The sequence below is a fragment of the Pseudochaenichthys georgianus genome, chromosome 16 (genome assembly GCF_902827115.2).
Source record: "Pseudochaenichthys georgianus chromosome 16, fPseGeo1.2, whole genome shotgun sequence".
In the NCBI taxonomy this organism is placed as follows: Eukaryota; Metazoa; Chordata; class Actinopteri; order Perciformes; family Channichthyidae; genus Pseudochaenichthys; species Pseudochaenichthys georgianus.
In genome coordinates, this window is record NC_047518.2 from 7113219 (window position 1) to 7257397 (window position 144179).

General features: G+C 41.7%; 6 protein-coding genes, 1 long non-coding RNA gene and 1 pseudogene across 15 annotated transcripts; 6 read left to right on the top strand and 2 right to left on the bottom strand.

The window, feature by feature from the left end:
• The first annotated feature begins 5132 nt into the window (after positions 1–5132).
• Positions 5133–11535, top strand: LOC117460615 (uncharacterized). The gene is made up of 3 exons (XR_004553651.1): positions 5133–5193; positions 8070–8137; positions 11450–11535. It is a non-coding gene; the product is annotated as an uncharacterized lncRNA (long non-coding RNA).
• Positions 11536–13081: 1546 nt separating this feature from the next.
• On the top strand, positions 13082–16697 carry LOC117460365 (uncharacterized). Its single transcript, XM_071206121.1, has 3 exons — positions 13082–13977; positions 15131–15299; positions 16344–16697. Exons 1-3 carry the CDS (start codon positions 13098–13100, stop codon positions 16471–16473), a joined length of 1179 nt encoding a protein of 392 aa, XP_071062222.1. The 5' UTR covers positions 13082–13097; the 3' UTR covers positions 16474–16697.
• A 9872-nt stretch (positions 16698–26569) lies between these two features.
• On the top strand, positions 26570–53969 carry LOC117460484 (dolichyl-diphosphooligosaccharide--protein glycosyltransferase subunit STT3B). Of its 2 annotated transcripts, none has more exons than XM_034101920.2 (16): positions 26570–26653; positions 38541–38649; positions 39030–39317; positions 39598–39663; positions 40432–40531; positions 41386–41484; positions 42024–42170; positions 43752–43800; positions 44576–44730; positions 45612–45823; positions 49376–49563; positions 50147–50318; positions 51313–51486; positions 51665–51778; positions 51960–52166; positions 52511–53969. In XM_034101920.2, exons 3-16 carry the CDS (start codon positions 39045–39047, stop codon positions 52589–52591), a joined length of 2037 nt encoding a protein of 678 aa, XP_033957811.1. In that variant the 5' UTR covers positions 26570–26653; positions 38541–38649; positions 39030–39044; the 3' UTR covers positions 52592–53969. The 2 variants fall into 2 exon arrangements, with proteins under 2 accessions (XP_033957811.1, XP_033957810.1); XM_034101919.2 differs by lacking the exon at positions 26570–26653 and adding an exon at positions 28381–29046.
• A 388-nt stretch (positions 53970–54357) lies between these two features.
• Positions 54358–57887, bottom strand: kiaa1143 (KIAA1143 ortholog). Its single transcript, XM_034102325.2, has 3 exons — positions 57683–57887; positions 57240–57387; positions 54358–57071 (listed from the first exon to the last, which is right to left on the bottom strand). Exons 1-3 carry the CDS (start codon positions 57794–57796, stop codon positions 56842–56844), a joined length of 492 nt encoding a protein of 163 aa, XP_033958216.1. The 5' UTR covers positions 57797–57887; the 3' UTR covers positions 54358–56841.
• A 103-nt stretch (positions 57888–57990) lies between these two features.
• LOC117460776 (transmembrane protein 42-like) lies at positions 57991–63306 on the top strand. 4 transcript variants are annotated; one of them, XR_004553652.1, is made up of 4 exons: positions 57991–58271; positions 59432–59578; positions 59713–60151; positions 60814–61783. XR_004553652.1 is itself a non-coding variant. In XM_071205799.1 (3 exons), exons 1-3 carry the CDS (start codon positions 58077–58079, stop codon positions 63278–63280), a joined length of 402 nt encoding a protein of 133 aa, XP_071061900.1. In that variant the 5' UTR covers positions 57991–58076; the 3' UTR covers positions 63281–63306. The 4 variants fall into 4 exon arrangements, 3 of the variants coding, with proteins under 3 accessions (XP_071061900.1, XP_033958217.1, XP_033958218.1); XM_071205799.1 differs by lacking the exons at positions 59713–60151; positions 60814–61783 and adding an exon at positions 63221–63306; XM_034102326.2 differs by having other exon boundaries at positions 59713–61783.
• Positions 62867–85867, bottom strand: cyb5r4 (cytochrome b5 reductase 4). Of its 5 annotated transcripts, none has more exons than XM_071205798.1 (16): positions 85853–85867; positions 84283–84407; positions 83526–83679; positions 82432–82532; positions 82128–82203; positions 76157–76238; positions 75987–76044; positions 75305–75398; positions 71709–71741; positions 71500–71622; positions 70702–70842; positions 68469–68615; positions 65809–65959; positions 65389–65475; positions 64766–64939; positions 62867–63342 (listed from the first exon to the last, which is right to left on the bottom strand). In XM_071205798.1, the coding sequence occupies exons 2-16, from the start codon at positions 84364–84366 to the stop codon at positions 63288–63290; spliced, it is 1560 nt and encodes a 519-aa protein (XP_071061899.1). In that variant the 5' UTR covers positions 84367–84407; positions 85853–85867; the 3' UTR covers positions 62867–63287. The 5 variants fall into 5 exon arrangements, with proteins under 5 accessions (XP_071061899.1, XP_033959171.1, XP_033959170.1 ...); XM_034103280.2 differs by lacking the exon at positions 85853–85867 and adding an exon at positions 85261–85397 and having other exon boundaries at positions 64766–64927; XM_034103279.2 differs by lacking the exon at positions 85853–85867 and adding an exon at positions 85261–85395.
• A 9631-nt stretch (positions 85868–95498) lies between these two features.
• LOC117460318 (popeye domain-containing protein 3 pseudogene) lies at positions 95499–96011 on the top strand (annotated as a pseudogene).
• Positions 96012–98473: 2462 nt separating this feature from the next.
• On the top strand, positions 98474–101537 carry LOC139435392 (ribosome-binding protein 1-like). The gene is made up of 3 exons (XM_071206035.1): positions 98474–98621; positions 99807–100582; positions 101424–101537. Exons 1-3 carry the CDS (start codon positions 98474–98476, stop codon positions 101535–101537), a joined length of 1038 nt encoding a protein of 345 aa, XP_071062136.1.
• The last annotated feature ends 42642 nt before the right edge of the window (positions 101538–144179 follow it).

Sequence of the window (144179 nt, forward strand, 5' to 3'; positions counted from 1 at the left end):
GTCAGTCAAGTCGCTTCAGCTGATTCAAAATGCTGCAGCTCGTGTACTAACCAGAGTTAGGAAAATGGACCACATTACTCCTGTTCTGGCTGCCTTACACTGGCTCCCTATAGAACACAGGATAGCATTTAAAATTCTTCGTCTCGCCTACAAAGCCCTTAATGGGCAGGCGCCATCTTACCTTAAAGAACTCATTATACCCTAATGTCCTACTAGGGCATTGCATTCCGAGAATGCAGGGTTGTTGGTTGTTCCTAGAGTCTCTAAAAGTACAATGGGATGACGATGATGGTTCTTCAGGACTGCTTCTTAAGCTCAAATCACACTCTCGCAGACTTTTCCGGTGTTTCTAAATTAGATGACAATGTATGTGTGTCATTTAAGAGGAAAAGATGCCTGTTTTTGTTGTTGTTATTACTGTCAGGAAATGTACAACCTAACCCTGGTCCGCCCAGTAGTAGTAGTCAGATCGCTACTCCTGCTGATTTTAAAGCTAGGTCTGGGTTGGGTTTCATCCACTTGAATGTGCGCAGTCTGTTAGGTAAACTAGATTTTGTCCGTATCTGGGCAAAATCATTGTCTTATCTGAAACATGGCTAAATAAGTCTATTTTGGCCTCTGACATTGCCTTAAATGGTTTTAATGTGTATCGTACCGACCGGCCTAATAAAGGTGGTGGCGTTGCAATTTATGTTAAGAATAAGTTCAGTGTAACCACATTAATTTCCAAATCGATCAGTAAGCAATTTGAATTTTTAGCCTTAAATAAAGAAGTGGCAAAGGGTCAACAGGTCATGGTGGTGGGCTGCTACAGACCCCCCTCAGCTGGCAAGGACTCCTTGTCTTCACTAGCAAATCTTTTATCACAACTAGACTACAAGGAAATAGTGCTACTTGGAGATTTTAACTGGGACTGGTTAACTGCAGTGTCAGAGGATTTTAAAAACCTTTGTATCTCTTTAAATGTTACTCAGATTGTGGACAGTCCTACTCGCCCAAATATTAAGTCCCCTAATAAATCCTCCCTAATTGATCTCATTTTAACTAATGTTCCCCATAAATACTCATCTGTGGGAGTATTTGCAAATGATCTGAGCGATCACTGTGTTCTAGCCACAATTAGGGACACTAAGGTCCAAAAGGTTAAACCTCGCATTATCATCAAGAGACATAAAACATTTTGTGGAGCAGGGTTTTGTGCATGATCTGTTTGATTTTGATTGGGGTAAAATCAATCTGTGTGCTGATGTTGAAACCGCATGGTCTTATTTTTATCTTGGTTTTATGGAGATCATTGTTAGACATGCACCCCTGCGTAAATCTAGAGTAAAGGGACGAGACAATCCTTGGTTTTCTGCTGAGCTGTCTAGTCTCTTTCATGAGAGAAACAAGGCCTGGGCAAAGGCTAGGAAATCAGGCTCAGAGATAGAATGGCTGCGTTTTAGGCAGCTAAGGAATAGCTTCACTTCAAATGTCAAAAGTGCAAAGTCGAAGTACTATTTGTCAGTTACCACAGAAACCTAAATAATCCTAGGAAATTTTGGAAAGCAATAAATCGATATCAACCGGTGAGATCCGTAATGAGCTACCTCCGTGCCTTACCACAGCATCTGGCCCTATATCGGACAGGGCTACTATGCTAAATTGCTTTAATGAGCATTTTGTGTCCTGTGGTTCTCTGTTTGATTCTGTCACTAACTCTGCTTCTGTAAACATCACAGTATGTGACTCTGAACAACGTGGTCTGGAAAACCCTTTCAGTTTTACCCCTTTTACTGTTGATGTTGTTCATGAAGCCTTATCTAAGCTAGATCCTAGGAAACCGGCTGGCCCGGACAACTTAGAACCTTTCTTTTTAAAGATAGCTGCAGACTTTATTGCTCCACCTCTTACTTCTCTTTTTAACCTCTCCCTCAGCACAAATACAATTCCAAAAGTATGGAAGTCTGCTTATGTCTTGCCTTTACTGAAAGGAGGGGAGGCAACTATTTTAAATAACTATAGGCCAATCTCTAAATTGTCAGTTCTGGCTAAGGTTCTTGAACGCCTAGTGAGTGAACAGGTAAAACAGTTTTTATGTACAAATGACATCCTGTCTAAACATCAGTCAGGCTTCAGAAAGAAACACAGCACCATCACTGCCACAATGAAAGTGGTGAATGACATTACTAGTATTTTAGATAATAAGCAGAGTTGTGCAGCTCTGTTTATTGACCTTTCCAAAGCATTTGACACCGTTGATCATCGCATCTTAAAGCAGAGGCTACTCAGTACTGGCCTATCCAGCCTTGCAGTGGGGTGGTTTGTGAACTACCTCTCTGAAAGGTCCCAATGTGTTCATTTTTGATGGACTGTCTTCTGAGTGGTTAAACATTTCTAATGGTGTACCACAAGGTTCTGTTTTAGGACCACTTTTATTCTCCATATATATTAACAGCGTAGGTGATAATGTGGATGAAGCTACTTTACATTTTTATGCGGATGATACTGTGATGTATTGTGCAGGTCCCACCGTTAAGGAGGCTGTTGTTAAATTACACGCTGTTTTTAACACTATTCAGACTCAGTTCTCTGAATTAAAGCTTCTTTTAAATGTGGATAAAACCAAGGTAATGCTCTTTTCAAAAGCAAAAAAGACACCAGAGCCTGTTTTAGATATTGTAACTACGCAAGGAACAAAACTTGAAGTTGTTGCCTGTTACAAATACCTTGGTATCTGGCTTGATGATTGTCTCTCTTTTAAACTTCATGTCAATAATCTGCTTAAAAGCTGAGGGTTAGGCTAGGTTTCTTTTTCAGAAACAAGTCCTGTTTCTCGCTTGAGGCCAGGAAAAGGCTACACTGTAAAAAAAAAATGGTTTTTTACAGTTTTTCCCCAGAAAAAAATACAGTTTTTTATTGTATTTCATAATTACAGGAAATCATATTCAATTTACAAGAATAAACCGTTTATTGAAATGTGTCATGTATTTTAACAAAAAAAAACTGTAAAAATGGAATACATTATTTATCTGTTTTTTAGCAGTTTTTAAATGTGGATTTAAAAAAACTAACCGTAAAAATAAAGGATTTTCTGTTGGCAAAATTAGCTGCATTTTCTGTAATTTTACAAAAAAATACTTTTGTTTTGGCTATATATCACTGTCAAATACATACAATATACTGTTAATAATCATTTATAAAATGTATAATTGCAAGAAAATATATGAGTAAAGAAAGAAATATTTTGTAATTTTGCTTAATTTAACCACTACTTTACATTGATAAACTGAAAAAACACAGGTATTGACTATCCTATTATAGCAACAACAACAAAACTACATTTTAACACATTTTGACTTTCACTTTATTGCTACAATTGTATTAATTTGAAGATTTAATTGTTAAATATGTGAATGTCATGTTATAAAAACTGTGTACAACCATAGAGTTAAACAAAACTGTTATTAACATGTTGGGTGCAAATTCCGAGCACAATTCAGATATAAAATGATGCTATTCCCACCAGTAACAGCCATAGACTGTGGGTTATGAGAGACATCTGGCTATGCCATGATACATCTATATACTAGCTCATAGGTGTTAGCATTCACTGCAGGCAAACCTAATGTGGCCATTCACTTATGATTTCTAAGAAGAAGAAGAAGGAGATATAATATATTCATCCCTCAGAGGGAAATGTCTTTTCCCACTCTGTTGTGTTTACACACATTACACACACAGGGAGGATATGTACATGCACAAACACACAGAGCATATACATGCAGTAGCCTATGTAAAAACCATATTGAGTTTCACCGTAAGCGAAAAATGAAAGGATCTGGAAGTTAAATAACATTAGCATCTCCCCCTAGGCCTTATCACCCTAGCATAAGCTCATCACATTGAACATGCTAGCAAGCACTTACAGCCAATCTACTCTGAAAATCTTTTGATTTGAAAACCTTGTTAGCAGTTAGTGCTACCACTATGCTAAATTGGTATTAGCATTGCAATTAAAGTAAAGCAACTCTACTAACAAACTATCAAATGTTGTCCTTTTAGACGTCTAATAATATCCAACTATTCAAGTCCATCATATTGAAAGAATAGGCCTTCACCAAAGCATGTTGACGAAGCTAATACAGCGAAAGATCTTTTACAATCAAAGTCATTTAGCTTAAATATGTATTGTGATAATGTTGTTGGTTACAACAATAATGTCACAGGGATTTCAGGCAGAAGGTAGTTGAAGGTTAAGTACCTACATTATGGATTAATAAGTGAATGTAGGTACAACGGCCTCGTGGAATAACAAAGATTTATTTTCTGTTTGTTTAAAAAATAATCTCAGTAATGCATCTTTGTCTATCACACTTTGCTTCTGTAGATCTCCCATCTGACTTGATTGTGAGCTTGTGTTTTCAATAAGTTAATTGAGCATGTTTTATGAGACTGAACAGTCTCATAGGGTATTGGACTCTCTTAAAACCAAGGTAGGTGCAGAATAGGTTTCTCAAAAATAAAGCAATCAGGAAGGCAGTAGCCTACAGTGCATGACTAAAAATGATAGTAAACTATATGTACACATTGATTAATACCTTAAATTGTACCTGGGACAGGGCACCAAAGTACAGATGGGATATTCCTGATCATAATCAACTTTATATAAATGTTCACCAACATTAGTTATTAGTACACTATTCTCAATTTAAAAGAATAAATGGACGATAAAGACATTCTTATAACATCATTTGCTTGTATCTTTCGTAGGCCTTCAGTGTTTGTTTTATTATGTATCGTCTAGTTACATTGTCATTTTGTAAATTAGGAAAATACAATCCAAAGAACAAACAAATTATAATTATAATGTAAATAGTTTGCCCGCCATCATATTTGTTTTACTTTTAAATGAATGTTCATGGTGTGGTGTTACGAATTCTTAAAATAATACAAAGATCGGAGGAGCCAGCAAACGACACATCTACATCAAAGCATTTTCAGGGCAATCGATTTGCAGCCAATCAGAGACGAGATCTGCTGCACCCAGGCCATGGATGTGACCCAGGCACGCAGAAACCAGGCAGAGACCATGCGCTAATGTACGCACAGAGCATGCGCAAAGCCACAGACCACGCAGTAACCACATGCCACGCGGCTCTCTCTGAATACACAGCACATCGCCAGCCGGGAGAGGAAGCAGCATTTTGAGAGGTAACGTTAAAACTATTTATCAACGGATACAAAACATACAACTCAAAACATTGCAAACGTCAAAGTCCTAGCTATGGTGTTCATTTTGATTAACGACCGAAAACAAAGTAAGTAATGTTAGCTAACGTTATGGTAGCTAGGTAGCAGCTGAGCTAGCTAGACAATGGATGGGTATCGTTACGGTACTTTACAGGGATGCAAACGTGACACTTTTCGCCGTTTTGAATCCAAAATAGATTGTTTGTGTGATTCATGTAGATCTGCAATAAAAATATTGTTGGTTTATGGGGGGGGGCCTGCTAGACCTGCGGGTCTGGGACCCGGAGTAATCTGCGGCCACGAGGTGTTATGCGCCACGTGTAACGGAGTTAAACATGTGTATAAATAAATATTAGTTATAAATTAAAGATTTTCTTGGTAATTTAATAATTTAACAGGTCACTTATGGTTGTGACCCGTTACACACGTTACTTTTGTGTTATATATTATAATGAAGCTTGAGCGTGATGTGGACTGAAAAGTAGCTAACTAGCATACATTGTCACTGTGTAGTAGGGCTGTGCGATTATGGCAAAAATCATAATCACGATTATTTGGGTCAATAATTGATATCACGATTATTTTGACGATTATTCATTGACCATTTATTGAACTTTAAAACAAATAATATTTTACCAATAAACCAGATCAACAAATATGTTGGAGCGCACTTCCAAAACCATACTAAACATATATTAATATGATAAATAAAATAAATTAGACCAAAATAAATTAAATCAAATATGATGCAGTGCACTGTCACAACATACTGACAACTCCTTAACATATAGCCAACATGTTGGTAAAACATATTCAACATATTCCACTCAGTTAAACGTTGAAGGCTGGCCAACCGTCATGGTCCAGAAGTAACAGGAAATAAATGTTGAACTACAATTTAAGACCAAATAAAAATGTTTAGGCCACCATGGCAAATGCTGGTAGGGCTGCTCATGTCATCTCTTAAAGATTGTTTGCAAGAAACACCAGCCTGTTTACATGGTCTGGTTTCAGAGATGAGCGCAGGCAGGTGACAAGCCACCTGTACTGAAGACCCTCAGCCACGCCCCGACACATGGGGTGACGCCGGCCAATCACAAAGCTTTGATGCGTTCAAGTGCATTATTCTGGCACAGGAAGATTATGTTACAGGACATTAACGATAAAACAGAATATTGTTGTTCTATTTTTAGACACATCTCGCGATCGACTGGTTGGGCACCCCTCGGCTGGACCATAGGTCTGTTGTGGTAGCAAAGTAGTCAGCTGAAGCCACATCTCTCTCAACTTCCCCACGGCATTTGTCATATAGTGCAGGCAGCGCAGACCTGCTGAAATAATACCGAGACGGCATCGCGTAACGCTTGTCCAACGTGTTGACAAGTTGCTTAAAGCCCTGGTTGCTAACAGTGCTAACTGGGCACATATCTTTAGCGATGTGAAATGTAATGGCAAAGTACTTGCAAATAGTGGAAATAGTTTTACCCTTCTTTTTAACGAGTTGCTGCTCTTGTTCTGACATCTTCGCTCGCGCTGAACACTCACAACACATGTCACTCCCACGTGGCCGAGTGGGCTTTCAGGGAGGGGCGAACGCGCACCCAGCAAAATAATCGTATTTTGTCAATTATGCTGTTTTCATAATCGTCGCAAGCCATAATCGTAATCGCGATTAAAATACGATTCATTGCACAGCCCTACTGTGTAGTATAGGTCTTGTACTCGATTAAAAGTAGAAGTACTCAGATAGATCTTGTACTGGAGTCAAAGTAGAAGTACTCAGATCTTGTACTGGAGTAAAAGTAGAAGTACTCAGATCGTGTACTTGAGTAGAAGTACCAGAGTGCAGGAATACTCTGTTAAAGTAAAAGTCGTGCATTCAAAATGTTACTCAAGTAAAAGTAGAAAAGTATTATCATTAGGGCTGTCAATGGCGTTAACGCAAACAAATATTAACGCCACTAATTATTTTAACGCGATTAACGTATGTTTCAAAGCGCATCGAGTTTAAAATACCATCTACAAGCTGATGCTGACAGCCCCGCTCCTGCCTCCCGCTTGTGGCAGACCACACTTCCACACTCACCGGCAGGCCCGGACTGGCCATCGGGAGGTTTATGTGCGGCGCGAGCGAGAACGCGCACACCTTACGTGTATTGTTGTTGTTGTTAGCATCTGGTGCTAGCAAGCTGCGCTAACGGATATTAGAGCTGTTTCAATGAAAACAGAGGAGCGGCATTTTGCCACAACTGCGCCGAGCACTTGACTTTATGCAGGAAGCCAGACAGCGGGACATTGTAGGAGAAGTCAGCACACTCAGCACAGATGTGCGCAACATGATTGCAGCTCTTGTTCGAGCATATGCCTTGAGTTGCACATAGCTCCAACGACCCATCACAGTGCGCGCGCACACACACACACACACACACACACACACACACACACACACACACACACACACACACACACACATTGTATGAGAGAGGTTCCAGGTTGAATTGAGGTGAATATTTGTAATGTTCAGAGGTTGTTGTGTTGAGAATATTCATGAGAATATTTGTCATTGTTCAAATGAAACAAACATTTGCATAAAGCATATTTGTCCACTCATATGATAAGACTATTAAAAACTTGAAAAAGATCCCTCTAAGGTACATTTAGAACAGGTAAAAAATGTGCGATTAATCGCGATTAACTATTTTAATCGACTGACAGCCCTAATATATATATATATACAAATCTCAGTTAAAGTGGTATTACTGTGCTTAAAGCTGGTGCTGTGTTATTTAAGTTATTTGTAACTAACCATATGCAAACTTGTCTCTTTTCTCCCTCAGCTGTTTGCTGCTATACAAGGAATTTCAACGTTGGCTAACAGCAATAATAAGCAGCCAGAGATCCTAAAGTAAGACAATATGACAAGTTTGATCAATTCTTTCACATGTCCTACATGTGGCTTTGCTATCCTAACAGTGAAGGGATATGTGAGTCATCAAGAATTACACAAAAATGAAGCACATGGTCAATATGCCTGTTGCATAGTTGGGTGCAAATTAAAGTTTGCAAAATATAATTCTTTTAAAAGTCACATTTATCGCCACCATAGACAATCATCTGTTTCACTATGTGAAACAGTAAATGGGCCGCTGAAATGTGAAAATCGTCATTGCCAGAAACAATGCGTTGATCTGAAAGATCTTTTAGATCATTTGAAGACTCATGTTTCAAAGAAAGAAGAAGTGCAGTGTCCATTCAAAGGTTGTGGCAAAGCCTTTTCAATTAGGTCCTCTTTTGCTACACACGTTTCTAGAAAACATAAAAATGCTACATCTGTGCAAGTTTCGGCTTCGCATTTTGTTGACTCTTTGCCTAGCAATTACTCGGATGTTGCTCACAGTCAGTCAGATGTTTTTGAACATGACGAACCTATGGATACCCTGGACCCTGCTGATATGAAAGGGTTATATATGAGAAATGTGTGTATGTTTTACATGAAGTTGCAGGCTAAGTACCTTGTACCTTCCTCCACTATTCAGATGATTGTGGAACAAGTAAACACTCTCAATAGTGTGTGTCACCAGTACACAGGAAATCAAATGAAAGGTGCCCTGCAAGCTAATACCAACTTGACACAGTCAGAAATCAAAGATGTCTTGACAAGTTTAACTGACACTAGTTTGCATGCACCCTGTAGCCGTGCACTCTCTACTGAGTATTTGAGAAGGCAATATTTTCAGACAAACTTCTCTTATGTGCATCCTCAAGCTATTAGTTTAGGCACTGATGAAAATCAAAAGGAACGATTTGCTCAGTATATCCCCATAAAAAAGACTTTGGAGACTTTGCTTAAAGACCCTATTGTGTGGCAAGAATGTACCAAGTCGGTAGATGACACTTCTGCACATGTTCTAAATGATGTAAGAGATGGCTCTGTATACAAGTGTAATGCACTGTTCATGGAGTCAGGTATACGTCTAAAAATCATACTGTATCAAGATGCCTTTGAGATTGTTAATCCTCTTGGGTCAGCAAAAAAAAAATACAAGGTACTTGGGGTTTACTTCACACTGGCCAACTTTGACCCGATGTATCGTTCCATGGTTGAACATTTACAGCTTTTGCTTTTGTGTAGAGAGGTAGATTTTAAATATTTTGGCCAGGAAAAAGTTTTCTCCACGATGCTGTCAGATATCAAGGACCTGGAGACAAATGGGCTTGTGATATCTGGGCAGGTTGTTAAGGCAAGTATTCTTTGCATTGCTGGAGATAATTTGGGGTCTCACAGTATCGGAGGTTTCACAGAGAATTTCAGTACCTCCACTTACTTCTGTAGATATTGCCTTGTAACTAGAAGGGAGCTTGAAGATCTTCAGAAAGGTGCCCCACCTCGAACAGTGCAAAACTACAATGAGGCAGTAGAAGAGCTACAATGTGGTGACCCGACAGAAAGCAGAGGTTTGAAATTTGACTCTGTTTTCAATTCCCTCACCTACTTTCACGTCTGTCAGCCTGGTCTCCCACCGTGTATTGGTCATGATGTGTTTGAAGGAATTGTGGCATATGACTTGGCTATTTACATCAAGTACTTTGTAAAAGTTAAGAAATTCTTCACCTACAGTCAGCTAAACCGGAGAATCGCGCAGTTTAGCTATCAGGGATCTGATGCTGCTTCTACTCCCTCAGTGGTAGTTGAAAAGGGAGTTAAAATAGGTGGCCAGGCAGCAGAGAACTGGTCTCTCCTGAGACTTCTTCCTATTATAATAGGTGAAAAGATCCCAGACACAGATGATCCGGTATGGCAGCTGACAGTCCAACTGAAAGAAATTGTGGAATTAATATGTGCCCCTACAATATCTCTCTCTCAAGTTGCTTTGCTCAATGTTCTCATTGTGGAGTATCTAGAGACAAGAAAAGAGATGTTTCCTGATCAAAAACTCAAACCAAAGCACCATTATATTGTCCACTATCCTGCTTTGATACTCAAGTTTGGCCCACTCATAAGATTGTGGACAATGAGATTTGAAAGCAAGCATTCTTACTTCAAAAGATGTGTGCGAAGAACCCAAAACTTCAAAAATGTGTGCCAGACACTTGCAAATAGCCACCAACTTCTGCAAACCTATCTAAGCTCAAGTTCCGTCTTTGCTCCTACTTTGCAAGTGAAGCAATCCACCCCTTTCCATGCAGAGTTGTACAGTGATGCAGTACGCAGTGCAGTAGAAGCAAGCTTTCCTGGGGACTGTGATCGTGTAGTGTCTACTGAGATACAGTGGAAAGGCACTCTTTACAGAAAGAGCTTCTTTCTGTGCATCGGTCCTGGCATGCCAACAAAGTTTGCACAAATAGAACTCGTGTTAATAATGGACAATAAGAATGTGTACTTCCTTGTAACACCTCATGGTTCATCATATTTACCAGACTTGGGACTATATGAGATTCACACAGCAAGTGGGGGCATGAGGTGCATAAATGGAGAGCTATTATTGGATTACTATCCATTGCCTGCTTATGCTCTTTGTGGAACTAGAGTCATTTCTCTCAAACACAGCATAGTAGATACAGAGTAAGGGGGATACATGACAATGAGTGTTTTTATGGCGAGCTGCGCCTGTAAGAGCTGTATCAGGTAATATAAGCATGGTTACCCTACAGACTATGGAAAACTAGAGTGTGTTGAACTTGGCACAGGAGGTCCTTAAATGCTTGAAATCAGGGCTAAGATCATATGTCTGTAATAGGTCAACAACTCCCTAATGTGTTGTAATAAATGGAAAGCTTCTGTTGGAATACCATCGTAAAAAACACGTATGGGGATTTATTGTTGGATAACTGTTGGATTGCTATGGAGCAAAACAGTTGATTTACTATTACTACTTTTTACTATTACCATTTACTATTACTACTTTTAAATAATACTATTTACTATTACTAATCATTGTTACTGATATTTACGGTTACTGTCATTGGATTACTTTGAGATTGCTATGGAGCATGACAGTTGATTTACTATTTCTACTATTTCTACTATTTACTATTACTAATTATTGTTACTGCTATTTACGTTTACTGTCATTAGATAACTGTGGCACTCTATTACTGTTCATAGCAAAACAGAGAACTGTTGTTGGATTACTATTGGTAGTTGTTACATGCTCCCCTCTTGGTGTTCTCTCTCCGTATTGCAGGCTTATTTTTAATTTTATTATTCTGTTTTGAGTTATGGATGATGCAGAGGGTGATCTTGTAGCTGGCTTCATTAGCTCTGTGCTGCCAAACTCAAGTACAAACGAGCTGGTGTTGGAGGCTCTTCAACAAATGGGAGTGGACACCCTGGAAGACCTGAAATATCTCATCGAGGCAGATCTCAAAAACGTCATGAGGCCAATCGACGCTAGAAAACTGATTGCCAGTGTTAAAGTTTATGTAAGTATACTTATTTGTGAGTTGTAAAAACGATGTTTCTTTTTAATGTTGAAAATAAAAGCACAACATCCTCACTACATTTGAGATCATCCGAATTGTAATATTGTGGTCTTGCAAAACAAGCTTTGTAATGAGAAAACATGATAGCAGGCCTAATTCCTATTTTGTGTCTTTTATCCAGCTGAAAACGATGCCAGTGGGATTCCTGACCCGCCTCCCAGAGCTGAGACAGAAACACCTATGGCCACACCAAGAACAATAATGAGAAGTGAAAATCCACGCAGAGACTATTCACCCGCAAGTATGTATGAGAAAATATAAATGACTTTATAAAAATGGTATACAGGAAAAAATAAATGTCATAGTCCTACAGGAAAAAAAACATCTGCGTGTGTATTGAGGAAGTTGATCAGCTGATTGATCGCGGAGGCGACATAACCAGCAGAATCACTGTCGGCTGATGGTCTAAAGTTATAACTCACTTCGACCAATGGAGTAACTTCATCACTTAGCAACGTTATCATTCTAGTCAGTCCCTCAGTCCAGGACTAACTCCTGCTTTGCTGCACTCCAACCAAAATAAGGGAGGGGGAGGTCGCGCAGAGTGTCAGAGAAGAGAGGCAAACACACTGGCACAGCTTTACAGAGAAAACAGGTTATGCAACAGAACATCAAACTATATCGATATATATGGTATTGTTTCATCTTATATCGATATACCTTAAACCAGTGGTCGCCAACCTTTTTAAGCCCAAGATCACCGACCTTGGCCTAGGTGAAAGGTGAGATCTACCTATTGCAGAATTGAGTGAAAAAGACGGGCTTCCAATTTGAGGCCTTTTATAGGCTAATTGCATCTGAATTACTGTTACAATGAAGGCTCCATAATCACACTCGCGATCGACTGGTTGGCGACCACTGGTTTAAACAGTAGATATATCGCCAAGCCCTACTGCTTCCCCACCTATTAAAAACCTGGTACCTGGTCGATGCCTGCTTTTACTTTATCTCCTCTGAAATATTTTCATTTTACCCATAGGCCAGGTGTAGGCATCAAACCAGTTGTAAGATAAACTATTTGATTGAGCTCTGTGACCAGGTTTATAGAGATTTTTAAAACAATAGAGGTTTATGAGATGCATGACGAGAGTCACATCTAGTATAGCCAAAATCTATCAAGAATGTTCTGTGCGTTGTAGAAATATTATGTTTAGGGCCAATAATAAATGCAAAAATGTATTTAATCACCATTTGTATATCATTTGGTTCCCTTTGCAGGCGAATACTCTGCAGACTATTCCAACTCTCCACTGTCTACTTCAAGCGCCCCGTCTACCTCAAGCGCCCCGTCTACCTCAAGTGCCCCGTCTACCTCAACTCTGCATAGACGAACTCCATTGAACAATAACTGGCACTTCAATTTTGAGATCCCCTGGAGTAAAATGCCATCAGAGATAACAAGAAAGCTTGTAAACAACGAGCGACCAACAGGATGTGAGAGGCGTGAGGTGATTCGCCTGATCGCAGGGGAGATCCTAACCATCTGCCCTATGCCAGGAAAAAAACACCTAAGTGAAATTGCCAGGGAGATGGTTTTAATGTATCCAATGTCATTTCGAGACTACATTGAAGACATAGTTGTAGGTAGCGGTTATGACTCTCTAACCAAGCAGCTGCAGAGCAGAGTGGACAATTTAAAAAGGGGAACAACCTCCCTTTTCTTAAAAAGAAAGGCAACAAGCGCAAGTGAGGGTGAAGACCAACCTCCCAAGACAATGAGACTCGATACCTATGGGTGTATTAATTGGCAGCCACAGCGACCACCACCAGGTGAAACTGGGGAGACTCAAGAACAGTTCAAATTAGAATTAAAGAACATGCACATAACGAGGAGCAAGGACACCAAAAGGATTGAGGAGAAAATGGTGGCAACATTCTACACTCAGAGAAGTGATATCATAAAGGGAATGGAAACCCCGGTTCTGCTAAGAGACTGGCCATATCTGTTTGAGATGTGCGGCATGATGGCTCACTTCAAAGAACTCACAGGTATGGATGTTGACAAAGAAGCTATGTCAAGCAAATGTAGAAGAGTTGTGTCATACCTCATGTCCCGTGAGAAGAAGAGCAAAATAGAGGACATCCTATCAGACATGGAAATAGCCAAAGCAAGGCATCTAGATGCTGATCTTCCCGGATGTCTGATGCTTCTTTTGAGGCATTTCAATGAAGACCAGGCCAAGATGTTCCTGAAAGTTGATGAAACTTGTCTGCCATCGGAAGTTGATGACCTGCCAAGCTCACCATGCATCGTTGTGTGTGGTATGATTCTTATTATTCCCCCGCCTTTTAATCCTTGTGCATGGCTACATTGGCTTGGAATATTTTAAATGTTCCCATCATTTGGCTGTGTTAATACAAATGGCATACGTTTTGGTGAGGGTGTGAATTATTATTATTTATTTTCAAATGTTGGAAGTTTAAAGCTCCTACAATAAGTCTACAATGAAGTGGATAGCCTAAATACAGACACTCAGACCGGATGTTTTGAAGTGGGGTTGTATGAGGTACTTATCCATAGTCAGTGTATTACGGCCACAGTAGATGATGGTCGGCATTCCCCCAGTTTGGAGATGCAGACAGGAATTACCGCACAGAAGCAAATCAATGTACTGAGGTGGATGGGGTCGGCAGCAAAACATATTTAAGACGCATAAAAGAAAGGCTCACAAAAAAAATTAGTTAAGTGCATGATATATTTAGAACATTTTGCTGGTTTACCTTGCCATGACACAGCTATACTGTCTGTTTCTTACAGAGAACCGATGTCGCCATCTATGTTCTCATCAAAGCCACCAGACAAAAAACAATAATTTAACCTCACAGAACACTGGAGTTGCTTGTCTGCTGCTGCCTCAATCGCTTAGTTTGTTTGTGCTATTGTGTGACTTTGGTGAATCACAATAACAAAAACAAACTTTCCAAAGGTTGCTTTGGCGAGAGTATAGATGCATACAACAGCTTCAGTTCCCTAAAAAGGGCTGTCTTATGGCAAAGTAAACACACGAAAATATTCAAAATATAGCGTGCGATATTTTTAGGAGGGCCTTTCTTTAAGGTGGCTACAATATGTTCTGCTGCTGACCCTGTGCAGAGCAGAACATCGCTTTGCTTCCATGCGGTTGCTCCTGTCTGCATCTCCAAACTCGGGGCATACCGAAATCATCTACTCTCGGTAATACACTGACTATGGCTAAGTACCTTATACAACCCCACTTTAAACACCCAAACTATCCCTTTAAGATGTGCCATCTTCTACTGTTAACATTAAGAAACACTTAAGAAAGAAAAGAAAGCTGCAGGAGCTCACAATTCTATAAATGCAATTGGCCATATGATCACCAGTACAAACAAATATGAACAATCTGCACCAAATATTTTTTGCATTTATAATTTTTTTGTAATTTTTCTACAGGGAGTTCTCCCCTGACAGCTGGACACTTCATGGTCGCCGTCGACCAGACCATCGTCAATGGCAGTGTCCCAAATGTTGTTGACGCCCTGACACTGATGTTTGCAGCATATTACTGCCTCAACATCAGCTATCCCACAGAACTGGGAGGTACCCTGGAGTTCTTGCAGAGGTAAGACTTGAATCGTAATTATTCTAACTCATTCCATCTTAAGCCACAGAGTAGAGGATTGTGCACATTCCTGACACACGATAAGTGCTCCTGACAATACAAGATAATCGAGATAAAAAGATTATTGCGCTGCATTCTGTTTTGCATTATGCTCTAGTTCTGTCTTGCGATGTAAATTCAGCGTACCCCTTTCCTTTGCAGTGGTGTGCTTTAGCTCCTCCCTAAAAGCCCAAACTCACTCTTAGCCAATCGGTGGTATGTTTACTTCAGCTCAATGAAAATGACAGAAAGAGGGCCCTTTGTCGACAAAAAAAAGAAAACCAATTAAGTTATTTGGAAAAAGGAATCGTTTTCAAGGAGTCCTATTGAATAGGGATTCAGCTAGGACTGTATGGGGGAAGGTTTCACTCGGAGTGACTTGCACTTTGGGGTGTCGGTAAGAACACACAAGATTCTTGGTAGCGGTTGATTTCCTTAACTTATTCATATCAACAGCACAGTAATACAGCCATGGAGCAGGCTTAGTGTATGTGTGTGGTCTATAGAGGCTTTGCGTGAGTGTCAGCACCTGATGACAACGGAATCTGACAAGGAAGAAGCAACTATTTCTTGCACCAAAACCCGGTATTATTGCAGTGAACAAACACATTAATACTTATTTTGGTTAACTAAGATGCTTTTACACCGCTCACTCTGCTGCTGACACGCACCTCATCTGCCCCAGTTACACAAACCTCTCAAGATGGCACTCGTAGCTACCACACTCAAATGACCTCAAGTATTTGCTCCTGTTTACAGACCTGCTGCGATACTGTCCAGTGTGATAGTGATGCCAAGTGACAACTTTATAGAACAGAACTCTTTTCAAACCAATGCTTTAAATGTACAGATATGATCATAACAGTCAATTTAAGAGTAGTATTGCCCTTTGACTTCAAGCTGTATAAGTGTGAAGACAATTAATGGCCGTATCATCCACAGAATTTGTAATTATAAAAACTATTGTTTGTAGCACTACATTTAAGTGTACTTCTGTCTTAACAGGTGCCTTTTCAAAATCAATCCGGACAAGGGGACTAAAAGGGAGAGGAACGCTTCAAAGAAACAGCAGTCAGTCAATCCGAAGGTGCTTTCATTGATCACCAACATCGCTGACTTTGAATGGAGAGAGTAAAATCGCACACACATAGTCACATACATAATTGTTAAGAGAGTTTAGTGTATATAATGTTATCTTTGGCACAAATTGTTGGCTAATGTTTAAGGTTTCTTTGCCGGTCTATTCTGCTTTATTATTATTGTGTTTATGTGTATGGATGTATGTGTGTGTGTATATGTATGGGTTATATATATAGAAAGTATTGTAATAACGTGTATATATTGTGTTCTTAATTATGTTACGGCATTGCAAATAATAAGAAATTATAAAAAAGAATGGTGGTGGTGTCATTTATTTATATTGTCAAATCTTTTCAACATGTTGCCAAAGGCATAACGTTTTAATGATATTGCATACATGTCTTTGCTGCATCATATCATATCAGACAAATATCATACACCACTTTTTATTACATTTTAATACTCTAAATATTTTATATTAATATTTTGATGGAAACATTTGCTTATTTCTTCAATACCTTCCAGGTCATGTGACCGATTTACTCAAAATCAATGTTGGGTCAAAGGACTACACTGGATGCATAGGACACACCACTTTTTATTGCATTTTAATACTCTAAATATTTTATATTAATAATTTGATGGAAAAATGAGCTTATTTCTTCAATACCTCCCAGGTCATGTGACCGATTTACTCAAAATCAATGTTGGGTCAAAAGACTACAGTGGCTGCATAAGACACACCACTTTTTATTGCATTTTAATACTCTAAATATTTTATATTAATAATTTGATGGAAAAATTAGCTTATTTCTTCAATACCTTCCAGGTCATGTGACCGATTCACTCAAAATCAATGTTGGGTCAAAGGACTACACTGGCTGCATAGGACACACCACTTTTTATTGCATTTTAATACTCTAAATATTTTGTATTAATAATTTGATGGAAAAATTAGCTTATTTCTTCAATACCTTCCAGGTCATGTGACCGATTTACTCAAAATCAATGTTGGGTCAAAGGACTACACTGGCTGCATAAGACACACCACTTTTTATTGCATTTTAATACTCTAAATATTTTATATTAATAATTTGATGGAAAAATGAGCTTATTTCTTCAATACCTTCCAGGTCATGTGACCGATTCACTCAAAATCAGGGCTGGGTCAAATAACTACACTGGCTGAATAGGACACACCTCTTTTTATTGCATTTTAACACTCTAAATATTTTTATATTAATATTTTGATGGAAAAATGAGCTTATTTCTTCAATACCTTCCAGGTCATGTAATGTTGGGTCAAAGGACTACACTGGATGCATAGGCTAAACAGAGCCACAGAAAGAAGCAGCCTTAAGTAGAGGCTCAATCAGTGGGAACACCTATGCGCAATTGGAGCATACCATGTAGTGCATGGGCGCGGGTGGCACTTTTCTTGCAAGTAAAAATGTTATTGTTTGGGGCTTCTGTGGTCAGAAAGATATAATATGTTGACCTATTTTGATTTGGTGTGTTTGGGGAATTTGTCTTGCATTGTGAATGTGTTTGTAGATTAGAATGACATTGGTTAGGGGTATAAATAGTGGATTGTCCTATGGGGCTTAACATGTATAAAACCCTGGCCACAAGTGCTTTGAGGGGAGTCTGACTGTGGCGGTAGAGCAGAGAGGTACCAGTTATATGTCCTCGACCTGTATGTATATAGCAGGGTTTTGATTTCTTCCTGTACAATCCTTGTTACTTTGTGTTTTTTCAGCACGTTGGTGTTAATAAAAGCACCTAAGGATACATTTTTGGTGACTCTAGCCATCTTATTTAATTCCTAGTTTTTTCATCGAACCTTTTTGTAACATAATGTCTGGGATGTATATACCAACTCCAACACACTCTTCTTTGTTCTTAGATGCATCTGTGTACATTTGTAGGTAATTGTAGTAGTACGTTCAGATATATACTGGTTTTAATTCCCACTTCATTTATTTGCCACTCTTTTTTCCTTTCTACAATACTCATCTATGTTAGCTTCTGGGAAAAGCCATGGAGGAACACTATTAAATGGGGTTGCTTTGGCAAACGTGATGGTCTCCACTCCATATGCCCTCGTTCTTTCCTTACTTGTCCAGCCACACATCCCTGGGCTTCTATGTTACATGACAGAGAAGCTGTTAAAACAAAATTGAGTGTGACATTTGGTCACATGACAGAGAAGCTATTGAAAAAAAACATAATTTTCCATGGAAAAATTAATTAATATTAACCCTTGTATAATGTGTCATTGTTTATCTAAAGAACAATGATATGATACATTATTTGTTCAACCTCACACTCAATGGCGTTGGCTAATTTTCTGTGAAGAACATATATCAGAACCAAAAAAAAGACAAGCCACAGGACCAGCCGGTCAGCGGGCAAAAAAACAAGTAGCACTTTAATTCATTAATCAAGGTTCAAGGTTTTTATTTGTCATACGAACATAGCTACAGTGTAGTTATGACAATGAACATCTTAGGTCACTGGCTCCTCCATTGAAGCAATATCCTCATTTTCGCATACAAATATTAATATAAAAATATGTAAAGTAACTCCAACACACTCTTCTTTGTTCTTAGATGCATCTGTGTACATTTGTAGGTAATTGTAGTAGTACGTTCAGATATATACTGGTTTTAATTCCCACTTCATTTATTTGCCACTCTTTTTTCCTTTCTACAATACTCATCTATGTTAGCTTCTGGGAAAAGCCATGGAGGAACACTATTAAATGGGGTTGTTTTGGCAAACGTGATGGTCTCCACTCCATATGCCCTCGTTCTTTCCTTACTTGTCCAGCCACACATCCCTGGGCTTCTATGTTACATGACAGAGAAGCTGTTAAAACAAAATTGAGTGTGACATTTGGTCACATGACAGAGAAGCTATTGAAAAAAAAAACATAATTTTCCATGGAAAAATTAATTAATATTAACCCTTGTATAATGTGTCATTGTTTATCTAAAGAACAATGATATGATACATTATTTGTTCAACCTCACACTCAATGGCGTTGGCTAATTTTCTGTGAAGAACATATATCAGAACCAAAAAAAAGACAAGCCACAGGACCAGCCGGTCAGCGGGCAAAAAAACAAGTAGCACTTTAATTCATTAATCAAGGTTCAAGGTTTTTATTTGTCATACGAACATAGCTACAGTGTAGTTATGACAATGAACATCTTAGGTCACTGGCTCCTCCATTGAAGCAATATCCTCATTTTCGCATACAAATATTAATATAAAAATATGTAAAGTATTAAAATGCAATAAAAAGCGGTGTGTCCTATGCAGCCAGTGTAGTGCTTTGACCCAACATTGATTTTGAGCGAATTGGTCACATGACCTGGAAGGTATTGAAGAAATAAGCAAATGTTTCCATCAAAATATTAATATAAAATATTTAGAGTATTAAAATGCAATAAAAAAGTGGTGTGTCCTATGCAGCCAGTGTAGTTCTTTGACCCAGCATTGATTTTGAGTAAATCGGTCACATGACCTGGAAGGTATTGAAGAAATAAGCTCATTTTTCCATCAAATTATTAATATAAAATATTTAGAGTATTAAAATGCAATAAAAAGTGGTGTGTCCTATGCATCCAGTGTAGTCCTTTGACCCAACATTGATTTTGAGTAAATCGGTCACATGACCTGGAAGGTATTGAAGAAATAAGCGCATTTTTCCATCAAAATATTAATATAAAATATTTAGAGTGTTAAAATGCAATATAAAGTGGTGTGTCCTATTCAGCCAGTGTAGTTATCAATCAATCAATCAATGTTTATTTATATAGCCCAATATCACAAATGTTACATTTGTCTCAGTGGTCTTCACAGTGTGTACAGAATATCAGTATGACAATACGACACCCTCTGTCCTTAGACCCTCACATCGTACAAGGAAAAACTTCCAAAGAAAACCCAGTTTAAAGGGAAAAATGGGAGAAACCTCAGGGAGAGCAACAGAGGAGGGATCCCTCTCCCAGGACGGACAGACGTGCAATAGATGCCGTGTGTAAATTGAAAAGATAATACATTTGCAACATAGGTAGTCCAAATGTTTGGAAATGCATGTGAGTATTAAAATACAATACAAAGAGGTGTGTCCTATGAAGCCAGTGTAGTTCTTTGACCCAGCATTGATTTTGAGTGAATCGGTCACATGACCTGGAAGGTATTGAAGAAATAAGCTCATTTTTCCATCAAAATATTAATATAAAATATTTAGAGTATTAAAATGCAATAAAAATAGGTGTGTCCTATGAAGCCAGTGTAGTTCTTTGACCCAACATTGATTTTGAGTAAATCGGTCACATGACCTGGAAGGTATTGAAGAAATAAGCTCATTTTTCCATCAAATTATTAATATAAAATATTTAGAGTATTAAAATGCAATAAAAGTGGTGTGTCCTATGCATCCAGTGTAGTCCTTTGACCCAACATTGATTTTGAGTAAATCGGTCACATGACCTGGAAGGTATTGAAGAAATAAGCTCATTTTTCCATCAAAATATTAATATAAAATATTTAGAGTGTTAAAATGCAATATAAAGTGGTGTGTCCTATGAAGCCAGTGTAGTTATTTGACCCAGCACTGATTTTGAGTGAATCGGTCACATGACCTGGAAGGTATTGAAGAAATAAGCTAATTTTTCCATCAAAATATTAATATAAAATATTTAGAGTATTAAAATGCAATAAAAAGTGGTGTGTCCTATGCAGCCAGTGTAGTTCTTTGACCCAACATCAATTTTGAGTAAACCGGTCACATGACCTGGAAGGTATTGAAGAAATAAGCTAATTTTTCCATCAAAATATTAATATAAAATATTTAGAGTATTAAAATGCAATAAAAAGAGGTGTGTCCTATGCAGCCAGTGTAGTTCTTTGACCCAGCATTGATTTTGAGTGAATCGGTCACATGACCTGGAAGGTATTGAAGAAATAAGCTAATTTTCCCATCAAAATATAAATATAAAAATATTTAGAGTGTTAAAATGCAATAAAAAGAGGTGTGTCCTATTCAGCCAGTGTAGTTATTTGACCCAGCACTGATTTTGAGTGAATCGGTCACATGACCTGGAAGGTATTGAATAAATAAGCTCATTTTTCCATCAAAATATTAATATAAAAATATTTAGAGTATTAAAATGCAATAAAAAGAGGTGTGTCCTATTCAGCCAGTGTAGTTATTTGACCCAGCACTGATTTTGAGTGAATCGGTCACATGACCTGGAAGGTATTGAATAAATAAGCTCATTTTTCCATCAAAATATTAATATAAAAATATTTAGAGTATTAAAATGCAATAAAAAGAGGTGTGTCCTATGAAGCCAGTGTAGTTCTTTGACCCAACATTGATTTTGAGTAAATCGGTCACATGACCTGGAAGGTATTGAAGAAATAAGCTCATTTTTCCATCAAAATATTAATATAAAAATATTTAGAGTGTTAAAATGCAATAAAAAGAGGTGTGTCCTATTCAGCCAGTGTAGTTATTTGACCCAGCCCTGATTTTGAGTGAATCGGTCACATGACCTGGAAGGTATTGAAGAAATAAGCTCATTTTTCCATCAAAATATTAATATAAAATATTTAGAGTATTACAATGCAATAAAAAGAGGTGTGTTCAATAAATGTATGCTCTAGAGTGAATTTGCTTCACATTCACAAGATTGAGAAGCTGTCGATTAATTAAAAAGAATAGTTTTTTTGTCTATTTGAAAAGTAATTTGTTGATGGTCCCTAAGTGAAAGCCTCGTTTCGCGGAGAAGATCTCCCCGTCGTAATACAGCCAGTAGCAGGGGAAACTGACGCTGCTGGCGGGTCCGCAAATGTCCGTCGAATATCCAACCTAAAACTAAATTCACCGCGGTAGTCTCAAGTCTCTAAAAAATAAAAGTCTCATGTCTCTTCTGGTTGTAATAAGCCTTCTATTGTCTGCTGCTATCCAGTCTGATAAGAATACTGCACGCTATATCTAAGAAATTCAAAGCATTTACTATGTTATTATCACTCCTATATATATTAGCATACAGTATCAGTACTGATTAGTTGTTTGTTATATGATCACTTTAAACAGGCTATTGCAATGCAATATGAGGAAAAACATCACACTTTAGCTAAATGCAAACAACTTATAAGCAAAACACTTCAGAATCAGAAATCAGTATCACAAATACAAAGCTAGTAGCAAGCTAAGTTAACATTACATAGCTGATGCTGAGCTAAACATGTTTGCTAACCGTCCATGCGTTAATGTGACTGACCTCTCCGGGTGAGTTTTCAAGTGCCTGATGAAATTCGACGTTGTTGCGCCAGCATCCTTGATTTTGATATTGCAGACTTTGCAGTGTGCGCTCCTTTTGTTGGTGCCGCCGGCGTTTTGTTCGAAGTTTTTGTAGTTGAACCTAATTACAAGCGGTACAACCGCAGGTCATGGATGTATAATAAGCCGCAGATGTGCCGCCGGTCGCTATTGTGTTACTACGAGGTAGTAACAGAGGCGCGCACGTCTGCGTAATGAGCCCGGCTAAAATAACTGGATGGCCTACCTGCCTGTCAGCCTTCCATCTGGGCACACATTTATCTCGTGCCCTCATTGGTCATGTGCGCGTTCGTGTGTGTTGGAGGAGGCGGGCTCTATAAGGAAGTAGCAGCCTCTAGCAGATTATCTCCGGTTGTGTATTTTCAAATTCTAGCGATCTCGAGCCGGTTTCTCTCAAATGTACCTACCCCACCTTTAATACGCCAAAAATAGAAAACACAATGATTGTTCACGAGTCCCAACACACGAGTCCAAGTCGAGTCTGAAGTCTTTTGGTCACGAGTCCAAGTCAAGTCTGAAGTCTCTGTGTGTGCGACTTAAGTGCGACTCGAGTCCGAGTCGCAGACTCGAGTCCCCATCTCTGGTGGCTACTGCCTGAGATCAAATGCTGTGGTTTTATTAAATGTGCCAACTGCTAGGACTGTCTTAGGGAAGACAGCTTTTAGATGCGCAGCTCCTCTGTCTTGGAATAGTCTGCAAATTAAATGGAAACTGAACAATCTGGTGCCACTAAATGTTTTTAAAGCTCGGTTGGATGCTAGTCAATCAGAAGCTATTGGTACCTGTTTATGTGGATAATTATGTAAATGATGCTGGATGATGTCCTTTTGTTGTTCTGTTTATGCTTTTATGTTTCATGTGGAACTACTTGAACAGGTCTCCCTTGGAAAAGAGATCAATGATCTCAATGGGATTTTATCTGTATAAATAAAGGTTTGAAATGAAATGAAATGAATGGGAGCCAGAGCCTTTTCTTATCAAGCTCCACATTTGTGGAATCAGCTTCCAGTTTGTGTTCGGGCGGCAGACACCCTATCCGTTTTTAAGAGTGCGCTTAAGACCTTCCTTTTTGATAAAGCTTATAGTTAGGGCTGATTAGATTCAGCCCCTAGTTTTGCTGATATAGGCTTAGTTTGTCGGGGGACATCTTACTTCTTCCTTCTCTCTGTCTAAACCTGTGTACTCTCATGTTCCGATTAACCCAGCTTCCCCAAATGTCTTTCTTTTTGGTGTCTATATACGCCGGGATCCGGAGTCATGGATGATCCTGCGGTCCTGTGTCCTGGATCGCGAGCCCTGGATCTTGAGTCGTGGCTGTGGTCCTGGATCATAGGTCCTGGATGGATATCCTCGTGGATTCATCTTCCTATTATACACACATGCATTTTCAAACATTTGGACTACCTATGTTGCAAATGTATTATCTTTTCAATTTACACACGGCATCTATTGCACGTCTGTCCGTCCTGGGAGAGGGATCCCTCCTCTGTTGCTCTCCCTGAGGTTTCTCCCATTTTTCCCTTTAAACTGTGGGTTTTCTCCAGAAGTTTTTCCTTGTACGATGTGAGGGTCTAAGAACAGAGGGTGTCGTATTGTCATACTGATATTCTGTACACACTGTGAAGACCACTGAGACAAATGTAACATTTGTGATATTGGGTTATATAAATAAACATTGATTGATTGATTGATTGATTGATTGATTGATTGATTGATTGATTGATTGATTGATTGATTGATTGATTGATTGATTGACATATGTTAAATATGTGACATGCATTTAAAAAAAAAGAGTGCTAAGTTATGATATAATTGAAAAAATATATATAATAAAAAAAAAAAGTGTTGTGCTGTGCTAGTTGTATAGTCTGACCGCTGCAGGAAGGAAAGACCTGCGGTATCTCTCCGTGAGACAGCGGGATGCAGCAGCTTATCGCTGAAGGAGCTGCACAGTGAGGACAGGGTGTCCTGGAGGGGTGGGACATATTTTCCAGCAGGGAGGACAGCTTGGCTGCCATTCTCCTGTCTGTACCTCCACAGTGTCCAGAGGACTCCCCAGGACAGAGCTGGCCTTCCTTACCAGTCTGTTCAGTCTCTTCCTGTCAGCAGCCGAGATGCTGCTGCCCCAGCAGGACACACCATAGAAAAATGATGCCACAACAGGGTCGTAAAAGGTCTGAAGGAGTGCCCCCTGCACCCCGAAATACCTCAGTCTCCTCAGCAGAAAGAGTCTGCTCTGTCCCTTCTTGTTCAGAGCAGCAGAATTGTCAGTCCAGTCCAGTTTATTGTTCAGATGAACACCCAAGTATTTGTAAGATATCACAATCTCAATGTCCGCTCCCTGGATGTTCACTGGTGTCGGGGGGAGTGTTGGCGCCGTCTGAAATCCACATATTAATGAATTTGCTTCAGCTGCAAAGATCACTATTCAACACTTCATTCATTACTCTTATAGCTGCTACAGTGAAAACATAATGTAAAATGAATACAATTTTTATTCATAGCACATTTATTTAAGCATGTAATCAGTCTTTTCATGTGGGCAGCAGCAGAAGTGATGGACTGATGAATGATTGTTCAAGGTTCAATTTTAACATTGGCTCATTCCGATATTTGACTTCAGAGTATGCATAATGTAGAAAAGTAATATTAAATCCACAGGTGATATAAAGAACACATCTTCATAAAGAAACAATAGTTGCGAAACTCAAGTTGAATAGGTTTGGTATTAACAGAAGAAGATAAAGCTTTAAGGTTAAGGACGAGGCCTATACAAATACAATGTTTAAAACACAAACATATTTACTGGCCATTGATGTGAAAATCAAGCCAATCTATCTTTGGTGTTATACTTTCACATACAATACATGCAAAAAGAATGAATAAGAACATGTTGGGTAATTTAGTCCATGTCTTCCTTTGAATGCAGTCTATGATGTATAACACATGTTCAAATGTTTTTTCAGAACTCCCCTTCAGTGTTATGTGTCACACAATTGCAGTTATATTGTTTAACCCCTAGATTTCAAACTTTAAGTTTTCTTGACTTTATATGATAGCTTTCATATTATGTGCAGAGTGTTTGAGAATTAAGATTATACAAAGAAAAGGTCAGCCATGAAATTCCTATCCCCTCTGTGTTAGGGAATCATTTGCTTAGGTATTCAACCTTCGACCCAGTTCATCATTTTCTCTTCTCACTGTCTCCTTTCCCATGGCATAGGTCTACGGCCTTGGGTATTGCTGCTATCTCTCTTAAGGAGGAGCAGCTTGGGCGCATTGTTGTTGCCAGTCTATGACAGAGCACAAGCCACCATGAGGTAGTTTACTGTGCAGGGACATGCGCGCCAGGTTCCCTGGCGCGCATTCTTTTCTATGGACGAGAGCTCTAGTTAGATTCAGGGTCCATCATTGCTTTAGTCTCACTGATGAAGAATGTTGATTATTACAGTCCGAACTAGTTAAAACCCTCGAACTGCAGAAGAGTTCTTAAGAATTGGTTTGGCAACCGCTGTGTCAACTCGTGACACACCACCTGTCAATTCTCCGGCCGTAACTCCAAATAAACCATCAGTGTTTGCCATCAAAGCTCCAGCTCTCCTCGTGCCTCTCTGAGTCCTGACTCTCCATTGTTACAGAAGTTTCCCCCACACTCTGCAGTATGTCATGGTTTCTCTGCATATGAGGTATTCATTCGGTACAGGAAGTTATGTTCTTGAATGTTTGACTGGGCCCTATCTGACAATCATTGACTCATGCGCCACATCCGGGTCCTTTTCAAGTTTGGGTAAGCTAGCAGATTCCATACTCTGATAACTCAGCCAGCACCGGCTTCACCCCGTTCTCCTGATGCTTTGCTGGAACTTACGTAGTGGTGAGTAGATACCCACCCAGAAACATTGTGTTGGCGAACGATGTAGACTTGGTTATATATCGTGTACAATTTGGGATTTTAAAAGTGGGGTCCATGGAAACCAGACCCAAGAGGTCATTTTTTTTAACACTTTATTCATTGGGTATTTCACACATAACACAAGAACAGGAGAAAATAGAGAGTAGTAGAGGGTTTCTGCACTCTTTCATACAATACAGCTATACATGTGTTACACCTTATTCCTTTTGTTTGAAGGGATGTCGCCTAACAGGGCTAATTTAGGTGTACAAGGAATCACAAAACCAGAAATCTCTTTAAGAATCCCCCATATTGACCTCCAGTAATGCTTTAATTTATTACATTCCCAGAACATGTGGATTACCTGTCTCTGCAGTACATCTAGGACAAAGATCTGAAATTGATTGATTTATGAAGTATTTCTGGTGTAAAGTGGTTCTGTGACTAATGTTAAACTGCAAAAGTTTATGTCGGCTGTTGTATGAGAAAGTTAGGGCCTCCTCACATAATGAGTCCCATTTTAAGTCTCCAAAAGTACAACTCAGGTCTTGTTCAAGATTACCCAAGAGGCCGTTTGATGAAGTGCAGTTTCTGGCAATTCCACATTCATTACTCAGCCCTGGAGGTTATGTGGCTTGTGCTTGACCTCCTGCAGGACATGCTAAAAACATGGGTCTTACAAGCTTCTCTCTGCTGCATGTCACAGAGAATTTTGAATTCAAAACATATTTAGCATTTTGGAAGTGCTATATTCTTATGAGTTCTGTAATTAATCAAATCATTATGATTATAAAAAAATTGCTTTATGTAGTGACAAGTTGCAATGTGTAGTTGCTGAAAGGTAACATCCATTGGTACCGATATCAGTAGCCTGCATATTAGACGTTCAGGGAACAGCATCTAAATGTCTACAATAAGATAAGGACAATTCATGTAGAGAAGGCCTAAGTCTTCTGTAGCCTAGATTAATCAGAAATATTGATAATAAAGTTGACTTTGACCGGCTGTCCCTGTGAATATATAAATAATGGATCTAAAAAGGGAGCGTTGCCATTTTTTTTTCAGGGGGGTCAAAATGGAATCAAACATGTTATTTACAGCGGCATGAAATAGTTGCAAGTGTCAACTGGCTTAAAGGAATACTTCACTTCCAGATTGATCTTTTGTATATCAATGACTCACTCTGTGTAATATCCCATGTGCTTAGAAATCCTTTCTTTCATGCGGTGAATTATTCTTAAATGAATTTAGCCTAGTTTTGCTTCTGTAAAACACATCCACTGTTTACTCAATAAAATGGTTTCATCTTTTTGGGATATTTCCTCACTGTGTCGAGGCATAACAAATCTAAAGAATTAATGATCATTTTGGGTGTAAAAGTACCCATTTCTTAGATATTGCTATCTACTGTATCTCCATTAGGAATGTTACTTCCGATGTAAATAAAGTAATGGCTTCAATCAGGGCCTAAAGTGACATAAAGCCCTGTAATGTTATATATTGCTTAATTTGCTTTCTCAATATGTTCAATATTTTTAGCAAAATTCATTTAAATAATTGGCTTGTGCGCCCCTGTGCTGTTCGCCTGCTATACGGCCATCCCGCTGTCTGTCACCCGACGTCTTCGCATAGCGTCTTCAGCGTCAGGCGGCTCTTTTGTCATTGGTCTTTTTTGTTGTCTGTCAAACAAGCACTACCTTGGGATTGGCTCTCCCACGGAGCTGTGTTCCTTTTGGCTGCACCTGTCTCTCTGTGAGAGGCTGAGAGCGCTTCCTGCTTCACGCGAAGCTCCCGCCTCTTCATTCAGCTCCAAGGAAGAAAGGAGGAACTGCCCCAACCGCATGTGACACTTCCAGTATGCCGCAAAACCTTGCTGCTATGTGACTCCTTGGTATTATTTAGCTGCTTCTGGACTTGGTAGGAAGTAATGTTAGAACGTTTTTAATTACACACGGTGTTTTGGGGGGTGCAGGGTGCTTTCGGAAAGGTGCCAGTGGGTTCGGAAGTGGAGCGTGGCAGCGAAAAGGGAAAAGGTTTTTTTCTTTCCTGTTTGATACCAGATAGCTTGACACGACAGGGCTGACATAGAATATGGCGGAGCATCACCTGGTTTCCGACAACAAACACAAATCCTCACTGAACTCCGGAGCGTCGTACTCGGGTAACGGGAGCAGCAACACGGCGGTGGCGGAGAGAGATTGCAGCGCCGCGGCGGCGGGAGGAGGAGGAGGTCTGTCCGGCGGCCTGTCGCAGCCGGCTGGGTGGCAGTCCCTGCTGTCTTTCACCATCCTGTTTCTGGCCGGTGTGGCCGGGTTCAGCGCCAGGCTTTTCGCTGTCATCCGCTTCGAAAGCATCATCCACGAGTTTGACCCCTGGTGAGTTAATCTTCCCACACCAAGCATATTCAAATTGATGTTTTAAGATGGACTGCTAAATATATTTTTGGGTTTGGCTAACAATCACTCAAAAACGCGTACAAATGTGAGCAAATGGTTATAAAAATAGATTAACTTACTAACTGTGTTAATTTATTAGAGTTAAGCCACCAGGAAACAGCTTTCAAAAACACGTATTGGCCTTCTTCTCTCTCTTTCCTGACCATAATGCTTATTTTACAAACCAAACATTTGGGCTTCACTTTACAGTACCAAGTGAAACCTGCTAAGACTATCTAATATATTGTAGTACTTGTTCATTGTAAGTGCGACGTTGTAACGGCCAGTGAGGAGTAGGTGGTGTCACACTCGAGTAAACGAGCGGTGACAGCTTCATAGTACGCGGTTTGAAGGCGGAAATAAAATGCTCTACCAAGAATTTCTCCTCGATCAACCAAAGATCACCTCTGCTCTGATCTGTTGCCTTGCCGCTACACTAGCACTGATTCAGTGTGCCACACAGGTGACTTAATCATATTGTACCTTTTTATGCTGCACATTATTCCTGCAGGTTGTAGTATGACTTTTGCTCAGAATATTGCTAAAGGTGATTCAAAACTTTATTTGTACTTACTTTGCAATGTGCTCCTTGTTCTGAATGCAATATTCACTATTCAGATTTATAAGGACTTTTAAATACTCGTCCCAGAACAATTCTGGTAAGGGTTGAAGTGCAAAATGGATTTCCTCACACTGCTGACAGCTGGGCCTTTGCCACAGTGACATGAGCAGACTTTGCTGCACGATAAGGTCTAAGGAGGCCTTTAAAACAATTACATTTGGAACTATTCCCCTCAAACGTATGCATGTCTAGGCTTATCCAAGAGAAAGTGAAGCACCTCAGTTGTAACAAACTAACCAGTGCTTTTTCTAACCAGAGCAGATTTAGTTCGTGCACTTTAGTTTGTGTTTGATTCCAAAATCTCGCGTGAGTTCTGACATTGTCCAATCTCTTTGTGTACTCCAAGGGACTGTTGCCTGGCCCGAGCCTGCATTGCATCACTGAAAGCATTTCATGATTATTCCGTGACCATCAGTGTGGATTAAACTGTCAGCTTCAATTCTGTCTGCTGAATAAAAGAGGAGTCTTGCAAGCTTTGGCTTGGGAGAATCCTTCAGTTTTTGTGTGTCACTGTCTGGACGCCTAACATGGCATGGAGTGAAATGTATTCACACATGGCTTCATTGTTCTATCATTCTCCCTTTGCTCTCAGACTGGCAACATTTAGTACATTAGACATTTGGATGGTGTGTTTCCCCTGCAGGACATCTGATTATACATTACACTTTATGTTGAAGTTCAGTAGTTTTTGCACATCATGACTATCAGTTTAAAAAATAGTGATGACAATGTTTTAGGCTGTATTGCTTCATATTTTGAAAAGGATCCCGAATGTGTTGATTCCACTGTAGTAGTAGTAGTAGTAGTAGTAGTAGTAGTAGTAGTAGTAGTAGTAACCCCACTGCAGTCAGCATGTCGTTGTGTCCCTGAGACACTTCACCCCAAATCGCTCCTGTGGGGATTGTCCACAGTATTGACTATGTGAGTCGCTTTGGATACAAGCGTCTAACAAGTGACTTGTAATGTAACAGTACCAGGCTGTGCTGCTGTTGTACATCTGTCAGGAAGGTCTACTTCTTCCCCTGCGTTTTCTTGAGAGAGAAAAGGTGCTTTTGAAGATTTCAAATAAAGTGAGGGGGCGCTTGATGCACATTAGGATATGTATTTCTACATTTAGCCTTGTTGACATCTATTATACCGACGGTTTAAACTTATTTTTGCTTAAACAATTCAATCCTTTCACTGTTGTGAGTCAGTTAGATTTCTTGTTTACGGTTTAATTCTCAGATGTAGGTGACAGTAAAACACAGATGTATGTTCCAGGTCAGCTGTGCAATGCGAGGTTATGTCTGGATTTTGGCTGATGAGTCACGAGAGTCCTGCTGCCCCCATTAGGAGCCTTCAGTGGTGCACTCTGCTCGGTCAAAGGTGTCACGACAGTTTGTGCCTCTTGCCAGTTGTGTTAACAGATAGTTGTGGTCCACTGAAACCTAATGCTAACGTGCCACTGACTCTGCTAAACACCAGCGCTTCCACTGGGCAGGGGCACATGTCCTGCTGGCAGCCTGCAGCAGGCAGGAGGTGACATGTCAGATAGGCTGCCTGGCTAACACACTTCCTGGCTGCAACCCTTGTGCAGTTTGGACTTTACTTAGTGCCTGTATTTGTTAGACTGATGCCATTTTTCCAATTGCTTAGCATTATGGTGTTTTTCTTTTTGTCTGACAAACATTGACACAAGATAAGAGAACCCCTGTATAACATCATCCAGGCATTTCCAACGGACATGCGATATTCTTTCCTTTTTATGAAGCTTTTAAAACATTTCTGTTGAACTACGGCTGGGCTTGTATTCCTGCAGAGAAATGGGGCAGCTGTGGCCCAGGAGGTAGATGGTTGTCCTCCAATGGGAAGGTTATGAATGTTTCCCTGAACAGGTGGCGGCTGCCTCTGAATGCATGTGTGTACATTTCTTCTGTAAATACAGAAGTGCTTTTAGGGGACTGGGAAAGCACTGTATAAATGCAGTGAATTGAATTACCATCAGTAATATGATGCCTACCACAGAGTTGAACCCATTATCGTTAGAGATGTCCCGATCCGATCACGTGATCGGGGATCGGAGCCGATCACGTGATTTTCAAAAAATCGGGGATCGGGAGAAAAAAATCGGGGATCGGGATCTTTTTTTTTTTATAATTTCTTTTTTTTTTATTTAATGTTACAAAACAAAATTGACCATGTTCACGTCTTAAACTCATCCTGAGGACTTAGTTTTGGTTTAAAATTACACAACATCATGTATGTGTTGCTTTCTTTGGGCTTGTTTTCATAGACCTGGGGCCTATACTACGAAGCTGGTTCAACCTAACCTGGATATGTTTGAGTTAGCCGGTTGGCCTAATCCAAAACATACGCGCTCTCGCTAAACTGTACTACGACGCTGGTTATCAAGTGGATCGCTCAAGCCAGCCGTGTCCTATCTAGTTAGGTGCGCGTTCACATGAAAGGGGTGGTATTGGAGCATTCGACCAATCACAAACATGGAGAAGCGTACTGACAGCGCAGCGTCATACTTCCTGAATGAAAAGTGAACTTTAATACTAGTCAAAAATGAAGAAGTTAAACTTTAAACATCCATGACTTAAACACTTTATCCAGGATAAAAGCCACATAGCTGCACCTGCAAGGTGAATACAGCTGGCAAAAGAAAAAGTGTTTGAATGCGTACATTAACAGGTTTATGATATCACTGCCCCGTCTAAAACACGATCTGACTTCAATTACATTTGTCTCGAGTGTTTCGTCAACTTATGTGTTGCTTAAAATAATACTTCTGCATACAGTATGTGACACTGAGTGTTGCACGGCCAGATACGGCTCAGCTGACTCAGATAAGGAGATATATGATACATTATGAAGTGATATGCCGCGGACTGTACTTAATGTACTCTGATCCGGTTACTTATGTTGTGGCCGATATTTAAGTAAGCTTTCTTAACGCTAATGTTATAATAGTCAGATTGCTCTGAAGATGGAGGTGATATTCTATTCATGTTCACGTTCACACAGTCGGTGATTTTTGCCGGCCGTCTTTCCTGCGACGGCAGTTTTTCTGTATTTCCTTTCTCCTGTAATATGACTTGATCGCTTTAAACTCCGCACACTGAGCTCTGATTGGTCAGCAGGCGGTGCTTTCACTGAGTTGAGCTCTTAGCCTGCAACCTAACCTGGTCCCGACCAGGTTAGCTGCTTAGCATATATTACCATGGAGATCTAGCCTGCTAAAAAGAGAACCAGCTTCGGATGACCGGAAAGCCGGAGTTTCCCTGAATTTAGCCGGCTAAGCGAAAATCCTGCTTCGCAGTATACCCCCCTGGTTGCTTATTTCTCTCAAATCTGGCAACAGAGTGGGCGCAGTGTCTAATAGTAGCAGTAAGCTAACGAGAGGCTACGTTCAGCTGGTGACTCGGGAGTCGGGACAGAGAAAATGTCAGGAGTTTGGAAGTATTATAAAATTGAAAGCGAAGGCAGTGTAACAGCCAGATGCAATGTTTGCAAGGCGGAGGTTCCGCGTGGTGGAAAGAACAGAGCTACGTTCAACACGACCAATCTAATACGCTACCTGAGAAACAAACACCAACAACAACACGGCGAGTACACAGCGGCCACTCAGGTAACGGCACTGAAACAACCGACACTTTCAGAGACTTTTAAAAGGAAAGAGAAACTGGCCCAGAACAGTGAAAAGGCCAAACAATAACAGCCAAGATAGCTGAATTCATCGCGTTGGATGACCAGCCGTTATCTGTTACCTTTTTTTTCTCTTAATGCATTGCATAAAGATCGGATCGGGAAAAATCGGTATCGGCAGATTGTCAAAATCAAATGATCGGAATCGGATCGGGAGCAAAAAAAGGTGATCGGGACATCCCTAATTATCGTCATGGCTGCTACGACTTACAGTAATTCTTGCCCTCAGCCTCATTGTTTATTGTATTATGATATAATGATATCAAACGTTTGTAGGTAAATCTGAACAAACAACAAACACTGCTGGGATACCTGTCTGCTCTGGGATGTGCTGCCCTGTCACCATCATGTTAAACCCCTGCTAGTGTCAGACTCAGCTTATAGTACATTTTGCAACAGCAATGGATTGAATTGCACTAAATGGAATGATGTCTTTGTATCAGTTTTCCACTTAATTTACAGATGGCCCTGAGCCCAATAGAGATTGTCCTGAAAAATGCGCGCGGACGAAATGACGCACGAACGGTTTGGGGGCCCTCCCCCTAGAAAATTTAGATTTTTGCAGGTCTTAGATGCTGTCTGGTGCATTCTCTAGACCAGAGGTGCCCAGTACGTCGACCGCGGGGGCAATGCTGGTAGATCGCGAGTCATTCATAAAAGATCGGGCAACCAGCAGGTGAGGCTTCATTGCCCGAGCTAAATATTAGATTGCCTCGGGCCATCGGGCAGACGTTAATGTCGAGCCCTGAACTGGAAGATTTGGCGTATCTACGTGCTACTGAAGTGGACATTTCGAACTCGGAGTAGGAGAAAAAACTAATTTTGAGAAAACTACCTTTTTAAAGATTATTGTGAGGCGCTAGCTAAACCCTCCTGTTCTTTGGATGACAGCTTGCGCCTTGACGCACTCCGTGAAGGTATTTCGTAGTCGGGGTCATTTGTTTTTTTTTTAACATTGCTTCGTGAAAGTGACAATTGTTGTGGTCTTCTTTGTGAACGTTTTTATCGATGTTCTTTTGCCATTTTGAGATTAAGGCCCAATCCCAAACCACACCCTACCCCTCCATTTGCGCGTTCGCACGGAGGGTCCGCCACATTAAGTGCTGTTCCAAACCAACGAGTGTTGAGCGGTGTGGAGGGGGAGTGGGCTATCAAGCCCTCAAACAGCGAGTCTGCATCGGTGCTGACTTGAGACCAGTCTCTACCTGACCGGAGTCACGCTGTGTGTGTCCGTCAGGAAACAAGTAGTTCCAGCAAACATCCACTGATAAACTGCGATGTTAACAACCTCATGATAACCTCATATGTTTTTAACTTAGGATCAAACCTGTGTTTAATTTAGAAAAAGATACATTTGTGCATTTTATTATAAAGTTGTGTATATTTACAGACTGTTGCAAAAACTAAGAAGCTTATAAACATCAGGTTTAAAACTAACACAATGAAAGATGTTTGGAGTTTTATTTGAGTTATTCGTTTACATTTTTTGTCAAAGAGATGCTGATTTGAAACCGTTGTTACATACAGTTGCGGCATTTCATGTTTCTGCCGGAGAGAGGGGAGGCCGTCCCAAAGCTTGCTGCTGTGTTTACTCCCTCCATCTGACAGGAGGGAGCCTCATGTGTCACTCCACGGAGTTCACTCCGTCACGGAGGGGGAGTGGGTAGGGTGTAGGGCGTGGTTTGGCATTGGGCCTTACATTTCTAGCGGAAAGCTAACCAGGAAGTGTTTTAGCACACCACGTGACGCATCTGAACGAATCACGTTGTCAGAAATTGGCACCAGCCAATGAGATTTAATTTCTTGGTTTAAGACCCTTTTGTATTTTCACAATTGGTTGCTGATACAAAGGAAATGACCATATTTGGATCCGATGAGATTGTGCAGGAGAGATGGAGCTTTCCAGCGATATCTCTGTTGACATGGTGCAAACAGCGGTCGCGGTACTTTATGTTACATTAGAAAGCTAACTGTTGGTGAATTTAGGAGAAATCTACAGACGCAAATAGACAAACTATAGTAAAATAAACACCTAAATGTGTATTTTGTACATTTTCCTTCCAAAAGCCTGAAGGAAAACATGTTATGGACTCAAAATAGAACAACATATCAAAATTGACCAGTGCATGAAAAACAATGTTTTTCCCTGGGGTGTCTCGCCTTCATGAGTGAGACACGGGGGAGTTGAGGATCTGTTTGGGTTTGTATGTCGATGTATGGGAAACACTGTTCTTTGTATTACTATTATTAATAATAACGTGTGCATAGACCTTCTTCAGGGGCGGACTGGCCATCTGTAGAATGTCTCCCCACGTTGACAATTCACTAACAACCCACCCTCCCCGCCATTGACAATTCACGTGGCGGGGGGTCGCCAGTCTCTGGTAGTGCTGCACGATTCTTGCTCAAAGGTGAATCACGATTTTCCTCCATAAGAATTGAGATCACGATTCTCACACGATTCTCATCGTTTCAATGAAAATATTTATTGCACTCTTACTCTTAGATGTCACGTGAGTACAATGAATTTAAACAGACAACATTTGTCTCTCTTGTAACAAAAATATTTTATGGTGACGTTGCAGGTGATTTAATAGGTTTGTGGTGTTACCTGACGTCGTTGCGACGATGCGAGAGCAATGCTTACAGTGGACGACTTTTTGTAAGTCATCATCAGGATCAAATCCAAAAAAGTTCCACCCACTGGATGAATGTGGTCCTTTTTTCGGCACAAGCACAACTTCCCTCTCACTCTCGCCAGAGTCGCCACCGGGATTTTCATCGGTGTTGTTGTCATTGTCCTCGACCTCCTCGTCACTCATTTCTGTGTCACTCATTTCTGTTTTTCCTGTACTACTAGTCGCTCTCGTCACTCTTTGCTAATCAGTGCTAATGCTAACGCTTCTGTAAACATACTGCCGGCTCCTGCCCTCACGTGCTGCAGTCAGAGAGTGTTGCCAGGTATACTTATTATAAGCCACATTGGGCTTATCTTTCTGTGAAGTTCCTTGGTAGTAAGTAATAATGGTTGTTGCGGTAGTGAGCTTGTAGATAGGTTATTTAGAAATAGCCGACTCGACATTGAATGGTTGTTGCGGTAGTGAGCTTGTAGATAGGTTATTTAGAAATAGCCGACTCAACATATATAGGTTTAAAGTGCTCATGTTCTTTTGCGCTTGTTTTCATAGACCTGGTTGCTTATTCCTTCCGCAAAAACTGGCAACACTCGTGGCTGCAGCGTTAACACTGCATGAGAGGAGGACAGACAGAACACTACCATTTGCATGCGATCATGGTACTTTAATGTTAAATATATAGAGTATATTTGCTTTACATCGTTTAAGTATGATTGACATTGCAAGTTGGTATTATTCAGAAGCAAAATAAAAAAATCAGCATGACGTCATAGGATCGCCGTAATTTAGAAATGAGATCGCATAGGTGTCTGAATCGAGATCACGATCTTTTTTCGATTAATCGTGCAGCACTAGTCTCTGGCACAGTTATTTTGGGGGTCGCGGGCTGAAAGGTTTGGGAACCCCTGCCCAAGACTACACTTTCATTGATTGACACCTTGATTCACATAGAAAATAATTCTCCAACCTCCCATTTACACTAAGAAAAGAAATAGGAAAAGTGTAATTACTAGCTTGCTTGAGTGAATGCACCACGAGTCCTACAGTGGTTAACCCCAGTGCCTGGAGAGCATGAAGATGAAACTGGGTTTTCTCCGGAAGTGTTTCCTTGTACGATGTGAGGGTCTAAGGACAGAGGGTGTCGTATTGTCATACTGATATTCTGTACACACTGTGAAGTCCACTGAGACAAATGTAACATTTGTGATATTGGGCTATATAAATAAACATTGATTGATTGAACCAACCAGTGAGGAACATTTATTTATTTGCTTCAAGTCAACTTCATTGTCTGCAATGCTACGGGAAAAAACGGAGTCTCATAGGTGCCCCTCACCAGCTACTGCTAACATGCACAAGCATTGGTCTTGCAGTTGGTGTCTATTCAATGTCTTTGCACAGTAATGGCTGGTTAGCCATTACTGTGAGATACATGAAAACTCTTCCCAATGTTTTTTGAGCTGGATCCTAAGGATGACACAAAATGTAGTTTTCTCCAAGACCCAGACGAGAAACCGTTTACGAGCCTATTATCCAGAGATGTAAGTGTGGGCTGTGAGTGTTTCTTCTGACCACTTACAATTAAGATGCTGCAGGCTTCCTAGGGCTCAGGAAAATAAAAGGAATTCTGTCAACACAGACAGGAATCGGAGCACCCAATGGATTGTGGGTTGTGTATGTGTGCAGGCACTTTTTCTCCAATAATGTACCTGAGCCTCAAGAGGGAGCATGAGCAGCCAGCACTTCTCTTCTCAATATAGCACTCACTCCTAAGCAAGCCATATGCTGCAATCCCTACATTATATTTCAGCTTTTCACCAGGAGACACTTACTATTGAGCTCTTTAATACTTAATAAAAGCTCAGGGGGCAACACACTAACTGCTGTGGACCAGCAGAGTCTCCGTCGGAAGGCCAGAGGCAGCACTTTATCTACCAGGCCTGTAGAATCGTAGACAAGTCTGTGGTGGGGTTGTTTCTCGTAAAGTCTTGTTGGCTGTTAGCTTAAGAAATGGAAGGCTGGAATGTATGGAAAGTTTTATACCTGCTACTCTTTCCTTTTTGAATGTCTCTAATGTGCCAATGAACAGGAATTGTGTCCTAATGTAGACCTGCCTTGACATTAACCAACTTCAATGAAAATTCCTAAATACATAAATGCATTTATTGATCTCCCGTCACCATGCCATAGGTCGACCTTAAAGATTGTGTTTCAGTTTCTAACTTTAGGGCTGAGGGCATGCTAACTTGAACTGGTGTGCTGCATTTTGTTAACTAAATCATCCAGTCACTTTCAGAGATCAAGGAACATTGCCTTATTGCCTTGTGTATCTCAACAATGTCAGACAACTTGTAAGTGCTGCACAACAAAACCATTCCAACATGAGCTCACTTCCTTCAATCTGACACTGCAGTCCTCTGAGCTGCTCTGTGGTTTCACCTCTCTGACAGCCCCCCCCATCTCTCTGTGTTCACATGTTTCAGGTTCAACTACAGGGCTACTCACCATCTCACTACCAATGGCTTCTATGAGTTCCTCAACTGGTTTGACGAAAGAGCCTGGTACCCTCTGGGTAGGATAGTAGGAGGCACGGTGAGGGTTCATTTGTTTTATTCAGAAATGTGTAAATGAAATCTGCTCTGTTCATTTATTATTTTGGACCAGGTCAAGTCTTTGGTTGAATTTGACTTTATTTTGTTTCTGGGAGAAATCCTGTAAATAAGTCGCAGTCTTATTTCGATACAGAGATTTGAACGTGATCAGGAGTGTAGCAAAAACATGGAAGTGAAAGCAGCACTGTTTTTAAATGCATGATTGAAATAAATATATTTTGTGTCTAAAATCTGTTTAATAATTGTTGCCATAATTGTGCAGCGCTATGTGGGAGATGGGCTGGCTCTTCAGACTTTAATAATAGCTTCTGACGGGATAATTACTGCACAGTCACCTTTGTGTCTCCGCTCCTTCCCCAGGTGTACCCAGGCCTGATGGTCACGGCGGGCCTCGTCCATTATATTCTCAACCTGCTGCACATCACCGTCCACATCCGGGATGTTTGTGTGTTCCTGGCTCCGGTGTTCAGCAGCCTGACCTCCATCTCCACCTTCCTGCTCACCAAGGAGATTTGGAACCAGGGGGCAGGGCTGCTGGCAGCCTGCTTCATCGCCATCGTCCCCGGCTACATTTCCCGCTCTGTGGCTGGCTCCTTTGACAATGAAGGCATCGCCATCTTTGCCCTGCAGTTCACCTACTACCTCTGGGTACGCCCATGCATACTTTATTAGTGTTGAGACTCTCCTGAATGCAGCTATTTATAACCGTTGCCATTGCTGCTTGAGGTGGCTGCTCTTTGTTAATAGCTGGGTAATACACTTGAATAGTCGAGCTGCATGGGCTGCCCTGTAGCTCATCTGGTAAAGCCTTTCATCCCTTCTGTCTCCCAATGTCTATACTGTCACTTCAGTAGAGGCACTGGTGGCCTGATGACACATCTCTGAACTACAATGACTTAAACACTTGTTGTGTGTTGCTGCTCATCAGGTGAAGTCGGTGAAGACGGGATCTGTTTTCTGGACTATTGGATGCTGCCTCTCCTATTTTTACATGGTGAGAACACATACCCAAACTCATTTATCATTACACTATAAGCGGTGACACCTTTTCTCTTGCAGCGTCTTATCCACCAATAATTATATTACACTTGTAGAGAACAAGCTAAAAGCACAAGCTTGAAAATATGTGCTTGTCTGTTTTTCTGTGCTCGTGTGCCTTTGGAGGGTTTTTGACCCCGCAGCATCACCTGAGTACTGAGTAGTCTTAACGCTGTAACAGAGGTGGCGTTAGACCTTTTCGGACAGGATCGTAACATTCCCGCCATAATCCATTATTACCCGTCGGGTCTGAACCCGCTACTAACGCGTCGTGCTGTTCCGAGTTTGTTCTAATCTGTCAAAATGACAGACTGCTTTCAGATTTTTCCGTCATTGTTAAACAAAATCCGTCATTGACGGAAATATCTGGTTACCGTGACCACTGCACTGTAGTCATAATATATTAGTCGTGAATATCGCAGCTCTCAGGTGGGCTGTGCAGCTTTGCCCCTCCCTCTTGGTTTTACATCTCATTATGAAAGAGTCATAGAATCACAGCCACCTTTCATTTGGCAGCCTACGGGGGCTCGTGGGCTCGTCACACCGATTCTGATATTATGATTCTGCTGCAGAAGCATGGCACATACTTAGCAGAGATCTAAATGGCAACTGTGTATGTTCATTGTGTGCATACATAAACCAAATAGTTACACCTCTTATTTCTATTTTGAGAACTGCTGCAAAAGCTCTAAATGAATGAGAAAATACTCTGCTTGTTTCACAGGTGTCTGCTTGGGGTGGATACGTGTTCATCATCAACTTGATTCCACTTCATGTATTTGTCCTGCTGCTCATGCAGCGCTACAGTAGGAGAGTCTACATAGGTGAGACACACACACACACACACACACACACACACACACACACACACACACACACACACACACACACACACACACACACACACACACACACACACACACACACACACACACACACACACACACACACACACACACACACACACACACCGGTTTCTTTTGACATTCAAAGTCATGAACGTACACACATTGCTTTGGAGGTAGCAGAGTAGCGGTTACTGATGATGAATAGCAGCTGATGATGTTTATAATGAGACAGACATCAAGCTTACACAAGTCCCACAGAGGAGAAGAGACATGTGATGAAATTACTTTGAGATATATAGAAAGTGGCAAAGCACGCAGGGAAAGCAAATCAAAGCCGTCTCACTTTCAAAGACTTTGCCTTTCTGATCTTGAATCGATTCCTGATCGAAGGCTCCAAGGTCCGTATTGATGCTGTAACACATTACCATTGTTTCACATCCAGATCAATAACCAACACATTCTATACCAGATCGTTATCCTGTGGTAATAATGACATATCAAGTACATAAACGGGCTGGGTTCTCTTTAGCTTTCTGATGAAGCACACATACTGTACTGGAATATCTTTAAAGGATCGTCTGAAAAGCTGAAGAGACACGCAAATAGACTTAAACAATTATAATAATCTCTGGTCTGGAGACTCATCTGTTGCTGTACCCTAGCAAGCAGCGACTGATCCAATCAAGCGCAGCACTACAGTGAATAATTGAATACCATTCTGTTATTGTGGACACATGTTATGGGTATACATCCAATGAATGTGATCACTTGTCAGTAAGTACATAGTAGCTTGTCTTAAACTGTTCTTAACCATTTGTTTCTCCCACCAGCCTACAGCACCTTCTACATCATCGGCCTGGTGTTGTCCATGCAGATCCCTTTTGTGGGCTTTCAGCCAATCAGGACCAGTGAACACATGGCCGCCGCAGGTCAGTAACCAGCAACCTGTGGTCCCATTCAAAAGTTCAAATGATTTGTTTATTGCAGTGCAAAAACATGGGTTCTCATTTTTCAAGTCTCTCTTAATACAGTACTCGTGTGCCCATATATTCAGTCCTCAGACAGTGTGATTGTTTGCTGTAATAAGTGACCGTCATCGTGGACACGCATGTTCATAGATGCAGGAGGTCTTGCCATACCATGAAGACTACATCCTCTTACCCCCTTACTAACTCAGACTGCCAAAGCTTTTAGCTGATTAGCTTCAGCTGAACTTCAGAACTGATTGATGACACAGAACAAGGACAGTGGTTTATGCCTCTTCATTTCATTACATCAAAACGGAATTAGGAAGTGGTCTCCTATCCATACTGTCCACAATTACAGCGACCAACAACACTTTTGATGTGTGCGTGTCATTATCGTTTTAAGATAAACTTGATTTTTTTAAAGCGTCGGGATATATATGTATTATTTTCCAATCTGGGTCATAAAGATATTTTCTACAAAACTAAGTGTGTCTCTGCAGGAGTGTTCGTGCTGCTGCAGGTCTACGCCTTCCTGCAGTACCTGAAGGACAGACTCACCAAGCAGGAGTTCCAGACTATGTTCTTCCTGGGAGTCTCTCTGGCTGCTGGAGTGGTTTTTCTCGGCGTCATTTACCTGACATACACAGGTTGGTTCATATGGTCTTCTTCTGAGTAGCTCTTGCATGCATTTTCTGCACAGGGAAAAACGTACCCAACCCATCTCCCTCCACACATGTATGTATCCATATACCGTACTTTTCGGACTATAAAGCGCACCTGCATATAAGCCGCAGCAGCTAAATTGTCCATCTGTCTTGCTCTCGTTCTGTCTCTCGGTTGCACTTTTACTTTGGCGCGCTACCCGCCTCTCTCTTTTCCGGCCTCCAGCTTTTCCTGCTGGAGCCATGGAGCCCGCCCTTAAAGGTGGCGGGCTCGGACCGGTCCTAGAGCCCATAGGGTTAAAGGTGGTTAATGTTACCTGTAAAATCCATAGATTTAGGAGGTTCCCTAGTGGCCGTTAGCTGTACAAAACAATGGGGGGGGAAAAGTCGCGGCTTATAGTCCGAAAAGTACGGTATGTGTTTGTGCATGTGTTTAAAAAAATTAACAACTGAAAGGCAATATTTAATTTCCCTTTGTGCAACCAATTCAAAGAATGCTTTCCGTCTTCTTTTACTCCTAGTAACTGAAAGCAACCTTTTTGTCCCCTGAGTCTCAGTCTGAGGGGGCTTTCACAACTGGAGCAGTTAATTTAGTGTGTTTTAGTCTGGTCTGGTTTGTGTTCACACGCAAACAAACCACGAGTATTAAACAAAAGGTCATACAGACTGACGGGTTCCTCTCACAGTTCTAGTAATTATCATCTCATCAGTGCATTATGAGGACATCTGATGTGTCGTTCCAGTAATCCAAAATGCGGTTCACAGATAGCAAATGAGCTTTGACTCGGACAAGATACGTCTCAGGATAGTTTGTTTTTTACTTCCACAAAAAGGTATCAAATACAAACACATATTCTCTCAGGTAAAAAAAAACGATGTTGCTCTCTGCTTCTTTCTCCTTCTCACCCTCCAATCACCAGCAGCTGCCGTCGGCTATAACGTCTCGTAATCACGAGCCGCTGCGGTCGTCTATGCCGTTAATTTCACACGGCTGGTTCCAATAAATGATATAATGGCACTAACGACAAAGGATTATAATATTCAAAAATATCAGACTATACATTTTAACATTATGGCTCCTACATGATGTGTATTTATGTTCTATGGTTTCACAAAAGCTCACTATGAAATAGGCCTAACAGAAGATTGGACATGTTATGAAAATAAGATGCAACAGGATGCTACTTGGTCATTAGCCTGGAAGTCAGTGTTGAGGTCTAATTAGTGAGGGATTGCGGTCACACACTCTTTAATACAGATGTTATGATTCAAATCAGCCATCCATGATCTGCAGTGTGTGTGTGTGTGTGTGTGTGTGTGTGTGCTAGGACCACCTGTGTGCTTTATAACTACTAGAGATGCAGGTCAGAGAGCTCATTACAGCTGATCAGGTCTGCAGCACTGCAGTACAGGCACATGAGAGAATGATTATATGATGGGGACATCAACCAATCAGCAGTCCACTGATGCCTGACAGAATACACAGATCACAGAGCGTGCGAACAAGGTTGGTGTGTGTTGTGTCTGTCTGTGTTTAAATTAACTGTGTGTGTGTGTCACCCTCAGGTTACATTGCTCCATGGAGTGGGCGCTTCTACTCCCTGTGGGATACTGGGTAAGGCCTCACAGTTGTTATACTTTTGCACTGGGGTACCTTCCAGTAGTACTGTACATAATTAGATTTTAATTATGTACAGTAGCACATATACATCTTTTTAAACTGTTCGAAACAAAGTGGCATGGTGGATGTCCATTTTGTAAAGATGTATACCCGCATGTTTACTTGCTGATGGAAGTCTTAATGTTTTGTTTAGTAATAAACACATGCTCAGAATAACTATTTTATTCTCGTGCGCAAGTGAAAGAAATGCAAATAATGAATTAATTATCCTTCCAATCTTTGAATCAACAATGTTTCAGCCAGATCCTAAAGTTATCATTTGCATACAAAGATCATCACACTCTGTGTAGCTGCAAACATGTTCTCATGGTCAAACATGCAGTCTCATCAAACCCCTTTCTCTCATCGTTCAGGAAACTGAGAGACTGCAGCATCAGTTTTTAAACCCTAAAACTCTCCCTCAGTGTATGTGACCATATCGTTGTGTGTTGATGCACACGCCTTCATATTTCTTTCTAAAAGGATGTCAGGTTTTGCTGCAGTGCATTAAAGTAACGAGGTCAGCAACAGACCCAAGATAACGGACATCAGCCAAACCTGAATAAAATCTAAGAGCTTCACTTTTAATAAGGTTGTCAAGTAAAAGGAATACAATGAAATATTCTGCCTTTTTATCTTAAAGGGAAATGATAAAGACCATTGTTTGTTGTTCCTTTGCCTAGGCATGCTTTCCCTGTGCTATCTGACTGCTCTTCCGTGTTCTCCACAGCTATGCCAAGATCCACATTCCCATCATCGCGTCAGTATCAGAGCATCAGCCCACCACCTGGGTGTCCTTCTTCTTTGACCTTCACATCCTCGTCTGCACCTTCCCAGCAGGCCTCTGGTTCTGCATTAAGAACATAAATGATGAACGTGTTTTTGGTGAGAGCATATCGTGGAAAAAGTAACTTGCAAACCATGTTTGATACAAAATACACAAAAACAAATCTCGAGGTCCATCTTAAAGTGATTTCAGTGAAATCCCTGCTCTCTTTCACCAGATGCACTTTGCATTTCCCAGTTATCAAGATGTCATCACCCAACAGTAGTACTGGACTTAAATGGAGGGAGAGGAAATAACCCGATCTCTCTTACGTCAAAGGACATTATTAACTCTCGTTAATGCCTGAGCTTCCCACAATCTCAGAAAGGTCAGCTGATGGTAGTTGAGATCAGAAAGAAGAAACACAATACAGACCAATGATGTATTTATTTCTGAAATGATTTGAAACCAATGGGCCATGGGTCCATGCCCTGATAGTGTGTGAACTCTTTTAACTTCTGCTAAAACACAACAAAAAGAAATGAGTAACAGTAATCAAGAGAAGAAGAATAACTTCCTATATGTCAGATTATTGAATTTGGTTGACTTCCTGTTTTATAAAATATGACTTAATACTCCAGAAAGTTTGATTGTTCCGTCTTCGTATTTGGGTTATTAAAATATCTGCTAGTCTGTTACTTCATTAGAATGAATAACACAGTGATAAAACCTGGCATTGGAAGTCCAGACGTCATTAAGTGAATATCAATGATCGATGTGACGTGTGCTAAGAAAGGATGTCCTGCCAGTGAGCAAGTGGAAAGTATGATCAGCCAGTGGAAAGGGCTTGGAGGCAGTGTACCTGCCATATGACTCAACGGCACTAAATGAAAGTAAATTGAATAATGAAGTTATGTTTGAAATGAAATCTAATTCACAGCTTGAATGGTCCAGGTCAGCTGGAACCTCATTATCTGTCTCTCTGCTCTCCGTCCACCAGTCGCCCTGTATGCCATCAGTGCCGTTTACTTTGCTGGCGTCATGGTGCGTTTGATGCTCACGCTGACTCCGGTGGTGTGTATGCTGTCGGCGGTGGCTTTCTCCAGCGTCTTTGAACACTACCTAGGAGACGACATGAAGAGGCAGAGCCCTCCAGTAGAGGACAGCAGCGACGAGGACGACAGGAAGAACGCTGGAAACCTCTACGACAAGGTGAGCGGCCATTGCAAAGTGTGTGGGATGTCATGTTGTTTGATTAAACTTGGTTGACTTTATTATGTGTTCCATTCCCCATACAAAAGAGCGATGTCCTTTCAAAAGTCAGAATGTTGCTGTCGCTCTTTTTTTAATAATTCAATAAATATTTAAGAACAAACTTAATATACAACGCAACTCATACCTAACTTGTTTGAAGCTCCACTTATCATTTTTTTCATATTAATCGGAAGACAATGGGGGTTTCTCAATGTCGAGTAAAGCTGCTCCAGAGCCACTATTTCAAGCATGCTACGTCATCAAGTGCCGCCGAAGGACTGTTCCAATGTCCAGCATACTTGGAATTCTACCGAGCCCGGCGTACTTCGTTTGGAGACATTTGGAGGCTGCACATGTGTAGGCTCCGGTCTTAAAATCCCCACAATGCTTTGCGCACAGACCAATTTCCCCAAATCTGTGGCGGAAAATGTAAGGCTCTCATATGACGCACTCTTGCTCGCCTGTTCCACTCTTCGTTTTCCGAATGCCAGGAAGGATTCTTGCCTCGCTTCTGAAGCAAGTGACTCGGAAGACATGTGCTACCAAGCAAGCGTACTCAATATTGAGAAACACCCATGGTGTACTGTGAAAGGTGACAGACTCACAGAAAATGATCACCCTCAGCTGCAGTTGAACTCGGCTTTATTAAGAGTTTCAGAATGTGTCAGCTCCTGGTTTGGGTTTGGCTGCCCACAGCTTCAGTGCAGTGCCTCCATCAGCAGGTAGCACTGAACAGAGCTTTGATATACCCACTGTGCACTGCCTGCCCAACAAACAGCCATCACGGTAGGTTAGCGGATTGAAATTAGCAGCTGAAGAGCAAGATATTTTTCTAAGGATGTGTAAATAGACAATTGTTGACATGTTTGCAACAACTTTATAGAAGCACTTTATAACATAGTGGAAGTTGTAAATATTACAGTGACATATTACTGCTGTCAAGTGTCTTCTTTTACAGCACCAGTTTATCGTGGTAATATTTAGCTTCCTTTGTTTATTTACCGTTATGTCTTCTATGATCAAATCATTCTTGTCAAACAAATGGGAAGTAACTGCTGTCGGTCCTATACCCATTAAAAAAATGTATGCACGTCAATATCTGGTACACACTCTTCTTACAAAAGAGGCAAAGCACTACATAGTTCACTAAGCATTTTATAGAGCCATGGTTTGGATTATGAAACGCAAAGCTAGCCTTTTGACATCCAACCAACAGGTAACAACATAACTAACTAAACAACTCAAATAAATGCAAATGTCACTCCTAAAAAATCTACATTTTCTATCATGTTCAGACCTGTCTGAGCAGGACTTGTCATGTTGGTATTATCTGTAATACGTTAAGTCATTGTGTTTTGGTATCTGCTTTTCCGTCCTCAGGGAAAGTTGCACTGCAGTCTGGGTTATTATTTCTGTCATTTTTCTCTGCACATGAATACTATAGGCGCTTTCACACCGCAGTACTTTTCCCTCAGAGGCTCTTGAGAACTTAGTTAATGAGAATTCTTTAGTTCTCATGAACTAAGCACAGATCGCGTTCACACCGGAATAAGTCACTTCACGGCGTATACTGCCGCCCGAAGTCCCCGGCCGGAAGTCCCCGGAGTTGGGGACTGGCTTCAGTAGAAGCTACTGGGACTCCCAGCAGCTTCTAGAGTAAATCGCCAGAACGCCGACAACTCCTCATCTCCACCGCTCCTATGTTTTATTTTGTGTTGCCATAAATTAGACTCTCTGCGTTTCTGCGCTGAGCTAATGCTAATGCTAATGCTAATGCGAGGATAATAAAATGGCGGCTTCACAAAACTATTTGGGAGTTTGACGGGGCGTGGTTTGAAATCCGCCCAGCCAATCAGAAATAGGAACCTTTTTCTCCCACGAAAGTCCCTGCTCTCTAGCAGGGGGTAAAAAGGTTCTCATGAACACATTTGAGTTCCGGCTCTTTTTGGTGTGAACGCAACATTTCGGAACTAAAGTGGGAAAAGTACTGCTGTGTGAACGCGCCTAATGGGAATAATGAACTGCAGGTGTCCTGAAAGGCGGTGTTTAAAGTAGACGCCATGAAACGGCCTGAGAATTCTCTTAATATGGACCACAGAGATGTTCACAAGTCTTTTTTTGCAAGTCCAAGTCAAGTCTCAAGTCTTTGGTCACAAGTCCAAGTCAAGTCTCAAGTCTTTGTGGGGTGAGACTTGATCAAGTCTTTGGTCACGAGTCCAAGTCAAGTCTCAAGTCTCTAAAAAAATAAAAGTCTCATGTCTCTTCTGGTTGTAATAAGCCTTCTATTGTCTGCTGCTATCCAGTCTGTTAAGAATACTGCACAGCTATATCTAAGACATGCAAAGCATTTACTGTGTTATTATACACTGGGTACAGTGACATATTTTAAGTCTACTATTAATAAACATATTCCTCTATCCTCTCACTCAAAGCCAGTGTCATGGTAACCTGATAAACCTGTAACATTAAGGTTACGTGGTCAACAATAAACCTGTAACCTGCCTATAAACCCACAGATGTATTTATGTATGTAACTATGTATTTGTCTACGTTTAACGTTAGCCAGTAGATGGTGGCAGCGGGTAATGATTAACGTTACCGACCTTTTTTGTGTTATGTCAAGAGTTGGATGTCAACGCCACTCAACTCAAACAAGTGTGACAAGCAAACATTCACTCATCTTTTCAAATGTTACAAAGCCAGTAGCAAGCTAAGTTAACATTACATAGCTGATGCTGAGCTAAACATGTTTGCTAACCGTCCATATGCGTTAATGTGACTGACCTCTCCGGGTGACTTTTCAAGTGCCTGATGAAATCCGACGTTGTTGCGCCAGCATCCTTGATTTTGATATTGCAGACTTTGCAGTGTGCGCTCCTTTTGTTGGTGCCGCCGGCGTTTTGTTCGAAGTTTTTGTAGTTGAACCTAATTACAAGCGGTACAGCCGCAGGTGTGCCGCCGGTCGCCATGGTGTTACTACGAGGTAGTAACAGAGGCGCGCACGTCTGCGTAATGAGCCCGGCTAAAGTAACTGGATGGCCTACCTGCCTGTCAGCCTTCCATCTGGGCACAAATTTATCTCGTGCCCTCATTGGTCATGTGCGCGTTCGTGTGTGTTGGAGGAGGCGGGCTCGATAAGGAAGTAGCAGCCTCTAGCAGATTATCTCCGGTTGTGTATTTTCAAATTCTAGCGATCTCGAGCCGGTTTCTCTCAAATGTACCTACCCCACCTTTAATACGCCAAAAATAGAAAACGCAATGATTGTTCACGAGTCCCAACACACGAGTCCAAGTCGAGTCTGAAGTCTTTTGGTTACGAGTCCAAGTCAAGTCTCAAGTCTTTGTGTGTGCGACTTAAGTGCGACTCGAGTCCGAGTCGCAGACTCGAGTCCCCATCTCTGATGGACCATAATCATTTTCTGGTATATTATCGGCTCATTTGAACAGAGCTCCTGTCTTGTTAGAGTTCCAGTAAGCTTACACATGGTGTCCTGTTGGTGTCCTCTGCAGGCCGGTAAGGTGCGTAAACATGTGTCGGAGCAGGAGAAGGCTGAGGAGGGCCTGGGCCCCAACATCAAGTCCATCGTCACCATGCTGATGCTGATGCTGCTCATGATGTTCGCGGTCCACTGCACCTGGGTCACCAGCAACGCCTACTCCAGCCCCAGTGTAGTGCTCGCATCATACAATAACGATGGGTGAGTCACACAACACAATGGGCTTTTCCCAACCATATACCCACACGTTAAGACATCATGGACCTGCCTCCATTCTAACATGATGGAGATGCCACTTGCTTGAAACTTTACTATACAACAAAACAATGATTTTCATTGCATTCTAGAATTCTGCCATCAAAGTTTTTTAAACTGCTTTTCAAATATAAGTATATCCCTACATTAGCATAAACTGTACAGTTGTATAAAGAAAGAAAATAACACATTTGAGCAAAATGTTATCAGATCCAGCTTCTATGAACTGATGTGGACACTTGGGAGTGTCCAACAGGAAAAGCTGATGATGCTCAGAGAGGCTGTTAGTCAGGGTCCAACACATCCTTCTGCTGAAGGCAGACATCTCAGAGATGGATGTCAGGGACATCTTGCCTACCACAGGCGCTGCATGGACAGGAAGCGGTGAAGGGCTTTAATGCTGTGGTTCTAAAGAGCTCATGGAACAATTGTATAAAAAGTTCCTTACAATAAAAGGAAAACTGATCTCTGATGTAAATAATCTACTCGAAATACTTCATATCTCTTGTTTTACAAAACCTTTGTGCAGGTCCCGTAACATCCTGGATGACTTCAGAGAGGCGTACTACTGGCTGAGGCAGAACACAGACGAGCACGCCCGAGTGATGTCATGGTGGGACTACGGCTACCAGATAGCGGGCATGGCCAACAGAACCACGCTGGTGGACAACAACACCTGGAACAACAGTCACATAGCACTGGTGAGAGCTGCCCGCCTGCACGACCTCTGATCACACGAAACTGTGCTAACGCTGAAACTGCGTGCAAAGTTAGGAACACATCAGCGTTGCTCGTTGCTGTCTCAGGTTTCACACGGAAGTGGCAAGTCCCCTTCAGTTCCTCCAGCTTTCACGGCTCGGATAACTCGTTTGCTTCTGATGTACAGAATCAGTGAGATCCATGCCGAGGAAGATGATTTCAGTATTTGGCCATCTTGCTGTTCAATTGTGTTGTGCTCTATAAACACTTTAATCAAAATCACATTAGTTATAAAACAGATGTATAAATCTAATCTATCGCACACACGGATACAAATGCATATCACACTGCACGCTCACAGACATTAGCTAACCTCTTTCCACGTTGAATTGTGCATGGATGTCTCTGTTGAACTGTTGCGTGCACATAGTGAGCCAGAGCAGCTTCCACTTCACATTGGGCGGCTGGCCGTTAGAATGAGTTGAGCCTCAACGGGGTGCCACAGAGGAAATTAGCTTAGCGGTGGCCGGCTAGCAAAGCTGCAAAAAGGTGTAAAAATATCTTGTTCTTTTTCAAAATTGATGCTATGAAAAAGACAATCGCTGTCTGCCACAGTGTTGGTGGTTCACAGGAAACCGACCAGGTGGACAGCGCATCTCAGTGCACTGCGAGCAGGCGGAGGGGACATCTCAGGACTGGACATCCGGGCCACTGGCACTCCCTTGATTTAGACATTCATTGTTTTAATCCAAAAGAAAAGATGCAGCAAATCATGTTCTGACTTTAAGGCGCTCGAATAGGTCAAGTTTCAGGACCCTTCAGTGACATCGTCTTCTCAGACCTGGTAAAGCTTGGGCTCCTCCAAAGCCACCGCTCAACTGAAAAGTACTAAGCTGATCTTGGTGAAATCCCTGCAGTGCCCTTTTTAAATGTTCCCATGAGTTCTGTTGAACGGAAGACGAGATGTAAAGCTGCTGTTCCTTCATGTTGCTACAGGTGGGGAAAGCCATGTCATCCAATGAGACGGCAGCCTATGAAATCATGAGGTCACTGGATGTTGACTATGTCCTGATCATCTTCGGGGGGGTGATTGGCTACTCGGGGGACGACATCAACAAGTTCCTGTGGATGGTGCGCATCGCAGAGGGGGAGCACCCCAGGGACATCAGGGTGAGCAAGGTCACACGTCCCGCTCAGAGAAGCACTCTCTGAAGGAGCAAACTGCTTGGGAGATCAAGGATCTCTTGTGGGCCAAAGAGTTTGGCTGCAGCATCAAAGGAAATCACGGACCAAAGTGTGTGAGTTGACTTTTCTCTTCCCACCTGTCTCTGCTTGCCTCTGAACGCAGGAGAGCGACTACTTCACCCCCCAGGGAGAGTTCAGGGTGGACAAAGCTGGCTCCCCAACGCTGCTCAACTGCCTCATGTACAAGATGTCTTACTACCGCTTTGGAGAGATGCAGGTTTGTCATCATGCATGATCTTTCTGCGCAGCATGCTTCCCTATTCCACTAGGAACGTCTGTACTGTTTTCCTGCACACGTTGTTTCGTTGCAAACACAAATGCTTGACACAATAGTTTTTAGGTGGAAAACAGATGAAATAGGATTCAGACACGCTCACTTGTCTTTATTTCTGCTCTAGCTGGACTTCCGGACGCCGCCGGGCTTTGATCGGACTCGCAATGCTGAGATCGGAAACAAGGACATCACGCTGAAGCACCTGGAAGAAGCCTTCACCTCGGAGCACTGGCTGGTCAGGATTTATAAAGTGAAGAAGCTGGAGAACAGAGACCGTGTGGAGCACCAGCTGAGAGGCACCGACACCAAGCAGAAGTACACCTCCAGAAAGGTACCTGCTGTTCTTCACCTGGTGGTTAACCGGGCGATCCACCGTAACCTGGCATGTTATCTTATTCCCGTGTTTAGGCACATTTAATAGCATTACATGGCCATTCATTGATCAACAGTGATTTATGCAGAACAGGCTTTTAGGTGATGCGTGAATAAGGGTGCGTGTGCTCACGTTTCATGTCAACACGCAAAGCAAATGGAAGGTGTTTTCCCTGCAGTGAAAGAAACTAAAACAACAAACACATATTAACAAAGCAACGGGGTCCACGTGTCTTACGTAAGACGTGATTACAAAGGTTGATTATGTGTCTTCTCTCGGCTTGATTTGTCTTCTCTCTGCAGACGTCCAAGAGGAAGAGGGGACACATCAAGAACAAGCTGTCCCTCAAGAAGGGCAAGAAAGTGAGCAAGAAGTCTTTATAGAGCCCCCCCCCCCCCCCCAGAGGCACATTGTGGACGGGAGAGGAGGAACATCGAAAACCAAACTTTCAAAAACAACAAGCAGCAACAGTAAATCCACCAACAAGATGAATGAGGAACCGTCACCCTAGGCTCCTGATGTTTCCATCAGCTGAGAGAATGTGTTGACCCCCAGCTGACCTTTGACCTGATAAGTGGGGTCAAAGTGCAGAAAACGGGAGATCCTACCCACACTGGTTTTAACCTGAGGAACCTTTAACTGGCTTTTCTTTTTGTACTTGAATGTGATGAGACGGAGAGCCGTCCTGCAGACACACACCTCTGCTCCACCACGCCCCCACCCAGAGCTGCGTCGGCCTGCAGACACACACCTCTGCTCCACCACGCCCCACCCAGAGCTGCGTCGGCCTGCAGACACACACCTCTGCTCCACCACGCCCCACCCAGAGCTGCGTCCGGCTCAACGCGAGGCCCAGGGACTCGAGCAGGAATGGAAGTGTGTGTTCTCTTGGAAATGGAGTATTGAAATGTTCATAGATATTCTATTCCATGCAAAGGAGAGAAACCCAAATGCACCGCCCTGCTTCTTGAGTTGTGCCTTTCAGAGATTGAGTTTGTGCTCGGATGCTTTTGGAAAGTTGAGGTGGTGGAACACACAGCAGTATGTTTTTATGCGTTTCATTCAAACCAGTTATTAATAAGAGTATGCATGTACACGTGTGTGCCAACATGAAAAGGCCATTACTACTCGTACGGCCTCGTCCTGCTGCGCTGCCTTCAGCGTCTCCATCTGAAAGATAACACCCTTTATATGGCTCCAGATCCACTCGCTCCCACACTTCCCACAATTCAGGCTTGCTGCTTTTAAACTACTATTTGTTGAGTCTTTGGAAGCTCCTCCTAGCAACAGAAGACGTCATAATATCCAACAGTCCAAAGCTCATGTTTCTCTCCCTTCAGCCCTTTGTTAGTAATGCCCAGAGCTCAGCAAGGAGCTACATAATACAACCTTACTTTAGACGATAGAAAGGACTTCTGAAGCTACGAATCCACTCAACCAGAAAGATCCTTTAAGCTGTGTGTGATTGTGATCTGTATCATTCACACACTGAGCTCAGCGTCAGACCTATGTAAGATGCTCTCTGGAGGCCAGCCATGTACCCAGGGTTACATTTGATTGGTTAATGATGATTATCAAAGACTCAGTCAAATGAACACATCAATGTGTAGGTAGGGCACGTTACATCCTTCAATACTACAGCAATGGCATGTCCACGAGAGAGAGAGAGTGTGTGTGTGTGTGTGTGTGTGTGTGTGTGTGTGTGTGTGTGTGTGTGTGTGTGTGTGTGTGTGTGTGTGTGTGTGTGTGTGTGTGTGTGTGTGTGTGTGTGTGTGTGTGTGTGTGTGTGTGTGTGTGTGTGTGTGTGTGTGTGTGTGTGTGTGTGTGTGTGTGTGTGTGTGTGTGTGTGTGTGTGTGTGTGTTTTCAATAATCACTGGCTGCAGGTTTATAAGGTATATGAAGTAACTACATGTGAGTGTAAACAGATCATTTCAGTCTCTCCCACGTTGTGTTGCTCGTAGAACATGCTAGCAGGGTTCATGTCCTGCCTGCCAGTGTGATCATTAAACACATTTGGAATGAAGCACTCAAATATCAAGCCGCTGGAAATCTGTCGGTGCCTAGGAGCATTTGAAACACTATGAATGGAGAGCTCATGTCAACTCCTCGAGCCATACTGTTGTCCGTCACATTCCCTCCATGTCTGTCTTTGACCCCCCCCCCCCCCCAGGCGCAGTATCCCCTGCCCAGGCGCAGTATCCGCTTCAGACATGCTTCACCAACACTGAGCGATTCCTCATGACTCTGGAGAAACGGGCTCTAAAGTGCTCCGAGGTTTCCACACAGAGGTGGACACTCTTATTCTTTGTTATTGGCTGAATGTCCGGTTTGATCTTGATTTCTGTCATGCAACCAGTCTTTCCATTTCTCAGAATAACCAATGAATTTAGATTTGAGTGAGTTTTTTCCCTATGATTTAATACTTGTTTCTTGAAGACATCACAAGAAGCAAATGACTTCTGCTGGAGCTGATTTTGATTCTGTTGTGGTGTTTTGTCACAAGAACACCGTCTTCAATAAACCCAGGTGGAGAGGATCACATTGACCTGAACAGAAACACGTCTCTTATTCCCAGAGCTCTAGTCAGTGAGCTTATTTATTTCATGGACGCTGGAGTCAGATGACTGAAGCTGGGCCGCGTCCCGTCAGGAAATGCGAGGATTTGTTCAGCTTTGATTTTCTAAGTCAAGGTTTCTTCCTTCAATTGTAATGTAGATGCAGGTGTGAGAATGAAACATGCCTTTTCAAATAAAGAGGTTAAAATAACTTGGTAATATGTCTTAATTACAATGTGCACAATGCATGTGATGTTATACAGTATACTCAGGAATCCTGAAGTCAAATTGTAAGACCTTTTTTAAGACCCTTTCCATACATTAAGACCTCATCGCCACTTTACCTCACACTTACTATATATAGTATTGATTGTCCTTCCTATCTTCCAACCATTTGGACGCAGACTTGCATTTCCCCATAACGATGTTTAACAAACATCGGCGTAAACGGTCCTTCGCGCGCTATCGAGCAGTGAGCGCGCGATGTCCTGTTCAGATGACGTCAGACCCAACGGGATGCCATCAATAAACTCCACAGAATCACACTACACACCTACGCCATGATTACATTCAGGCAGACTGATACAACCTCTTTGGACAATTTATATACTTATTGAAAACAAGCTACAAAATGTAATACCTTGGAAAATGCCGTTTAATACTTTTTAATAGCCTTAATTTTCGCTAAATTGATTTATCAACTTTTAGTACTTTTTAAGACCCCGCGGACAGCCTGATACTAAACTGCACATTTTTCACATGTACACTTTCTACAGTAAACATTTAGAAATAAAAGCTATGTGAACCATTCCTCCATGTTAATGCTTCTTTAGCTTCCAGAACATTAACAATGCTTCATTTTCTGCTCTTCACACCACTTCCACAGTGCACCTGTGACCTTCACACACTGAAAACAATGAGCGTACAAAACAGGATGTTTTTATATTTCAAATGTTACTGCCACCATTTTCATAAAAATGCACACAATAAAACAAACACTTTAAAAAAAACATACAATTGCATTGACAAGAATGCATGATTTGACTGTTCCAGCTCCTTGGTCGAAGCTAGAATATGTTCAATACATAAATGTATGAACGATGAATTATTTTCCATGTCTTAAACACTTGGACATACACATACACAGCAGAGGATGAAAAACATCAACAAAAAGATCATATGTAAAAGAAGCAGGTGTTACACCATCACACGACAAGCAGCTTGAAATGTTCCGCCTCCAATAGAAGGTGGAGATACTGGGACGAGGGGGTGACCTGGTTTCAGGAGGTTCTTTTTAGGTGGGATAGATTTCTTTAAGAACAGGTTATCAAAAGTTTGTCAGTTTGCATTCAACCTCAACAATGACAAATGTGTCTATCTATTCCAAATGTTCACTCTTGGGATTGACTATTGTTCCGTGTAAAATTAGCATGAAATCCAACAATCAACCTCCTGGTTTTTGAAAGCGGTGTTGCTTGATTTCCATCTATCAGATTTGTTTGCATGAGACGGAAGCAGCTGTTCTGAGGAGCACCTTCAAACAGAAGCACAGCTTTAGCACCTACTGCTGATGTTCTCTTGCCAGATGTTTGATGGAAAATGACTTACAACAACACTGGTGATATGCCATGTTTTAGCCCATGAAAAATAGCCTACATTTCTGTGAACCATCGTTCTCTTTTTAAATGGGTGTCCATTCATTTCAGTATTCAAATATACTTCAAAGGATTCAGAACTTTTAAAATGCCTTAATGGGCTTTAGATTTACAAATCACGGAAACCTGAAACTTGTTTAAGGTAGGTCAATAATCAAAAGGTGAACTCTACTTGGCAAAGTCTGAATCAAACTGTCGTCAGTAATATCAAGTAGAGACTGTTTGTAGTCAGTGGGCTTAGACATGGACACATACTAGCTTCAAACAACTACACATGGACAGGCTACACTGTTGGGGAACTCCAGGGCAATTAGCCCCTGTTCCAAATCATCAATATTATGAACAAGTCACCCAAACACATTCAAATGTCCCCTAGATGATGTCTGTCACATGGCTTCATGACACTCTTTCATCAATACTAGTTAGTTCTCCTCTTCCTCTTCCTCCCCTCCAAATGATAGAAGGCTGTTATTTTTTACTTTCTTTCCAGACTTCACCTCTTTCTTCACTTCCTCCCCCTCCCCCTCCTCTTCTTCATCACTCTTCTTCTTCTTCTTGCTGGAGCTGGCCTTGATGCCCTGGAATTTGTCTGAGGAGGAGCGCTTGGCTGGTTTCTTGAAGAGGATTTTACCATCGGGAGCTGCATAGTCATCTGTGGACAGGACGGATGTATGTGATTCATCAAAACAGTCAGTCCCTGCTGATGCCTTGGCAAAATACAACACTATCGCCTATCGACAGAAACGTCAATAAAACATGGAACTGGACTGCATCGTTCCGTTTCTGTCCAGAACAACAAAGAAACCCTTGCTGCTGTTACCTTTCTCCCCTGCAGGACGCAGCTCGTCCTTGATTTTCTTCACGTCCTCTGCGCTCAGGTCCCCCCCCTTCAGAACCACCACCTGAGGGAGCTCGTCCTCCCGGTCACTGCCGCTGTCATCATCATCCAGGACTGGCATGGTCTGCAACTGAGAGGAAGATAAAACACAGACATGTATCTAATGAGAGAACTAAACCCGTTTGAAATGTTTCGTTCGTATCTTTCCAGGCAAAGCGGTGTTCCGATGTTCGAATCAAAGTGAACGTGTATTGTTAAAATGGCAGACAATGATTCAATCAACAGACTGAGACCCAATACAAACACAATTCTGGTCCAAAGAAAGCTATTATTTCACTAAAATGTGTTAGCGGTGTTCAGGCTTTGTGTTGCTAGCTTTAACGTAAATACAGGAATACAAACCTCCACGTTATTTACATATTCACCTTAGTTTCAACACTCGGTCCTTCTTTATAACCAACATCCTTCTTAAACTTCTTCAGAAAGGACGGCTCCGCGGGTTTCACCCACGTCACGCCACTGGCCTTGCTTTTGTTCATTGCAAATGAGTTAATACGATCGAAAGACAACAAATGTTTGCAGGCCTAAATCTAAACACACTACGGTTTCTCCAAAATCCTGAGTACGTCATTAAGATGGGCCGCTGCAAGTCACGTGCTCTCAGGAGCTACTGCAATTGGGCGACCTTTTCTTCTTCTACTTATTTCTCCGCAGACAAGCCACATTTGAGTGCACTGCTGCCTCCCACCGGAGTGAAACGACGTGACACAGAAACAGGAAGTTGACTGTCAGTGGGCTGTCTCCTCTATAAAGAGTCTGATGCTGGCCATGGACTCCTGCCGCAGTCAGTCAGATATGATTTCAGGATCTTTTTACGCGGTATTTGCGGGCTTTTTGGCGGCCACTGCCTCTCTGTCCGCCAAGCTGTCCCTCGGTGCCGAGCACCTGAGAGGGATGTGCGTGTCCGGGCTCAGCTGGACTCACATACCCGGAGAGACTGCAGCCTGCGACTGGGTAGGACCGCTTCAACACAACTCTGGGTCTTTAATACTTTGCGGAAATGTTAGAAGAAATAAATGCATATAACTCGAGGGTCATTTTCACTTAGTTTGGGACATGGTGCTGTGTAGAATCCAGTGAGTCTAAACAAATGAAGTTGTTCAATCTTCTCTACTTTTATTGTGTTGTTGTAACATCTTGTACAACATGCTTTGGCAATATATATATATATGCTTTTGATATGGCCGTGCCAATAAAGTTCCTTTGAATTGTAAGAGTCTTCACTGCAGGTGTTACATGTTGAATAGGAGGAACATCACAATCATCTATCAATCAATCACGCAATGTATTTATCCCGGGAAAATTCGGTTTTGTGACAGTTGCTGCATTTAGAATGAAATAAATGAATTATATATTTGTAATATACATTTAAATACATAAGAAATGTGTTGTTAGAAGTTGTTGTGCAATTAAAATAAATATAATTATTAGAAGTTAGTTAGTTAGTTAAATAACTAACTATATGTATATGTTATATATATATATAGTAAATACTCTAGAGAAGTCAAGTTAGAGTAAAATGTCCAACACATATTAGATTAAAATAAATAGACCTTTTCTTAACAGTAATGGTAAAAGTTACTTTTAACTATATGCTGCATCTCTATTTTCCTACTATTGATTTAGTCTGCTACATCAGCGAAAGCACATACAGATTTGGCCACAAACAGTTGCTCTCAAATAATGAGTCGGGCCAGGTACACACGCACGCACGCACGCACCTAATGTAAAAATCATGCAAGTCTCTACGGTTAAAGCTATTAGGTGAAGAGCCTATGTGCTCTTACATGTGCCCTGCTGGCATAGCTACGTGTTGCTGAACTGAGAGGAGCAAGAGTAACCTGTAATGTGTAATCTGTAGCATGCAGTTCAATGAACACTCATCAGTGAAGTGAAAAAGTCATGCCTTTTATGTGTTTAATTAAAGGCATTTTACTCTAACTTCTTAGAGTTAATAACTAACTGGAACTGTTGTGGGCTAATAGTGCAAGTGGTGCTTAATTTGTATCAAAGTATGGTGCCACTTAAAACGGTAAGGAACCAGAAGTGAACCAGATGTGAACCAGAAGTGAACCCAAGTGAACAGAAGAGCTGTCCTCTCCTCCCGTGTGCAGCTGCTGCTCCCTCTGCGGCTGCTGTGTGCCGGCCTGCTGCTCTCCTGTAACGCTGTCATGTGGGCCTTCTTCTCCAAGGCTCTCAGACACTGCTCCTCTTCAGCCAGGGCCACGGTCACCACCACCGCGTCCAACTTCATCTCCTCAGTGAGTATTACCCATGATGCATTTTCAAAAGCAATGATCATTTGAAAAGAAAAGCACTTGGCAGCAAACGACTCTGAAGGTGTGCAGTCTCTTGTGTCCGTGTGTCCCAGAGAGTCTCTTCTGTTTGTGTCCAGGCCTTCCTGGGGAGGCTGATCTTTGGAGAGAGGCATGCCGCTCTCTGGTGGGTGGGGATCTCTCTGACTCTGTGTGGCCTGCTGCTGCTGCATGGATCCACGCCTCACACACTCCCACCGAAGGAGGTCAAGAAGCACAGCTGATGGAGCTGAGATCCATGCACACTACAACTACAACTACCTGTGACAAGAAGACTGACGGATAATGATGGAAGCCCTCAGGACTCGGTGATCATTCATGGTCAAAATGCAACATTCAGTTGTAGCTAAGTGCGTTATGCTGCACAAGAAACACATTGACAGAACAGAAAGAATTTAGAGAGAAATATCTGTGGGCACGCATTCCAGTCCCGACTCCGCCTTCTCCGATGTTGATACGTGTTGATACGTGTATCAGGTGAAACAGGAAGGTGAATCCAGGGATGACAAAAGACAAGAGGTACACCCTTCAAGGTGCCATCACAGCATACAACAGAGACACGCAGCATTCATACTAATAACGAAATAAAATGCAGGATTGAATTCACTAGTAGAGTAAATATGTATGTGTGTATAATAAATTGTCCTTAAAGGTGGGGTAGGTAAGTTTGAGAAACCGGCTCGAGATCGCTAGAATTTGAAAATACACAACCGGAGTAAATCTGCCACTTCCTTACAGAGTTCCTCCTCCAACACACACGAACGCGCACATGACCAATGAGGGCACGAGATAAGTTTGTGCCCCGATGGAAGGCTGACAGGCAGGTAGGCCATCCAATCTGTTTAGCCGGGCCGGCTAAAAAAACGGATTTTTACAGTATTACGGCTTCTACAGATGACATTTTGTTATGGATTTTTTGTCAAAGCACTTCAGATATTCTTTGCTATCGGGATGTTAAGAGCATTCCATGGAATATAACAAAAAGTGTATCTCGAGCCGATTTCTGAAACTTACCTACCCCACCTTTAAGCCACGTTTGCACAAGAAACACGAAGAGCATTTTCTTTTCGGGAATGAAATCCTTGTTGGAGCGAGGCGATGGGTGAACTGCACCGAGCTCACATGGAGTTATTAAATTTCAATAGAAAGATACAAGTGAATGTATTTTTAATGACTTACAGAGTGGGACAGCTGCTCTTGCATATTCTTCCAGCACAGCCGACTACAAAGAAAACGCAGAACATCAGCACAGCACAGGCCCTGGACCAGCTGTGTTTCACAAGGAATGTTCCAGTCTACAGTGCATACTTGAGTGTGCAGCATAGACTCAAGACAATAGGTGGATTTGATTTGTTCCTGAAGTCATGCAGGTGCCTGGAGGAACATCTCGTCAAACAGAAGGGACATCAGCCGCCATATCTTCTTGTTCTGGAGCAACAAGCAGGCCAACAGACATGACAGCGTTGTGATGGACAAACAGCTCATCCCCTGCCAGCGTCCTTGGCAGCTTTTGAGGAACTCTTCAAACTGCACTTCGTTTTGGGTGTAAGTTATGAGGACCCTTTGAGGAACATAGACACGTTCCTTCAGACAACTCTGTACGGATGTGGAATTCACAAAGTGAAGGATTGCAGAGCTAAAGTAATGAACAGTCCATGGAGTACTGCGAGTGCCACAAGCTGGTGTTCTTCCTTTGGACGCTCGTCACAGAATAACAAACAATGTTTCGTTGCTACATTTGTGATTCGTCGCACCATGCACCAAGTATGGTAGTCCAGCACATAAAGTACTCCCACGTCAACAAGATCTTGTGCGTGCCCAGCAGGGATGTCCACTACAGATCAGAAGTTTTGCAGTGTTCACAAAGCATCTAAACAGTTGTCATCATAGCAACATTAGTACCGGCCCTAGAGGCAATGTTAATAACCCAACAGCACATCAGAGTTCCCGCGAAGATGCTTCCGACATGGACTTGGATGAGATGAATCTAAAGAGTGTGACATCGTGCATGTGATTCTGGAAGGTGTGGACAGAATGAAACAGAGGTGATGTTTGAATACTGGAATGAGAATGTCTGGAAAACATACTCCAATGATCTCGTTCTGGCTTGTTGCTGCACATTCGACAGTGGAATAAAGTTATTTTAAACTATTGGAAAGCACGGAAATTGTGTGTGTATTGAGATTAACCATAATGATGACATAAACATGACGTCATGAACACTAACCCAGACATTAGTTGTCTAACTTGAACCTAAAACACTTGCAGCCTGTCTCTGCATTCCCCTTATTCCACAATAAGGGGAATGTCAACACGCCCACACTTTGCTGTTCCTCAGCGCCACTCCCCCTCCCTCCCGCTGAAATTATGAATGAAAAGCGTAGTAATAATCATAGATAACACGGCAGGGTCCGTGACAGTTTCTTTTCATCTGATTTCAAATAAACAAAGTCTTTTTAAGAATATTAAACTTGTTTCGCCAAATTCAGATGATAAATACAACTTGTAAGCTTGTAAAGGCATAATTACAAGAGGCAACTTAACGTCACAGCAGGCATAACAACAGCCGTGTTTCTTGTGAGGGTTTCCCCGGGAAACAAACACAATACACACAAACGCGTCACAGATTGTTTTGCGGTATTTGAAATCATGTACGCAGCTCGCGACGTAACTAGGAGTCTAGTGGACTAGTAGTATCAGTACTACAAGTAAAACAAATGAAAAAATAATATATATTTTTAAATTTTTTAAAAATTAATTACGTTGTTTATAAATTAATCTGAGGGCCGCAAAAAGAGGAGGTGGGGGCCGCATGCGGCCCGCGGGCCACCATTTGCCCATCCCTGCTTTAAAGGATGTGGACTTCAGCCCTCCTCAGGAGGGACTTGCATGGGTTTCTTGGGAGGTGCAGTGGAGACATAACCATATGTTTTGCTGAAGGCAAAATCTCACATCTTAGCTGTACCAGAGTTAGCTTTATGCTAATGTGCACGTGTCACAGGAAGCAGAACATCTATCATATTTAGTACATGATTAGTGACGTAACAGTGTCACATCAGCGCTTCAGCAAAGTGACGAGGCGTAATGTAAGTAAGGCTTTAGCCTGTGTGTACTTATGACTCTTTAAGGAAAAACAAATCAACTCAGAAAGAACTTGATGACTCAAAATGAAACCAGATCAGAAGTCATATTGTAAAATGCCCCATTCTCAGTGAAGGGAGACTAAACTTTAAACAACTTAATGCATTTTATTTCAGTGGTTTCACCTCCACTGCAACTGCGTACATGGAACTGAGACAGTACAATACATACATATCATATTGCATATACACATCCCTTTCATTCATTCCTCTGTCTCAGTATATGTGACTTTTTATTCTACACATCTTTACAATGTTTCAACTCAGTTTTCCTGAACACTCGAGCGAAATGTCCACCCTCAGAAGAATCTCACTGTGCTTGAGTTTGTGATATTCAGGACGCCCATCAGAGCCTGGAGGCGTTTCCTGCTGTCAGCGTCATCAGGTCCTCGTGCATAGAAATGTTTTGACAATTCAAGTCAGCTCTGTGGTGCTCTCTCACACACAGGGTGGGGGCGTGGAGGCGCTTCAGCCCTGGAAGGCCTCACACACAGGGTGGGGCGCGTAGAGGCGCTTCAGCCCTGGAAGGCGTGCAGCTGCTCTTCACTGAAGCCCTGCTGCTTCAACAAGCTGAAGGGAGAGAGAAGAGGTGACCTCAGGGCTGAGTATCACTGCAGTGCGGTTCTGATATGAAGATATTGTGGCCCACACTTCTCATCTGAATAATAAATACCTCACTAAGCAATTGTGAAATGGTTTGATTGTTACTGGTCAGTGGTAAAGAAGGTCAACAAAGTGAGAGCAAGCTTGAAGCAAAGGCCCTTTCTAATGTATGCTGAAATGTCGTATCAGAGCCCATTGGAACACAAGGACCTTTTTCTATGTTTTCACATCTGGTTATTTATAGATACTCAATATTGGTGTTTTTTAGTTGTTGTGGCCATCATTCCTATAGTAATGATAACAATGTATAACCCTTGTATGTTGTGCTGTGAGTGTACACGGGGAAGGTGCCCATGAAATATAAAATCTACATGGGTTAAAATAATACCAACGGTTTGTAGTTGCAACCAGGCTTGAGGAATAACTGATGACATGTAACGAGGTTAATTCATCAGGATACAGAAAAGGTACTGTTTACCATGGTATAATACATTTGAAATAAAGTTCAATATACTATAGGAAGAAGCACTTTATGTTTTTGAAATGCATTAGGTGAACACCTGATTTGTTAAATAAAATGCATGAATTCAACTGGCAGCAACTGGACATGGAGCAGCATCAGGTTTGACTTACGGTACGTCCACACAGCAGCTTTGAAAACATCTTGAACATCGTGGAGCTGGGCGTGTCTGACAGCTTGGGGATTTTTTGAGAGCAACGCGACCAACAACCAATCACATGAATCTCCCGCCTCCGACATACAAAGCAAAAAACCCCGGGGATTTTATGAGAGCAATATATATATATATATAAACTCCCCAAACAGGCGAAAACCTACCAGTTTCACCCACTGTCTCTGCCACCTCCCTCCATGCCTGGTTCCTCCGGTTTGTATCCCGTTAATAGTTCTGGTCGTAAAGAACCGGGTGATTTGCTACCGTAATTTCTCGTTTGGAATATGAGGAAATGAAATGCGGTCTGGTTCTCCCTGCTTACACGCGGTTTGATTGGCTAGCGCTTCTACTGTCAGATTTGCATAAACGTGATTTGATTGGCTGGCGCTTCCAGCTCAGCTTCAAAAGTTGAACATTGCTCAACTTTTGAATCCTGGAAATCCTGGAAATCTTCGCTTCGCTTCCCCACAATGCAGTTCGGCGAAAAGCGAGGCAAAGTGACGTCATCCCCATTCAAAGTCAATGGGCAGAGAAGCGTTGGAAGCGGTGGAAGATTTGTTTAAAGCTGCTGTGTGGACGTACCGTTACAGTGTGCACCACAGCCTAGCTGTGTGCACAAACTTCCTGTGCAATGTCCAAATACAATGACATCCTGTGTGATCAGGTTATAATGAATTGTGCATGTGTTTGACTCCATCTGACCTAATAGTACACACCCTATTGTGATCTCTGTGAAGGCAGTGGGGCCACACACACACACGTAGCATTTGGAGCCCTCCGGCCTGGTGAGGAACTCCTCCAGCATGGACTCCTCCACCCGACCCGTCCTGCCGCTCCAACTGTCACAGGGATCAGAGAGCACGTACTCCACCTGAAACCTGACACACATTCTGAAGGTGTACACACACACACACACACACAATACACACTATAGATGTAGCACAATCATGTTTAAAGATGGAAATCATCGGCATCTCACACTTCTACCTTAGTACACATGTGTTGAGAAACATATAGCATGTGTTATACTAAACCAAGTCTTTCTCTGTTGCCAACGTCCATAACAAGTAAATACATTTAGCATGTGTTTGTGCACCAGGCAGCACATGCTTTATTTCATTGTAGAGCACTAACCAAATTGCACAGACTGCAGCTGCCAAACGTATTTGAATAATAGACCGCTGCAGCTGTTGAAGAAGGTTATCCCAGAAAGCTTCGAAACAGAGAGGGCTTTAAGGTAGAACACACATTTGAATTTCCCCTCCTGTGAATCGTCTCTTCACCTTCCTTCTAAGAAGTGTCTTTCTGGTCATTTGTTCAGATCTAAAACAGTCAGTACCTGTCAGTGTTAGCAGCCAGCTCATCCAGCTCACAGCGCCACAGGATGTCCTCCTCACGCCGGTTAAAACAGAGCAGCTTGGTTTCTCTGAGGAAACACAAAGAAAGATGAGGCAGGCAGGCCATGGAGCTATAGTCAGGTGGTCCGAGTGCTTCATGTGTTGCCGTTAGTTACAGTGAACACTATACATCTCACTTTAATTCATTCACAACAGGCATATTTCCCCAATTTCAATTTAAAACATTCAAACCCATGACACTAAAATAACTATTAATAAAAGAAAGGGGATGCAATTCGAATGAGCTTTTTGCAAAGACAGCACAACATCAACAAACATAACCAAGCATACTCAAAGCCTAAGAAATAACAACAAGAAGATCTACAAATATGAATCTGGGAACTAAATAAAGGAGTTCCCACCTCATGGTGTCGGTGTCCTGCAGGGCCTGCTGGATGAGGCGAGCCATTGGTGTGAACCCTGTGCCTGCTGCTAATAGGTAGAGGTGTGTGACATCACGAAGGGGGCGGAGACTGAAGGTCCCCTCTGGACCACTGACGGATACACAGTCACCTAGAGAGCAACAACAGACAAGAGGTCGGGAACACTTCTCCGATCAGTCACTGCAGTGAGGGACTGCACAGTGGAGAGCTGGAGATGCTTTAGGATTTGAAAAAAGCTTGAAGGCAGCAGAGCAGGAAGTGTGTTTATGACAACTTAAATAGAAACTCAGCCATGTTCTCGGGTCAGATCTATCTGTGCGGTGCAACTGAGAAGAGATTTAACTCAGAGTGTTTCTGCGACAGCTGTCCTCCCCTAAGCTAAAGCTGCATTCAGGTGTTCACGATGAGAAGGCAAAGAGTAACATTGATAAGAACACTACAAGGTCTACCCAGGCTGCATAGTCAAAAGTAGCACACATTAGCAGCAGCGTGTACCTTCAGTGGAGTACTGACACAGGATGTGTTCAGGTACAGCACTGTTGTGTGGGTTCATCCACGCTCAGTGCAACAACACTGTAGTTACAACAGAAGAAGAATAGCTGTTTAGACCGGGTCTATTCAATAATAATAATAATACATTACATTTATAAAGCGCTTTTCCTGGTTTTAATAATAATAATAATAATAATACATTTGATTTATATAGCACACTTTAAAGACAACGTCATCGCAAAGTGCTTCACAAAGCTATAAGGAGAAAATAATAAAATAAAAATATATCTAAAAAGGAGCATATTGAATAATATGAAAAATAAAAAGGTTCTCTGAGTGGTTTTTGCTGGAATGCCTGCAAGCAGAGAATTGCAGTAGTCAATGCGGGAGGTAATGAAGGCATGGACCAGTGGTTCTGCATCCGGTTTGGTGAGGGAGTGTCGCATTTTGGAGACGTTTCTCAGGTGGTAGTATGGGGCTTGGCAGACCGTCTTTATGTGTGCTTGGAATGAAAGGGGTGAGTCCAGTTTCACACCTAGGCTTGTTACAAGTGGGGAGAGGGGAATGGAGTGGCCATTGATGCTGATATGAGGGATATCAGTTGTTTGTGTTTGATGTGGTGTTCCAATCAGAATGGCCTCTGATTTGCTGCTATTCAGTTGGAGGGAGTTGCTGCTCATCCAGTGGTGTATGTGTTCCAGGCATCTTGAGACCTTTGAAGTGCCAGATGTTTGTCCGGGGCAGTTAGGAAATACATCTGTGTGTCATCGGCATATGTGTGGAAGCTGATGTTATGGCTCCTCAGTATTTGTCCCAGGGGCAACATGTAAATTCAAAAGAGCAGTGGCCCAAGGACTGACCGTTGGGGTACACCAGAGGTGACACAGTGTGTGTCGGAGGTGCTTTTTCCAAGAAGAACATATTCCTGTCTTCCTGTGAGGTACGTACGAGTGGAAAAAGTCCAGAGCCTTGCCAGCGATTCCCACCTCCTGGAGTCGCCGACACATGATGCGATGGTCAACAGGGTCAAATGCTGCACTTAAGACCAGCAAGATGAGTAGGCTTGGGGAACCAGAGTCAGCCGCCATCAGCAGGTCATTTAGAACCCTGACCAGAGCTGTTTCAGTGCTGTGAGCTGGTCTGAAACCGGACTGGAAGGTTTCATAGAGGAGGATGTTGGGGAGAGACAGGTTGGTTTTTAAAAGGATTTTGTGTTTCATATCATATCCACCTGAAACCTGAGAGCTGGCACTGAATTAGTATGATATGTGAACTCAAAACAAGAGATTTAAAGAACTTTCCTAAGGAAAAAACAACAAACATTAATAAACAACCAACATAGGGTATTGCAATGTGGGGATAATTTCAACTTGAAATCAAATGCATTGTTTCATACCAGCAGTTAGCCTGCTCCTGCATTCATCTTGTTAATGAGTAATTAGCATTATATTAATATCTAATTTAAATTCTGTTTTAGAACCACTGTGCAGTACCTGGAGAATGTGCCGGGCAAAAGCGTTGTGGTACTTTACTCCGGATTGTAAAGAAGAACTTGCCAAGAGGAAACTTTCAGATATAGTCAAATCTATACTGGGTTGCTAGTTTCCCACCTAATTAAATTGTGTGGGCTGGTAGCTGGAGAGGTGCCAGTAACTCCTTTGCACTGCAGAGGTGTCTCGAGGAAGGCACTGAACCCCAAACTGCTTCCTTCTGCCTGAAAAAAACTTGGTCTGTGTATGTGTGTGTATTGTACTAGATATAATAACAAAGTAAACAACTGAATTTCTCCTCGGGATATCTTCTCAACAACCATACATACACTATAAGTAGGCTAACTCTTGCTAGCATCCCACCAAGTAAGCCTGAACAACAGCACTGTGCTAACTGTTGCCTCATCACACAAACACTGGTTCAAACCTTGTGATGTTGTAATGGTCATGCCTTTGAAAGCACTTTGGGTTTCAGTATCTTCAGCACAGGGGATCAAACCACCATTCTTCTGATTGGTCAAACCAACTGTAGCTCCTGAGCTACACCTTCACCTGCACATTCATTTACATACATCTGACCCTCAGCCTCTCTCCCACACAATCCTCTTCCTTCTCCCTTTCCTTACATGACCCACAGGGACTCTGGTTGTTACTCACCGATGTGCAGGCTGCTGAGATGTGGGGTGAACACTCCGTCAGGATACACTTTGATCATGAGGTAGAGGTCGGATTCCTGCGAGGAGTTGTGTGAAGCTGCTGCCAGGCTCTGGTCCACTGGAGTGTACGGCCTCACCACTTCTGTGTCTGGATATGAACACAATGACAATTATATAGAACTTCTTAATATCATACAGTGCTTCCCACAGATCTGAAATATACTTGGGGGGCTGGTGATAGCGGGGGGTGTTGGGGGGGGTTGAGGTGACGTGCAACAACATTAACATTAACCTTTCTGTTGGTCGCTTGTTAGCAGACCCTTCACGCGATGGCAGAGCGAACAGGTACAGGCAGGGCCCATAGTGATAGCCCTATAGTTTAAATCTACTACCCACAAATAAACATATGGACATGGTAAATGTATTTAGGAACATAAGTGATTTTAAGTGGGGGTGGATATCTTCTAGGGGGGTCCGGGGGCATGCTCCCCCGGTAAGATTTATTTTTTATTTTGGAGTTAAATGCATCAATCTGGTGCACTTTGAGGGGAAAATAAAGAGACTAGATCTATCTATGGGAACACCTATATGAAACAGAACTGTATACATTTCAATAATCATAAAATCATGGCCATAACCAATAACATCCCATTTCCAATATGAAAAAAACACTGAAACTTGTTTAATTATTTATTTTTGGTTCATTTATAGTTGTGAGTGTGTCCGTGCTCCTGAACCAGCCTCTCCCGTCTCCCTCCTCTCCCCCCTTCTCCACTTTGAGGCAGCAGCAAAGACTAGTCTTAGCTCTCAACAAGTTTTAAAAGTGTATCTTACCTTTTTTCACCTAGTTAACTTTTAATTTTTTATTCATGCATATTTTACTAATCACTATCCTCTCAAATGGAAATATGTGTTTACATAAGACTGTAGAACTTAGACTAAGTTAACTATCTAAACACTCCTTTAGCTCACCTGAGCTGAGGTTATCCCGAGCTTGAATGACACACAGAGGCCAATCAAGGGCTTTGATTTATGATCTGTATGACAGTGGCCATCATGTAGACAGCCAGTCCCCCTGTGTGAGGCAGACCACATCATGTAGACAGCCAGTACACCCTGTGTGAGGCAGACCACATCATGTAGACAGCCAGTCACCCTGTGTGAGGCAGACCACATAATGTAGACAGCCAGTACACCCTGTGTGAGGCAGGCCACTTAACAGGCCAGGCCATCGGGAAACCCCCCGGTCCTCCCGATGGCCAGTCCGGGACTGGGTACTGGAGGCGTAGAGCGAGGGATCATTGTCCACAAGTTAATTGATCACAGATGGTGTCGTGGTCACGGACGGAAAAAAAAATAATCTTTAAATTTAAAAAAGATTATAATAAACTAAATGGGTCGCGAAATATACTTGGGCGGCCGTTAATATACCTGGGCGGCCCGCCCAAGTATAGTCTATGTGTGGGAAACCCTGTCATATAACATATCTCATTCATGTTCCCCCTCACAGCAGCTTAATCCTACCTCAGAAAAGTGATGTGTCTGTAATGATGAAGAGTAACACTTCTGTGCCTACAGTTTTCACTATCTATGATTTGAAAGATGTCATTTACTCTTGTTGGTGTCACCGTATTGATATCTTAATATAACTCATATTTAACCATTTCAAAGTTTGAAATACGCTGTAATGACGGAGCGATCGATGTGTTTTTCTTTTCATTCAAAAATGAATCACAACAATAATAAAGTGATCAACTTTTAACATTTAATAATTCTTTAATTTTTATATTTACTGTAGGGTTCAGTTTAAGCATAGGGACCTTATTAGAATGTCATATCAATCTTCTTATCATATACTTCTACCAAATGAAATCTAAATCCCACATTTCAATATCAGCCCACCAATATGTGTTGTCAATTTCCAAAGTATTGAACTTGTATGGACATCAAATGGATATCTTATCCAACATTAGTCCTAACATTGACTTCTGGCCTGCATTTCAAGTCGAAGACAACAAGACAAGAACTTCTGATAGAAATGAATGAAACATTAGACAGCATTACACTTCCCCTTTTCTTGTGACCCAGTATACCACACATAACAACTTGCTGGAATCACTGAAGGTAGCAGTGCACATTGTTTTCTTACTTTGAAGTTTCTAATGTTTGAAGAAGAACTTTTGCTTCAGCTTAGAGGAGCACATTCACTGAACACAGTGCAGTGCTGTCCTTACCTTTGATGAGGGCTTTGAGGTAGACATGTTTTCCCACAGGCACGTGCATGACAGTCCCACGAGGAAGTTGCAATCTGAACACATGGCTGTTATGGTTCACCTCCGTCTTCGACACCAACACACAGTCCCGATAGTACACAGCTGTGAAAAGAAGATCATTGATGTAGACTCATTATTCATTTTGTAAACTTAGTCTTGGGTTCCTAATTAAGGAAGCAAATGTCCAATCTTATCTGGTGAACAATTTTAAAAAGTGGCAGAATGTGGAGAAAGAAGCAGTTTGAGATGAGCACACAACATTTTGTACTTTTTGGTATCTCTGTTGGTAAATTGAAATGTAATCAAACATGCAACAACATAACAAAGTAACTGTATTCATTGTTAATGTGGTTTAATTTGAATTCTTTCATTTCCTGCACCTCTAACGAACTTTCAGTCATACAATAACTATCCCCCCCGAGCCTACAGGCGGATGCTGAGGTGGTGGGGGGGCAGGCGAGCAGCAGCAATAGCAAGGCAGAGGCAGCAGATCTGACAGCTTAAATGGAGCGGCAGGTTTAGGAGAATGTGATTGGCTGGTTGGAAGAGGGACGAGGCGCGTCACGTGTAAATGTATCATTGGTGCTCGAGCTGACTGTCTGAACCAGCTCGCAGGCTTTGCCTCATAAGTGGTGTGACACAATTCATGTCAACACATATCTACATATGTCAAATTCAAATGATGCGCTACAAATAAGAGGACAAGGTTCTTTAAAAAAGAAAATCCAAGTGGAAAGATTACCTGATCTTGGAACTTACCTCTGTCTTTTTTGCGTAGAAATGTGTTGTGAGATTCTAGTGGTTGACCGAGACTTGTCCATTTTCCTTTGGCCTGTTTGCGTATGCTGACCTGGATCTTTCCCACCGAGAAGCCAGTGTTGGCTGTTGGAGGAGAAAGGACAGTTTCAGGACAAGAATATTATAATAACAGATTCTGCCGATTATATTAAATGAAGACGGTTTCTCACCCTCAAGGTTTCCCTCAACTTCATCAGCCAGACCTGGAAAAGCATGAAAAGGACACCAAGCCGATTCAGATTACCTAACTATAATACACCAATTAATGACAGTTAATAACCACAAGTTATGCAATGATAATGTTTCTTGCAGGATTCCTTGTAATGTTATAGTCACTCTTAGGGCTGCACAACTAATCAACATTTGAAGCACATTGTTTGTTAAAGGATAAACATTTGTTAAAATACCGTTTTGAATATAATATTGTGGAGCTGCAGCAATATCCCGGCATACATCCTACAAACTTAACAAAAAGGTATTTTTTTGGTACAGATCCACCCTAACTAGATAATTGTAATATTTATTTAATAATAATGAGGACTATGATTCAAGACTAAGCAATCCCTCTAATATCATATCTCAGAATAAAATATTATCATTTTAGAAATCGTGAAGATGTAAAGACCAATAATCATTGCAGCACGTTTGAGATGTGGAACTAGTATAGGGCCGCTGGTATCAAATGGTGCTGAGGCCGTACACTGATTATGAGCGACACATTTATTCACTTTATCTGGAGTTATGCAATATGATCTTCCGTCTGCATTTACTGATTTTCTTTCTATAGATATACTGTACTTGTTCTGCTGCCTGCATATAGAGTGGTGCAGTTATGACGTATAGTTGTACTGTAGGCCGACTCGGAAGTAAGCTGCGCAAGGGTTCCCTCGACAAAAAAGCAATGGGAGTTCTCCGTAGGATTTTGGAATATTGTAGAAAACAAGGTCTGTGGAAAACAAAACCTGTTTGATAGATGCTCGTAAATGTAATCGCCAGAAGCAAAAGGCTAACGTCATGCTATAAACTAACTACAGCGCCCATATAGTCCTATAGCGTCCTATAGTGTTAACTTCCCGCCTGTCTTCTTCTGCTGTTCCCGTTAGTGTTAACTTCCCGTCTGTCTTCTTCTGCTGTTCCCGTTAGTGTTAACTTCCTGTCTGTCTGTCTTCTTCTGCTGCTGTTCCCGTTAGTGTTAACTTCCCGCCTGTCTTCTTCTGCTGTTCCCGTTAGTGTTAACTTCCCGTCTGTCTTCTTCTGCTGTTCTCGTTAGTGTTAACTTCTCGTCTGTCTTCTTCTGCTGCTGTTCCCGTTAGTGTTAACTTCGCGTCTGTCTTCTTCTGCTGCTGTTCCCGTTAGTGTTAACTTCCCGTCTGTCTTCTTCTGCTGTTCCCGTTAGTGTTAACTTCCCGTCTGTCTTCTTCTGCTGTTGTTCCCGTTAGTGTTAACTTCCCGTCTGTCTTCTTCTGCTGCTGTTCCCGTTAGTGTTAACTTCCTTTCTGTCTTCTTCTGCTGCTGTGTCCCGTTAGTGTTAACTTCCTGTCTCTCTTCTTCTGCTGCTGTTCCCATTAGTGTTAACTTCCTGTCTCTCTTCTTCTGCTGCTGTTCCCGTTAGTGTTAACTTCCTGTCTCTCTTCTTCTGCTGCTGCTGTTCCTGTTAGTGTTAACTTCCTGTCTGTCTTCTTCTGCTGCTGTTCCCGTTAATGTTAACTTCCTGTCTCTCTTCTTCTGCTGCTGCTGTTCCCGTTAGTGTTAACTTCCTGTCTGTCTTCTTCTGCTGCTGTTCCCGTTAGTGTTAACTTCCTGTCTATCTTCTTCTGATGCTGTTCCCGTTAGTGTTAACTTCCTGTCTGTCTTCTTCTGCTGCTGTTCCTGTTAGTGTTAACTTCCTGTCTGTTGTGGAAATTGATGTGAGATATTGTACCAAAGAACTGTGATACATGTAAAAGGGCAGAAAGTCTTGTTGCAATTTCCAGACACTAAAAGAGGTCTGTTGAGTTTCCCTGGTAATTATCAAATAGTAGCAGTTAAGTGAATACTGTTCAAGCAATACCTGTGTTTGTGTTTTATAGTGATTTCTCTGTTTTGATCCTTTCATAAATGTGAGGACTAAAATGGCGAGAGACAAAGGGCTGTAAAAAATAAGTTTTATTGCAGTGGGGGAGGTCGAGGTATGCAGCACAGGGTGAGTGGGCCAGGGGAGAGGAAATTCTGTTTGAGATCTCTGGCAGGCCAGGTTTTAAGGAAATCTATGTATCTTGAATGAGTATATGTGTGAGTTTATACATTCCTGTGTGTTAATAGTTGAAGGAACAAAAGGTACATTTTTCCTCTCCAATATAGAGAGGTTTTTTATAGATTTCTGAAACAAAGTTCCCTTTTCTGTTAGAAATAGATGAGCACAATAGTTTTTTCTTTGACTGTTTACCTGTTTATCAAAAGAGTGTTTTAAGCTATTTGTGAAGAAGGAAGATGCAGAATTAAGGGTGATTTCTGTTTGGAGTGTAAAGATTATCCCTGATAATGTTTTCTGGGTTAAACCATCGATAGGCTTTACAAATGGGGAGGGGCATTTTCCTTGAGTTTTAATGGGGTGCCTTCCCAACACCTGTGGCTTTCAAAGCTGCCAGACGCTGATTTCCCTGTGAGATAGCGTTTTGGTATCTCCCCAATGAAACGCCACCCCTTCTTTTGTATTAGGGAAATGTTTTTCTGGTGGTTGGCCCTCTCTTCATGCTCTGACAAGACGAATAGGATGTCCGCAGTGCGTGAATAAGGGCGGGAGTACTCCACACATTGCTTATATGATTATTTGAATTGTATAAGTAATGTATTATATTATATCGTATTGCATTATTACTACTTTGTTTAATTAAAACGGATTATTGTTTAACTGGTATCCTGGTGTCTTCTAATTCCTTCCCTGTTATGATTTCAAGCAGGACTCGCCAAAACAACACGCGGTGAGGAGTTGGGTTGTAAAAACACCCCCACCTCGCAACACTGTCTTCTTCTGCTGCTGTTCCCGTTAGTGTTAACTTCCTGTCTGTCTTCTTCTGCTGCTGTTCCCGTTAGTGTTAACTTCCTGTCTGTCTTCTTCTGCTGCTGTTCCCGTTAACTTCCTATGGTCTGTTGTCCACAGCTGAAGTTTAATTGACAGGACTTGACTGCACAAAGTCCCTTGATGCTTAGCCGCAGAGTTTAAGCGAGTATTAACAACCTCTGAAATGTACAAATTGACCAATCAGAATCAAGTATTCCACCAAGTCGGCGTAATGACGTGGTACAGCGTCCTCGACAACTTCTGTAGTCCTATTCAGCCACTTGTTAACAACCATCGTTTTTCAGACACGTCAACTCTTCAAAGATCACCAGTGGGGTCACTGCTGATGTATTTAATGTCGTAGAACAAAACGTGATCCGTCTCTTCAATCTGTGTCACCCACAGACCTTATTGCCAGCTATTTTCCAAAATTCTATGGAGAAATCCCATTGGCTCTGAGAGAGCAATGCTAACTCACTTCCAGGTTTTAGGACTCATTCCTGCACCACTCTATAGCTTTAGGAATGTAACTGTAATGTATTAATCCAATTGTATTGGATGCCCAGCCTATATACAGTAGGTCATCCTGGCACAAACAAATAAGCAGGCCAAATATATTGATAATGTGTAGGACTCTCAAAAGCAGAAGTTTCAAAAGAGGGAGTAAACTATAAGTGTCTCTTTGTTCAAGCACATTCAAATGTAGAAAGTCTTATCTCTACTCACTTAAATGTATCATGTAGGACATTTTCCCCAGCAGCACTTCCAGTCGCAGAACACCCCCCTTGAGGTCAACAATGGTACAGCCTGAGCTGGGGATCTGACAGAAATGTGCAGTTATGTCAACCATTGATACAAGTCCCTCTGGGGCCAGTTAGTAATCTCATCATTCAAATGTTTGTACAAATATAAATGCATCCTTCAAACTGTTATTGAAATGCAACTCTGTGTTCAAATATGATTTCATACTACAAATCTGTATTAAAATATAATAGTAACAGGCTAGTAATGCCATTTATAATCTCAAAGATTTTAATTGAAAGTGACAATGTATAGGTCTGAGCCACCTGCTCCAAATAAATAGGAGGCAGTGTTTCACCTCTACTACTGGCTGCATAACATATACATTTACCAATCATCATACATATTTAGAAAGCCTACTAGTCAAAGTCAAAGTCAGCTTTATTGTCAAAATTACTACATGTGTTATACATCCGGAAATCTCGAGATACCGTTTCCCGCAGTCCCACAGTGTGACATATATACATAAAACAAAACAAAATGATGGTGTGCTATTGTGTGTATATTTTAGTTGAGGTAGTTTGGCATGTCTATTGTATTGTAATCTTAGGAGTATTCCAATATACAAAATGCATCAGGGATGTGCGTATGGTCGACGAATGCTTACCTTTCTTTTAGCATAAACCACCAGATGAACGGCCACATCAGTCTGGAACCAGTCGTACCTTCACAAACACACAGCAGAACATAACAACGTCATTGAGCATTTTGAAATGCTTTTAACTTCGACATATGTGCATTGATATTTTTTGTATATGTACTATGTTTTTTTCATACCGAGGCCGAGAGTCTTTGTCTGGCGGAGGAGCCAGCAGCTGAGGGGGGGCAAGGCCCGTCGCTGATGGAGGAGGCATGGCAGCTGTGAAGAAAAACGTTAGTCAGTCAAATTCTTATTCACATGATTTACTAAGCAGCAGCAAGGCAGAGGGGAAACTTAAACAAAAAATAAAACACTATAAGATAAAAGGCATGCATTACTATTTTAAAATGAAAAATTATTTAAAACAATCTTTCAAAAATGTTCATCAAACAACGACCTTGTTGATAAAGATGAACAGTGATGTTACACTCCTGCTGAGAGTCTTCACAACCCTTCATAGAAGACTCTCAGTCCTTCCCTGAGGACAGGCTGGGGGACTCTAGTTTAACCATCAATGCAACTCTAAGGTGCCGTTTACACGAGGACAAAAGGGGTTGTATCCGCTACTTTTCTCTCGCGTATAGCCCGTTCGTTCACACGAGGCCGACACGGAAACGCGGAAACGGACCCCGCAAACGAAACGCTCTGGGGGGGCAAACAGCTCCGTGTAATCGCCTCTATACGATCATTTTCTGATAACGATGAAATAGCCTCGCCTCCCTCTCCGCACCTCTCCTGCTCAGAGGTCAGCTGCTGGGCTGTCAGGAGAGGGGGAGGAAAAGACAGGCTCCGTTCTTATATATAGAGTCGTTATCAATTAGTTTTAAAGCTCAATAAATAACAAAGAAGACCTTTGACCGGCACTTTTCTAATTTTGTCCGGAAGATTTAAAGTTTAACTGACATGTTGACCGCCAACATTTTTTTTTAACGGAAACTCTACCGCACGGTTCCCTCGTCCCTTGGAAGAGGCGGAGAGGTGGGTGTTATACACTGGGGCCCAATCCCAAACCGCCCCCTACACACTCCCCCTCCGTTCGCGCGGAGGGTCCGCCATATTAAGTGCTGTTCCAAACCAACGAGTGTGGAGAGGTGTCGAGGGGGAGTGGGCTATCAAGCCCTCAAACAGCGAGTCTGCATCGGTGCTGACTTGAGACCGGTCTCTACCTGACCGGAGTCACGCTGTGTGTGTCTATCGGGAAACACCAGAGGTGGAGACTCGAGTCACATGACTTGACTCGAGTCGGACTCGAGTCGCATATTTTTGGACTTGAGACTTGCTAGACTAACATTGATAAAAGACTTGACTTGACTTTGACTTGCTATTCATGACTTGAGACTTGACTTAAGCTTGAGACAGATGACTTGAAAGGACTTGACTTTTTAAATATTTGCGTTTGTTTTTGTATTGAGATATTACATTTAGTTTTTTCGAAACGTGATTGGGTGATTATAGCGCCGTGTGCGCAAACCTGGCAACCCACTAGACGGCAGGAGTCTCAGTTAACATGGCAGCGGCTAGCGTTACTCCACAAATAGTCAAGTTTGGATTCAAGGATTATGTTGTCGATGACGCTAATAAGAAGAGAACAGCGGTATGCAGGGTCTGCAGCATAAGGATCACGACCACCACAACATCCAACTTCATTCGTCACAACAACAAACCCCACAGAGAAAGGTACGTGAATATGTTGTGTTAGCTAGAAAGCTAACGTTACATTTAAGCTACGTTAGACTTGGTTTCAAATCGATTAAGCAAAGTGAAGACACAACGGTAAATGAACACTAGAACCACCAAGGGATACATTTGTACTAACCCTGACGGGCTGTCAGGAGAGAGAGAGAGAGAGAGAGAGAGAGAGAGAGAGAGAGAGAGAGAGAGAGAGAGAGAGAGTTATACCTACCTCGGTTTAACCATAACAGCATCAGGAAGTTTCAACATGGCAGTGAATGCACTCAACGAAAAAGCAAGAAGAGCTCTAAAGGCAATTAAGAGAACATTTTATAATGTCCAAATTCCAGTTAAAATCTGGCTCAAAATCTTTGATAGTGTGATCCAGCCCATTGCGCTGTACGGTAGTGAAGTGTGGGGTCCACTCAGTCACCAGGGCTATACCCGCTGGGACAAACATCCAGCAGAGTCTTTACATGCAGAATTCTGCAGATACATCTGACGTGTTCAGAGAAAACACCAACAAATGCATGCAGAGCAGCATTAGGCAGATACTCCTGATCATTAACACTCAGAAGAGAGCACTAACATTCTTTAACCAGCCTCCGAGACACCCTCCACTCCAAAGCCAAGAGCTGACCCCAGAGAAGAGTCCCCTATGTCAGCTGGTGCTGAGGCTAGCTGCCCCCTCTCAGAGCCACTCTGACCCGTCTCTCAGCAACACTGCTCTCCAAACACCAACCACAGTCACACACATTATAACACAATGCAAAGACAACTATTTACAACATTGGGAAGAAGAGACTAGAAGCCAAAGCAGATTAGAATGTTACCTGGCTCTAAACAGAGAGTACGAGCTGGCAGAATATCTCTCTACTGTCAGAGACAGAAAGCAGAGACAGATCCTAACCAAGCACAGGCTCAGTGACAGGAAGACTCAAAAGATCCTGGCAACCAAAAGAGAACAGATCATGTGGTCACTGTACGACAGGTGAGACTGAGACAGAGATGCACTTCCTCCTGAAGTGCCAAACATTCAACGAAGCAAGGAGCGTTTACTGTAACAAGTTGAACTCTGTGATCCCAGGTTTCAAGGAGGTTGATGACCTCTCAAGACTGAGAGTACTCCTAGGAGAAGGAGACAAGGCACATCTTGCTGCCCAATATGTATACACATGCCACAACCTGAGGGACAGTGAATGAGACTCACGCACGCACGCACGCAACATTGTTTAATTTAACTTTCATGCCAATAAAGTTCCTTTGAATTGAATTGAGAGAGAGAGAGAGAGGAAAATAGATGCCTCGTTTATTTCCTCCGTGTTATTATCAGAAGTTACTGTAAACTTTTGAATAATGTTTGTAGAAGCGCATTATTCTTTGATTTATTGTAAAATGAATCTGAACTTTTTGATCTGTTATGATGATAAACTGAAGCAATTTCTAAATTAAATCAATTAAGTGAGTTTAAAATCGTCCTACTTAGTTTATAAGGAAATTATGAAGAGGAACAAATTAAATGATTTGAAAATGATATCTATGTAGGTGCTGAGGCTGTTGGCGGTTCTAGTGTTAACATTTAAATTAAATATGTGTAATGGCAAATATATGATTTTCTTACCTGGAATTCTGCCTTTTTGACCAGACTTTTTGAGTCCTCGCTATATGGTCTGCAGTTCTAGCGTTAATATTAATCTAATATGATTGTCATTGGTCTAAATTAGATTTCAAATGATTAACTGTGTATGTAATGAAGGTCATAGTGGGTCGAATCCATTTTCATAACCACTGATTTTTAATTGATTTCAATGCGGAAACTGGGCTTATTCATCAGAATGTCGTATGACTTGACTTGCTTGACCTGAGCAATGACTTGACTTGACTTGCTTGACCTGAGCAATGACTTGACTTGACTTGCTTGACTCTCACCACAGTGACTTGGGACTTGCTTGATACTTGTAGGTCAAGACTTGAGACATTCTCATGACTTGCACATGTAGCACTTACTCCCACCTCTGGGAAACACGCTGTTTACAAGTAGTTCCAGCAAACATCCACTGATAAACTGCGATGTTAACAACCTCATGATGACCTCATATGTTTTTAACTGAGGATCAAACCTGTGTTTAGTCTAGAAAAAGGTAAATGTGTGCATTTTATTATAAAGTTGTGTATATTTACAGACTTTTGCAAAAACTAAGAAGCTTATAAACATCAGGTTTAAAACTAAAAGAGCTTTACAAAAAAGTTACACAACACAATTAAAGATGTTTGGAGTTTTATTTGAGTTATTAATTTAAATTTGTTGTCAAAGAGATGCTGATTTGAAACCGTTGTTACATACAGTTACGGCATGTCCTGTTTCTGCCGGAGAGAGGGGAGGCCGTCCCAAAGCTAGCCGCTGTATTTCCGTCCACACAGAAGCGTTAAAAAATCTTCCAACGCTTCTGCCCATTCATTTCAATGGGGTGACGTCACGTTGCCTCACTTTTCGCCGAACTGCATTGTGGGAAGCAAAGCGAAGATTTCCAGGATTTTCAGGATTAAAAAGTTGAGCAATGTTCAACTTTTGAAGCTGAGGTGGAAGCGTCAGCCAATCAAATCCCGTTTATGCAAATCTGACAGTACAAGGCGTGCTAGCCAATCAAACCGCGTGCAAGCTGGGAGTGACATACCGCAGTTCATTTTCTATATTCCTAAAAATGGAGGAGAAATGAGTTATTGCGCTAGCAAATCACCCGGTTCTTTATGACCAGTCCCTATTAACTTACCGGGATACAAACCGGAGTAACCAGGCATGGAGGTAGGTGGCAGAGACAGTGGGTGAAACTGGTAGGTTTTCGCCTGTTTGGGGATTTGATATCCAGTTTACTTCGTTTTAACATTGCTATAGCTTTGTATGTCGGAGGCGGGAGATTCATGCGATTGGTTGTTGGTTGCGTTGCTCACAAAAAATCCCCAGGCTTCAGATACGCCCACCTCCAAGATTTTGGCGGCTGTGTGGACGTACCATAACCCTTAATGGAGGGAACTTCATTCAGCTGCGAGTGTGGCTACAACCGGAGTTCACTCCGTCACGGAGGGGTAGGGTCGAGGGGGTGATTTGAGATTGGGCCTATATGTACAGCAGGAGAACACGCCATCCACCGCGGAGAATAAACAGAAGGGCAACCATGGCAACCATGCTCCGGGGTCTTCTTCGCTGCTTTTGGTGTATTTTGTGGCGGCAGCAGCGCCACTTACACATACACTTACGTACTACAGCGTTTCCAGCGGGTCGAGCGGTCTCGTGTGAACGGACACGTTAATTGAGCCGAATGCGTGTGAACGGAAGACTTTTTTGTACCCGTTTCGTCCTAATGTAAATGGGGCCTAATGCTGCGTTCACACCGGATGCGATGCGATGTTTGGGGGCAGCGCGATTACATGTAAAGTCAATACAGAGACGCGGACAGACGCGAATTCGCTCCGACGGCGAGCATGAAGTGGTGGACGCGGCGCGAAACACGCGATTGAACGGTGACGCGTCAAACGCGAGAGTTACATTTTTTCATCTCGAGCGTCAAATTCACGTGACGCGTTCTCGCGGAAGCCAATCAGCGGTGAGGATCTCAGCCTGCAGTCACTGACGTTCAACCAGAAAACATTACGTTAGCTGTTAGCAGTTAGCACACAGAGATCACAGCTCCTCATATCTGTTCAGAAACTGGACAAAAGTTAAACACAAACCACAGGCTGTCTGTGTCATGGCGAATACAGTCGCTGGTTTATTTATGTCTGTAGGCCGTTGTTGTGAGTGTGGAGTGAACATATACAACGTTAGCTTAGCCTGGTCGACCCAATCTCCATTCAGAAAACACGCATTTTAAAAGGTTTTTCGCCTGCCGTCTGTCTGCAGACTTGTCAAAGCATTAATTCATGGTTTTTACTAACCGGTATCAGTATGTTGTTACTTCGGCAGCATTTAGAAACGTGTATTACAATTTAATCACGGTAAAATATGTTCATTTTGTTGTAGTTGTAGCTCCCGAGCGCGTCTTGTTTGAATGATGCGAGTAAACACAGCTGGCAGCCGCGGTGAAACTCGTGCGTTTAGAGCGAAGCGAATAGAGCGAAGCGAATAGAGCGAAGCGAATAGAGCGAAGCGAATAGAGCGAAGCGAATATTCGCATCGCGTCCGGTGTGAACGCAGCATAAGACACTTGACTAATGAAAGAAAACCTATAGTGAAGACATTAGTGGGAATGTGGCCCTGAACTCAGGGATAGTGCTTGGTGCTCTCTACTGTGTGTTACATCTGGTTAACACAGAGGTAAGGTTGCAGAACAACAACAGACGACATGTGAGCACACTGATGCAGAGATATGTGTGTAGGGTGTGTGTGTGTGTGTGTGTGTGTGTGTGTGTGTGTGTGTGTGTGTGTGTGTGTGTGTATACCTTTGGTAGTAATAGTGGCCATCCTGCCAACCAGGCATTCTTTTAACATGGACTCATAGTTTACCCAGCGATGGACCTATGCACAAACACCAGAACATTCTTTTTATTATTTATTTATTTAAAATCCAGAACTATCACGGTGAAATTATATCACTACACCTCTACTAACTTACACAATATTTCAAACATACCAAATAGTTAAATTCTCCTTAAAAAATATTTACTTACTTATCAGGTTGAAAAAGTAATTTTACTTTAATACCTAGAAATGATGGTCACGTTCTTTCACGATACCCTTCCATACCTGGTCAAACAGGTCGGTGCCATCCATCCCAGCCGCCTTCATCAGCTCCTCTTCTCCACCAGGGTGGTAGTCCATGTAGGGGGTTACATTATACACCATACCTGAACACATACAGAGAGAAAAGTAGCTTAATGTATACTTCTTTCTGTTAGCTGGTATTTACCAGACTGACGGCAATCATTTGTTGGATCTGTGAGGGTTAGAGTTAGCAAGGATGAGTCAGCTCTCATCACTGCAACTAGCGAGCAACGATACGCCATAACTGAAGACAGCACGCCGTAGTTATGGAGGCTTCAATATCTCAACTGTTCTTATAAGGGATTAAAGCAAAATCTATGCTGAGTGGGCTAAACCGGATGTAGCCTGTGGTCCTTATCTCTGTGCTGGCAGGGAAATTATTCTCTCTGCAGATTAGAATCAGAACTGCGCTTACTTAAAAAGCAGAATATATAGCTATAGCGCTATGATGTGTGTCTTTGTTGCGCTGTGCTCCGATGTGGCAAAGCATGATGAAACTATCTGTAAAGTCTACAGATAAATCATTAACCTATTACAACTGCCCAACAGATCAATTCCACCTTTAAGATTTCAGCCAAGACACATTAAAGACTATGCAGCGAGGACACCATTTTTTCCATTAAAAGCTAAACTCAAACTGAACGTTTTAAAACACCCTTAGCAGCCTTAATGTGTCTTTGCACACAAGAAAAAGGTTCTGATGAAAAATAAAACAAAGGCAATAAAAAATCCAATCTTCCAATTAAGTATGACACACTTGTTCTCTTTGGACCATGCACTTACAATCTTATCATATTTTTTATTAGAAATGATGCATTGTTTTGTACATACATTATACAAACATAACATAAATGAAATGTGTGTGTGGTCATGTTAGAGGACGTGAAGTTTAAAAGGCATGGGGTTTGAACTGGCACTGATCATAACCATCAAACCTGTTGTATGTCGCTCTGGATAAATGCCTCAGCTGAAATGTAATGTAACCTGCTAAATACTACAGCTAACATGCAGCTTCCTTTATTCATCCATCACGTATGAAACATACCCTGTCCAGTCAGACTACTATGCCGGCTCACCTCGTATGCAGGTCCAGCAGTCGTCTCTTGTGTTGTGTTTCTGCAGCTCTTCCTTGGTAACGTCAATCAGGCGCCCTCTGAGCCCGGTCAGATCCTTTCCACTCTTAGAAAAGCGGATCCAGTCCATAAGACTATGGCCAGGCTTCAAGGCCACCTAACAGGGCAAGAGTCATGTCACAGAGGAACACCTGGATATGTATTCTCTTCTGGACATGTGTGAAGGACATGTGTGAAGGACCAAGTTTAAATCACAGCAACGTCATGTTGAGTCCGTTTGCAAGACAATATAAAGAACAGAACATACCAATAGATATTGCTGTTATTTACACATTGGCACATGATAGATTGTTTTTGTATATAATATGCTGAAATGAGGGCTTTGGGCTGTGAAGAAAATGGTAAATGGTAAATGGACTGTACTTATATAGCATTTTATCCAGTCTTTAAGACCCCTCAAAGCGCTTTACATACTACATGTCGTTCACTCATTCATACAGAGCAGTGTAGCTTACTCTAGGAACTAACATTCATACACATTCACACACCGTTGGCCATGCCATCCGGAGCAACACTACACATTAGGACTCTCAAATTACTGTATCCCCCATGATACAGAAACCATTTAAGGGTTCCATTAGACATTCATTTTACTAATATTATGTAGGCCTACCTATGTCTCTCTAACAATATTAAACTGTCAGGTTTAGGGGAGGTGTAGTACATTTTCTATAGAGAGAAGTGCTTCAGTGTTCCTCACCTTGTTCCTTCCGGACTGGCCGGACGGAGCGACCCGCTGCTGGGAACCCGGCGCAGGGAACGCCTGGGTCGGGATGTTCAACATGTTGTTACCGCTTCGGAGGCAGCCCCAGTTAGGACGAAAACCTAAATAATAGGAGTTTATTTAGCACATTAACGAGCGTTTTGTAACCTAGTTACACTGGCTTCAAGATATTATTGGTACACGTTCCTCCCTGTTTGTGACACATCTCTGTTGAAACTATGTTGAGCAGTTCTGCTTATCTAAAGGCTAAGCTAGGCTAATGACAGCAAAGCATACATTCTCGCATTAAATCGCAATTAAAGCTAAAATATTCCGTGTTTATAGCAATAATTAACAAGCCACAATAACAAGTAGCTCGAAAAATAATGATTAAATGCGAGCTAACTTCTGTTTCTTGGTTCCGCCGCCATGTAAACTACAAGAAAATGTCGCACAATTTGACGACGACGGCAACAAATGGCGTCATCCAGTTGCGCCTGAAATCGGTTTCCCTGTTTTTTTCTCTCTCATCCTTCTATAATACTACCAGCGCCATATAGATAGAATATATACAATTATATTATGGCTCTGAATACTACTATTCGTATTTAACAGATACAGGAAGTATAAAGTCAGCATTTACAAAGACATCCATACCCAACTACAAAGTTATTTGAGTTACGTTAGCAATGTTATGTCACGTAAATAAATATTCTGACATTCCAAAGCAGCACAGGTGTAATTAATAATGGCTGCATAGCAGTTGTGCCCGTTTTCAGGCAGCAGTAGGTCTATATTATCTAAAGCACTTTGAATTGCCTTGCGTTGAAAAGTGCTCTATAAATAAACTTGCCTTGCCTTGCCTATATTGTGCATTATTGCTCACTAATGCATACATTGGGTCATAATTAACAGTATGTATTACTTCTATACTTTTTTATTCAAACTGACTTGACTAAAGTGCCAGAAACCCACCTGAAATTAAACTATTGAGTAAAGTGGTGAAAGACGAAACATTCGGTCTTTTCCTTGATCCTCTCTCACTTTCATCATCTTCAGAATCCTCATCTGAATCTCTCTGGTTTTCACCTAGCATTATGAAAACATCTCACAGCGTTGATGTTGAATATAGCTGTGTTTACAGTTTAAAACAGCGCACCTCCGGGTTGAGGCTTTTCAACAGGTTAATCTGCTAAGAGGATTCAAGGACAAGGACTTCAAAATAAACGTCCATGGGAACGTAAAGACAGCTGTTGTGTAATGCTGATTACTATAAAATACACTTTTTTGGTATGTTTGCACTTGGAGAAAAAGCGAAAGTGGGAATGTTAATGTTATTAAAGGCTCCGTTATATCCGCACTCTACTGGACTCTATAGGCTTGTTTGAGACAAGCGAGACCTGCGCAGTTGCGATCAACGTCTTGCTAGTACGTTGCATGATGGTTAGGTGTTTAATCAACGATAGTTCCCCCCCCCTCAAAGGTGATTGGTTCACTGCATCGCAGGTATTATTTTGATTGGCTCTTGGGCCACATCAAAATTAGACGCACTGTCATGCTCTCATACCTGACACCACACATAAGAGGCTTCTCAATTCTTAAATGTCCCCTCCTCGAGACTTAAGAGGCTTCTCAATACTCAAATTTCCCCTCCTCGACTCCCCTCCTCGAGACTTAGTCCCGCCCACAGGAGATGCGAGCGGAGGACCGAGGAGGGGAACCGAGGAGAGATGAGGGGAAGCAGCAGACGTTTAAAGAAATGAGAACTCCTCTCCTCTGAGCCGTCATATTAAAGCGACGTCCGTTCATTATTACGTGGCAACAGCTGCATCATCTGTCGAGTGTTTTGTCATATTTTATAATCTCTGCTGGATCAGCTGAACATTGTTCCCCCACATATTTACTTTGAATTTATTGAGAGTGCGGTATAATGAGACAATACCAGGCTACAGATGCGGACACACACACACAAATATATTTATAAATATATACAATTTAAAGTATGAGAGCACTCTCATAATAACGTAACACAATCAGAGACTGGATATATCCCCCCCCCCCCCTCTCTCTAGTGCTGAAATGGGGAATTGAAATTACGGGCCAAAAGTTGTATTTGCAAGTATTAAAAGTAAGCAGAGGACACCAAACCAACTGAGACCCGTCTGTCCGCCGCATCTACGCACTGTACAACACACATCTACACACTGTACCACACGCACCTACACACTGTATCACACACACCTACAGCTCCTAAAGCATAATCAGGCTACAGCCGTTGTGTATTTTATTATGTGAAGCACTAAATGGTTTTAGAACAATATCGACTCTTTGTTTGTAGATATCTACTAAACTAAAGCAAATAAAGAGAGTAGGCATGTTATACTGAGTGATATATATTTTACACACTGCTCTGCTTTCTGCACCTCACAGCTGTTATCACTACTCTCATCACATGCAGAGCTGTCATTGGCTGAGATAAGTCCGGCCGTGCGTCACGCCTCCACCGTTCCCGGAAATGCATCCGCGGAGGAGCCGTGGAGGAACCATCAGTGTATCCTCGGTTATAGCTCCTCCAGAGAAACTCCTCGACGCTCGATCCTCGGTGTGCATTTAGAGAAATGAGACGTCCTTCAAAATGGCGCGCTGAAATTCATTTCCGGGTCACTACCGGAGGACCGAGGAGTCGAGGAGGGGAAATTTGAGTATTGAGAAGCCTCTATACACACGTAGGGAGAGCCGGGACGAAAGTAACACGGGACGTAAGTAACGGAGCGATTTTATCCGAGCCCAAACAACTTTGACCAGCCAAATTAGGTCAGAATGATCAGCATTCAATACTTAACAGACCTACTAAATATCAGGTTTAACTGTCAGGAGTCCGTGTCTCTCCCCCACACTGACACATATAAGAGGCTTCTCAATACTCAAATTTCCCCTCCTCAACTCCTCGACTCCTCGGTCCTCCGGTAGTGACCCGGAAATGAATTTCAGCGCGCCATTTTGAAGGACGTCTCATTTCTCTAAATGCACACCGAGGACCGAGGATCGAGCGTCGAGGAGGCTCTCTGGAGGAGCTATAACCGAGGATACACTGATGGTTCCTCCACGGCTCCTCCGCGGATGCATTTCCGGGAACGGTGGAGGCGTGACGCACGGCCGGACTTATCTCAGCCAATGACAGCTCTGCATGCATCCCCTGGATATTATTTTAGAAACTGCTCTCATCGCAACGCGATGTTTACAGTGAGAACAGCTGTGAGGCCCGTGCAGAAAGCAGAGCAGTGTGTAAAATATATATCACTCAGTATAACAGACCTACTCTCTTTATTTGCTTTAGTTTAGTAGATATCTACAAAGAGTCGATATTTTTCTAAGACCATTTAGTGCTTCACATAATAAAATACACAACGGCTGTAGCCTGATTATGCGTTAGGAGCTGTAGGTGTGTGTGGTACAGTGTCGGTGCGTGTTGTACAGTGTTTAGGTGTGTGTTGTACAGTGCGCAGATGCGGCGGACAGACAGGTCTCAGTTGGTTTGGTGTCCTCTGCTTACTTTTAATACTTGCAAATACAACTTTTGGCCCGTAATTTCAATTCCCCATTTCAGCGACCAGAGAGAGGGGGGGATATATCCAGTCTCTGATTGTGTTACATTATTATGAGAGTGCTCTCATACTTTAAATTGCATATATTTATATAAATATATTTGTGTGTGTGTGTCTGCATCTGTAGCCTGTTATTGTCTCATTATACCACACTCTCAATTAATTCAAAGTACATATGTGGGGGAACAATGTTCAGCTGATCTAACAGAGATTATAAAATATGACAAAACACTCGACAGCTGATGCAGCTGTTGCCACGTAATAATGAACGGACGTCGCTTTAATATGACCGCTCAGAGGAGAGGAGTTCTCATTTCTTTAAACGTCTGCTGCTTCCCCTCCTCTCTCCTCGGTTCCCCTCCTCGGTCCTCCGCTCGCATCTCCTGTGGGCGGGTCTAAGTATCGAGGAGGGGAGTCGAGGAGGGGAGTCGAGGAGGGGAAATTTGAGTATTGAGAAGCCTCTATATAGAATTCGATATGAACTGAAGAGCCGCATGAAACTGGGCAAAGAGCCGCATGCGGCTCGAGAGCCGCGGGTTGGCCACCCCCAGGGGCGTCGCCTGGACCTGGAAACATTCGGGGCTTAGCCCACAGTGGCGGCGCTACAGTCGAATTTTCTACTGCAAGACACGCACATACACAATTGCGCCATCTGGTGTCACAAACGTGTGCCTGCATTAGCTTTGTTACGGCAATGGATTGTGGGAGATTCTCAAAGCACGTGAGGATCTCTTGAGGGTAAGGTGCCTGTATTATCTCGGTGGACACAATGTATGTTTTTATTTTACAAGGACAATAACGTACTGTTGTGTTTGTTTAGTTTAATGTTAATTGTGTAATGCTCACAGTCACAGCAACATGTTTTTTGTGTGATTGGCTATTTGTTTTATGATTTATCAACGTGATCATCAATAGCTAATCTGAGCACCAGAACCCAGCTCACGTGTCCTTTTATGCTGTCCATTGAAATGCAGGTGAAAAATATAATACCACTATACGATCACTGATGTTTTGTTGTTGACTGGACACTTATTTTGTAAAAGAGATAGCATGAGAGGATCTCTTAAGCAATGCAGCTCACGTGTCCTTTTTATATGCTGTCCATTGAAATGCAGGAAAGTAATCACCAGCTCTGAGTGATCTGTTGCCGAGGGGACACTACACCGGAGTTAGATAAGCAGAGATAAAGTGCTATTTTGGGGGGAACTCACCTCCTCTAGGGTCCCCCAGGAAGATTTTTTTAAATACTGAAGTTAAAAGCATCAATCTTGTGCACTTTGAGAGCAACATCAAGAGATATGGATACATCTCTCAACACCCAGATGTCAAAAATAAATCAAAGAATCAGAATCAGAAACGGGTTTATTATTTAAAAACACTTCATTTTCCAATTAAATCATAAACTATGTCAAATTATTAGAAGTTGTTAGTAATCAGATTAAACAGAAAAAGGGATGGAAGGAGGAAATAATAATCCCTCATCACTTGCTGTTTGCGGTTGAAATGATCTCTTTTGCTGGCCAAACATGCTGGATGCAGTGATGTCTCACTTGCCTTGGCCCTGTATCTGCAGTCCCTAAATCAGTCATGTTACTTATTGACTCTTGTCTGTTCTGGTGTTCCTGTTCATTGTTGTCTCCATTGTCGTTCTTGTCTGTTGTATCTCCTCCTTGTGTGTCCCTTTCTCCTGTTCTCCTTTCTTCATCCTGTACTCTGTTTGGGTCATCTGTGATGACTGTGTAGGTAAACACAAACAAGTATGTAAGTCAATCAGTTTCCAGCTCTGACAAATAAATGAATTTCAAGATACACAAATGTGTCTTCATTAAAATGAGTGTCACCACACTGTCACAACATGTAATACTAACCAATTGAAAATAGTTACATTTACATTGGAAACCTCTTAGATATCACTGTTAGAGTAGTTATCTGCCAATAGGACAGAATCATTCCTATACAAATGCAGTTTGAGTAATTCACTTAATATATTCACTTAACACTTTAATATAGTCATTTTCACTTAATACTCTAATATAGTCATCTTTCTGCATTCAAACTAAGGAAAGCTGTACAATTTGACATGATAATGAGGAAAAAAGGCCTCCGACAATGCAGATATTTTTTTGATCATATCAATTTTAAGATGGGGGTCAAGGCTTAATATTTGGGAGCATAGTGTCCCTTCCCCCTTTCAGGAGCCCCACTGGATTAGCTTTGATCTGAAATATTTGTATAAAAAGCTTGTTAGCTGGCTGTCCATCTCATAATGTTCACATCAGTGGCGCCAGCAGGGGGGGCCAGGGGGGGCCATGGCCACCCTGATATATTTGTTGGCCCCCCCACTGCCCCCCCCCACCACACACACTGCCTCACCAGTCACGTATGCGTAGTAGTTTATCTGATATTTAACAACAAATACACAGCCAGCGAGTCGCTTGACTTGAGCTTCCAACGCTCATACTGCAGCCCCTCCCTCTCCCTCTGTTACCATGGTAACACTCTGATACTCGGCGCACCACTCTGATACTTGCGCGCACCACTCTGATACTTGTAAGCACCACTCTGAGATTCGCACAGACAGCAGCAGGTTGCAGCAAAACGTTTCTTTCTACTGACTTTTCTACTGACAAAGTTGACAAAGATCCACCAGACTTCTAGAAGGTAAGTCGTATACGTTCGTTGCCTGTTAAGCCCCACAACACTTTAGGCTTTAGTGTGTTAGCTTTAGGTAGCAAAAAACGGAGATATGCTTACCTTTAGCTGTTATTCTGATCAAAATGTGTGTTCAATGGCATTAAAACGAGAAAAACGCTGGAAGACCTGGAAAACAGGCTCGGGGCTCAGTAAAGGCTGGCTTGACTTCAGGTATAATTCGTCTGTAAACACACTTTGGCAGCTATCCTAGTTAGCGTTAGTTTAGCTTGCTAAGCTAACGTTAGCTGATGTCGGTATGCTGGGCTGGTGTAATGCGTAGGCTACTATTAATCACTGCTGTGTGTAATGTCAATTTGCAGAACATGAAGAGAAAGTCAACAGACATTATTGTAAGAAGAAGATGAGTGAAGGAGAGACAGAGCTGGCAGGGGAGCAGCAGCATAGGGCTAGTGAGGAGATGGCCATTCATGCTAGAAAGTACATGTGGAACTCTGTTTTGTAAAAGTGAAACTAAAACCTAAGTACAGTTTTATTAATGTGATTGTGACCTTTTTAATCATTTAAGTCTTCTACACACTTTAGGTCTGCAGCTCCTTCAAAATGAAACGAGAATCTATGCAGTTTTTCCTCTTCTGTGTTCTGAGCCGACCATTAGTCAAGTTTGTTTTCATAATGTTCTGTATGCTAATTTAAAAAAAGGGTAACCAGTTTGTTTATAAATATACATTTTCAAAACAAATGGAATACAAGCTATATGTATTACTCTCACCACAGTGGCCTAATCTAAAGAAATAGAAATATTTCTCGTTACCTATTTTCTGTCTAATACTAAAAGGTGGTGTTTTGTATCATTTATAATGTTTTGAATTTGCTATAAAGGTCAATAATAGATGGTGTTTTGTGTTCAATCACAGTATGCATTTACCATTTTATAGCCCTTGTGTTTTTGGGTCCTGTTTAAATAAAATAGTCATGTCAATCATCTTTGATCCCAGTGTGACACAAACAGCTTTGTTCAGTCTAAAACAATGTATAACCTAGAGACAGAATACAACTGAAGAACATGTTGTGTTGCTTTGTGTATGTGTGACACTTACACTCAGCCTGTCCTCCTACAAAAAACGACCATATAGGTTGTTCAGCAGCTAAATACGACCCAGTCACGTTTTAAAGTGTAGCACCTCTAGTGGTCGTGTAAGTAACAACATGCTCCTGTCGATTGCAAACGCTCCGGAGGGTCGTTTATTCACAAATAACCCTCTCTGGAAAATCCTAAATTGTGGAATAGTTTGGCCATTAAAATGCTTTTTTATTAGATTTCTAGCGAGAAGTGTATATTGTACTTTTATAATCTACGTACAGTGGATGTGTAGGATCTACAGTTTGATAGATATACGAAGATGATTTGAGGTCTCGCCAGGAGAACGTGTACTGTATATGCAACCCAGTCTCACGGCATTTCGTGTTCACCAACACGATTTTTAATCTATTGATTCGTGTTCACCATCACGATTTGCCCCTTTTTTTCGTGTTGTACAGCACGATTTTAAAAGCAATGTATTTCTACTGGTAACGTGTTTCGTGCCTGCAGGCTGCAGCACGTCTTTTTCTCCGGTCGGGTCGTGGGAGACCGGAAGCTGTGTGGTTCATAAAAACATGTTCTTACTCAATATCAAGCCACAATTATTGCTTTTATTTTAAATCGTATAATTTCGGACTTTTGTATGCCGTCTGTGAGGAAAATAAATGGGGCTCAGAGCCTCAGGATACTGAAATCTGTATTTTTAAATATTTCTTTCCTTCTAATTTGTTATTCTTTTCAAAATAACACACTGTTATTTACTCACCAATAACACACAATTATCCTTGCTTTTATTTATTGGTTTAATTCCATAATCTCTGGCTTTTTTGGTGTCCGTCAGGAACTGAATTTCAAAATAAAAATAACCGGAAACAGACGTAGGCCTATAAGGGACATTTCGAACATCATTGCGATTGTCAACATTTCTGAGTTTAGGATGGCCGAAGACACTACACTACCCATAATCCCCAGCTATCGTTTAGGACTACAGTCCTTATGCAGAGCGTCAAACAGCTGTGTGAAATGGAACGAAACCACGCCAGATTATCCAAAACTGGAATCGAACACCCCCCCAGAACTACACATGCTGGCTATTGTGTTTCGCAAAATGTTCTATGGGACGTCTCTACTGAACGTTTTCGTTTTTCCCACAATTAGAAGTTGCCATTATTAAACACATTGGTGTTATCAAATGTAAAACATATAATTAATAAATGGGTGAAAATCACTTGTGTCCATAATGCGCAGCATTAATATATACCCACATGACAGCTCATTGCTACTTTGTAATTCTACTCCACTACAATTCAGAGGTTAACCTGGTATTTTTACTCCACTGCATTTATTTGAGTTACTTTGCAGATTCTGATTAATTATGTGAAATATATAAACAACCCTTAAATCAGACTTTAGTTACACCTGAGTAAAATTCAGGTAAGGTGATTGTCAAGTGCCAACAATCAGGAGAGATATTTGATAGTTGGTGCTTGAGAAGACTAAACATGTATCTGCAATTGACATTGCAAGTAATAAAGTATATTCATTACTCGTTATTCTCTACTAATAGTTCATTAAAGACTGTATATTATGGCTATTTTGCACATCCCTTTCAAGATTTTCAAAGGTTTATTGACATATCATACACAACTACGGTGTAGTTATGCAATGAATGAAAGACTTGGGTCACAGGTTCCTCAACAGTGCATTACAAGACATCTATCAATATGTGTGTACCTCCACCATTAAACTGTCATATTCTGCACATTTTTTATTCTATCTACATACATAAGAGTATAATTAATGTGTATAATATCAGTTAAAATAAGTGCTTCAACATAGTTGAGTAAGAACATGTTTTTATGAACCACACAGCTTCCGGTCTTCCACGACCCAACCGGAGAAAAAGACGTGCTGCAGCCTGCAGGCACGAAACACGTTACCAGTAGAAATACATTGCTTTTAAAATCGTGCTGTGCAACACGAAAAAAAGGGGCAAATCGTGATGGTGAACACGAATCAATAGATTAAAAATCGTGTTGGTGAACACGAAATGCCGTGAGACTGGGTTGCATATACACGTTGTCCTGACGAAACCTCAAATCATCTTTGTAATATCTATCAAACTATAGATCCTACATATCGACTGGACGTGGATTCTAAAAGTACAATATATACTTCTCGCTAGAAATCTAATCATAAAGCGTTTTAATGGCCAAACTATCCTACAATTTAGGATTTTACAGAGAGGGTTATTTGTGAATAAACAACCCTCTGTAACGTTTGCATTGAACGGGAGCACTAGAGGCCGACAATTTTAAAACGTAATTATAGGTCGTATTAAGCGCTTGAACAAACAACATATTTGGTCGTAATAAGGGCTTAAACAATCGACCCATTTGGTCGTATGAGTTGGAGGACTTGTTGCATATTCACATCATATTTTATTACTGAGGTCAAGCTACGCAGTGAAACATACAAACCGGAAATACGATGTTTTGACTTTCAAAATAAAAGTATAATATTTGTGACTGAGGTTTAAAGAGCCCGCTGAACATTTTTAATTTCTTGCGTGACCTGTGTCCTCACGCCATAGCACCAGAATGAAACATAATATATATTCTGATAGCCAAAGCCAACTAATTTACCAACTTACTTACAAAAAGTTGGATATGCAATAAACATACTGTTTGGTTCTAATTTAATACAATTATTTGTGTTGCCCAAAACCTAGAATATGAAATATAACAGTCAAATTGTTTATGGGAACACGAATTTAGAAAAAAATTATGGGTCAGTTGTGTCCTTCTACTGAGGCTACTTCCGGTGTTATTTCGATGCTTTTATTTTCACACAGTCAGGTAGTGATGGCGAGATGAAGCCTTATGAAGCTTTCGAGCTAATTGGTTCGCAAAAGGGTTCATCTCATGAGGCTTCATTTGAACACAAACCCCCTGCTGGTCAAAGTGTGTACAACAGGCAGATTGGACATCTCAACAGAGTGCTCTATCTCATACCGAGTTCCCAATGAGTTAAGCCTTAGAATAACTCTAAACAACGAACATAAAATCATATTTTCATGTTAACAATATTGTATTTATTCCAGTTAAATGATTGTGATTGAAAAGCCTAAGGAGGCTGGGAAACATTGCAAAGAGGGATTTGTATTCCTTAATAATATTCATAAACTTGTTGTAGCCTGAGAAAGGCTAAACCATATCAAATACATTTATTAACTACATTGTCTCATTTAGCTGTAGCTTTTATAAACAACAAAAAAATAGGTATTGTTCAGTCGTTGAACCAGGGACCCTGTGGTCATGAGTCAACTGCTTTCCAGCTGAGCCACAGCACACACACTAAAGCTCCCTGAAAACACTGCAAGATATGTATTCCTGTATTTATTGATGTTTTTATTCCTACATTTATTTATGCTTTCATCCATTTATACTTATGACATGTTCCGACCTCTATATAAGTGAGGGTCTGAGCTCTCTTAATTCCATCGTGTCACCGGGCCCGGGTACAGGAGGGGTAATATGGTTCTTGTTATACATCCATGGGTATTATGAGCGTTGTGGTTCAACCATAGACTGTATGGGTTCAACCGATCTGAATCGCTTCCTGAAGCAGTCACGTGGTGTCGACAGGCAGCGAGGCTTCGTTTGTCATCGATGACGTCACTGGCCCAAAACGATACAAGCCTCGATACATGCTTCACAAAAAGCTTCGGGGATTACTCGACACACGCTCCGAAGCCTCGGCGCAATACGTAACATCACTACAGTCAGGTGAACACTCGGGACATGTTGCGCGTGTTTCTTCGCTCTGTGATTCCCATGGCTCCAATGTTCTGGTAGTTTTCTTCACTTGACATGGACATGGAGCCTCTGGACGTGGAGGCTCTGAACTTCACGGTGGAGGCTGCGGCGGGGCAGCCCCTGTGTGAGGCGTGGCGGGAGTCCGCGGAGGGCTCCGTGTTCCACCTCGCCAACATCCTCCTGTTCCTCGGCTTCATGGGCGGCAGCGGCTTCTACGGGCTCCTCTACCTCTTCACCTTCCTCACCTTGGGCTTCTTCTGCTCCACCCTGTGGGCCTGGGGGGACCCCTGCACCACGGACTCCTTCCTGTGGAGCTTCGCTCTGTTCGGGGTGTGTCTGGGACAGGTGCTACATGTGTCCTACCGCCTGAGGAGCGTGTCCCTCAGTGAGGACTTCCAGGAGCTCTACAACTGCATGTTTAAGAAGCTGGGGGTGTCGCTCACTCACTTCGGGAAGATAGTGACCTGCTGTGAGGGAGACATCCACACCCTAGAGAGGGACCAGTGCTTCGCCGTGGAGGGGAAGACTGCCATCGACAAGCTGTCGGTGCTGCTGTCCGGCAGGTGACCTGTGTTTACCTTCAACATATAGTATGACACTTTCTGTAGGCCTATTTAAAGTTGTAATGAAGTTTTGCACGGCAGGAGATTATTATTAACCAGAGGTGGAATAAGTACTGTATTTGAATAAAGTAAACGTACCACAGTGTAGGAATTCTCATGTAAGGCTGCGGCCCCACGAGGACGAAAACGGCTAAACGCATAGGATTAACGCAAACGCAATCGCAAACGGCTTCCGTCCACATGCAATAATTATCCGGATAGTGTCTGCCCACACGAGACCGCTCCGTTTAGCTCCAACCGCTGGAGAAGCTGCAGTACATATGCAGGAGCCTCTACGTGGCGCTGTAACTTCCTCCACAAAAGCAGCGAAGAAGCATGGTTGTCATGGTTGCCCTTCTGTTTATTCTCCGCGGTGGGGGCCGAGGGAACCGGGCAGAGTTTTTCGCCAGTCAGCGTGTATTAAAGTTGAAATCTTCCGGACAAAATTATAAAAGTGCCGGTCAAAGGTCTTCTTTGTTATTTATTGAGCTTTAAAACAAATGAATAACGACTCTATATAATATAATGATAAAATACACGGAGCCTCTCTTTTTCCTCCTTCTCTTCGGACAGCGTCAGTGTCTGTCTCATGCAGCAGCTGATCCAGTAATGAGTGACCCGGCCGACAGTAAAAAATAAACATATTTATAACTAGTTTAGGGAGTTTGAGAGGTAATTAAAATAGCTAAGGGTGATGATCTGACTTGAAGTGTGTGTTTTGCTGCAGCGGGAGGAGCTGCAGGTGGGCAGAGCTGCGTGTCTCCGTCCTGTCAGATTAGACTTCACTCGCGAGAGAAAGATAAATAATCTGAATTCAGGATGCAGTTTACTTTGACGTGGGGGTGAGCAGCAGAGGTGGGGAGAGGCGGGGCTATTGCCTCATCATTATTGCTGTAGATGTTGCACAAACAACTGTAGCATGGTCAATAGCGTCCGGAGCACGATAGCAATTCTGCGATCCGCCATTGTTGTTGTTGTTGGTGGCGAAACACTTCAGCACTGGCGCGGGGTAAGCGGAGGTGAGCAGAAGAGGTGGGGAGAGGCGGGGCTATTGCGCAATCACTATCAGTGATCTGAAAATGTCCGTATAGGGCGCACACACGGAGCTGTTTGACCCCCCAGAGAGTGGCGTATGCATTTCTATCCACCTTGGGACCCGTTGTCGTTTCCTCAGTCGTTTAGTGCCATATTCGGTCGTCCTCGTGTGGCCGAACGGTCTATATGACACTAAACAGTAACGCAAACGACCGAATTCGTCCTCGTGGGGCCGCAGCCTAAGTCCTGCATTCAAAAATAGCACTCAAGTAAAAGTAGAAAAGTATTTCAATCAAAATATAGTTAAAGTACCAAAAGTAAATGTAGTCATTGTGCAGATTGGTCCATTTCAGAATAATATATATGATATGTTTTATAATGATTGATCATGAAAGTGTTCTCAAAGCTGGTGAAGGTGCAGCTAGTTTGAATGACTTTGTAGACTGCAGGGTAGCTTGTGGATGTACTCCAGGTGGAACTAAAGTCTGATTAACACTTGATTATATTTCACATCACTCATCCAGATCTATATAATCTTAAAGTATTCAATACATTTACTGGAGTAAAAGCACACTATATACCTCTGAATTGTGTTAGGGTAGAAGTAAAAAGTAGCAGAAAATGGAGATACTAAAATAAAAATACCTCAAAATTGTACTTAATAGTACAGTAAATCTACTTGGTTACTTAACATCACTGAGGCTAACAACAAACAAAATAAATTGTGCATCATAAGAAACATTTAAAAACATTTTTGTGGGGATGCATATCACACAGTTCAATTTTGTTTTTGTTTTTTTTAGTGCACAAACTAACATAAAAAACATAATTTAGTATCTATCTCAAATGGATATCTATCACAAATGATGCTGTCATAGACTCTTCATTTGTAGGGGGCCTAGGGGGCCCAAGCTCAGCCCTCCCCTAGACATGCAGGTGTAAACATGTCCCCATTAAAGCCAATAAAACCATCCTGTGTTTTATCCAAGACAATACAGCATAGAATGCATTCTAATATTAAAAGATTACAAAGTGTTACCGTCATGTGCCCAATAGCTACCTCGTAGTCTGAAGTCTCTGGCTCCTCCAACAGAGCCACATACGTTTAAGACATAAAGAGAAACAACATCAATGCGAGGGGTGAGAACCAGAGGGGCGTAAGTGACATTTTGGGCAAAAATGAGTTATATATATCAAATGAAAGCTCTCGGTGAGCTCTTTCTACTGCCAAAAGGGCACATGTCAATTCTAAACCAATCCAGAGTTATTAATCAAAAACCAAAAGACCTAACACAGAACACACTGAACTAATTGGGGCCAAAAGGGCATAAGTGCACTTACGCCCTTTTGGCCCTGAGAAATGTAAAGCCTTTGGATAGCACTTGAGTCAAAATGGCTGACAAAACATGTAAACAAGCTAGGTCAACCATCAGAAGAAAGCTTTTCACTGTTGAAGAAGTGTTACTAAGCTTATTTGAAGATGCAGAAGAGGAAGAGAATGACATCATCCAGGATTCAAAGTCAATGCTGAGTGACAAAGGTAAGCTAAACAAGGTCAAAGCTAGCATTTCTAGCTAGCATCTAGCTAGCAGCTAATGGTATGTTTCATCATAAAAAAATAAAAGACAAATATCTATATAAATAATATATATATAATACATATATATATATAACTAGGGGTGCAACAACTAACCGACTCAATCGATGACCAAATTAGTTACCAACTAATGCAGTCGTCGATATGTTGGAGACATCATCCCATGTGTTTTCGCGCAGTTAAACTCCAATGTTATCGGTCTTTTTATCGTTAGGCCTGCTGGAGACATTTAAAACATTATGTCATATGTATTATTGCTACGTAAACATTATATCGCAGTCTTAGTGTCGCCAACTCCGTTTCTAATATGCAATAAGACTACAAAATGCGTCTATGATGTATTTTCGATCTTTCCAATCCAGACTCTCCCCCATCTGTGTGTGAGGGGGCGGGGCAGTTTACACACACGCAGCTGTTACATGCAGCAACACACACACACACGCACACACATTTCTCAAAAGAGCCCATGCACACTTACAAGCACACATAACCACAACAAACCAACCAACCACACACACACACACACACACACACACACACACACACACACACACACACACACACACACACACACACACACACACACACACACACACACACACACACACACACACACACACACACACACACACACAGGAGATGGCGGAGAGAACGCGCTCCGAGGTGTGGTTAAACTTTACCCGTCTCGATGCTCGTTGCCTAAAGTGGAATAAGAGTTTAGCATGTAAGGGCGGTAACACGAGCAATTTGCCTAAACATTTAGCAAAAGTGCTCCACATCCAGACGGAGAAATGCACCGGGTTCGACTGTCTTTCTAGCCGCTCTGTAGCCGCGTCCACGAGTAACGTTTCCACGTCAGGTGTTATGTATGCTAGCAGCAACACACCGAGTTAACTACATTATACAAACGGGTTCATGATTAGAGGTAACCGAGTTATTTAGTTTGTTAAAGTTTCAGCTATTCTGTTTACAATTCTGTCTTCACATTATTTAATATGATTTATTAAAACATTGTTGTTTATTTTGATGTGAAATATTATGTATTTAATTTAAATTAAAAACAAATTAAAAAAGCAATGTTAATTTTGTTCACAATGTGTTTAGTTAATTTACCTTATTTTAACGCAGATAAGGGACAGACAGCCACTGACAATGGAGGGGACGAGGGACAGGACACAGAGCATGCTGGGACCCAGGCAGAGGACACCGAGCATGTAGGGTCTCTGACAGAGGACACAGAGCATGTAGCGACCCAGGCAGAGGACACAGAGCATGTAGGGACTCTGGCAGAGGACACAGAGCATGTAGGGACCCAGGCAGAGGACACAGAGCATGTAGGGACCCTGGCAGAGGACACAGAGCATGCTGGGACCCAGGCAGAGGACACAGAGCATGTAGGGACTCTGGCAGAGGACACAGAGCATGTAGGGACCCAGGCAGAGGACACAGAGCATGTAGGGACCCTGGCAGAGGACACAGAGCATGTAGCGAACCAGGCAGAGGACACAGAGCATGTAGGGACTCTGGCAGAGGACACAGAGCATGTAGGGACCCAGGCAGAGGACACAGAGCATGTAGGGACCCTGGCAGAGGACACAGAGCATGTAGCGACCCAGGCAGAGGACACAGAGCATGTAGGGACCCAGGCAGAGGACACAGAGCATGTAGGGACCCAGGCAGAGGACACAGAGCATGTAGGGACCCTGGCAGAGGACACAGAGCATGTAGCGACCCAGGCAGAGGACACAGAGCATGTTGGGACCCAGGCAGAGGACACAGAGCATGTAGGGACCCAGGCAGAGGACACAGAGCATGTAGGGACCCAGGCAGAGGACACAGAGCATGTAGGGACCCAGGCAGAGGACACAGAGCATGTAGGGACCCAGGCAGAGGACACAGAGCATGTAGGCCAAACAGCTCAATAGGCACACACTGTAGACACTAATTAGAAGAACACAGACTAAAACAGCAATGTACAGACGAATCAGATGATTAAACATGATCTTAAGCCGGGACTCGATTAAAAAAATGTATCTAATTAATTAGAGGCTTTGTAATTAATTAATCGAAATTAATCGCATTTTTAATCAAATATACACATTTGACCTGAGAACAGTGAGAAACCATTTCCACATGGATTTGACTCCAAGTGGTCTACAGTCGAGTGCAATCCAGTGATCCAGGGAGTTGGTTATTTTCTCAGACGTGGACTTACTTATCCTGGCCCTGAAACCAGTCATCTGGTTGAGTGTGGGTTGGGTCAGGGTGTGGTTCCTTGCACTCGGAGTCGGGTTAACGTCCACGCTAGCTGCTACATGCTTTGCATTTAGGTGATACTTTAGGTTTGATGTGCTGCGGTGATATGCAAATTCTTTTTTGCATAATTTGCACACAACCGTGCTCTTATCGACGCTTCCATCCGTCCGTTTTTTAAAACAAAATGTCCCATCCACGGGGCCGACCAAAGCGGTCTCATCAGCTTGTTCGTTCATGTTTGACTATTGTTCACCGTGGTTTGTTGTTGTTTGAAGTCCCATGCTGAAGTCATGAACGTTAGTTGGTGCTCCAGTATAATCGGTACGCCTGAAACTCATCCAGTGAGAAACGTTCCGCTGTGCAAAAATAAGTGCGATTAAAGTGCGATTAAAATGCGTTAATTTTTGTGTAATTAATTAATCTGAATTAACGCGTTAACGTCCCGGCCCTAATATTTTTTCCTTTTTAGAAAAATCTCCTGGCACCAAGGCCTCCAAAAAGATGAAGCCCATAGAAGAAGGCTTGGAGGACGACGTCTTTGAGGAGTCTGCCCCCTCCGAGTCTCAGCGGATGCCCAGCACCTCCACCACTGAGGAGGTGTAGCTGCATGGGGGGGCTTGTCATATTGTGTCGTGTAGGTCTGTTTATAACAACCAGGGCCTGGTCCTTACACAGGCATGGCCCACATTACCAGCCCTGCCACTAACCTGGGTCAAAGGATATCTGGCAGCACATGTCAGTGAGAAAGGTCAAAGATATGTTCCTGATCATTTACCACAGACATGTTTATTATACACAATCAAATATCTTGGTCAAAGTTATTTAAAAAATAAATCATATAAAAAGAGATGATCAAAATGTTTGTCAATTCAAAAACAATTATTCGTAGAGAAATCAGATTTTTCATTTTTATTTCTTTGAATCTACAATAATTGACTTCTGTGAACATGTTGTAAACCGCAAAGTTCCCATATTGTCATCTTATTAAGCTGCATTCACATGATACGCGGTAAAAAGTATGGAGAAAGCATTGCTGCCCGACTACGAAGAACCACCTCGGCGTCACATCGCTCGAAATGGTCGCAAAGCGCTGCGTTCAAAGTTCACATTATTTCAACTTAGACCTCCTTTACCAGTTACCTTCGTTCAAGCTACCAATCAGATGACTCGCTGCAAGTCAGCAGGCGAGGTAACCATAGATACAAAACTTAACTAATTGTTTTTACGGCAAGGCCTTGCGCCAAACTTCGGAGTTCGCAAAGAGCAAATCTCGTACCATGTGAATGCAGCTTCACAAAGTTGATACGATGAATATGTTTTCCATCAATTGCCCATCCAGCGGCACAAAGCAACATTACCACCATGAAGAGATGTTTGTATGTTAACCCTTTCATGCATGAATTATGAAAACCTCAGTCAGGACTTTTTTACCAAGTGTTTGTATTGCTCTTGGGGCATGAAAAAAAACAAGATTTGAACTTTAGTTTTTTTTAATCTAGTTTTTTCAAAGAAAGATTTATAGGTCCACTCAGGTGGACAGTATATGGTTACATTTTGAACTGAAGAGATGCACATTTTGAAAAAATTATAAATAAAGATGTGCAAACCTAAAATGACATTATAATAACATAAGTATATTGATTTACGGCCCAAAAAGATATTGCAAATGAAGTATTTTCAAGAACAACAGTAGCAGTAGCAGTATGAATTGTAGTTGAAATATAGCCAGTGATGCATGACGTCCACTTTAGTGGACAGGTGATTAATCATAATTTCCTGCAAACATAAAATCAATACTTTGATAATTTATGAATGATATGATTCCTTAGTTGTTACTTGATGTCACCAACATTGTTATACCTGCAGGGGGCGCTTTCCATAAAAGGATTGGCAAGATATCGAGTAATTTCGTCCATCTGGCTTTCTGTCGTTCATCTTGGTTTAGAGAAATATATCATGCACTTACACTGACTTTCCACTGAGTGGCAGTGTATGGGATGATGCAATAGGGTCCTATGTCATGGCTAATGTGCAACTATGCCATCAAAACCCATGCATATAAGAAAACTCCTTTTGAAATATCTGGCTGCTTTATATTCACCTGCTAAATGCTAACTGTCTGTCTGCTGCTCGTGTTAACGATGTTCGGCAATAGCAGTGTAAAGTGTGTTTTGATAGCTTTTTTTTTATTTCCAGAGAGATACATACTTTCATTGTTTCTGTAAGTCATAAGCATTGATGCAAATCCATGGTTATATTTTTCATATTACAGACACAAACATTTCCTAAATATAAACACAAATTTGTACTTTTCACAACTTTCACAACATAATCTTTGTTAGTGAGGGGTATCATGGGAGTGCACTGTGGGTGTTAAATATACATTTAGAGTGACATGTCCTGACACTGTTTGCTATATATTAAAGTTTGGGATTATGTTATTATTGTAACTTTTGTAAAAATAAATGTACTTTGCTTTTCAGATTTGTGAAAGTGAGTTGAAACGGAGTTGTCAGTCACTAATGTTCTAGTATTTCTAGACATGGGATGCCCCCCTGTGGCCACACTGTGCTACTGTACTATGTAAGTCAGTGAGCTGCTGACCCAGTGTGAAGGCACCCATTTTATATTATAGGTAATTTATCTCTTATTCAGCAATTAAAAAATGTGGTCTAATGGTTGAGAAACAATGCCCTCTCTTTAGTTCCACATACTTTTTAAATAATTATTTGTCAAAATCTGGAAGACAGACTGATCCCTTATGAATGATGTATATGACTTACATATTTTGATATAAATAGATGTATCAGTAGCAGTTAGTAACAAGTGAGAAAGTATGACAGACTTTTAAAGTAATTGAAGGTTATATACAATGATATAACTGATATAACTGCCCATTGCCCATCTGCAGGCAAGAGAGCATGGCGGGGGCCGGACACGGCAGTTTCGAGCCGGCATGGAGACACCGGAGATTGCTTTTACCACGCACGTTTCGGGACAATGGCTAAGAAATGCATCGCTCCATGCAGCTACAAACCCCCGGGAAACGGAGGGGCTGGCGCTCAGTAGTGGCCCTGAGCGTCGGCGGCACGGGCAGACTCCTCTTCGTCAGCGACAGCGTTTCGGGGGGCCCGTTTCTGTGTGACACGGGCGCTCAACGGAGCGTAATTCCAGCGTCGAGACGGCTAACGGCGGTCCCAATCCCATGTATGGCGTGAGGCCTATGTGTTTGTGCATCGGAGGACAGCATTTAAGCTGGGATTTTGTGACAGCGGACATTTCTTTTCCCCTCCTTGGAGCAGATTTTTTGTGTGCTCATGGACTCTTAGTGGACGTTAAGAATAGGCGTTTGGTTGATGCCTTAACGTGGAGGCTGTTGCGGTTTTTTCTCGCCCGCTCACAGCCCGGTCGCTCCGTGAGTTTCTGGGGATGGTGACCTTCTACCACTGTTTCATCGCCCGGGCCGCACACATCATGCGGCCGCTGTATGAAGCGTTGAAAGGCAAGACCCCCGCCCAGGCGATCGACTGGACAGCAGAGGCGGACGTCGCTTTTGCTGAGGTCAAGACCGCGTTGGCTCAGGCGGCTTTGCTGGCACACCCATCATCTACGGCTCCCATCTCCATCACCACGGATGCGTCGGACTACGCGGTCGGCGCAGTACACGAGCAGTGGGTGGAGGGCGCTTGGCAGCCGCTCGCCTTTTTCAGCCGCTCGCCTTTTTCAGCAGCCAGCTGACGCCCAGAGAACGCAGATACAGTGCCTTTGACCGAGAGTTCCTCTGACTTTATTTGGCCGTGCGGCACTTCCGTTTCATGCTGGAAGGCCGTGAATTTACGGCGTTTGTCGACCACAAGCCGCTCACCTTCGCCATGTCAGAAGTGGCGGAGCCTTGGTCGGCACGTCAGCAGCGGCAGCTGTCCTACATATCAGAGTTCACTACGGACATTAAGCACGTGGCTGGCAAGTCGAACCTGGTTGCTGATTGCCTCTCCAGAGTCGTCATCGGTGCCGTCCAGTTGGGCCTGGACTATAATCGCATGGTGGCGGACAGGTCACAGATCCCGGCGTTCAGGCTCTGAAGGTGGAGGGCGCGGGGCTTGTCTTGGAGGACGTGGTGTTCGGCGACGTGGGCGTTACCCTCCTGTGTGAAGTCTCCACGGGCCTGTCGCGGCCAGTCGTTCCCGCCAGCTGGAGGCGCTCTGTTTTCGAGGCTGTGCACGGACTGTCACACCCCGGCGTTAAGCCTTCGGTGTGCTTGGTGGCCACGAAGTTCGTCTGGCATGGGCTGAAAAAGGACGTGAGGATTGGGCTGGTGAGTGCGTGGCTTATCAGCGCGCTAATGTGCACCGCCACACGAAGGCCCCTTTGGAGCGTTTCCTGGTGCCTGAGAGGAGGTTTGACCACGTTAACATCGACCTGGTTGGTCCATTGCCCTTCTCTCAGGATTTTTCCCTCATCCGAAAACGGGGCCAGACCCCTTATGTCTGACGTGAAATACGCTTGGGATTATCTGCTGCCCCAGATATATCACCCACACTCACTTTATCCCAACCAGTAAACAGTAATAGTCACCTTTAGCAGCCTCACATTCATAACCCTTCATATTTCTGATGTATGATAAATATGAAGGGCGCTGCAGCTTTATCACTTACTATTCATAATTAATCATATTTTTAATTGTTTTTTGGTTTAATTTCCCCAACACATCACAGTTCACATTTAGTATCGGGAGGACAGCAGGACAAAGGGGACCCCTGCTATCATATTCACAACAAGTCCTCCAACTCATACGACCAAATGGGTCGATTGTTTAAGCCCTTATTACGACCAAATATGTCGTTTGTTCAAGCACTTAATACGACCTATAATTACGTTTGAAAATTGTCGGCCTCGAGTGCTCCCGTTGAATGCAAACGTTACAGAGGGTTGTTTATTCACAAATAACCCTCTCTGTAAAATCCTAAATTGTAGGATAGTTTGGCCATTAAAACGCTTTATGATTAGATTTCTAGCGAGAAGTATACATTGTACTTTTAGAATCCACGTCCAGTCGATATGTAGGATCTATAGTTTGATAGATATTACGAAGATGATTTGAGATTTCGTCAGGAGAACGTGTATATGCGGCAAGCTTCCATGGAAAGTTACGGGTTGAAAACAGTATTTCCGGTCTCGACATTTTCATAATAAAACCAATGATCAAATGATTTAACAGTGATATCTGCACTACTCATCCACTAAAAAAACATCAGTTTATCCTAGTTAATTATACGACATTAATTGGTTTAAATTGTGTACAATGCTTTTGTGTTTTTCCCATAGGTTTTTCTCTTTCGATTCTGAGAGACACATTTCTTTTTTCAGAGGTTTTGATGCCGCAATGCACGTCGGGATATGGTGTTTATGTGATATGAAATCGGAAAACATTAAAAAAAAAATAATAATACTTTATTCCGAGTGTTCTTGCTTTTCTCTTTGAAAGTCATCACATAACGGCATTGCAATACACGGTTCGGCTGCATTAAATATTACATATCTTCCCTAGATATGTATTTATAGAGCCCTGATCAGAAGACCTTTTGACAAACTGGAAGAGATGCCGCCAAAACTGAATACGTGACGTGGACCATAAATATATCAACAATTAAACAACATCTTCCATTTCTTTTCACACAATACGTCTCCTTGCAGTATCAACACTAATTCGGCTGACTTTTATATTTGATCCAATTAGTAGATAGTCTGTATTTACACCATAACGGTGCACAGCTGATAGAAAGGGACTTTTTTTGTAGTTTTTAAAGATATTACTGATTTTCTGAACTACCTTTCCAACTCATCATGCAGTTGACTGTTACAGGTCTATACAGGTTCATGGTACAATGCATAAGCTTCACATCGAGAGACTGAAACTGTATTTTCCTTTACCGTTCTGTTTTAATTTCACAATAAAGTGAATAGTCATATTATGTACGATATTATTATGTTTTATTAACTAGACCACTGGTCTAAACCGCACCTCCTAGTGCTTAAAGCACGTTATTGAATTTAGTTGTTGAATACGTTATATTTGATGAAAACATTTAAATAGTAGCCTACATACAAAATAGGGGTCAATGATAGAAATATAGAATGGAAAATATCTAGAAGATACTGTAGTGATCTCTACAATAAAACAGTTTAGTGCAGGACGTCCAAAGATATTAACAGGAGGATATGCAAAACAGACAAACTGATAAGGCTGAATTTTACTCAGGTGTAACTAAAGTCTGATTTAAGGGTTGTTTATATTTCACATCATTAATCAGAATCTGCAAAGTAACAAAAATAAATGTAGTAGAGTAAAAATACCAGATTAACCTCTGAATTGTAGTGGAGTAGAACAAAGTAGTACACGCTGCTGTAACAAAAACATTTCCCAACTTGGGATCAATAAAGTATCTTAACTTAAGATGATCGATGGCTACTGCCATATTTGCTAAATGTGCATCTGAACCTTGACAAGTGCATGTTTCAGGCTTATCAATTAACAACAGGAGGGGTCACAGACATAAGACCAGCTGTTAAATAAAGCTCTTCTGACCTTAGCTGTCATGTGGTATTAATGCTGCCCATTATGGACACAAGCAATTTTCACCCATGTATTAATTATATGTTTTAAATTTGATAACACCAATGTGTTTCGTATCCCCTAAACCTCCAGGGATGTATACAGTTTAATACTGGCAACTTCTAATTGTGGGAAATACGAAAACGTCTTTTAAAACTACATTTACCTGTAGAGACGTGACATAGAACATGTTGCGAAACACACAATAGCCAGCAAGTGTAATTCTGGGGGGGAGGGCCGGGCTGGACCCGTCCAAGTCCAGTTTTGGATAGTCTGGCGTGGTTCCATTCCATTTCAAAGAGCTGTTTGACAGCGTAACCTTGTCGCACTGCCACTCCAATATCCAATCACAGAGCTTGAGGGCTAATCACGGGGTTTGTAAAGCAAGGTGGATGTTGTAGTCCCAAACGATAGCTGGGGATTCTGGGTAGTGTAGTGTCTTCGGAAACTCTGTAGTGTCTAAACTCCGAAAAAACAATTTGTTTCTCCGAATCGAAGGTTAAAAACACAAAAGCATTGTACACAATTTAAACCAATCAATATTGTGTAATTTACAAGGTTAAACTGATGTTTTTTAGTGGATGAGTAATGGAGATATCACTGCGTAATCATTTGACAGTGTGGGGAATACTTCCGGTTTTATTATGAAAACTTCGAGACCGGAAATACTGTTTTCACCCACGCTAACTTTATATGGAAGTTGCCCCATACACAGTACACGTTCTCCTGGCGAGACCTCAAATCATCTTCGTATATCTATCAAACTGTAGATCCTATACATCCACTGGACGTGGATTATAAAAGTACAATATACACTTCTCGCTAGAAATCTAATAAAAAAGCATTTTAATGGCCAAACTATTCCACAATTTAAGATTTTCCAGAGAGGGTTATTTGTGAATAAACGACCCTCCGGAGCGTTTGCAATCGACAGGAGCATGTTGTTTCTTATACGACCACTAGAGGGGCTACACTTTAAAACGTGACTCTGGGTCGTATTTAGCTGCTGAACAATCGACCTATATGGTCGTTTTTTGTAGGAGGACAGGCTGCACAGCAAAGGAGAATTATCGAAACAAAACAAAGTGTTTTTATTTATTTATTTAAATTATAACTACAATCCGAAAAAACAGGGGAAGCCTGGCTTCCCTTGGCCTCCGGGAGAAAACGCCACTGACTATTCCTAGCCTGAGGAAGATATGAATAATCAACAGATTTGAATGGAATCTCTTACATTTTCATGTAGAATAAAGACAAAAGAGTGATTATACAAATTACATTTATTGAAATTTGAACCAGAAGATGAAGTCTCAAAGAATGTTTTAAATAAAAGGACATAAAACAAAAAGGTGGATAATAATAAAATCTATTAAATGTATTATGTAAAGATATTTGGTCAAATGAAATGACACTGAGCTAGTAATAACAACAACGCCCAGCGTGGATGAAGCTGGTGCAGGTCTTTCTTCATGCCCCCCCTCCGTGCTGTCCCCTCAGAGGAAGTGTGAACACGGGATAAGACTCTGGACACCACGCTGTCTCAATGATCCACACTGTTAATATGAGAGGAAAATTAATGTTTCAGGAAATGAAAAATATGAAGTTAACAAATAAAACACAGCTCAGGGGCAGTCATGGATGGTAGGTTTTCCTACAAAGTTAAGTCAGCCTCCATTGATTTTCATATCAAATTAGCGTGTTAATAAAATAAGCTATCATGGCTTATACTTGCATATCTAAACAGAATCATGAAAGCCTGTTGGTAGAGTCAGGCACACGAGTCCGTTGGAGTGTGTGCGCCGGTGTCTGAACGCTCAATGCTAGCTATGTAGCTAACTGTTAGGCTACTTAGCTTGCATTGTTATGGATCTAAAGGTAGCAAAATCTAACTTTCATAGCACAGCTTTACTTCTCACTTAAACAATAAAGAAGCAGACCGTATTGCACAGCACAAACAACACAAATGATCTATACTTGCTTGCATATATTTTCACTTGTAGTATTATAATAATTGAAATGCTGGTTCTTCTGGGGGTGTTCTATCCACGCTCAGCTACCGCACCGCAGCTTCCTGCACTGTACAATCGTTGGAGGACTGGGCTGTCACTCAAAAACTGAGTAGCCAATGGGGACGCACCCCTGAAAGTCCCGCCCACCTGGGAGGTTTGTGTCAGAATTTCAAACAAAATATCAGGGAGCGCAAAAGAGAAAGCTCCAGCGAGAGCAAAAGTCTGATCATTGAGAAAGAAGAAACAAGAACTGCAAACAAAAACCTATGTTAAAACAAACACTTATAGTTTACATGATTACACAAATGATTTGTTTGCAACTTATAGTTTTATTTTTGAAATTTATTTTATTTTGCTTGACTCAGTTTTTTTTCTTCTTTTAAACTCATAGTTTTGCTTTATTCTGAGAAAGTGTTGCTTTATCTTTATGATACAAAACTAATCCCACAGATAATAAGATGTACTTTGTTGATCCAAAATCTGGAAATAGTGTTTTTGGAATTTTTTTTTATTTTTTTAAATTTCTAACTTTTTTTTGCGCCCTTAGCATTCGCCTATACTGCCTATGCCGAGGGCCGGCCATGCTGCCAGGGGCGGATCTAGACAAATATTCATGGGGTGGCAAGAGAGTGGCAGGAGAATTTCAGGGGTGGCATCCCCTGGCAGAGGTGTATGCTGATTAAATCACAGTCATGTCAACAATGTTAACTTGGAAAGCCACAATATTGATATTTTAACTCAATAACATTAGGTGAAATTATTGTGGCACATCAGTAAAGCCTTACATATAAATATATAAGGTGGCAGACATAATTTAATGAATTTTAACTGAACAATAACTGAATGAGTTTGTTTCACTCTTAGACCAGCAGGGGTACCAATCTATGCAGACTGCTGCAATAAGTACATTAATTAACTCTCTCAATGATGTTTGTCTGTATGAATATGATAATATTAACAATCATATTATTCCTATCAGCTGTCAATCACTGTTATGATTCACATATTCAGTGTTATTATTAAATAAACTATATTTTTTGGAGGAGTTAATGATGAATGTTCCTCAAAATTCTTGCTCAGCCTCCTTCAAATTTGAAAGACAAGTAATTATCATAAATCAAAAGATTCAAAAGAACAGTTCAGCGCCCCACAACTTCATTGCAAACAGTTACAACCTTGACTTTACATCAGAAAGAACAAACATTAAAGAAGTGACTAACTGCATCAGTTAGGGTTAAAAAACGTGTATTCAGCTAAAACATATACATCGCTGCAGTTATTATCCAGTGGAAAGTCCTTACCTACTGGCCTAGTTAAATCAAAGTGGTTACTTTTTTTGGCTGGGCAGTGTAGTTTTACACACTGTCTTATTTGACTTTCTCAGGACTTCAAACAGTCTTTTGGGGGCAGACCCCCACAAAGAAGAAAAATATTATACACACGTAAGGTCATCATCTTAACAGTTTACTATTCTCATCGAGTCATCCGTGAGCAGAGCATCAAGTTGGCATGCCTATTAGCTGAATGTGGTGATTACCATCTTGTTCAGCAAAACGCCTCACAAACTTATTAAGATTTAAAGCTATGGTGCGTTTTGATTCAATGCTGAGTACAGCCAAACTTGACAGGCTCTTCTTCTCTGTCATTGTAGACCGCAAACAGTGGCTCCAGAGTATTTTTGTTGGGTAATCTATGGGGCTAACCCATACAGTGGTGGGGCTCAAGTCAGTATTTGCAATGTAATTACATACACACTCCCCTTGACAGTGAAACGCCACGTGTGAAGTTTAGATTATTGCCCTGTCTCAATCCAAATTGAACTGTATGAAATAAAAAGGCACATTTGTCTTGAAGTAAATAAAAAGGACGACCTGGAGCCAATCCTGCAATTTCTCCACAGGTGAAAGAGTTGACATGCTGAAAACCCAACCCCTGCAGGGGGGTCTGGGGGGATTCTCCCCAGGAGATTTTTTTGAAATACTAACATAAAAAATACACATTCTGGTACTCTCTTGAGAAGAAAAATAAATACATCTATTACTACACGACATATTAAAAAAAAAATGAATGCCATTTTAGTTTTTTGTTACTTTGTTCTGAAAGCTGAACCTGCTGCTCCTCACAGAGAGAAGAGGGAAGAGGCTGTGAATGGCTTTACATTGTGGATAAGGGTGGATAGCCCCCATTGTTCTGTGTGTCAAAATGAAAGATAGCCCACACACACCTATTCTTTCACACACACATACGGGTATTGGGCCGAGGGCGACACCGTACTTCCGGTATCCGCCGTTTTATGCGAGGTGCAAGCAGGCCAAGGGTTTAGCCGTACACCGTCTAGGTGTTGCTAAACTTCCTGTACTGAATATCATAGTCTATTGCCTTAATCAATATCTAGTCAACTCTAAAATACCACATATATGCATTGGCATTAGGGGTGTAACGGTTCACAGAAGTCACGGTTCGGTTCGTACCTCGGTTTGGCATAATTCCAGGTTTGTTGTTATTTATTTTTGAACAGTAGTGCAAGTTTCAGTTTAAAAATAAAGAACTCTGACATTTTGAATAATTAACTGTATTAAACAGTTAAAAACAAACCATACACAGTACACTCAGATGGCCATATTATCTATAATGGCTGATGTCAAACAAAAAGGTTTCATCAAGCTGTAAAACTAAAAAGGATGTCTTGAAAATATTACATCATAAATAATAAGAAAGTGTTTCAAGAGCGCAAAGTCGTTGAAAAACATATGCCAAAAGCTTCCGTTATTTATTTTGGTCTCACGGCTTTCATGTCTATTGGCTTCTTAAAAACAGCGGGGATCAGCTGTTGAACTGCTGTTGTCTTCTGCCGGGCTCCGTGATTGGCAAATCTGGGTGATGCCTTCTGATATGATTTAGCATGTTTGGTGTGTCCATTAGCATACCGCACCGCTGTGGAACAACGCCGACACACCGTCCTCGTCCGATCCACCACTCGCACACCTCATCGTTATTGTAGTCCACAGGGAACCCGAACATGTTCCCACACAGCTGATTTAAAAGAAGCAGGTGGGTTCTAGCTCCTGTGTGTTATCTGAACTCACCATACTAACTTTTCTTCTTCTTGTATTTTGTTCGTTTTGTTGTTGTGTTTCTTCTTGTTCTTCATTTGTTGTTTAAGGGCGGCTGGCAAACAGCTTTTAGGCGCAATACCGCCCCCTGGATTATATATAGTGTAGTGGATACTGCCCTGAATTACTTTTTTCCCACTCGTAAAAAAAAGGCGTACTTGCCGTGTGACTGCATGTGCCGAACCGTGACGTCCGAACCGTGACGTCCGAACCGTGACGGTACGGGACGAATACGGATACCGTTACACCCCTAATTGGCATGATAATATTATTGTGACAAATGGGGTATTCACTTGTTTCCAGAAATTAGACGTAGATGCAGCCAAAATCGACGCAGTCTGTAAGGGCAATCCGACAACCCACACAGCTCTAGTTTACGCTGGTAACGACCTAGAGCACACCCATCAAGTCCAGAGATGTAATCCGAAGACATGCAGCGATTTCTTCAGTCGTTAATTCAGAAAAAAAAAACAGTGCGCACTGCCTTGCTACGTTAGCTAGCTGTTTATATTTGCACTTCCAGGATATTTGCACTTCCAGGATATTTGCACCTCCATGAAAATGGCGTATTTATATATATATATATATATATGGCGCGTGTTGCATTGTGGGTAGCTCGTGACGTCACTGTGTGTGAAAGAATCAATCATCAAACCATGGGGTCTTATTTCAGGAAGTCCCGACGGAGAATAAATACATCTCTATATACATCGATACAACATTACGTGTTGATAGAAATCAACACGTAATGTTGTATCGATGTATATAGAGATGTACTACAGCAAAAGTATTCTCCGTCGGGACTTCCTGCAACAACACCACGCCGTTATCTTGATTCTGATTGGCCAGAAGACATTATCAAAGATGTTCTATTGAGAAGACGATAACTACGTGACAAAAGTTTTCAAAACCGTTTCTTGTCTTCGGTATTTCCAGACAAGTGGCTACTGAAATCAATCTTACTAACTGCTGTCTGTGCAATTTACTCCGTGCGAGTTGGCGGACTTTATTTTGCTTACTTTAACATCATTTTTCATGGTGGGGCTAAGGTGGGGCTAAGCCTACCCCAGCCATACCCTGACCGCAAATACCTCATTCCTTCCGTCTACTTGGATCCGAAATGCCTCTCGTTTTGAGCTGTCCCCCCGTTCAAATGAAATCGCCGCCAATCATATTTCCACGCTCGCGCCAGGGGTGGGGTTACAAGGCTCACGTCTTGTGCTGCATTCACTTGCACTCGGACATTAGAGATTTTCTCTCATAAATGTCCGATGAGCCACAACTTCTCTTTCAAAACAAAGCTGCCAAATGGGGTGGCAGCTGGGGTGGCAAGGCCTTTTTCTGAGGTGGCAGCTGCCTACCCCGTGCCACCCCGTAGAACCGCCACTGCACACGGCATCTATTGCACGTCTGTCCGTCCTGGGAGAGGGATCCCTCCTCTGTTGCTCTCCCTGAGGTTTCTCCCATTTTTCCCTTTAAACTGTGGGTTTTCTCTGGAAGTTTTTCTTTGTACAATGTGAAGGTCTAAGGACAGAGGGTGTCGTATTGTCATACTGATATTCTGTACACACTGTGAAGACCACTGAGACAAATGTAACATTTGTGATATTGGGCTATATAAATAAACATTGATTGATTGATTGAACATAAACATTTTGTTAGCTTGCCATTAACTCAACGAGCATGATTTTATGAGCATATTTAAATATGTTTTGGTTATACACAATTTTAAAGGACCGTTTTCATCAGTTAAGCAGGAACTTAATCATTGGCCTAACTTTCTTAAAACGTATGTTTTATTTGAAATTATTAAGTTTTATTTGAAATTCTTAAGTAATATTAAAGTAGTCTTTATTTATATTTTTTAGTTGCTTTCTGGCAAAAAGTAATTGTACAAGTTGTATATGCACTGATGCCATCAAGGATCAGTGATGTTCAGATGGAACTTCAACATGCACTGCAACATGTTCCTCCAGCAGATGGCAGCACAGATTCAGAGATTCAAAAGCTTAATGTCACAGATCCACAACACTAATTCAGTGCCTTCATAGAGGTGTTGTCCTCCATAGCATGACAACAACAGCACAGATGAGCCTACTCTAAGATATGTCCTTACTGATAGACATTGCACACAGAGGGCTATATTTTAAAATACATTTTACACATTGGAATGAAATGCTCTGCCAGTGTGATAAGTGTGTCATGTTTGTTGGTTTTAATAGTGCTACATTTGATTAATTTGTCTCCCTTTTTTCTGTCCCCAGCTATCTCTCCCTCTCTTTGTGTAGATCCAGCACAGGGGCGGATAATTATTATTTCAAAACCATTTGCCAGATCATTACCGGCTAATCCCGTGTTTGGTCTGAAGACATTTGCCATGGTGCGGGGCCGTTTGGGGGCCCTTTCACAAACACTGGCCAAGGACCAGCGGCCTGCGCTGTGGGGCCACAAGACCGGTGGTGGGGGTGGGGGGGTCTCTCTGGGACAAGCAGGGGTTACAAGACCCAGTGCGTGTTAAGTGTAAATCGACACAAGATTTGATTATTTAGACTTATGTCTGCCTGAAGAGAATGTATGTACAGTACCTGTCATCTCTACGCAAACATTACCCAAATTGGGATCAATAAAGTTCTTCTTATCTCTTCTCTTATGTCTAAACTGTGGCACTTAAGCAGTCGTGCAGCAGTGTTCCTGCAGCAGTGTTAGAAGCCATTTCATTTATTTTCCCTTACACAACCTCTCTTTTTACAAACTACACCAGTTAACACTTTGTACCAGATAAACACTAAACTATTTCCTAATCTAATTATCTCGATCCGTGTAGACAAAAAAAAGAGGACAGATATAATAGTGAAGTGTAGTGCAGTTTCTGCTATATTACCCTAGCTCAACACACAAATCAGCCATTACCATTTACTATTGCAAATGTTACATATAGAATATTCTTAAATCATAACATGTTTTGGTGAATGTCCAAGACGAGTTATACAAAAATTATACTATTAACTGCATCCAACTTTATCTGAGCTGGGGTGATGTGCAGCCATGCGACTGATTTATTTTGTTTATAGCCTAATATTAGCTTTTTACGTTCGGCAATTTCATTTACACTTCAGCTATTATAAAAGTGGTGTTACTTTGTGCAGATTGTCCTGTTGAACAATATGCGTGAGTATTATAAACGTTTGTTTGACACAGAGCTTTTTTTGTGTGCAAAATGTTGAAATCCACTGTAAAAAACGTATTGCTTTTTGTCAAGGGAGCCCATGCAATGCTCACTTTAGTCTGCCTACTAAAACACATCATCTATCCACCACTCTATGTGAAAAAGGCAAGCTAATGTGGGCTCAGCTTTGACATTCATTTCAACAGAAAGTTGATGCAAATGTTATAATCTTACAGAACAGTAGGATTTGTGTGTGCAGGTATAAACATGGAGCTGCATTACTAAATGCAAAAGGGAGTGTTTCTCGTGAACAACATATGTTTTGAATAGTGATGATCAGTTTGATCAGGACTCTCTTTATCCTTGACAGGATGTAACATTGTAGCTGTGACAGGCAGCATGGAAAACACTTGCACTAATGCAACCCATTAGACATTAATGCCCATCTGTTTCCTCCTCTACGTGTTCCAGTCTTATTGCCCGTGTCGTCTCATTCTCACCCGGTGAACTGTTTGCTGTTGTTGTTGACAGACGCACACATAGTGCCATATGGCTGTATGTGCGGCGCACTGGACTGTTTTTCCTTCATTGGGTCAGTTGACTAGTCAGCTCGTGATACCAGTACACAGAGTTTCCATGGCAACACACACGGCTGAGGCGGGAGGATCAACAAATGGCTTGGGCTATCATTTGATTCAACACTTGCCATCGTCACTCCAACAATGACAATGATATATTGCCCAACACATCAGATGTTACGGTTGGTGTTCAAATGTGTTTAAAAGATAAAATCACTGAAAGGCAACTTTACAAAATGTAATGTTATCATCAAGGAAATATTAAAGTATTAGAAATTCATCTTAAATTGTTCTGATAAACCCTGATTTAACTTGGTTTGATTGTTTGTCTACTGGAACATTTAATGTGAGGGGGATCTACCTAAATATATAAATATTCTTGACCTTGTGCCCTGTATTTAAAAAAAAAAACTAAATTCATATATTTTGTCCACTTCGCAGCTATGAAACAAGCTAAAACACAACACCTGACATTATGTGTTTATAAAGCTAACAAGGCTTAAGTTTAAGCAAACTGTTCACACATCCAGCAGACAGAGAGCATCATCAAATCAAAATAACTGTCACACACGCACAGCATAACACAAGTTTGCATTTATGAGGAGTTATTACGTGTCAATAAATATAAGTCCAAAATTCATTCTCCCTTTTGCTCTGTTATTTTCTTTTAGCTAGATTGCTTCTAGCGTGCTACAAATATGTTAACCAGCTAGTTGCTTGCTCTATCTATTGTGTGGTTGGTGCTGTATGGCTAGCAAATAACTGGTTTGTATTATAGCAAAGTCGTGAACCTAAATATATGCGTGTATAGTTGATTAATATTTCTCAGGGTGCATCACAACAAGTGACGCCCGTCACATTACACACATGCTGTGTCTCAATTTGAATTCTTCCCTGAGTACAATGCCATGTTGTATTCTGTGAACAGTTATGCAGTGCATTCATTTGAACCATTTAGGGTTTGCACACTGCTGATATGCCCCTACTGTTAGATGTTAGCTATACATGCCAACGATCTGTGCAGTACTAAATTATAGACTGCTCCATTTACCCAATGTAATGACAGCATTGTATTGGTATCACATGTATAACCTTTATTTGTATAGTGCTATGTTTACAGAAGCAGCCGTGTAAAGGACAGATCTCTGAACAGGCACAGGTTCCCAGCTCGTTCCTAGCCGTCCTGCTGACCCTTGACCTCTGACCCTAGCTCAGGGCCTCACTTATCATTGGACCGATCTATTCTACCCCAAATGTTTGAAGTGATGATGCTCTTGACACAGATCCATGTCTATAGCAGTTCAGCTACCAATAAATCACTCAGATAACTTTTCTTTTCCATTCACTGTGAAGGTTTTATAGAATGGAACTTTCTAAATATTTTTTTTTGCAGTGCCCCTTTAATGATTTTCACCAGGGGGTTCTTTATTTATTCGTGTATCTGTAAAATATATAATTTCAGTCATTGCCGCAATTTAAATATACGTTTATAAATGAAATGGAATGTTGTGTATCTCCAGCTTTCCTAAACTTCACCACCTAAGGGTTAAGAATGTGTCTGCTTGTGTCTCCTGAAACTTAGAGACGTGCATACAAGCCATGCCGTGGCAAACCTCTATTTATCATGGTGGGTCGGCAGGAAGGGGGGGGGGGGTGCAAGAATATCCCCTGTCAGTGTGAGGGCTATATGAGCAACCCTGTAGAGAAACTCTCAGCAGGACAAAACCAACTGAGCCCATTAGAGCTGCTGCTCAGCCGCCTGTCACAGCGTAACGTCCTCAGGGTGAGGAGAGGAGTACAGGCTAACACTGGGGAAATATCCACGATATTCAAAGGGGAATATGATAGACCTCAGCTATTCCACTTCCCACAGATCCTGAACATTTAAGTATTGAACATTATTTGTATAGGACATCTAAACATTTCATGCACCTGTATAGTATAGTAGGAAATAAAAAGATATAGCCTTTATAGATAAAAGGATATTTTTTGGATGAATATACAAATCAATGTTCTCTTACATTATCCAATACTAAAAGAAAAGAGTAGAATCCATGGTTTTCATGCACACAATTATTATTTTCTTAGAACACATTGCATTATGCAATCTAAAAATGGCCCAGCCGTTTGGGTAGATAAAATAACCCAGTATTTTTTAGGGTGGATAGATATGCACACAAATCTAGTCTTGACTATCACTAATCTTGAACCCCCACTTTACCTGTAACTATAGGCCCCCATGACCACCTCCATACTTCAAAAACAGCTTGTTAAAGGTGGGGTAGGTAAGTTTCAGAAACCGGCTCGAGATACACTTGTTGTTATATTCCATGGAATGCTCTTAACATCCCGATAGCAATGAATATCTTAAGTGCTTTGACAAAAAATCCATACAAAAATGTCATCTGTAGAAGCCGTAATACTGTAAAAAGTACAACCAATCGGATTGGATGGCCTACCTGCCTGTCAGCCTTCCATCGGGGCACAAACTTATCTCGTGCCCTCATTGGTCATGTGTCGTGTGTGTTGGAGGAGGGGCTCTATAAGGAAGTGGCAGATTTTCTCCGGTTGTGTATTTTCAAATTCTAGCGATCTCGAGCCGGTTTCTCAAACTTACCTACCCCACCTTTAAGGTCTATTTTATACATATATATAAAAAAATAATAATAATAATTCCACCGGATTTACTCTCACAGTATTTACAATTCAGACTGAGGTAAATGACAAGATCCAATGTTGAAAAGCAGAAGGATACTTTAGTGGATTGTTATTCCACAACTTTCTTTCCCCATTTTCCTTATTCAAACACACCCTGATCACCAGCACATTAGCTCAGGGTAATGAAGTTACACCGGCTATAAGTTCCACTCTGAAGTCAAAGATTGAATAACCTCATTGTAAGTAGAAGTCAACGTGTCGTGTCCATTGCTATGAAAAAAATGGTTGTCTAAATGGCAATACCTGTGACAGCAAGGTCATCACCAGTCCGAATACATTTTAGGAATCCTAAGCACATTTACACATGCATGGCTTCTATGTAATATAAACCAGTGCTTCTCAAAGTGTGGTCCGCGGACCACTGGTGGTCCGTGAGCGCCCCCTAGTGGTCCGTGAGTATATTGGTAACATTTCACATTTGAAATACATTTATTTATTTAAGTTTTCCGCACTCTCGCCGGAATATCTCCGCAATGGAGCAAGCTTAAGTTTCACTTTCGATTGCATGATATAGCCCAGATAAACACCTTCATCACACATGTTGCCACTTGCGTGTACCATTTTCAAGCGATTTATAAAAAACGATGTGTTTTTGGATATTTGTGGAGTTAGGTGGTCCGCGAGTGTTTTTTTATTGGTTAAGTGGTCCTTGGTATGAAAAAGTTTGAGAAACACTGCATTACATGGAGCAGCCCAATGTGAGAACGTGACATTAAAATAATCTCCTGTTGTGTGGTACATGTGTGAAAGGAAAACTCCAGATATCTTCCAGGGATAATGTGAGTAAAACATTATTGGTCTGTCTATCTTTCTGTTTATCGTCACCATCTGTTGTGAACTCTTATCACACAAATAGGGTTTAACAGTTGCTTAAATCATTTAAGTTAACATAATATGATTGAATACATATTGCCACTTGTGGCTTATAGTTTAAGTTTGATTGATTTTAGAAAAAGAAGGGGAGAGGAGGACACATACGACTGTCTACACTACATCAATGGAACTGGGGTAGAATAAGTTTCATCAGAATTTCACACATCCAAAACCTGTTGAAAAAATAACAGTAAAATGTATCTGTATTTCTCACGGAAAATGAAGAACCACTTACTTCATGGCCCTGTATTGTACAAGGACAATACTTTATCCTTGTATCTCTGAACTTGTTTTATTTTTACCATAGATGCCCCAGTCTCTATACAAATACTTTAATATCTGTGTTTTTCCTGACAGAGAAAATTAATCTTGAGGAATAAGCAGCAGCCAATGGAGCTGACACTAAATACTGTCCTCCATAATGAGTCTGACCTTTGGTAGCTTCTTAAATGTTCTGCACTTGTGGTAATTCATGGAAATAGCATGCTTCTACTAATTGCTCCGTGCCTTGTTGCTGACAGTCCTAATAAAGTAGAACAGGGTTTATTAATTACTGCTTACTGGGTGCTAATGATACCACACAAGCCCTGGGAGGTCAGGTCACAGAATAATCACTGTTGGACAGGTGAAGGTCTACTTTTGGCAACTTCCACATGGAACATCTCTACAGCCAAAGTTTTATGGACAAAAATCTTACATGAGGATTCTTTTTCTTTATAATCATCACAGGTTTGTTCTAGTTTCACTTCATCAGAGGCTGATACACAACCTGTTACCTTTTGCATATGTCATGCTGTAATTATCATACATTATAGAGTGGTGCAGTGACGAGTCCTAAAACCCGGAAGTATGTTAGAATTTGACCACTAATGGTTCCCTCGTCTCAGAGTCAATAGGCGCTTTCAGTACTTTTCCAAGAAACTGGGCCGATAGTTCTTGGGAGTTTGGTTTCACACCAAAAGATCTGGAACTAGTACCTCGTTCACGCGAACCTTTTCACCCCCAGATAGTTCCTGCTAGAGAGGTGGTACTTTCCTGGGGAGGAAATGGTTTGTGGGTGTGTCGGCCACATTAAAAATTTCGGGTTGGCTGGGCGAATTGCAAACCACGCCCCGTAAAACTCCGAAAAGTTTTGTGAAGCCGCCATTGTATTTTGGAAAATAGCTCGAAATAAGGTCTGTGGTCCTAAAATAGGACTACAGAAGTTGTCGAACACGTAAACACTCCCGCTAAGTTTGTTTGCCCCTGTTCTGCTTGAAAGCAAGTACCTGGGGCTGCGCCCTTGAGAACTGTTAAAACAAACACTTCAACTTGTACAATTTCAAATCTGTATTTTTGAATATCAATCTTGAAGTCATGCGACCCTGCTGTACTCGGCTGTAGTTCGTTTTTATAGCATAACGTTAGCATTTAGCTTCTGGCGATTAGATTTTATGATTCGTAAAATATAAAAGTAGGGTAGACATGTGGAGATTATCCGGCTGAACAAAACGTGCATTTATCAAACATGTTCGTTTTCCACAGCCCTTATTTCGAGCTATTTTCCAAAATCCTATGGAGAAATCCCATTGTTTTTTCGTCGAGGGAACCCATGTGCAGCTTACATCTGGGTAAATACGCCATCCCTGCACCACTCTATTACACGGCTTGGTTGAATGCTCGATTCTGATTGGTCAGTTTGTACATTTCAGAGGTTCATAATACTCGCTTAAACTCTGCGGCTAAGCATCACGACTGTTGCTACTGAGGATCAAGGGACTTTGTGCAGTCATATCAAGTCCTGTCGATTTCACGTCAGCTGTGGACAACAGACCATAGGAAGTTAACGCTAACGGGAACAGCAAAAGAAGACAGACTAACAAGGTATGGGCTCTGGCAGTGTTTAAAGACTGGTTAATGGAAAAAAAATGTGCACAGAGTTGGACAGTTACAAACATCCATCAGTGCTGCTGTCATTTTAAATTACGCTGCTGTCGCTGCAGTTCAAGCCACTGGTACGCGGTGGAACGGATTATTCCTGTCTTGGCGGAAGCAATACGATAATTTTTAAGTCAATAAAATCATTTTTTGCCCTTATAATGATTTGAAGACATGTCAAAAACATGTTACTGAATTACTGTCATCAAATAGAAGCCGTAGTTTACTTGTAACAGCGACGAGAGGAATGTTTTTTTGAAAATACTGAGTAATTCCCAACTATTTCGCCAGATTTAGAAAACGTCTTTATTGTTGTGTTAGGGATGCCTCATTCCACATGTTTTATGAGTAATACATTATATTTGAGAATGGCCCATGTTTACCAACAAGTGGCGGTGAAATGTCTCACCTCTCTTTAGGTAAATATGTACTCTCCCACACTTCACTATCACAGAGTGAGATAAAGGGGGGGTAAAGAGAGACTGATAATGACATAAAGAGAGAGAGGGGCCATATTAGGGGTGTAAACAGTGGTTGAATGAGCTGACAGTGTGAGCACAGCTGATAGTGTTTAAGTCACGCAGTCTGTGTTTGCAGGTCCTGCATTGTTCTCTGCTGCCTCTGGCTGTGTTTTACAGCGTAATTAGAACTTATTTCACTGGCAAACACCACCATGCTATACATTCCCATCTGCTTGCCTTTTACTTCCTCCCTTATCCACAAGCATAGATATGTGGTTGGGTTTCATGGCATCTTATGTCCATGATGCCAATGATGTTCAGTTGTTTAGTTCCTATGTGGAAAACTCTTGATGAACTTGATTTGACAGATCGACTAAGCATGGTAGTGTTTTTACCATGAACTGTTTCAACATACATACACTGCACTTAAACACATAAACGTGTGTATGAGCAGTGGATGTTCCAGGGTAGAAGTCCACCCCCCAACACATTTAATGTATACATCTGGTTTCTCTGGGATAAGTAGTAGTGGGTGGTTTGGCGCGAATATCACAGTGAACCGTGCTATAGGTCAATGCCAACAAACATTTAAGAGAATGTATAACAAAGGTCCTCAATAAATATCAATACATAAACAATCGACGTGAGCACAAAAAGCCCTTTCAAGTGATTTACTGTATAATCTAATCTAGGGAAATCATCATGTCAAACTTAACTTTTTGCATTGCTTTATTTTGTGACCAATGACCTTCAGAACTGATGTCTTTCCCATCAGCTTGTTTAGTCGTTAAATGTTACACATGCTGCATTGCCTCTGCATGGTATGTACTGCTTGTCTCTACTCAACTGGGCTCTCTTTTTTGGTTTCCCTTTGCAATACCTCAGCTGACGTTCCATGCGAGCTCAGCCAATACTAGAAAGTCACATTAAAACAATGTAGGTGTTCTACATTGTTTTACATTAGAACAATGTTGAACACGATACAAAAACTATTAAAAGTGAAATTGCATGAACCCTGGAGAAATATGCAACAGTGAAATGCTGTGTATGCAGTCAACACAAGAGTGTGTTCAAACACATTCTCTGGTCTGGATCTGAAGTTTTTCATTTGCTGCTCATTCCTGTTTTTGTCTTGGATTTTCATATAACAAATGTGTCAGTGTATAACCAGTATAACTGTTCCAAGATTAACTGAGATAAATGTTTCAGATCACCGCCTGAATATGGGTGGTTTTGTTCAGACAACTTTAACTACTAGTTTAAGTTCAGGGAAAGATAGTGGTCCCAGTTAAAAGAAAAACACTTTGTCCTTTGTTGATGTGAACATCTGTCTTTGGTGTTTGAATCAAACACACATGGTAAGCCCAACCCTGGCCCTCAGTGGTATACAATGAGTCTAAATGTCAAAATACTTTGTTTGTCATTACTCTCCCAAAAGACCAATATAATTCCATTTACCAACTCCTGATCTGTCAACACAATGCTTAAGGTTGGGAGGGGTCATGCACCTTAAATGCCCCTATATACTTAAATTAATTTGTTGATTGCCACTATCTTCCCTGCCCGAAGATAGTGGCCGACCCCTGCCACCCTGGACACAAACTGTTCACCCCCCTCCCCTCTGGCAGGAGGCTGCGCTCCATCAGCACCCAAACCTCTCGCCACCTGAACAGTTTGTTACCCTCCGCTACCGGCCTCTTAAATAAGGCCCGGCCCTCCCACTGACACAACGTATACTCTATATGCATTACATTAATGCACACAATGTTCAAATAAATACTGCTTACTGCACATATTCATGTTTTATATTCTATAACTCATTGCATTCCATTTCGCTGTAAATTACTGCTTTATTTTATTGCTATTTAACTATATTTTATTACAGGGTCCTTACATTTTTTTTTGTTTTATATTAGATTTTTTGTTTTATATGGAGATTCTTTGTTTTATATTTTATGTATGCACCATGCCATCAAGTCAAATTCCTCGTATGTGTGAACCTACCTGGCAATAAACTCGTTTCTGATTCTGATTTCTGATTCGGATCAAAACGGTCCACTTCCATGCGAAAACCCTCCCGTTTTTTATACATTTGATACATTTCTGATGGTTGGATGGACATTGGATTGGCTGCCAACAGAATGTGTCTGTCCTGACTCCTGTGTGAGGTTTCCTCCACCCAGCTGAGAGTCTCATAATCACAACACAAACATGGCCTCAGAGGTCAGCAAATTGGATGACGTGTCTTAAGCATCTCCATAGCCAGGCAAATGAGAGCAGCTTGTCCTTGTGGAAGTGAATGCTGGATGGGGTCAGACTATCATCTCATAATAAAAGTGTGGACACAAAACATTACAACTGTTTACCTAATATATTTACGATTAAGGGATTTTAAAAGATGCTTAAGCTATGGAATGTGTCTGAAAGAAATATTCTTCATCCTCCTTAATAGATCCCTCCTCATTATGACAGCTACAATACCAAATGAAAAGCTGTTATCACGTAACAAGAGAAGAAGACAGGGTGTTCTGAGGATATTTGATATATTGAGGACTTCAGGAGACATCCCCTTTACCCTCTTACTTACTGGTTGTTTGGATAGATACACAGATTATGCACGGTCCATGACAAAGCTGTTTTAGGTAAGCCTTTGCCCTTTGGTTTCCAAAGTCTAACAACAGAGAAACTATCAATATTGATTGATTCTGCAAAAACAGGAAGGAATTAGGTGTTGGGGAGCAAAGGGTAAATAGCCTGAATTTATATTGTGCTTTTCTAGTCTTAGTGACGACTTCAAGTGCTTCAGAACCCAAGCCAGCTTTAAACAATTCTGTGTAGGTGAGGGATCGAACCACCAAACTTTCACTTGTGGGGCTTTCACACCAATGCGGTTCCAGGGCCGGTTCGGAGCTGTAAGAAATTAAAATCAATGTTGATATGGTGTAATTTAAATTAAATACAGGGTTTTAATTTAAAGCTGTTTTATTCTGAAAAACCGGAAGTTTACACTAACTTTTAACTTAAAACTTTTATTCTGAAAATTCTTCATTTCCGGTTAGCATTAGCATGTGGCTAACGTTTTCAAACCGTGAATTGAAGGTGAAATGACATGTGGTGTTGCACAACTAAACACACTGTTTTTAACTCACTTATTGACACTGCAAAACGTTTATGAGGGAATGTTTAAATAACCACAGACATTAGAATGATGTAATTTAGAAACAGAAAACGGCAGGATTTGCATTGGACACACCCCCGTCGACACTGGCCACTCGCAAATTTCATTTAGTGTCATCGTATCATTTGTTTAATTAAATGCTGTTAACTTTTATAAGTGTGGTACACCCCAAAAATTGTACAATTATTTGTGTATTTACTTTTATTTATTTTTGCTAAACAGTGAATTTATTGTTTTGAAAAGCTCAACATTATCTGTATTTATTTTGGTGCCATTCATATAATTTTATGGTTTAACTGTACTGTTTGAGAAACAGTAATAGTAAGTAGCGCCAAGGTGGAACCTTTGGCAGGTGAGCGGTGAGTATGGAGTCAGATTTGGGTCAATATTCTAGCGCCGTTACCGTTATATATATATATTAGGCCTGTCAGTCGATTAAAATATTTAATCGCGATTAATCGCATGATTGTCCATAGTTAATCGCGATTAATCGCAAATTAATCGCACATTTTTTATCTGTTCTAAATGTACCTTAGAGGAATATTTTTCAAGTTTGTAATACTCTTATCAACATATGAGTGGACAAATATGCTTTATGCTAATGTTGATTATCATTTGAACAATGACAAATATTCTCATGAATATTAAACACAACAACCTGGAACCTCTCTCATTCAATACAAATGGAGGGGGGGGGGGGGGGGGGGGTGTGTGTGTGTGTGTGCGTGTGTGTGTGTGCGTGTGCGTGTGTGTTGGAGCTATGTGCAACTCAAGGCATATGCTCGAACGGGAGCTGCCTGGACGCTGCAATCATGTTGCTGCAATCATGAGTGTGCTGACTTCTCCTCCAATGTCCCGCTGTCTGGCTTCCTGCATAAAGTCAAGTGCTCGGCGCAGTTGTGTGGATAGGGCGCTCCTCTGTTTTCATTTAAACAGCTCCTTATATCCGTTAGCGCAGCTAGCTAGCACCAGATGCTAACAACAACAAGCACGTAAGGTCTCTCTCTCGCTCGCTCGGGCCACATTACACACACCCTCCCGGTCCTCCCGATGGCCAGTCGGTGCCTGCCGGTGAGCTTGGAAGTGTGGTCTGCCACAAGCGGGCGGCAGGAGCGGGGCTGTCAGCATCAGCTTGTAGATGGTATTTTAAACTCGATGCGCTCTGAAACTACGGGGCGGCCGAGGAAAAAAAATACACATGCGTTAATCGCGTTCAAATAATTAGTGGCGTTAATTTTTTTTTGCGTTAACGCGTTATTAACGCGTTAACTTGACAGCCCTAATATATATATATATAAATTAGTTTGATATAAAAAAAAATGATACATTAATTCTAGGAGTGCAATACTTTTACAAACACTATAGTAATAATATGCATTCATTATGACAACATCATACTATTACTATAGGAGTGTTCTATAGTGTGTTCAAAAAACAACTACAGAAACACTATATATTATACTATAGTAGTACTATTTAAAATAATATAGTCTTTATACGGAAACACCAACAAAAACACTATAGTAATACTTTTACAAACACTGTAGTAATAAAATGCATTCACTATGACAATATCATGCTATTAGGAGTGTTCTATAGTATGTTTAAAAAAACAACTACAGAAACACTATATATTATACTATAGTTATACTACTTAAAATAATATAGGAATACTACAAAGATCTAGATACATAGTATTACTATTGAAATATTATAGGGCTACTATAGCTAATAAAATGGCACTACAGAAAAAACTATTGTAATACAATAGCTGGTGAAAAATACTACAGAACACTACAAACTTACTAAAGGACACTATACAATCTTATAGTATACTATAGTAATACTATAATTTATTTATAGTTCATTTAAGGGAGGTGCATACAGCAGACAGTAGCTAGCAGTTTTCCACTCAAAAATATATTGTTTTATATAAAATTAATTACATACAGTACACTTTACGAATATAATAGTTTTTTATGGACAATTTTACCATTCAATCTCGTCCAACTGATCTTGCAGCTGTCACTCCTCGGCTTTTGGTAGTTCAGGCATTTATCAAACCTGAACTAGAACACTGGCAGCTGTCAATCAAAGTCCAGTGGCTCCGCCCCAAAGTGCCAGAAACTTTTCACGCGCGCGTAGACAGACTCCGCGAGCGAGTGAGGCTGACACTCCCACAAGCGAGCAAGAGGGCTGTCTCTCTCGCGAGCGAGCGCATAGCCGCTCGCGGGGGTTTAATCTGCGCGCGAGGGTTTAATCTGCGCGCGAGGGTCATTTCATGCGCGTGTAAAAGCACATTTTCCGCTCGTGAGTAGCTTGTTTTGCGCGCTAGAATATTGACCCAAATCTGACTCCATAGGTGACACCTGGGTTATTTTAGGGGGGACACTTCCGCCCCCTCCTCAGAAGCAATCCAGACGATCAATCGGATCCTGTGTCTAATTCTTGCTGCTGCACTTTTCTGTTTTCTACAGGTCAGTACATGATGAAAATGATCGATGTTAACTTGTGTAAATGAGATATAATGTTAGAGGTGTAAGAAAGTTTTGAGCATGTTTGACATAGTAACGGTATTTTAAAAATACTAAACTGTTGGTAACTATAGATGCCGTTTTCGCGGGCTTCAGCCGCGCCGTGTGTAAATGTGACCTGAGCGAAGGCTCGCAGGCAGGTTAGCTGCTGCGCACGGGTAATATGTTTTGTTCACCTGAGTGAAGTCTTGCAGGAACATCGCCTCGTGTTCTTTTGTTTATTAACACTGACAGTGGATTTATGTGAGCTCCATAATATGTTATATTTGGTAAAGATAGATATATTGATAGAAAGTATTATTTGATAGCATTATGTGTTTTATATTGACTATGTTGAATTTCTCCTTGAGATACAGTAATTGACTGACATAGACGGATAATTGAAATGGAGAAATGTGATATGTTTGAATGTAATTATGTGTACTTTGAATTTTGAATAAGAAGAAATCCAGACGATCAACCGGATCCTGTGTCTAATTCTTGCTGCTGCACTTTTCTGTTTTCTACAGATATCATTTATTGTTGCTGTGGTACCCAAGCTTTTGGAACCCGTAACATAAGCTTCTTTGTACTCTTTTCAGTTTATCCTGCTCTCAGGGCTAAATAAATCCTAACAGAGCTAGAGCCTGAAAAGCACAGTTTTTTCCTGTTCACACAGCTCTAAGCTCTGGAATCCGGTTCGTTTCAAGCACCAAAAAATGGTCTGTCTAGAAGCAGGAACCACATACGTCACGCTTATGTCGGGGGGGGGGCGAGATTAACCCGAGCTAACAGGCGAGTACGGCAAATAAAAGTTGTAACAAGCAGTAGTGCTCAGCAAAGTGACTAGAACGCAACCACACACTTAGAAAAAGAAATACACACTTTATAAAGTCAGGCAACACTAACCAGGCTTCATGTGATTCTGTTCATATGTGCCTTACTTTGACCATCCGTTCTCTGTTATTGATCATTGTGGAGAGCAGGCAGACGTTTTGTTTTAGCAGCTATCGGATGGAATCAATACATGGGCTGCACAGGTTGTCATGTCCGACTATCACAAGTAGAATCATAATGAAAAATACGCCGGTAAAATGTGCCTGTAGAAAACGGCTTATGCCACAATATAGCAACAACAAGTAGTCAAGATAGTCAGTTTAGCTTCGGTTGCTATGCTAACATCACTCATTTTATACCAGAGAAACTTTCATTTGCAGGTCACCCTTGAAAAAGAGATTGTTGATCTCAATGGGATTTTCACCTGGTTAAATAAAGGCTACAAACAAGCAAACATAACAGTGTTGTGATGCCAAACAGCGTCAATTCAGACTGACACACATTCACTTATGGGGAATTGGGGATATGTATCAGCTGCTTGTGTGACAGTCAGACAGTGAATACTTTACAGCGGCCGCTGCCGTGTGAGCTAACCCGGAGCTAACGGGAGAATAAACTCCAGTGGAAGAGCAGCACTGCGGTCGGTAAATGCCGCTGAAACACATTAATAAACAATGAACCACGGCAGAAAATTATAAGCTTGGAGAAGTCGTTATTTAATTTAATCTGGCTTTGTGTGATTAAAAGCAACACGATCATCGACCCGACGCAGTCCCCCATTGTTGTTGTTGTTTTAGTGAGCGCCATAACACCGTTGGGGAGCAAATCAGCGACGTAAACGGTGACGTCATGACGCAGCAGCGGCAGCACCAGTCGGGCTCTGGGCGGTGTGAACAAAACGGGGGCTGAAAAGAGAAACCGGTTCCGAACCAGAAAAGCTCTAGCACGGAGCTAGAACGGGAATCGCGTTGATGTGAAAGCCCTATTGGTGGCCGACCACTCTTCCTCCTGAGCCACAGCTACCCGATTAGTTGGTTTCATGTAGGGATCGACCGATATGGCTTTTTCAAGGCCGATACCGATTATTAGTAATCAAGGAGACCGATAACCGATATTTGGAACCGATATACATTTGCAGTAAAATCAGAAAATCTTGATGTCAAAATGAACTCCAACACAACTCAACACAACTTCTTTGAAATGCATTTAAGCATATATTATGTTTAATGAACTTTTAAACATCTTAAAACTGGTTTCCTCTCTGTGCCCTTTTCTTTAGTGCAGCCATCTGCAATGAGTTAGAGAGAGAGACAAGAAGTGGGGCTGCAGGCTGACATGCTTAACTAACAATAATGCTTAATTTATTATATCTGTCTATCTAGCATAAAATCCCAATAAGCTGCTAGCAACTGCAAAACACTAGTGCTGGCTAATATTTTGCAAACTATTAAAAGTGAGGCCATTGCAGTAGACCTAACGTTAGTCTCGTAGCCTCACTTCTAATATTTTGCTAAACATTAGCTAGATACATGTTGGCTAGCTAATGAGCTTCACATATCAACCTGAAAAACTGTGAGGCTCCACTCGCAAATGCTGCAGGTCAATCCGTTAGCACCATTATCACCGTTTAAATTCCAAGAACCAAATTGGTGATAGAAGAATGGAATTTTTTATTTTAATCCCAAATATAGCTGGGTAGATTGGTGCTAATGGAGCCAAACTGATGTATGCCTCGTTGATATTCAACACCTGTATGTGAGTGATTAAGGCTGGTCTGAAAACAGTGCTCTGACGTGGCAGCGTGCCAGCATGCCAAACGAACCATCTGTCATCTTTCAGAGGAAGAGTTCATCTTCATCATCCAACATCCCCCTGATCTATCGTCTTCTCTTTATCCATTATGTTCAATGCTGTAAATGTCAATATCAAGGAGGGTTGACAGATGATTTCAGCCCCCCCCCCCCTCACCATCACCACTACACACATCGATATCAAACCCATGCTTTGCTAATCAGCTTAGCATTCTCTGGCTCCGCCTCACCCCACTCGTAGTGTAGGACTGATATCTGATTTTGCCGTGTCACTCATCCAGATGGACCCACGTTCAGACACTCAACCCCCCCCCCCGCCCCCCCATATCCTAGACCACTTTGACCTCTGACCTCCTGTAGTGTTGCCTTGGAAACCTGTTTGGTGGAAGTGAGGAGGACCCATGAGGAGGAGGAGGTATCTGTGTTTGGTATTCCAGGCCAATCTCACGGCTGGTTAAGATCCATGAATAGAGAGTGAGCGTCTCGACCCCCCCATCCCCATCCCTCACTGTCTCTTGTCTTTTCTTGGGTACTCCTCCTCTCTCATCCCGTCTGTCGGTTCTCTGCTCTGCTCTGGTGCCAGACAGATGGTTCGGAACACAAACATTAGTCTGAAGTTCAGAGAGCATTTCCTACCACCTTAACACATTACATTACATGAACGAGAGACAGCAAGCGAGTTGGTAAATAGGACACGATTCTTGAGACAAGGGACAGTCTGACAGTCGTTTTTCAACACTGTCAGATGAGGCTTTTTGTACATTTTCTTTCCTGTCCCCTTACATGGTTTGTTAGCTAGTACCTTTGTATATAAATATGTACATTTTATTATAGTAAACATTTTTTTAAAGAAAGGAAATAACGTTGTTTTGTCCCTTACCTCAATAATCAGTCACAAGGATAGCTTCCTACCAGTTTTTAGACAGGCCCACTCACCGTCATCGCACAGTGAAATTCAGTTGCAGTTTTACGGAAAAACAAAAGCTTGTCAAATACATCCAAAAGTTACCCAGAATCCCGGTCGGAATAGATTCAAGCTGCTGGTGGTATCGTCAGGTTTGATAAAGGTACTCAAATTGAAATTGAATCTGGCAGCTCCATCCAGAAAATAAACGTGACTTTTACTTTCAGGACCTTAAGTGCTACCTTAAATACTTATTTTACAGAACAATGTCGGCTAAAAGCATGAAAGCACTGCTGACACAAGGTCCAAGTTCATGAAAACAAAACGTCCAAGAACCATTTAACAAACATTATTGCAGAACTGGTGGGAGAATTGGATTGGTATCAGTCAATAATCAATATAATCCTATATAATTATAAAAACATTTGGTTTATTGTGATCTATTTGTATTGTTGTACATGGCTCTCTTGAAGCCCCGCCCCCCTCTCTGTGTGTAATTTATTTGAAACAATGATAACTTTCAGATGTTGTTCATCTATTTGAAATGAATGAGGTTTACACACAAATCATTTGCACTCACACAAGTACAACAAAGTCAAGTATAAATTGCTGATCATATGTCATCAATTACACCCCCACCCCACTCACACACCTTACAATACTTTACTAACATGTGTTGTCTTCATAGCTACACAATAAAGTCATTTGAAGAGTCTTGCATAAACTCAACAAGGAATTTGAGATGAAAGTCAAACAATATGCAAGCAGTATTTCAACACAAAGGAAATCTGCTTTTTTAAATGAAAATACACACACACACACACACACACACACACACACACCCCCCCCACACATACACACACACCCCTCCACAAACACATGCACACACACCCCTCCACAAACACATGCACACACACCCTCCTCCACACACACATGCACACCCCCCCCCCACACACACCCCCCCCTCCACAAACACATGCACACACACACACCCCTCCACAAACACATGCACCCCCCCCACACACACACGCACACACACACACCCCCCTCCACACATGCACCCCCCCCCCCCACACACACAAACACACGTGCACATGCGCACACACACACACACACACACACACACACACACACACACACACACACACACACACACACACACACACACACACACACACACACACACACACACACACACACACACACACACACACACACACACACACACACACACACACACACACACACACACACACACACACACACACACACACACACAAACAGTAAGTAACAGAGACATGTTGACAACAGCCTCCTCGGTAAATATTTAGCCAAGCAGGCTCAGTGTAATCTCCCAGCATGCACTGGGCTGATGCTCAATTCTCCAGATGGACAGCTTTTCTGGGAGTTATTTGGTAAACAGCTCTCATATGTTCTGCTATGTTGCAATCCAGACAAATACATGAAGAACTCAGGTAACACGAGAGCCAACAACTCCCTCCTCCTCAGATCCTATGGGATGTGTACACATAAAGGACGAGGCACAGCACAGTCAGATGATGGCTGTCAGCATCACTCCACCAGCAGCTGGAGGCAGGGGCTTCAGTGTCCCTCATGTAGAGCCCCTCTGGTGGGGTTAGCTGCTACTTGCTGTCATCACTTTGCTATCTTATGTCTCTTCTTTTGTATGCTGTCTTTATATAATTGTGAGTTTATATTATTTTACCGGAGTGGTTTATGTTTGCTTTGTTCTATATGATTATGCTGTTTGCTTTGTATGTTGGTGTAGTGATATCGAAACGTTGGCAGCCAGACCGTCAATGAGTAGGCGAGTGGCTGTAGTGCTTCGTGGTCCTCTTCCAATCAGAAGGTTGTGGGTTCGATCCCAGCCCCTGCAGTCAACATGGCGATATGTCCTTAAGGTAAGATAATGAACCCCAACATGCTCCCGATGGCCAACGGTGTGTGAACAGAATGGATGTGTGAGAATGGGTGAACCTTTTTTAGGTTCACTATTTAACGTATCAACGACAGGTGAAGAAATACGTTACGGTTATGTTTGGAGTAAGAAATGATCTAAATGTCTCATGTCTGCCTCGATAGATGTACAGCAGCATGTCTTTAAAAAATCAGTGTCCTTAAAGTGTTTTTTGTTATACTATTTCTGTTGGAAAAATCGGTAATAAGGTCCAAACCCTATTTCTGTTAAAAATATAAAAAAGGGTTAAGCGAAAGTATGAATATGTTTGCAATGCATGTGACCATTGCCACTCTAAAATTGAAATATAGAACCCATGTCAACCACAGACTTTGTGTAAAACAGCTTCTCTGTCATTTAAGGAAGCCTTTTATGTATTTCTTAAGTTTTAGTCTGTGAAAAGTGTTTGAAAATGTCCCACGTTGTTATTATTTGACAATCATGGACACTAACATTATTTGAGTTCCAGCACTCTGGTGAAGCACGGCAGTCATGGAGCTGTTCTCACATCGTCTTCATCTTGACTCAACACTCGCTCACAGTTGAAAGAAAGAGAATTGTGCCGCAGCAGAAGCATTATTTACTGCCTCGTCCCCGCCAAGGTTGAAATCTCCATTGCTAATATGAACTTTGCGTAAGTGCTTATGAGGGTAGCGTGGATTCAGCCGGGTTATTGTTTTTCCACTATAGTAAAGCAAAGCTGAGAAGATTCCTGGGTAAATATAAACTTTGCTTAAGTTCTTATATGGCTGTTTTCTCTCTCCCATATGGCGGCCAAAGGCACAAAGCCTTGGGGGGAATACCAAGCAGCTCAGCTAAGTCCCCCCCTGCAGGAGACAAAGACACAGCTCTTCAAAGCAGCGCCGGGCCTTTGCACAGCTAACAGCAGCCAGCGCTCTAAACGTGACAGTGTTTGAGAATACTTTGCACCTCTAAAGCCTGAAGATATCCCACACTGCTCAACGCCAACAGAAGGGACAATTGTGAAGATGCACTCGTATGAGCTTATTTTCATTTTATCTTTTTGTTTTGTCCCAGACGTCTGTAATGTGTTGTCTTGCATTTCTCTTCTACTCTATTCCTGACCATTGTTTTTTTTCACGTGTTGCTCCACTCAATTTGTGTGTATGTAGTCGTATGTACTTGTACTTGTATTTCAATATATATATATCATATATTTAACTTATTTTGTTAATGATTTTTCTTTATCTCTCTCTCTTTCTTTACATACTTTTTTTTAGATTCCTTATAATCCAGGGAAAATTAGATTTGTTCAAACATATTTTTGAGGGAAATGAAGACAATGTAAATGAAAGTGAAAAATGACAACAACTGGATTTAATGTTAAGTAGAAAACTGCTCGACCGTGTGTGTTGTGTGTGTGTGTGTGTTCGGTGTGTGTGTGTGTGTGTGTGTGTGTGTGTGTGTGTGTGTGTGTGTGTGTGTGTGTGTGTGTGTGTGTGTGTGTGTGTGTGTGTGTGTGTGTGTAGGAATAATTGCTGTGAGCTGCAGGAGATTTAGGAGTCTGGGCCCGCTGCACGGCTTTATGGCGGGAGTGTGAAGTGTTATCATTAGTAATGTGATTAACACCTTCTCCACAGGGGCAGCGGGGCGCAGCGCTGTGTGTGAGAGTGTGTTTTGTGTGTAACACAGAAAGGAGACAATTATGTGCTTGCTTTGGAGGGGGGGGATGTATCTTTCATCATTCTAACTCGAGCCGGTGATATGTACGAATGATGGCGTGTTGCATTTGTCACAGTGAGGCCACAGCGCTATAATCACCTTGTTAATAGCAGCATTGATTACCTGGATAATCCGATCACAGGGCCTCCAATTGATCCTTCTGCAAGCAGCCTGACAATAAGCACTTTGAGCAAAGAGACGCTCAATAGCCCCGCCACAATCGGCTCTCTCACGGCTTAATTGGCTAAAATAAGCCAAACATTTGGGTTTCCTTCTCAACACTCAGACCACTGGGGGGAATAGTCATTCAGATGACTTTCTTAACAAGCTCGGCCCAACCCCTCTCCCTCGTGTCTTTTTTTAATTCCTTTTTCAAAGATTAGTTTCCCACTTCACAACAAACTGAAATAGTGAGACGATTAGAAACTCTGAAACACAGATGTTGTTTTGTGGATATGGGCTAGAGGTATTATTGTTCTCCAAAGGACTCGTTTGTAAGATGAGTATTTAACAGAAAAAAATATTGTATCCGTATGTGTAGTGATTTTGGAAATTGACCAATGCTGAAAGTCAACATATCAGTCAGCCTTTGCTGCTTAAATGTGGAAATAGTTTTTAACATCTAAAGGCCCTGACACACCAACCCGATTTTGGGAGTCAGAGGCCGTCAGAGGCTGTCGGGCATTCGCGGCGCCGTAGTCAGGTTGGTGTGTCCCGCACCGTCGACCGTGACACGCCTTATTTGGACTGCCAGACCCGATGCATGGCCGATTCAACATGTTGAATCGGCCATGCATCGGGTCTGGCAGTCGGACCAAATAATCACTCTGATTGGCTGTTCAGCTAGCAAATCAGTGCATGAGAAGCGAAGCGGAAGTGAGGGACGTAAACAAACGATTTAAGAAGGCACACAGAGACTGCTATTCATTTTCATCTCATCATGGCGATCTGGAATGATGCAAACAAAGACCTGCTCATCACCTTGATCCAGGAGAGGCCAGCTCTGTATGATATTACGGAGAAAAGATACTCTTCTTCTTCTCTGTCTTCCGGTTGTTGCCTCTTTTGAATGACGAATACACACTACCGCCGCCTGCTGGTAAGGAGAGTTATTGCCACTCATGCACTGAAGTCGGTGCGGTATGTTCCCGTGCGACACATGGCCAAAACGCAGGAGAACACGGCCAGGCAACAGCCGACTTCAGCATCGGCTAGTCCTCTGGTGACTGCTTGGTGTGTCAGGGCCTTTATACAGAGTGGTGCACAAATGAGTCCTAACACCTGGAAATGAGTTGGCATTTTACCACTTCCTGTTCCCATATGTCGAAGTCAACTTTCTTTGAACTCGTTCTGGGTTAGATAAATTACATAAGGTCTATCAATGTACATTTTGTTAGATATCCATTAACACCAAATACCTGTTTGTGAATGTACACAGACCCTATGTGTCATACAATCAACATAGTCACTTGTATGAGACTACCAAACGTCATCAAGCCAAACATTAGCCACCTTTAGCTTAGCGGTGGTGATGCGCCAACCATGCAACCGTGATGTAGTTCCTTTATAGCCTAACGTTAGCTTTTTACTTCTGGCTATAGTATTTACGCTTTAACATTTATGAAAGTGGTGTGTGGATTATCCTGCTGAGGACAAAACGTGTAAGTGAGGGAGCCCTTGCTTTGCTGATTGTTAATCATGGAGACAGAGACGAGGCGTTGACTCCTGGGACTGGAGGCTCTGAGTCCCCCTGGTAGACGGTCTCTCTAAATCAGGGGGCTTCTTACTGAAAAGTGTAGCTAAGCTGCTGTTAACGGTATTTTATCAGAAGTTAAGACTTATGTAAAAACTACACAATGCTGGGACTTATGACTGAAGATAAGCCCCCCTAAAGGTTCTCTCATGCAGTGTGTCTGTCAGACAGTCAAAAGGAGACACTGTCATCTCGAGCAGTTCCATTATGCAGCGCAGGTTATAGGACAGGTGGATTCTTTTGTTGAAGTATTGTGGCTTTATTCTCTTTAAATTACATCTTTATTGTTGTTATATTATAATATTTCCCCTCAAAATATTACAACTATCCGTAACATTTTAGAGAACACAGATATATGAGGTATAATGAATGTGTTTTAAAAATGAGCTGACATCTTGCCAAGTCTACGGGTTTATGAATGCATATTGAGGTGAAGAGATGCCACAACATGCACATTTGAAAAGGTTACTCCCCCAGACAAAAAAACTCAACAGGAGGGAAGGAGAGCGAATCATGTCAAAAAAACATGTGGGTTTGCTATCCTGGCTGTCTGTCTGTCTGTCTGTCTGTCTGTCTGTCTGTCTGTCTGTCTGTGTCTGTCTGTCTGTGTCTGTCTGTCTGTCTGTCTGTCTGTCTGTCTGTCTGTCTGTCTATGTGTCTGTGTGTGTGTGTGTGTGTGTGTGTGTGTGTGTGTGTGTGTGTGTGTGTGTGTGTGTGTGTGTGTGTGTGTGTGTGTGTCTGTGTGTCTGTCTGCCTGCCTGCCTGCCTGTCTGTCTGTCTGTCTGTCTGTCTGTCTGTCTGTCTGTCTGCCTGCCTGCCTGCCTGTCTGCCTGCCTGTCTGTCTGCCTGCCTGCCTGCCTGTCTGTCTGTCTGTCTGTCTGTCTGTCTGTCTGTCTGTCTGTCTGTCTGTCTATCTGTCTGTCTGCCTGCCTGCCTGCCTGTCTGCCTGCCTGTCTGTCTGCCTGTCTGTCTGTCTGTCTGTCTGTCTGTCTGTCTGTCTGTCTGTCTGTCTGTCTGTCTGTCTGTCTGTCTGTCTGTCTGCCTGCCTGCCTGTCTGTCTGTCTGTCTGCCTGCCTGCCTGTCTGTCTGTCTGTCTGTCTGTCTGTCTGTCTGCCTGCCTGCCTGCCTGTCTGTCTGTCTGTCTGTCTGTCTGTCTGTCTCTCTCTGAGTCCAGCTGGTGGCTGACAGCAGCTGAGGAACATAAATCAGCCAAAGTCAGAATTCCTTACGCTGCGTTGGCATTCACTTTGTCAGCTATGAAATAAAGATGTAGCGGAGCAGGAGGTCAAAGCACACAGAACCCCCCCCCACCCCCCCTAAAGCAACAACAATCTAACATGTGCCCTTCTAAAATCTTTATCCTTCCTCTGTGACTTTCTCTCCACAGGTAGCTGCTCTCAGCACCTCTTCAGTTGTGTGGTCCCCCCCCCTTTAAAGCAACAAAGTTATTTGAGTTATGGGAGAAGACTTTTCCTCTACAATCAGAGGTGTTTTTAATTACCACTGACTTCATAGTTGGAGCATAAACACACGTTTTTAAGTTGATTGCTCAACAAATTAAGTTGTTCCGACGAGTTTTACCGCATGATTTAAAAGGAATTTTAAGTTGTATGTACTTAATTACTATCATTGTGAACAACCATTTATACATTAAGTTCCTTCAAATATATTGTATTCAATTGTTTGTTTTTTTAGCTTTTTCATGTTTTTGCCTTTAAAGAAAGAAATTAATTAATTCCACAACAAAAATATTAGGCAATTCTCTTTTTATTTTGAACTGCAGCTGTTTGACACATGCCATATGATAAGGTGCATGAACACCTGAAATCACAGCTGACTGCAGGAGAGAGGAGAGCCATTTTAAAGTTTGGCTGCAGCACGTTGATTGGCTGCTGGAGAATGAGGTGAAATGTAATAGGTTAAAGAGAACGCCTGTGATGAGCTGGTTATAAGCAGCTGTGGAGTGAATGTATACACACCCCGTCTTCCTGAAAGAACTTGCGCTGAGCTTCATTTCAATCTTGAAAAAAAAGATAAATAACACACATTTAAATTGCCCCACAAATAATAAATAAACACATTAGCCATATTACCAAGGGACACGGGGACACAGCAAATACATGCTGCCATCACAACGAAGTTAGAGGCCTTTGCAGATTTAAAACCAGCGCCAAATGTGTAAAATCTGTAAACCTTTTGTAAAACTACAGAAACAAACTCCCAATGGCCACCAGTCTGCAGATCACACATCCATTTCACACAAGATGTAACAAAGATGTTTACTCTGCCGACAGTCGTTATTTCAAACAGTATGAAGACATTTAACGCAGAATGCTCATTCATTTGTTTCCCTCCACCACGATGGCTGCATCGTATGGTCAGATCCTGGGTGGACCGGTCACTGATGAAGGCGATATTCATGTCCTTTTGAAGCACATGAAATAATAGGTTAGCGCATAAGAGATAATGAATTAGGTAACTGCATACTTTTTAAACTGTCACTGTTAGCGAATTCAGAGCCATTATTACCAGCTGCTAAAGCAACGCTGGTATTGTTTTCACCTATTGAGTCTGCATGTGTGTGTCGTCATGGCAATGTGGTCCTGAAGACACACAGAGGTGCTTTTGAGTACTTTGCCTAGTGTTTAAATGCATGTGGACAGATTTTGTCAATCACAACCGTGCAAGTTTTAGTGTATCTTCTCATCTGTTTGCAGGTTCCATACGATACTTGAACTGGTTAAGTGAAGAGCAGAGGCCACTTCTCAAATGTTACACAATCCCTTTCCCATGCCATTGCTGTCAACACCTATCCATGCTGAACGCTGCTAAGATATTATTGATTGGGGTGTGGCCAAAAGTGCAATATGCTTCAGAATGTAGCTGACAGAGAGCAGTGCTTTTGTCCTGTGTTTTTACATTGGGCCCGTGGATTTTATTTTATTTCAAGATGTTTAAATACGCCGCTAAACTCCTTGAAAAGGTCCTCTTCCTTTTCTCCGAGGTACACGACAAGGCAGCGGATGGCTATAGTTCTCTGCGCACTTCAATTGTATTGTGCTATTTTTGAAAAAGGAAAAAAAGAGAAATTACCTAAATGAATATATTCTGAACTGCCAACAACTTGCATTTCAATGACAACTCTAAATAAGGATCCTACCTCAAGAAGCATGTCTTTGATCTGCTTCACCGAGATTCATTTTAATAAAAAGAGATATCACAATAGTAACCAAAGTATTTGTACTCTCACAGTAGCCTCTACTACTTTGTATCCTCTCACAGAGCTATTCACAGTTCAAAGGCTGCTAGTTTTGGTCAAACAGCATATAGCATTTGCCTATACAGTGCAACTACGAGGCTATACTGTATTTGAATGACAAAATATGACACTCACCTTAAAATGTCCGTTGTATAGTATTTCACTGGCAGGAACCACGCCACAACAATGTGATGTTTGTACGTTTATTGAAGTAACATGTGAATGATGTGAGGGGGGTGAAGGGATGATCTGGGAGGACAAGCTGTGGTCCGTGCAGTGGGAGACTCAGAGTGGGGGTTCCGTCTCCGGCATGATCTGCGTGGGCTGATTACGGGCCCCCAGAAGATACCTGGAATTAAGGTGTTAGTATACGCAGTATATAAACATGCACCGTTTAAATATAAATGGTGACGGGAAGAGGATGTTGGGATGAAGGGATGAAGGGATGGAGGGATGTAGGAATGAGGGATGAGGGATGTAGGGATGAGGAATGAGGGATGTGGGGATGAGGGAATGAGGGATGAGGGATGTAGGGATAAGGGATGTAGGGATGGAGGGATGTAGGAATGAGGGATGAGGGATGTAGGGATGAGGGATGTGGGGATGAGGGAATGAGGGATGAGGGATGTAGGGATGGAGGGATGTAGGAATGAGGGATGTAGGGATGAGGAATGAGGGATGTGGGGATGAGGGAATGAGGGATGGAGGGATGTAGGAATGAGGGATGTAGGGATGAGGGAATGAGGGAATGAGGGATGGAGGGATGTAGGAATGAGGGATGTAGGGATGCAGGGATGAAGGGATGTAGGGATGAGGGATTTAGGATGTAGGGATGTTGAGGGGAGGGAGGGATGTATGGATGTTGAGGGGAGGGAGGGATGAAGGATGTAGGGATGTTGAGGGGAGGAAGAAGGGATGGATGGATGTATCGCTCGGTGTGAGTGGGAAGGGGAACTGTATGGGTAGAACGGGAGAGGGAGGGTGGGTTGAAAGGATGGAGACAAGCAGTGGCCGGAAGTGTTGCCGGATATAAATAGTGGTGGCCATAGTTCGAGGTGGAGTTTTAGGCGTGGCCATGCTCCTGAACCTATGTTAACATTTTAACCTCATTTCACTAGCAGGAACCACGCCACAACAAGGTGATGTTTGCACGTTTATTGAAGTAACATGTGAATGATATGAGGGGGGTGAAGGGATGATCTGGGAGGACGAGCTGTGGTCCGTGCAGTGGGAGACTCAGAGTGGGGGTTCCGTCTCCGGCATGATCTGCGTGGGCTGATTACGGGCCCCCAAAGAGTCGGATGAAAGCAGCTGACTTAAGAGTGTGCGCTTAAGTCAGAGCACACTTAAGCGCCGATTTCATCGGGTCAGGCAGTCGGACCAAACAATCACTCTGATTGGCTGTTCAGCTAGCGAATCAGTGCATGAGAAGCGAAACGGAAGTGAGGGACGTAAACAAACGATTTAAGAAGGCACACACAGACTGCTATTCATTTTCATCTCATCATGGCGATCTGGAATGACGGAAACGAAGACCTGCTCATCACCTTGATCCAGGAGAGGCCAGCTCTGTACGACATCACAGAGAAAAGGTACTCGAACCGAGTAGTGAAAACCGGACTCTGGCGAGAGATTGAAACGCAACTTGGTTTCTCGGGTAAGATTATCTTTTTCATCAATTGAGCTCTTTAGCAGATACTGTTGGCTTTTTATTGTTTGCCAGCGAACAGTGACGTTAACGTGAAATGTAATTTGTTATTTCAACCTTGCTAGCTGTGCCGTTTGGCACTGCATATAGATATGAATTGGACATGCTAACTAGCCACAATGCTTACATCGTTTATTTGTGTGCTTCAGAGAAAGAGCTGAGGAAGAAGTGGGATTCTCTGCGAACCCAGTACACCCGGTACAGGAGACTTGCCCCTTCGGGTAGTTGTGGAGCACAAAGGACTGGCAGACAGCAGTGGATCATAACCAGGCTGCAGTTTTTAGAGCCCTACACAAGAAGGAAGGAGAGTACTTCGAACCTCACCATCACGGTAACTATTTTATTTGTTGAGTACAAATAAGTGTTTCTTGCTTCTTTCATTTACAAAAACATTATTTTCATTCATTTGGTGGTTACAGTGTTAAATATAACAATAACAGAATAATATATATATTATTGTTATAATTATTGATGTGCTCATCACCTTAATGTTGCAGCTGGTAAAGGAGGAGCTAATTGAAATTACATGATATACTGCTGGGTAGCTTATGAAATTCACCATGGGATCAATAACGCTTTTATCTTAACCTATAATAATACATGATAAAATATGTCTTATATTTTGTAGTGTTCTGAATCTTCTAGAAGTATGTCTTTAGCATCTGAATAGAGCATCACAATGTGTCTACAATGTACCTCTCACACTTGACCACACCCCAAACTAATGGCACACACATTTCAGGGTATTGTTTTGTTATGAATGCTTAGTAAACAGTTTTAAGAAGCCATGGTATTAAATCCAACTAACTGTGAATTTATTTAAAAAAATGTAAGGAACGTCCGGTGGCTGCAGAATCAACCCCCGGTGGCACCAGCAGTGAAACCTCGACCAGCACCACCGAGGAGTCCTTCCACTTTGATGCTGAGCCCTGCACTCCCCTGGCAGAATCCACCATCTGCACCACACCGGCACCGCTCGGAGAGAGGCCAAGCACACTCAGCAGGCCTCCGGCGAAGCGCAGGATGATGATACTAAATGAGATACTGTCTACCGCTGTTCATTGTTCAAGATTGAAATGTAAATGTGCAAGCCGTTTTTCTGCCCCTCTATTCACATGTAGCCTTTCATACGTGATGGTTTCTTCATTCTCTAACTGTTGTGGAGCAGAGCTATACAGTTGCAGGATTAGTCTCAAGTACCTCAATATAATTATAGTATGTCTGCACTTTATGTGCTCATTACATGTACTTACTACAACTTGAATTTTGTTTTAAGTCAATTAACACAGAAATCAGAGTTCAAATTACACACAATATTAAGTTGATGTAATTACCAACATTATTACGTCAACACAACTTATAAATTAATGTTTGCAACTTAAAATGTTTATCTAAATCAATTAATCCAAATGTGTATCTTGCAACCATGCATTTAATTAAAGGTGGGGTAGGTACGTTTTAGAAACCGGCTCGAGATACACTTTTTGTTATATTCCATGGAATGCTCTTAACATCCAGATAGCAAAGAATATCTTAAGTGCTTTGACAAAAAATCCATAAAAAAACGTCATCTGTAGAAGCCGTAATACTGTAAAAAGTACAACCAATCCGTTTAGCCGAGCCGGCTAAACGGATTGGTTGTATTGGGATGGCCTACCTGCCTGTCAGCCTTCCATCGGGGCACAAACTTATCTCGTGCCCTCATTGGTCATGTGCGCATGTGCAGTTGTGTATTTTCAAATTCTAGCGATCTTGAGCCGGTTTCTCAAACTTACCTACCCCACCTTTAAGTGGTGGTAAAAGGTCCCCTGAATGACTTTTTAGAGTGTGTTAAGATAATGACAATTAGTATATTTACATGATTTCAAATAAATAAATAATTAAAATGTAATTTCTTCAGCAGCTTTCAGGGACAGAGGCAGAGCTCTGATAAACCTAGCACCCCCCGCAGTTCAGTTATTTTAAGTAATTCCATTTTATAAATGTTTTGTATTCATTTTTTTATTCTTTTCATTTGTCTGTTTGAATTGTATTTGTGAGTACTGTAGATGGTTGCTCTTGTTTATGATTATTATATGCACTGATTTCCCACTGTCACATTGTAATCATCACATGAACTATGAATGACCATCAAGGGTCTGGGTTTGGAAATGAGCTTCTGCTGCTTCAGACT

Excerpts from the sequence above, each read along its gene's own strand:
- LOC117460365 (XM_071206121.1), top strand. The coding sequence starts at position 13,098 with ATGCCATCAGAGATAACAAGAAAGCTTGTAAACAACGAGCGACCAACA. Across the intron at positions 13,978-15,130 it reads ACCATGCATCGTTGTGTGTG|GGAGTTCTCCCCTGACAGCT; the intron begins GTATGATTCTTA and ends ATTTTTCTACAG. Across the intron at positions 15,300-16,343 it reads ACCCTGGAGTTCTTGCAGAG|GTGCCTTTTCAAAATCAATC; the intron begins GTAAGACTTGAA and ends CTGTCTTAACAG.
- LOC117460484 (XM_034101919.2), top strand. The coding sequence starts at position 28,763 with ATGGCGGAGCATCACCTGGTTTCCGACAACAAACACAAATCCTCACTG. Across the intron at positions 44,731-45,611 it reads AAATGATGAACGTGTTTTTG|TCGCCCTGTATGCCATCAGT; the intron begins GTGAGAGCATAT and ends TCCGTCCACCAG. Across the intron at positions 50,319-51,312 it reads ACAACAGTCACATAGCACTG|GTGGGGAAAGCCATGTCATC; the intron begins GTGAGAGCTGCC and ends ATGTTGCTACAG.
- kiaa1143 (XM_034102325.2), bottom strand. The coding sequence starts at position 57,796 with ATGAACAAAAGCAAGGCCAGTGGCGTGACGTGGGTGAAACCCGCGGAG. Across the intron at positions 57,388-57,682 it reads GACCGAGTGTTGAAACTAAG|TTGCAGACCATGCCAGTCCT; the intron begins GTGAATATGTAA and ends TCTTCCTCTCAG. Across the intron at positions 57,072-57,239 it reads GCGTCCTGCAGGGGAGAAAG|ATGACTATGCAGCTCCCGAT; the intron begins GTAACAGCAGCA and ends TCCTGTCCACAG.
- LOC117460776 (XM_034102326.2), top strand. The coding sequence starts at position 58,077 with ATGCTGGCCATGGACTCCTGCCGCAGTCAGTCAGATATGATTTCAGGA. Across the intron at positions 58,272-59,431 it reads AGACTGCAGCCTGCGACTGG|CTGCTGCTCCCTCTGCGGCT; the intron begins GTAGGACCGCTT and ends TCCCGTGTGCAG. Across the intron at positions 59,579-59,712 it reads CGTCCAACTTCATCTCCTCA|GCCTTCCTGGGGAGGCTGAT; the intron begins GTGAGTATTACC and ends GTTTGTGTCCAG.
- cyb5r4 (XM_034103279.2), bottom strand. The coding sequence starts at position 85,381 with ATGCTAGGTGAAAACCAGAGAGATTCAGATGAGGATTCTGAAGATGAT. Across the intron at positions 71,742-75,304 it reads GTCCTACATGATACATTTAA|GTCTGGCTGATGAAGTTGAG; the intron begins GTGAGTAGAGAT and ends ATGCTTTTCCAG. Across the intron at positions 70,843-71,499 it reads TCTACGCAAAAAAGACAGAG|CTGTGTACTATCGGGACTGT; the intron begins GTAAGTTCCAAG and ends TTCTTTTCACAG.
- LOC139435392 (XM_071206035.1), top strand. The coding sequence starts at position 98,474 with ATGGCTGACAAAACATGTAAACAAGCTAGGTCAACCATCAGAAGAAAG. Across the intron at positions 98,622-99,806 it reads GTCAATGCTGAGTGACAAAG|ATAAGGGACAGACAGCCACT; the intron begins GTAAGCTAAACA and ends ATTTTAACGCAG. Across the intron at positions 100,583-101,423 it reads AGGCAGAGGACACAGAGCAT|GCCTCCAAAAAGATGAAGCC; the intron begins GTAGGCCAAACA and ends CCTGGCACCAAG.